This window comes from Cnephaeus nilssonii (genome assembly GCF_951640355.1).
Source record: "Cnephaeus nilssonii genome assembly, chromosome: 1".
NCBI lineage: Eukaryota > Metazoa > Chordata > Mammalia > Chiroptera > Vespertilionidae > Cnephaeus > Cnephaeus nilssonii.
In genome coordinates, this window is record NC_137072.1 from 72,292,163 (window position 1) to 72,414,510 (window position 122,348).

A 122,348-nucleotide genomic window follows, 5' to 3' on the forward strand; every position below is an offset into this window, starting at 1 on the left:
AAATTGAGGTATAGTTGACATATAACATTATATTAATTTCAGGTGTACAACATAATGATTTAATATTTGTATATGTTTCGAAATGATCACCACAATCAGTCTAGTTAACTAGACTTTGGTGGCTTTCTTGAAATTGGAGGTACTGAGGAAAAGCAAAATCCCCAAATCCAATTCAATAGGTAGGGTCTCAGTTATTATTCATTTCCTCTTTTATACTTTATTACAGTAGTTTCAAACTTTGATGACTACCTGATTCTTCTGAGGTGCTTATAAAGAAATACAGGTGCCTACAGCCCACCCCAGACATACTAGATCAGTCTCACAGGTGCTGTGGTCCTATTGGGGTTTAGCAAGTTATATTGGTGCACCCTCAGGTACTTTTTCACCCCTATTTTGGGTGAAAAAGTACTGGTGGGTAAAGGAGGTGGGGAGAGAGAGAGAGAGAGAGAGAGAGAGAGAGAGAGAGAGAGAGAGAGAGGAAGAAAGATGAAAAAATATTGAAATTTCTAATTGAAAAAGAACATAAAAAAACAAAATCACAGGTGGCCCTGGCTGGGTGGCTCATGTCCAGTACACCAAAAGGTCTGAGGGTTCGATTCCCAGTCAGGGCACATACCTAGGTTGGGGTTTGATTTCTGGTAAGAGCGTGTAGGGAGACAACCAATCTATACTTCTGTCTCTCCCTCCCTCTCTTTCTCTCTCTCTCCTCCCTCCTTTTTCCTCTCTCTCTCTCTCTCTCTAAAAATAATAATAATAATAATAATAATAATGACATTAAGTTTTAGTTGGTGTCATCTCTTACATGGACTATTCCTCTATAATCTGGATAGACTAGAAAATAGAGAGTAGAATCAGTCCAACTCAGTGGTTAAAGCGTTAATCAGGATGTCAGTTCACTTCTCCTCAAAATGTGTGACAAGGAGCAAAAGAGGGTGTCTATCAGCTGATCCTCCTAAGAAAGAAAGTAAACACTCCCAACATGCACTGAGGCACAGGGAGTGGCTCAGGTTTCTGACATTTCCCTTCGGTGGTGAAAGGAAGTAATAATTAACTAACAAGATTCTTGGGCTTGATGACCTTGTGTGAGTGTGAGTGTGTGTATGTGTGTGTGTGTGTGTGTGTGTGTGTGTGTGAGAGAGAGAGAGAGAGAGAGAGAGAGAGAGAGAGAGAGACGCCCGGGAGCAGAGCCCCAGCGGTGTGCAGGTGAGCCTTGTGCACCCCTCCTCCCACACTTGGCACGGACCTCCAGGACAGGTGAGTGAGCGCTGACTTTCCGACAATCAGAGTTTGTGACCCAGCAGGGGAATGAACTGTCGCAAGCAAGTTCAGCCCAGCAGTTAAGGTAAAAGGGTTCCTTCTGCTTTCAGTGTGAGTAACAGGTGAAAACGGACATTACTTTTCCTCTTGATTTTTTTTCAGAATGCTCTTTCCCGACCAAGGTATGCCTGTGAGGAGAGGGGAAGGAAGGAAGAAGAGGGGGGAGGTATGGAGGTTAGTGTGGCCACCGAGCCCCTCCTCCCTTTGCTTCAGGGAAATCGCTCAGTGAGCACTGGACCTGGAATTGTGCTAACTCTCCAGGGATACTGGACTCCCGGCATGCCATCGCCCTGTCTCTGAGTGTTCTTGTGGTTACAATGTTGTATTGAATCAGCTAGCGTGGAAGGTATTTTAAAAAGAGGGTTCAAACCTAGCCCATTTGGCTCAGTGGATAGAGCGTCAGCCTGCAGATTCCTGTCCAAGGGCATGTAGGTGAGATCGGGTCAGGATGCATGGAGGAGGCAACCAACTGATGTGTCTCTCACATGATGTTTCTCTTTCTGTGTCTCCCCCTCTCTTCCACTCCCTCTAAAAATCAATGGAAAAGTACCCTCAGGTGAAGATTAACAAAAATTAACTAACTAACTAACTAAATAAATAAATAAAAGGTTCAGTCAGCTAAGCTCTTATTTGTTTCCACAAAGCTACAGAAATGTAACCCCCCTAAAAAAATTGCAAAGGATTTCTGATATAATTTAAGACTGTACCAAAGAAAAAAAAATGAAAGAAGAATCATAAAATTACATGGGAGTCCATGAGTTAAGGATAACATTCTGAGGCAGGAGAGCCATAGGTTCAAGTCCTGGCTTTGCCACTTAGTATTTTATTCCATAGCAAGTGAATTAGCTTATCTAAGCCTCAGTTTGTCATCTCTAACAGTGAGCATCCTAACAGGAGCTGCCAATAGGGCTTTGATGGGAACTAAACACTGAGCAAGCATTCTATAAATGCTGCCTCCTATTAGCATGAAGAAATACCCTGCTCTGCCAAAGGGGCCAGATCAGGAAGCAGGAGCTGAGCAGGGGAGACCAGACATTGTGGATCCAGGACCTGTGAGCAGGTGGCAGGTGGGAAAAGTATTGCCTTTCTTAGTAGCAATGACATTCTCTGGCTTCTTGCCATTTTACAAATAGAATAGATGGTGGCGAATTCAAACTTATTTGCTACTCAATCAATTTTACTTTGGAAAAGTCACATGTATATCCATCTGTTATTTCAAAAACTAAAGTATAATTTTAGAAGGAGAATTTCACACAGTCCCATCTTGTGGAACCCATGATCGTGTCTGAGTTTAGTAAAAGAGATTGCCCCTGGAATAACTTGGAGAAAATTAGACCATAGAGTCTACCACCTTACATTGTAGTACATATTGTATTGTTTGTATTGAAGTGATGTAGACTTTCATTTGTGTTGGTGGCCAAAATATATAAAAGAATGATACCTATTTTTTGTTGGCTGTTGCCTCTTAAACTTAAATTATAGGCAAGGCACATTATTTTATGAAATTTTATTTAAAAGGAACTTTTGTTAATATTGCTGTTAGTGTTTTTTATAGAGATTTTTAATTTTTTTTTTAATTTTTGAGGGGGGGGCAGACATTGATTGGTTGCCTCTGTATGTCCCCTGACTGGGAATCGAACCCGAACCAGCCACCTTTCAGTGTAAGAGACAATGCTCCAACCAACTGAGCTGCATCAGCCAGGGCAACATTGCTGTGAGTTTTATTAATGTTCATAACTTTGAGGAAGACAGACTTAGTAGCTATGACTAGCAAAGTATTTCCATTGATGAAATGTTCTTTTTATTTCACTAATATAAAACATTTAAGTTATTTGTAGTCAATTCTATTCATCTTTTTTTGTGTGTGAATGCTGATACTATCTGAATTTGTAAAATTTATTTTTTTTAATAATAGTTGTTACGCAATCTTATATTGGTCATATTAGTTTCAGGTATACAATAGTGATTTGACATTTTTATACCTTACAATGTGACCACCCCACTATTCTAGTAATCGTCTGAGTCTGTCACTATGTAAATTATCACAATAATATTAACTATATTCCCCTTCACCTTTTTCACCCATTCCCCCAACCACTTCCTTCTGGTAACTATCACTTTGATTTCTGTTTTTATGAGTCTGCTTTTGTTTTGTTTTGTTTACATTCCACATATATGTGAAACTATACAGTATTTATCTTCCTCTGCCTGACATTTCATTTAGCATAATACCCTCTAAATCCATTAATGTGTCATAAATGGCAAGATTCAATTCTTTTGTTTAAAAAATATTTTTTATTGATTTCAGAGAGGAAGGGAGTAGGAGAGATAGAAACATCCATGATCATTGATTGGCTGCCTCCTGCATGCCCCTTACTGGGGATTGAGCCCACAACCCAGGCATGTGCCCTGACCAGGAATCGAATTGTGACCTTCTAGTTCATATGTTGATGCTCAACCACTGAGCAACACCAGCCAGGCCATTCCGTTCTTGTTTATTGCTGCTTAATATTCCATTGTATATACAGGAGTGGGCAAAAGTAGGTTTACTGTTGTTCCCGTGGACAAAGACATAAATGTTATGATTATTACAATAGTGAATAAACTGTTTCCTGTACTCACTACTGCAAATCTATTTTTTATCCATTCATCTATCAATGGACATGATTCTTTTTTCAAATTCTAGAGTTAAAATTCTCCAATATAATTATAATTGAATATGGACTGGAGAATTGTGGATAGAATTATAAAACCAACCAAACTGAACTTGACTACATTATTATCCTCTAGAGTCTGAGTGAACTTAGTGTGGTTTAGTTAAAAACTTATAAGAGTACTAAATCCATTTAGAATAAATTTCACTACTGGTATTTACTAAACATTTTTCAAAGCAGAAATATGCTTTTATGCTGAGTAGATATTGTTAGTGTTAGGGTCGCCGAAGGAGGAACACACGAGGCCAAAGTGGTAAGGGCTTATAAATTTATTAGGTCATCTGGATACAAGGTGGATTGAGCCCCCAAAATGGTGCCAACACCCAAAATGGGGAGTCAGAAGTTTTTAAAGGACTCTAGGCGGGCTTTTTCTGGGTGGAGAATTCCCTGTGCAGGTCTGGATCCTGGAAAGGTCCAGCGGGGAGAGATAATGGTCTTTGCAAGTGGAATGTGGTCTTAGCAAGTGGAATGTGGTCTAAGCAAAAGGGAATGTCCTTTGTGAAGTGGCCTGAAGGTCATTTCCTAGGGGCGGGGTATCGATTCAATTATTTGATCAAACATAACTGTTAGAACTTCTTAAACCAAGTTATTTGATTTTATTTCTTAATAGGCATATGTCTCAACAATGTACAGTACCATCAATTAAAATATATCTACTTAGTTATATTTTAGAATAACTTACTTGAAATTAACTTGTTTAACCACATAACTGTAGGTAAATCTTCCTCGTTCAAGTTTGTTTTAGTATACATGTGTTTTTCTACTATTTCTAATGCATATAACATTTTAAGATAGACTATTAAATCCTTTTGGAATGGGAAGAGAGAGAGAGACAACCAACAGTGATTAAGAAAAAAATAAAATTTCAAATATATTCAAAATAGTATAACATGTATGTAACATGTCTTTTTAACATGTATTTAAAAGATTTACATCTGATATTTGTTTTAACTCTGTAAAATAAGAAGCATATTACACTTTCATTTGAAATAGAAATCTAATGCTAACAGTCAACTTACTTGTATAGAATCATTGGTTACAAGGTGGTAAGGAATTTAGGGTTGTTATAAATACACTAGTGGCCTGGTGCACGAAATTTGTGCATGGGGGGATGTCCCTCAGTCCAGCCTGCACCCTCTCCAATCTGGGACCCCTCGGAGGATGTCTGACTGCCAGTTTAGGCCTGATCCCTGCAGTCAGACATCCCTCCCACAATCCAGGACCACTGGCTCCGAACCACTCGCCTGCCTGCCTGCCTGATCACCCCTAACCACTCTGCCTACTGGCCTGCTATCTCCCAACTGCCCCCCCGCCAGCCTACTCGCCCTCAACTGCTCCCCCTGCCAGCCTGCTCACACCCAACTGCCCACCCCTGCCAGCCTACTCACACCCAACTGGTCCCCCTGCTTGCCTGCTTGCCCCCAACTGGCCGCCCTGCTGGCCTGCTCACCCCAAATGCCCCCCCTGGGCCTGCTCATCCCCAACTGCCCCCACCCTGCTGGCCTGCTCACCCCCAACTGCCCTCCCCCCGCCGGCCTAATTGCCCCAACTGCCCCCCCCCCCGCTGGCCTGATCGCCCCCAACTGCTCCCCTGATCGCTCCCAACTGTCCCCCCTTGCCAGCCTGCTCACCCCCAACTGCCCCCCTGCCAGCCTGCTTGCCCCAACTGCCCCCCCACTGGCCTACTCATCCCCAACTGCCCCAACCTGCCAACCTGCTCGCCCCCAACTGACCCCCCGCTGGCCTGATCACCCCCCCAACTGCCCCCTCTGCCAGCCTGCTTTCCCCCAACTGCCCCCCCTGCCAGCCTGCTCACCCCCAACTGGCCCCCCTGGCAGCCTGCTTGCCCCCAACTGCCCCCTCTCCGCTGACCTGATCACCCCAACTGCCCTCCCCTCCTGGCCTGATCACCCCTAACTGCCTCTGCCTCGGCCCCGCCACCATGGCTTTCAGGAAGGACATCTGGAAGGTCTCCTGGTCTAATTAGCATATTACCCTTTTATTAGTATAGAGACCTGCTTCATGGGTGGGGGCCGGCTGGTCTTCCCTGAAGGGGGTCCCAGATCAGGGTGGGGGTCCCCTTGGGGGATGGGGCCAGCCTGGGCAAGGGGTCTGGGGTGGTTTGCAGGCCAGCCACACCCCCATCAGGGTGGGGGTCTCACTGGGGGCGGTGCTGGCCTAGGTGAGGGGCTGGGGCAGTATGCAGGCTGGCCACACCCCCTTCAGGGTGAGGGTCCCGCTAGGAGGTGTGGCCAGCCTGGGCGAGGGGCTGAGGGCCATTTGGGGGTGGTTTGCAGGCTGGTCAAGCTCCTGGCTTTGTCCAGAAGGACGTCCGGAAGGTCTCCCAGTCTAATTAGCATATTATTCTTTTATTAGTATAGATGGAGAAAAAAAAGAAAAAGAAATACATGGGCTTCATAGAAAAGTTTAAATTTTTAAAATATATTCAAGTATGGGTCAATTGAAAATACAGCCTCTGAGAAAGAACGTCTTCTGAATATTCTCTGCAGCCAAGTCCAGGGTTAGAGAGGATTAGGCCCTGTTACAAAATTAAACTTAGGTCTGTCAGAGCTGTCAAATACTATTTAGTGATTTCATCCCTTCATAACATCATCTCAAGTACAAAACCAATATTTCAGGTGTCTTCTTTTTAAGTGATGAGGGTACTATTTTAGTAGCTGAAATGATTAAAGACAACTTTTCATCAACATCATCCCAGGCCTAGTAAATGGAGCTCAAGAGAAGAGAGTCTCCCAATTCTTTTGCAGCCAACATAGGAACAGGCAAGATGAGTCATGATGCCTGTGAAGCCACCTTAGTATGTCCTCTTGGAAACTTAGATGAAGTAGAAAATCCTTGAGCTGTGCCACAGCAGCAATTCTAGAAGATGTGTTGGCAGACCCAGCAGCTCCCTTCTAGACTGTGGGCTGGCGAGATTCGTTGAATCCTGACATGGCTTAAAGCTAGCCTGCTTCTTCTACTGCTCTTGCTTCCCTCACTTCCCTGAGGACACTCTGGGAAGAACAAGGCACGTGGTCTTAGCACTGTGTAAATATGAAATGGACTATTAAAGGCTTGGCATTTCAAATTGGATTCTACTGGAACTGAGAGCAATGACATGGTCACATCGACGTCTGGTTGTTTGATCCACATCCTGTTTAGTGCTGTCTTAAATTCAAGTACTTTAATACATTTTTGTTTATTTTTATCTTAAAACAAATAACTAACTGCAATGAATATCACTTAATGAAATTATAGTTTAAATAACCCAACTCTGAACTTTTACCATCTCTGCAAATGAAATGCATTCTTTAGAAAAAATATGGAGACAAATGTTTCTCACAAACCATACTTTTCTTGACTCTTTTGGATAATGGATAGAATTATAGGGTGTTTTTTTAGATAATTATATATAGATCTTTTCTTCTCAACTTTATGAATCCAGGTCAGAGCTTATTTTCTTTATAGCTTTATTTTGGAGCTGAATACATATTTTCAACTTTCTATTGCCTCTTCAAGCCAAAACAATATTTTAAAAAGAACTTCATGTGTACCACCTTGAATATAATCTTATTTAATAATTGAAATATATACTTGTTATTTCAATGTGTTATGTTATGTTTTTTATAATTTTTATGGTGTATGTTATATATATTTTTTGTATATGATCTTAAAAGTGGGTATGAAATAAAAAAGAACATAACTACCATTCAACTTCAAAGCTCTCAATTTTAATATTATTTGAATATGATTCCCCATATATTAAATATATTCATTATTTTGCGTATGTTTTACCTATATGCTTGTATATACATATATACTCACTCTGAGTAATACAAAACTAAAATAAGTGATAATTCTGTTCAAAAGGAACAAATAGTCAAATTAAGTAAAATAAAATATATTACTCAGAAAGAGAAAGAAGTCATTAGAAAGCTGCATATATTTTCCTGTGAAATGGCAGGAAAAATTTTCTTTGGCTGGGGATCCTAGGGAAGTTAGACCTGTATTTTTTGTTTTAGTTCATTGTAAAATTATGACCATCTTGACACTGTAGACCCACTGGCCTCAGGCATAAGGGACTACAGCTAGAAATATAGGCTATACTTCCTGTGGTTAGTGTGGATGTGGGTCCAAAGAAGGAGCTCATGAAATATTTGTTGACTATACAAAGGAGTGAACCAAATTTTCCACTTTTAAACACGTAACCATTTAACTAATCCATGCTTGGGCACAGGAAGGTCATTTAAATGAGTGGTCCATTTGAGTTCATTTCAGCTTGGATTCCCCTTCCCCTTCCCTAAATTCTAGTAACTGGTCCATGAGGGCGAGCCCACATCTAGGCAGGATACAGAGCAGAGGGAGACAAACCACTGATGCTCTCTCATGTTCTCCGGTCTCTGCTGCCCACACACTCAGTGCTCCCATGCTGCCTGCTCAAGCTTCTGACCTGTCTGCCTGCTCAGGTCCATTCTACCTGGTTAGTCTCTTTCCTTCCCTACTGAGCCACCTAGGCCTGTGTGACCTTAGACCTGCCTAGTACCTTCAGAACTGTTTATTTCTCAACTTAATTGCTGACCTATCTAATTGCTAATTGTTATCTTTTGAGCTCCACTCTGTCTGGACAAAATAAAAAAATAAATAGCCACACTTATTAAATGAGTAATCTTATTGCATACACAATCTAAGTGAATAAGCTCTGGCCCCAAGACTGAAGAGCCCTCCCAGTAAAGTATATAGATTTATAACAATTGCTTTCCTCCTCAAATTATAGTTTATTATGTTCTATCAAAATAATGGTGAATGTCCAAAGTAAGAACTCTAGGCTTCTATATAATTTTTTTCTGTTTTCATAAATCCTCTCTATCTCTGCTAATCATAGCCTCTGTGATCATCCTCTTAAGCCTTTTGAGGAAACTAGCTTAAAATCTACCAAGTCTTCATCATTTAAAAGATATTCACAAGAGCCCAACCAGGTTTTAATTTGTTATGAATCATGGTTAGTGGAAATGGATAGGGAAAACTATCTGAATTCATAGATCTATTTATCACTTCAGCAATCCTATACAATAAAGAGCTAATATGCTAATTAAACCGAACAGCAGAACGACCATCCGGATGACCTTCTGGACGAAGCTGAGGCTTCGAGGGCCAAGGCAGCCAGGACTGTGAGGGCTGAGCCCCTTGCATGAATTTCATGCATCGACCCTTTAGTGAATAATAAAATGAGACTTCTACCAAATCAAATTTTTACCTTTCTGGTATCTAGACTGTTAGAATATTTTGCTTAGTCAATTTTTAGATTCAGATATGGTCAATACTATTTCTTATTTAATTAGTATATACCGTCTATGAACAAAAATTTATGCTGTTTTTATTTTCTTCCCTAAATTCCATTCAATTGTCTTTCTTCCTAAGGTCAGAGAATAAGGTCAGAGCTTTTGAAATTCTTTAATCCCATCTGAAATCTTTTGCTTTGGTTCAGCATAGATCACCAGTTTACAAGGCTGTTGTTTGCCACCCTTAATGATGCCTTAGCTATTTCATGAATACAAACAGGAATCTTCTGCAATGATTCTTTAGCCCATCACTGTCTGTTTTCACTTTGTGACTCTAAGGGGCTTCCATCTTGGTTCTTCAGTTCAAAATATGTCCAACTTCTAGTCTCAGCTAAAATGTCATTTTAACTGAGGTCTAGAAAATGTTTATAAATAATTCTTAATCCTTTGGGCCATATCTGCAACTTTAGATTCAGTTAGTCACTCAACAAATATTAATTGAATTCCTTCCATTTTCCATGCAAATTCTAATATTTGGATGTACACAGGGAAATTTTCAAAAGCCCCTATTGTAAGAAACTAGTGTTGTACTTAAGGAAGACAGACAATGTAAATAAATAAGATCCTTTCAGATACTGATATGTAACTAGTTGAAAATAATGTAAGAGTGACAGAGACTTGCTTACAGAAAGCCTCTGAGAGAAGAAACAGGGGCTGGGATCTGCATGATGCGGGGGATGCTCCAACTAGGAGAAGCAGCAAGTATAAGTCCCTGAGGCAGGAATGAACTTAGGGGGTAATTGAAAACCAGAAAGAAGGCCAATGTAAATGATATACATTCAATAAGGAAAATAATAAAGGAAGTGAATACTGAAGAGATTGACAGGACCTCATGAGTAATCATAAGAAGGTTATATTTTATTCTAGTTCATTCTTGCAAGTCTTTGCAAGGTTTTAATCATAGGATGACAAAATCTCACTTGATCTTTGAAATTGCCATTATGCTGTGTGAAGAATGGAATGTTGATCACCATGTGGATGCAGGGAGACCAGTCAGGAGACTGATGAGATAATCCAGGAGAAAGATGATGGTGGCCTGGCTCAAAGCGATAGCTTTGGAAATAGGAGCTTTTGAGTTCAGGTTACATATGGAGATACAATCAATAGGACTTACTTCTGGATTGGAATCTGGTTATGATGAAAGAATTAAAAAAATAAGACTAACTCTTAGTTTTTGTGCTTAATTGGGCAGATAGAGAAGAATTGTGGAGGTGGGAATTCTGGAGCCTGGGAGAAAGTCAGTGGTTTTGTTTTGGCCAGGTTGATATTGAGATGGCTGTTAGACATCCAAAGAGAGTAAGTACATAGTTGAGCTCAGCAGAGAGTCTGTGCAGGAGATTAATTCAAGTATCTGGAAGAAAGTGTAGATAGAGAGGATGGCCAAGGACATTAAAAAGCCAGCATTTTGTGATTCTTAGAGAAGTCAGCAGAGGAGGCTAAAATATTGAAGCCAATGACACAGCAAGAAAATAAGGCAGGGTTGTTGTGATTACTTTAAAAAGCCTTAAAGATAAAAGTGTTTCAAAAGGAGAGCACAGTCAACCTTGTCAAATGCTGCTAAGAGGCAGAGAAAAATGAACTATTGGAATGTAGGAGGAGAGGTGCAAGGAGGGTAAATTAAAGGAATAGATGATAACTAGTCTGGATTCAGGAGGGGGAAGGTAGTGTTTCGACCTCAAGGTAACCATTGGAGAAATCTTATAGGGTGCATCAATAACTTTTCTTTGTGGGTGATTAGAATCACAAATCTAGAGGTAAAACTCAGGTTTTAGAAACAAGAGCAAGGACTGTGTAACCAAACAACCCAGGCGAAATTCTATGAATGAGAAAATGAGATTTATAGGGCTCACGGAGTGTGCTGTGTCTCTGTCCCAAGGGAGCCTAAAATACCTCATGTAGTTTTTAAAAAATATATATTTTATTGATTTGTTTACAGAGAGGAAGGGAGAGGGATAGAGAGTTAGAAACATCGATGAAAGAGAAACATCAATCAGCTGCCTCCTGTACGCCCCTACTGGGGATGTGCCCACAACCAAGGTACATGCCCTTGACGGGGATGGAACCCTTCAGTCCGCAGGCTGACGCTCTATCCACTGAGCCAAACCAGTTAGGGCTCTCATGTAGTTTTTGACCTACAGAGTTAATTTGCCCAGTTTGCTGAGCTGCTGACCCTTGGGGCTTGAGTCCTCTCCATGATATGGAGAGTTCCTCTAAATGATGTGCTATCAAAGAGGATGACATTCCCATCTAGAGGAACACATTCTTTGAGCAAGAGGATATGAGTAGCCAAGACATAAATCAATAATAACAATACAAGGTCAAATGCAGAAAATGGCATCACAACAGTGTAAATAGGCTGTGGGATATTTGATAAGGTCAAACCTGATCAGGGACTAGAAGGAAGCAGAAATCTGGACCTGCAGTGACAAGGGCCCTCTTATACAAAGCAACTGGTAGAGCACTCTGTGGCTTGAGATTTCATTAGACTTGAAGACCTGGTGTTAAAGAAAAGCTTCAAGTTTAAGTTTGAAAAGGTAGGTTTGAGTGGAATTGCAGAAAGCCTGAATGTCAGATTAAGGGACATGCGCTATATTTGCTTTGCTAAGAATGAGATCCCAGGAAGGTTTGTGAACAAGAAGATGAAGTGAGATCAGAATGGTAAAAGCATAATGGGAAACTGGTCAACTATTCAGCTTAGAGACTATTACAATATGCCTGATGAAATGTGCTCATAGCTTTCAAAGAGATGACAGAATTTCAAACTAACAATGTGCTATAAGGAAAAATATGCATAAGAAATGTGAGAATAGCTTTTTTGTGGGTTATTTTGGACTGCTAGTCTCCTGGAGAAAGAAAAACATGAAATGTCTTCCACACACCCTATCCCAACCAAAATAATCTGATTCAGAAGAAAAAGAAGGAAATCCCTCCCCCTCTTTTTTAAATAAAAAATTCATCTTTTCTCTCCAGCCTACCTTTTTATTCTGGCTATATTCCTTTTAATTCTGTAGGCTTGAAGCAATGGAATGACTAGAAATTATTATACTTAAAATCTCTGGTTATACGTTAATGCCATTTATATGACAACCTAAAGGAGGATATTATTCATGTCTGACCACAGTTTCCAGAGCCTGAAGGAGACTTCAGTGATGTTACATCACAATCAACCCTGCAAGTCCGAGCTTGACTTTAGCTGCCTGAAAACTTAAAATTGTGTCTGCTGGAATGGGCAGGGTTCAGCCAGCTTGTTTTTAATTTCTGTAATAAGAAGAATATGTTTCCTTGCACAGAATCTTACAGGAGAAAATTCTTTCTAGAAACACTCAAAAAACTTACCAAATTGGTCCATTCTTCCTTGCATTGGGCCACTTATTCTGAAGTTTTCCAGTTTACCTAATACAGTTTTCTCTTTTCTTCATACCTCCAGGATCTCTTCTCTACTGTAGCTATCTTGTATTCCTATGTTGCCACAAAAGTTTAGCAAAATGCCTCATTTGGGACCCTAGAAGCCTTTGGGATTTAACATCTTCTTAAAGAAAATAACACGGGGCTGCTAAGTAAGCAGAAGTTTAAAACTGACTGATATTTTTTCCACAGGTCTCTGAAATTTTATTTTAAAATATAATAACAGAAGACTTCTACATTTTTTCATAAATTTCTGGAGATTTTACTATAAAATATAACCAGAAAGTCTTCAGAAACATTATTCTAGCTGGGCAGAATTTTTCATATGGTGTCTCATTTTTTCTTTTTATATTTATCAATAAAATGTAAGCTCTGTGGCAGCTTCAAACACTCCAAGCACACCTGTGCATTTATAGAGGGATGGAACAAGAGGATAACTTTTAAATCACTAAAATCTGGTAGTATTAGAACTGTGGATAAATTGAAAAATGAAATAAAATCCTTAGAGTGTATTCCAAATCAAATACTAAAAATTCAGAAATAAGATTCTTTATAATAGTAGTAATGCCAGATTTGGATATACTGAGTACATTCCTTACCAGGAGTATAGCTAAGACAGCTATCAACCATAAAGTTATTATTGTCATAACTTTGATCCAAGATTCCACTTATAAATTTGCAAATTATTAGCATTTATCATGGGCCGACGTTGTATTTTGTATTCTAACTTTCCTACAACTATGCTCTGCCCTGATTGCCTTTCTCTCTGTGTGTCTCTCTATCCCACAGTTGCCAGTTTCTCAAATGGATTAACAAGGGGAAGACCATTTGTCAAGTTAATATGTTTGTGGCTTATCTGATATTTCTTCATATGTCCTCTTTATCATCTTTCATTAGAAATTGTCAAAATTAAATTGTTTGTTCCTCTTCCTTTACTACTATGTTTCCTAAATTATATGAAGAAAACAATTTTCAGTTTAAAATGAAAGATCATATCAAAAGAGACAAAATAGATTTTTCTCAAAAGCACAGATTGAGTAATTAGAACAGAGGAAAACATCTAAGAATCTTAAAACTTAAGTAGGTTGGGGCTTACAGGAGTGGGCAAAGAAGACAACACATTATTACTTGTTCCCAAAACAAATTATGAGCAATCGTGAAAAAGAGCTTTGGAGGAGGCCATTTAGAAACTCACTCAAAGGGAGTTGTAGTTGATCTCTGAACTCTAAGCTTATTTTCTTACAATTGAAGATTTTGCAGAACATCTCATGTATCCTCAGTATTAATTCCCTTAGACATAGAAAACATCCTTGAAAAGAATCTTAGCATGGACTAATTTATAGAAAATAAAATAAAAATTAATGTATATAACCTTTTCCAAACTGCAAAAATGTTGGTGAAAAGGAAACAAAATAGAGGCCTTGAAGATATCCAGGCCATGCTTCAAATGATCTGCTCCATTACTTACTGAGAGTTTGAAGTGGAGGCAATAGCCTGCATACCTTGCTGGGATAGATGGTCGCAGGATTAAATGAGAGAAGGTCTATAAACTGGCTCACCTACAGAGTGTAAGACACATGGTAAAAAAATATATATATTCTCTTTCCTTTTCTCCCCAACCCTCATGCCCATACATGAAACACTACTTAAACACTCCTCTTCCCCAAATACTTTTACACACTAGGGACACAACAAGAAAATTCAGTTTAAGTCAGAAACTGATTTCTGAATGCATCACAGGTGCATGCCATTAATATTATTCTAATGTTTTAGGGTATCCATAGATGACCTCAAAAAGGGAGGAAAGATGACTATGATGCCCCACCAGTACTCTTCTTGGATCTTCGTCAATGAGAGGACATTCCTTACTGGGTAACTGTATATCTGTCTTATATGTTATTCTAGTTGCCAGTCCTTTGTAGATTATACCTGGCACTATGTCATTCTAAGCATGATATATCATTCACAAGATCAGTAATATGAATCGCCAGTTGAGACATTAAATAAGTTGAAGGAAGATGTTCCTACAGACTGCTAAACCATAGCCTTTCATGGAACAATCACTCATATTTCATAAATGGTGGTCTAATTTTACTAACAGCTAAATTTTTATTTTAGTCATTGGTACGATTCTCAGGAGCCCAACACAGGGTCTCCTGTCATCTCCTCTCTCTCCCTTGTCCTCAGGACACACTTCATTTTCACTGTTCCCCATTAGGTTATGCAATATATGGCCAACATCCACAGCTATTTTCTTACACATAGCAAATAACATCTTATGTTGCTTTGGGAATAATAAAGTAGAGATTTAAAAATTATTAGAGAAAATATAAGAACTGAACTTCACCGAGCTAGAGCATGTATTACAACAAGGAGAAACAAAGCCAAATAAATGAGGGAGGGAAGTGGATGTAAATGATGCAAGAATTGGAAATAGGAAATCATAGGGAACAAATATGATCAAAAATGGAATTAAAGCCACGTGGAAGACAGCATGAAGTACAAGAAGTAGGAAGAAGACATAAAGTACAAGATAGTGGGTTCATTCCTCAAATACTTACTAACTCCCTGTGGACAGGTACTCTTCTTGATCCTGAGCACTTGGCAATGAACCAAACAAAGCCTTTACCCTGATGGGTTTGCCTTCTAAAGAGGAATACAGTAGTTTCCCATTATGCACAGTTTCATTTTCCGCAGTTTCAGTTACCTGCAATCTGAAAATGTTAAATAGAAACTTCTAGAAATAGCAGTTCATAAGTTTTAAATTGTTCACCAATCTAAGTAGTGGGATGAAATCTCACCATCCCACTCTGTCGCACCTGAGACATGAATTATCCTTTTGCTTAGCATATGTAGGCCATATAGGCTCCCTGCCCAAAGGCCACTTAGTAGCTGCCTCAGTTATCAGATCCACTGTCAGGGTACCACAGTGCTTGTGTTCAAGTAGCCCTTATTTTACGATGGCCCCAAAATACCGGATTAGTGATGCTGGCAATTCAGATATGCCAAAGAGAAGCCTTCAGTAAGCAAAGGTAAACATTCTTAACTTAATAAGGAAAGAAAAAATTTTTATGCTGAGGTTGCTAAGAATTATGGTAAGAACAAATCTTCTATTCATGAAATTGCCTATTTTATAAATTAAACTTTATTATAGGTATGTATGCATAGGAAAAACATAGTATGTACAGGTTTTGGTACTATCCACAGTTTCAGGCATCCACTGGGGGTCTCAGAATGTATCCTCATGGATAAGGATGGACCACTGTATAGTCAGTATGTTAAGATAAATGAGTAATGATATATATTATTAGATGCGGAAAGGTATGAAAAATAAAAATAAAGCAGGAAAGGGAGTACTGAGTGCTGAGAGTGGAGAGCAGGAAGGTGAGATTTCATGTAAGAAGCCAGGGAAGTCCTCAGTGAGGAAGTAACATTAGAATAAAACCTGATGGAGGTGCACAAACAAGCTGTGTAGGTATCTGGCTGGGAGGATCCAGGCAAAGGGGACAGCAAGTTCACAGATCTAAGGTAGGCACGTGCCTGTAGGGGCGGAGAAAGCCAGTGTGGAGAAGTGAAGTAGGAAGGACAGTAGAAGCTGACGTTAGAAACATAATGGGGCTAGACAACGAGGGTCTCATAGGCCATTTTAAGACTTCATCTTTCCCACCTACACGATGAGAAGCTATTGAAGGATATTGAGTACATGGGTGACTGGATCAGTCTGGCTGTTACATTAAGAGAAGAATGAAGAAGAGACAAGAGTAGAAGTGGAGAAACTATCCAGGAGCTGATAATATTCCAGGGTAGAGATGATAGTGCCTTTGACCAAGGTGGCAGCAGTGGAGGTAGGAAAAAAAAAAAGCTCAGATTCTGGTTATATTTTGAAAGAAGAGACAATAGCATTTCCTGAAGGTTTAGATGTGGGGTGTGAGAGAAAGAGAATAAATAAGGATTATTCCAAGGTTTTGGTTGAGAAAAATGAAGTTAAACTTTTCTGGTTTTATAAAGATTATAAATGAACAAGTTTGTGGTAGATCAGGAGTTCAGCCTAGATATGTTACATTTGCAAATGAGTAAGATCAGCAAGGGAATAAGTATAAACAGAGAAGATTCCAGATCCAAGGTTGAAAAGAGTGAAATGAAGTAAGAACAATAGAAAACAAGGAGGCAAGGAAGAAGTATATTGGGTGGAGACTGAACAGAGAGGAAGAGCAGTATATATTTACTATATTACCCATTACATATATGTCCTATGTCATATATGTAATGGGTAATATAGTAAATATATACTGCTCTTCCTCTCTGTTCAGTCTCCACCCTACAGGCACGTGCCTACCTTAGATCTGTGACACCACTTTGAGATGTCAAGATAACTGAAGCATTGATGGACATACAAGGAAAAGAGGGAAATTGAGGAGTTGGGAAATTTAACTGAAACACTGACAATGAAAGTCAGAGAACATAACCTCTACAGAAAGGTCCTAGAGACTGGTCAGAGATGTCCCTGGTAACAAAATGAGCATTGTTGAGAGGACCGAAAAGATGACAGGTTGGGAAGAGAAAAAGGTAAGAAAAGGTTTGAGTGATCTGCAAGATTAGCAGGGGGCAAATTAGTTTCAAGGTAGGTAGATGATGGAGAAGGTGGGAGGTTGTGAATAAAAAGTAAGAGGCTCCCAAGAGAATGACAGGAGGCAAAGAACGGGATGAGAGCCCAGGACAGCCCCAAGAAGGCCCCCCTACTACATTTGCCTCCTCCCAAAGACAGTTACAGAAAGAAGAGTGGTGTCTCCAAAGACAACAGCCCTAGGCCTGCAGCAGTGTTTCTTTTTGCCTGCATGCTTTCTGTGCAGTGTAAGTTTACCCAACCAAGAAAACAAATTTACCACACCGGGAGGAAGGTTCAGAGAAGGAAAAGTACAGACTATAAGAGAAGAATGTACAAACCCATGTACGCATTTTCTGTTATTCAGCTCTGCATGACTCAGTTCAGCTCATGAAATCATGTCTCCCATCTGCCCCACCAGTATTGCTAAACTACCCTGGGGGCCCACCTCTCAGATTACAACCGCTGAGGTTACAACCATTGTCCCTTAGTTGACTTCACCTGTGACACAGCAGCTTTGCCTCCCGAATTACCAAGGAAGCAAGGTTCTTTCTCACTCAAGCCTTTAGACTTGCCCTTGTGATCAGATTAAAGCACATCAGGTATCAGGTAACCAATACACTGTCTCTTGTTTGCACACTCTGGCATCAATCTCCCTTCCCTGACAAAACCTCAAGACAAATGTCATAGAGAAGCTCCTGTGCCCTCCCTGACTCCTGTCTGCTCTTAGAGGTATGCCTATTCTGGCTAATCCCCACCATTTATATGCATGCATTTCTCTTTATCCTCTGGGTTCTTTATTCTCCTGGCCCTTTCTCTAAAGAATAAAGTTTTCTTCCACCTTTCTAGAGCTCCTAGTTCAGCTCTAATGAATTATGTCTATCTCACTGTAGCCATGACCATCCAATGGTAACTTCTATCCTGGATCACCACATCCCCTACTTTTGTTCATCTCTCTACAGAGTAGTCACAGAATGGAAATCACAAATTTTAGCCAACATAGACACCCATTCCATACACTGATAGGTACCAAGTCAACTTCTGCTTCTTTTGTAATATTTTATTGTTTTCCAGTCTCACCTTTTCACTTTCCCCATGAAATCCTCCTTGAACTGCAGTAAGATTTTAATTAGCTTGTGTTAATTTTTATTTTAAAATATGTATTTCCTAATTATGAAGTATGATTGTTTTGATAAATTATTATAATGCATATATTCATATTAATCTATAATAATAAAAGCATAATATACTAACTAGACCAGATGTCCTTCCGGTCAACCTTCCAGACAAAGCCGCAGCGGTGGGGGTGAGGCAGAAGCAGCCACCACAGCGGTGGGGGACGAGGCCCTTGTACGAATTTTGTTCATCAGGCTTCTAGTCCTATATAATAAAAGGCTAATATGCAAATCAACCGAATGGCAGAACAACCAGTCACTATGATGCACACTGACCACCAGGGGGCAGACGCTCAACGCAGTAGCTGCCCCCTGGTGGTCAGTGCACTCCCACAGGGGCATTACCACTCAGCCAGAAGCCAGGCTCATGGCTGGCGAGCGCAGCAGTGGTGGCGGCAGTCGGATATCCCCTAAGGTAGTGATGGCGAACCTATGACACACGTGTCAGCACTGACACGCGTAGCCATTTCTGATGACACGCGGCCACTGAGGCGGCTGCATGCCGAGGGTGAAACATTTGCGAAATAATGTTTTTTCCTCAAAGTGACACACTACCCAAGTTATGCTCAGTTTTTTGGCGAAGTTTGACACACCAAGCTCAAAAGGTTGCCCATCACTGCCCTAAGGGCTCCTGGACTGCAAGAGGGTGCAAGCTGGGCTGAGGGATCCCCCAGAGTGCACGAATTTTGTGCACTGGGCCTCTAGTATAATTATAAAACAGAAAATATAGAAACATATAGATTGAAAAAATAAAGATTATCCATAACCTCAAAACCAAGGGAAAATATATACCAGTACTATTCAATTTGTCAGATTCCATGCTTCTAATGATTCTATTAGCCATAGTTGAAGTCATGCTGTATCTTGTTTTACACACCTGGCATATATTCAAAATATTTTTATTTATTATTTAAAAATATTTCTAAAGATGATTTTAATGACATAACATTCAATGATATAGAAGTATCATAATATAATCATTCCTTTAATTCTGACTTTCAAGATGGCTCCAATTTTTTGAATACACATGAGCTATTTCACAGAAGTGGAATTACTGGATCAAAGAGTACAAATATATCTAATGTTATTGCTACAAAAATTAGCTTTCTAAAAATCTTTGATAATTTTTCTCTCACCAGCAGCTTACATCTCCTGACTTGTCTTTATTGTTCCATAACAGATGATTTCCTGAGGTAGAATGTAAATCCTTTGAGAGTAAGCCCTAAGCATCTTTTGCATCCTGTTTCCCAGGTGGGGTACCTGGATGATTATAAGTGAAACATAGGTAATTGACTTTTATTTGACCATTTATGGGAAATATCAGAAAAATATAATTAGCACATAAAATTTTTGATTTCACAAACATTATTGCTCATGACAAATAAAATCGTACTTAAAAGTGGAGTCAATTAGAAAAACATTGACAACAGACGATACTTGGGGTTAGCCAAAATCATGAAAGCAGTACATGATTAGTTTGATAGCATAGCCACAGCTCTCAGCCAGAATGTATTAATCACTTTCCTACAAAATAACCTTAAAGTCAGCACTCTATAATAATATTTACCTTTGCAAATATTTTTATAAATACTTTCTAATTATCAGGAATATAAGAGGAGAAAGAAAGCTAACAAAATTTGAGAATCTATATGCCTTCCCATTTTATAATTGGCCTGCAGTAAACTATGTCACAATGAAACCATATATTTTGGAGGAGGATATTTCCAAAGAAGGATCTGTGATTCTAGTGACCCTTATTTTATGTCATACTTTTCATTGACTGAATTAAGGATTTATAGTTTATCTTCTATAACCCAGAGCCCCTTTCAGACCCTGCAATCCATGTATTAATTGGAATTCCAGATGATAAAGTAAATACAAACACTTGACATAAAGGTACCATCTCTCAAAATGTGGTGCATGAGCCACCTGCCTCCCAATCAGATGCTTGTTAAAAATGCAGATCCTGGGTTCCACCCCAGAACTATTTAGGTGATTCTGTTGCGTAGTGAAGTCTAAGAACCACTGCTCACAGTAGGAAAGGATTAAAGTCTGAGGACTGAGGACCACCTGAAATAAACAGAATTCCTGGAGCCTGGGGAAATCTTTTCAAAATAGTGGCCAGAAATGATAATGATATCCCTGACCACCTATGATATCCAACACATCACAAACTTGGCAAACACCTCCATTCATGTATTCACTTAACCAATAGTGATTCAGCTCCCACTCTGTACCAGTCATTGTTCTAGCAATCAAGACAGAATTACCAACTTAGTAAGGGATTTTTCTTTTTTGTCACAAAAATACATAAAAATAATGGAAATTAATAGGAAAACAGAATCTGCTTGATGGAAATTTGGTTAATTTAGCAAATTTCATAAGAACGACATGTCATCAATAAAATAAGAGATTTTAATATTAATAGCACAGTAAATCAATATAAAATGTATGCCTTACTCCTGGATGAGAATTCTCTGAGCTTAGAAACTTCCCTGGGTGAAGGGTGTTGGCATAAGTTAGCTTCATGCTCACATGACTCAAGTTCCAGGTGCTGTTTCATTGCCTGGGGTCATCACTCTGTTGCTTCACATGGTAAATATTCTAAGTGAGCTAGGTTTTAAAAAAGAATGGTTCCATGTGGTTGCTTTTGAAGTACTTTTATTATAGGTTCTAGGCTGAATTCAAGGCACTTTAGAGGTGAGTAAATGCCAACCCCCGTGCCTGAATAAAATGCAAATTCAGTTGTAGAATGCAGGTCAGATTTCACTCTGGGAACCTGTTAGACTTTTTCTCCTGTTTAGGAACCTAATACAAACCCTTGCAGGCTACAACTCTTCCAACTGCAGCCCACAAGGCATGTGTGCGTGCCTGTCCTGAGTAAATAACTTTAATTCGCATGATGTAGTAAATTTTAGCAGAAAGTGCATTATTCCAAACAGTTTCTTTTTCCAAGCATGTTGGCCAGTGCCCTTTGCTGAAACAAAGGAACCAGCCACCTGCACCTCTGAGCACACATCCAGCACAAAGAACCAGTGTTCAGAGGCTGCTCCTACCTGGCTGGTAAAGCCAGAGGGCAATATTTGCCCAAGTTCACGGCCAGGGCCTTCTCTTGAGCAAAGGAACTCAAGTGAACACTGCGTGCCCCAGCATGCCCTGCAGGTAGGTTTATGAAGAGAGAGCACCACTTCCCTGAAGCCCGAGGGACTCTTGTCTCTAGTAAAGGATGGGGGAGCCCGCCCTCTCAGACACATTTTTGTCCGAGTCAGGATTCTGAAATAAGCCAGGGGCAAAACGTTTGAGGCGTGTTTAGGACCATCATGTTAAGAATGATAAAAATTTTTTATGTGGACACTGTTTTTAAAATTTTATTTTAAAATTCTTATTATTTATGTTTGATGATCTAGCAAAAACAACACACACAAAATTTTTAGGAGAAATTGGATACCACATCTGTTACTATGTCATGAAAAGACCAATAAAGTCCCCCCAGACATGTGAAAAATGTCATATTTAAGCTTTCTTTATCAGATATTTTTCAATTAATATATATTGTCCACAGTCATTAAGCATAGCGATATGATGGTTATTCCCAATAAAATTGATTTACTCTATGTTTACCTATTTTATTACTTCAATCCATTAATAAACAATTAGATCGTCTATTTGTCCAAGATACACTGAAAATATTTCAATACAAATGTCTAATAAAATAAAAATATATTAATTTATGGAGTTTACTTTAATTTCTGGATATGTTAGCTACACTGGTGAAAGATGTTTTTCCTCTTTAAAAATAGGTCAGGGTTTAATTTTCTTTATTTTATTCCCTAAACCAGGGGTGCTCAAACTTTTTAAACAGGGGGCCAGTTCACTGACCCTCAGACCATTGGAGGACCGGACTATAGTTTAAAAAAAACTATGAACAAATTCCTATGCACACTGCACATATCTTATTTTGAAGTAAAAAAACAAAACGGCAAAAACACCCGCATGTGGCCCGCGGGCCGTAGTTTGAGGACGCCTGCTAAATAAATAATTACTGAGACCTACAGTAAGCCAGATGTACTAGAAGCTGGGGTATGGAATTTTGAGTAAAAACAGACAAGGGCAATCTCAGGCTAAAGATCTCCAACTTGAGCCTTCGTCAGAATCACTCGGAGAGCTTATTAAACTAAAGATTGCTGGACCCAATTCCTAGAGTTTCTGATTCAGTAGGTCTAGGTTGGAGTAATCATTTGCATGTCTGACAAGTTCTCAGGTGGTAGGGATGCTACTGGCCTGGGAATCATACTTTGAGAACCACAGGTCTTAAGGGCTGATAACAAACTGAGGGTAAGTGTTCTAAAGGAAAGGAGCCCAGATTTAGGAGAGAATAAGGACCTAGGCTACGTAGGGGCAGGTTCCAGAGATCTGAAGGAGGAAGGAACTAGCAAGTTTAAGGGACTGAGGGGGAAGCATTCCTGACACTGGGAGTCAGCCCAAAATCTTTATGGCCAGAGGGAGCACCATTCCAGCAAGGGAAAGGTACCCAGCGTGGCTGAGGTCCATCCAGGTCACAGGGAAAACATTTTCTGAAAGGAGGCTAAAAGAGGAGGAGAAACCAAGCAGGACTTTACCTATTTTGATAAGTATTAAGGAGTTTTATCCCAAGAGCAATGGGAAACAGTTAAGGATGTTAAACAAAATATATGATGAGATATGTTCTATATACTCTGTATAGAGTGTGGAGAATAGTTGGAGGGTGCCCACAAGAGAAACAAGGAGGTTGCTTAATCTATATTTTTCAAATGTAAGGAAATCCGTGGTCAAAGTCAAGACCCCACTACAGAAGGGGGAGGTAAGAAAGCTCCTGTTGTTAGCTCACACTCACAAGGATGGCCCTGAGGATCACTGACCACCTGTTGTGTTTCAGACACTCTTGTAACAATCCCCTAGTCCCAGAGGCTGAAAGGCATAGCAGTAAAATAACTAAAAGACTTCATTAACAGAATAATAGATATCGTTTTCCCCATCAAGGGGCAGCAGACTGTGAAGTCCAGGCAGTCATCCTGAACAAGCACAAAACCCCCAGCTGTTCATTCCCAAAGGGTGTTATTTTACAGTCAGCCTCCATCTGTTGCAATAATGACTGGTGTTGCGTGGCGCAACTGTGTTTACTTTTCAACTAGTTTTTTTTGTTTGTTTGTTTTTTTAATCTATAAGGCATGTATTAGAAACACCTGAAATGGAAGTTTAGCTCGTGGATAAAATGAGAAGCAAGATCCCAACAAAAGTTAGATCCCAATCTCATTGCTCCATTCTCTCATCTCTGTACCCAGCCCCACAGAAAATCCAATCAGCTCCACCTCCAAAATCCAACTGCTTCTCACCATCTAGTCCAAGCCACCATTATCTCTTTCCTGAACAACTGCAACAGCTTCGGAATTGGGCTCCCTGCTTCCACCTCCTGTCCCCACAGTCCATCCTCCTCCAGCAGCCAGAAGTTTCTTTATAATGTATGTCACAGCATCTCTCTTGAAGCCTTAAAGTTCTATTGCTGAATCCTTACCGTAAGGAGTCTCTAAGGCGCAACAGGAGCTGGCCTGGAGGACCTTTAGGACCTCACCTTGAACCACTCTTCCCCTTTTGTCGCCATCGACCATGCCACGCTCAGTCCCACATATGGGATGTGGCACTGTGCCTCTTGCCTGGAACACTCTCCTTGACACTTCACAGCTGGCTCCTTTCCTTCACTGAGGTTTCAGTTTACTGGTAATATTTTGGGCCTCCTGATGGCCCTTTCTAAAATGTCCTCTCAGTGCACTGCATCACATGATCTTGTGTCATTATTCTCATAGGATGTATCCCTTTTTGAAATTGGCATATCTCTTTATTTGCTCTCCTTTTTTCTTCTGTATTCCTTCTATATGGCAGGGGCCTCATTGATTGCAGTGCCCCCAGCATCTATTACATTGTCTGTTACATAGTAATTCTTCAGTAAGTTTTGGATGGTTATGAATAAGTGTGTGTGTGTGTGTGTGTGGCGGGGGGGGGGGGGGGGGATGGTTAACCTACCTCAAAAAATGAATTGGGAACTTAGTATTGAGACTTCACATGTGTTACCCTTAAATACCGATTCATCTACATCAGGGCTTCTCTCTACTTTCATGCACATACAAATTTCCTGGGGATCTTCCTTAAAATACAGATTCTGATTTCTAACAAGATGTCTCCTAGGTGTTCTGACACTATTTGGATAGGAGTTACTCTTAAATCCCATGATAAGCAGAATAATGGCCTCTCAAAGATGTTTACATTCTGCTCCTCTGAAGCTATGACTATTTTACATTACAAGGCAAAAGGGAGTCAAGACTGCAGATGGAATTAAGGTTGCTAATCAGCTGAGAGGAAAAGAGAGAAATTATCCAGGTGGAACCTTTGTAATCATAACGGTCCTTTAACATGGGAGGGGAGCTCTTTGAGAGAAGTCAGTGCCAGAGTTTTCCTGGTGAGAATAAGTCAATGGCCATTGCTGGCTTTGAACATGGAAAGGGGAGCCAGCAGCCAAGGAAGGTGGGCAGGCCCGGGAAACTGGAGACAGCCAGGAAACCAAGAAAAGTATTCTCCCCCAGAATCTTCAGGAGAAACACAACCCTGCTGACTGCTTGATTATAGCCTGTGAGACCTGCATTTTGACCTAAAGAACTGTAAACTAATATGCATATTTGTGTTGTTCAAAGCCACTGAGGTTGTGACAATTTGTAGCAGCAGCAATAGAAAACTAGAACAAACCTTTTCCCAGGAATGTGTGAAGGAAAGTGTTCTCTTACCCCTGACTTCAGCAATAGAGGGGGGAGGAGCAGAAGTATTAGTGGGCCAGTTATATATGGCTATTTTAGTGTTAATTGGAATGGCCACCTATTTCAACCTGCAATCTGCCAGCAGAAAGATTTCCTTTCCCCTAAAAGAATAATATCACATTGATTCTTAGCACCCTAAGAATAGATTTCAAAGTATGATCCCTAGCCTAGCAGCATCAGAACCACCCAGGAACATGTTAGAAATACAAATTCTCAGGACCCATCCCAGACTTATTCAGACACTTGGGGGATGCCACTCACAATCTGTTTCCACAAGCCCTTCAGGTGATGCTGATGCTAGCTCCAGTTTGAGAACCACTGATTAACAAAAGCATATGTACCACTGTGCTTCATGCTGGGCATACACACAGAGATACACAGCTTTTTTGTAACTCTCACAATATATTTTCGTGGGCACTAATTGTATGTGATAACAGAAACCAAAGTCTGATATGGAAGCAGCTCATTGCAGCCACCAACTAGAATAATAACTCATAATTTTTTTAAAAATCTTTAGAAGTTAGACCATAAAGGGAAAGGGAATAGATAAGTGTCTTCCCTCATCTGAGGTTGTTAGAAAACATTATAGAGTGTTAAAATATCAAATATTCATATTTACCCTTATAAACAGATTCTCTTAAAAAATCAGATATCAGACCTAAAGCACATTCCTATTTTCTTCAGGAAACCAGCACTTTGGTAAATGATACAATCCCCCTTTGTCTCTTGCTTTTTATGCCCTCTTCCATGTCTTATCTAGTGTGATTGCTCTGAGTAGTTAAAGCTGTTCTCTTAAACAGTGGAGTTTGCACACATTTTAGGTGTTTTGTTCTGTATCTGCTGACTATATATATATATATATATATATATATATATATATAATTGATTTCAGAGAGGAAGGGAGAGGGAGAGAGAGATAGAAACATCATTGATGAGAATCACTGATTGGCTGCCTCCTGCATGCCCCCTACAGGGGATCCAGCCCACAACCTGGCATGTGCCCTGACTGGGAATCAACTGTGACCTGATTCATAGGCTGATGCTCAACCACTGAGCCTCACTGGCCTGGCTCAAGTTTCTTCTTAATACTGTGAAATTACTCCCTAATCTTTTTGCTCTTATCAGAGTTCCAGAAGTTGAGGAGCTGAAAAAAGCTGACATTTCTATCCACTGATGGCTGCAGGGCCATATTGAAAAGATGAATAGCCCAGAAAATATGAATGTCACAAAATGGCTGAAAGCAGCTAGAGGGTGGTTATGTGGTGAAAGCGAGATAGGTCTGGTCATATTACCTTATTGATTAGATTTGGATTTCATGAAATCCCCAGATTCTTCTCTCTGCCCCTCTCCCAATGTTAAAATTATCAGCTATCAGCACTGAAGAGGGAGTTGGGGCCTCAAGATAGCACTGCTTGGAAGAACAAACAAATCACAGGTGCCCTGGCCCCAAACAGCAGCAATAATTAAGGCTACCTTGGCAAAGTTGCTAGAAATGTTAGAATCCCTTCCTTTTCCAAAGGACAGCCCTTTCAAAGGAAGGCAGGATGAGTTGGGCAAATTTGGAGCTCCCTGTTAATTTAGGCTTTGCATTTTTACTTCAATCAAGATAGTCCTCCTCTTTCTAACTTCTCAGTTTTCACTCTGTAGAACCCGATCCTCATTTGCAATGGAAATGTGAATAACCTACTTTGCTAACTGGGGAAGGTCTTCATGCAAAGGTTGAAAGGTTTTCTTCCCTCATCATTTGAACCAAAAGATGAGGCCAAAGGCAAATAAGACCTGGGGCTGGGGCCGCTTCTGGAAGAGGGGCTGCAGGAGTTTGCAGTGTTAATTCCAGGATTCGAGTTGACAGTAATGAGGGATAAAGTGGGTTAAGAGAATTCTGCTCCTGCTTGCAGATGTCAGCAATATGGAATGATGATTTGTCTTGGCAAGCAGCTTAATGATAAGCCTGTACTTATTCTCTGTTCTCCTATTTTCTAGTGCCACCTTTCCCCAAACATGGAGGCATTTACTTATGTTTTTATGGAAGTAAATTTATGAAAATATTATTAATTAGTTATGCACGTATTATATAGAGTTTGGAAGGTGTACAGAACTACAGCAACTAAAATTAAAAATCCGACCTTAATTCCAACAAATTCAATTTGTTACTTTTTCATGTTTAACTCCTAGTTATTTTATAAAAACACTAGAGGCCCGATGCATGAAAATTCATGCAAGAGTAGGCCTTCCTTCCGCCTGCCAGCACCAGCTTCCCTCTGGCACCTGGGACCCAGGCTTCCCTCCTCCAGCCGCTGGCAGGCACCCAGGACTCGGGAGCCGGGCTGCTTCCCTCCAGCCCTGGCTTCATCTGGAAGGATGTCTTGAAGGACATCTGGTCTAATTAGCATATTACCCTTTTATTATTATAGATACAGTAAGTTTAAATTGTTTTTTTGAACCTGACATGAAATTATTCATGTCATTGCTAAAATTTAACATTATGAACAAAATCAATAAGGGGGGGTGGGACTTTTTAGGAGGAAATAACCTGTGTAAGAGAGCAGTTTAGTGTTTTTATTCTGCCTCAGTTTTTCATATCTTTGCAGAGACTCTTACATGTTTGAGGTTCCTGCTGTTAAGGCAACACACACAGCGGAACTTTTCCTAGCGCTGCTGCCTCCATGCAGTTCAGTGGCTGCCTGATTTGAAGCCTGAATATTTTTAGCAAGACTCCGAGAGGCAGAAGTCACACAAACTCAGGAAGCACAGCCATGGCCAAATGTATCTTTGGTGGCTGCGTGGGCTGTATTTTTCTCTGAAGTTTATTTTGTGTTGTGTGGCAGTCTCTGAAGTGTGTGTTGAAATACAACATACAACACTATTTCTGGCTTGCCTTCAGTGAGTCCAGACTGTAAAGTTACTTAGTAAAGAATGGGACAGGGTTTTTTGGTTTCCAGGAAAGGGATCTGATATCCACTTAATTATGCCATGAATCATTAGTAAAACAAGAGAAAGCACTCTTATTACAACTAGTATTTGACATCCATTCTACCTATTCATAACTCACTTCTGTACATCACACCATCCAATGTCCATGCATATTACAGTTTTATAAAATTGTTTCTTCCGGGCAGCTAAATAGCGTGATAAGATTGAGGAACTCATTTCTTGCTCAGTCTGTTATTCATGGCAAACGTCAGATTGTGGGTAATTCCCATCTGCTGAGCAGCTGCAATTCAGGCCACAAAGTGCAAAGTACACCTAAGCATTTTACAGTTGATCCATTATGACTCATTAAAATTGAGCTGGGAGCCTTAAAGGAACAGGGACCCGGGGCTCTCCCCTGCATCCTTCCTCTACACCTGTCACTCCATGATAAGTCTCTCCCTGGCTAGCACTCTTCCAGGAGCTGTAATGAATAATTCTGGGTGTCCATCAGCGTCTATCAGGATCCCCTCTCTGCACTTCCAGTGCACGGTGCCTGCTTCTGTCCTGGGGAAGCTTATGATTCTGTGTTCATTTAGTTGGATGTCCAGCTTACATGGAAGTTTGCCATCCCTTAGTTTTGTAAAAATACAATCCAGATGATATACTGTGTGATGTTTTCTAAAAGAACATCCAGGTCTTAGAAAATCAATTTCTTATCTGTCACTCATAAAGTAGACAGGCTGTTTGAACCTTACATCTACTTCCTGAGTATCCTTATGGCTTCTATACACCAGAGATTTATAAACTGAGAAGATGGGATATGGAATCCATTGCTTATCACCCATTTTACAGCTTTGTTAGGGCCTGAACAGAGGCTAAGCATTCTGGTTTGGGCTGGATGAATTCTTTGGGGGCTGAGAGGGAAGGGTGCTCTTTTGAGAGATTCATATATAACATTTAAGTGTACTCTAAAATCTATTACAATTACCATTGATAAGTTACAGTGTATCTTAAATCAGTGTCTCTTTTCCTGACTAGGGACTGCCTAGGTAACACTTGGTGATTACCTTTGGATTTCCTAAACCGCATAATCCCTATACTTATTCTAGGTCCCTTTAATGCTTTAGATCCTCCCATATATGTGGGGCCTCTGATCACCTTTCCATGGAACATAGCCTTGCTCCTGTACCTCTGCCCCAGTACTGTTACAATGGTCCTACTCCTCTTGCTGCATCTTGTCCTGTCTTGAAATCTGTTTCCCATGAGTTCCCTAGTGGCCCTTAGCATCATCATGTCTCTTTCTTGCCAAGAACCTTCAGTAGCTGCCCATTGCCTGCAGGGTGAATTCTAAGCCTCTTAAAATGGTTCACGAGGTTCCTGTCCGTTTCTTCAGCTCATGGCTCACCACTCCCCATTTTCCGTGTTATGCTCTTGGAATCCCAACTCTTTGAGCTTTCTGCACAATAGCTATAGAAAGCTATATGGCCTTGCTAATGTTTACTTTGCCTGGTAAGCTCATCACACTTTCCTGGTTCAATATTCACCCTCCCATGTTTGCTGTAGATCTTCTATTCCTCTAAGCTCTCACCCACCCTCAGAATATGACTGCGGCCTCATGATTGTGCTCACACAGTGAATGAATGAATGACCATTACTACAGGTCTTGTGTTAGGGCACATAATTTGAATCAGTCAGCAGAGGATCAATAAAAATTCAGCTCTTTGTGCTCCATTGTTTCATCAGCTGTATAAACAAATCATCTCCAAAAGTTCCTCTGGTCAGGTACATAGAGTTAAAATCTGATGATTTTTTAAATACTGTATTTGGAATGCACTCACCATAGTTATAGTTGTTCACCTAACTTCTGAATTTTCTTTGGTAATTCCTTGCTTTTTTGCACCATTAACTTACCTAATTTTATCTTAACATTATTTTACTGAGCTCAACTCTTCTCCCACACTCCAATATCCTTCAAAGTACCATTAATAGTCAGCAAGATCCTGCCTGTGGTGAAAAGAAGTATGGAAGACTCCTGAGGTACTCAGTTACCCTGTGTTATACATGGATGATAGGTTGGCTGGCTTTCTTTCGATAGAGCCAGATAAAACATATTTCAGGCTTTGTGGGCCATCTGGTTTCTGCCACAAGGACTCAACTTGCAGTTGTTGCAGGAAAGCAGCCACAGACAACAAGCCAACAAATGAGTGTTTCTGTGTTCCAATAAATCTTTATTTAAAAAAAAAACAAATGGCCCAGGACTACTGTTTGCCAATTCCCTGGGTCATTTGTTTGCCAATCCCCCGAGTTAATTCTGTGGCAGAAGGTTTAGTCAGATTTTGTTTGGGTACAGAAACATTTTCCAAATAGCGTGTTCCCAGAGAATAACCTTTCTAATTATACATAATCCTGAGGTAAATATTTTGGCAGATACTTGCAGTTTTATCAGAAAGAAGCTGAGGGAATAAGGTTACGTAAAAATTCATTGCTTTCATAACAACTCTCACAGATCAGCATATTAGAACATGAACCAGAAATGTCTATATGCTGTCCTGACACTCAATAATGAGAGCTGGAAAAGTGTTTGTGATCAACACCAGGACCGCAATTTTTAGGAAATATCCCACAGCAATGTCTCCAAGGGAACAAAATCAGTGTGCTCAGTGATACTTTGAATAGAAATATTTATGAACACTAAAAGTATAAAGTAACCCAGTTGGGAAATTGAATGATATAGCATACAGGAATTCTGTAGAAATTTTTCTTTTTTCTTTTTTCTTTTTTCAATATTGAAATGGAAATTTTCTTTTTTAATATATTTTCTTTTTTAATATATTTTTTATTGGTGATAGTATTACAGATATCTCCCATTTTTACTCTCCCCTTTAACCCCTCCTCCCAGCCCCTACCCATACCCCAGGTCTTTACTACCCTATTGCCCATGTCCTTGGGCTATGCATATAAGTATATAAGTTCTTTGGTTTATCTCTTCTCGTTCCCCCTCTTTTTTACAGCTGCATAGTATTCCATAGTGTAAACATCCCACAACTTTTTTATCCATTCATCTACTGATGGGTGGGCTGTTTCCAAATCGTAGCTATTGTAAATAACTCTGCTATGAACATAGGGGTGCATATTCTATAGAAATTTTTTTATGTGGTGATTGTGCAGAGTGTATTGATTCTTGGAAATGGGGACATGAAATATGACAGAGAAAACTCAAATGGAAAAAGAATGTTTACACAATCTCAAACATGTAAAAATTAATATACATGAATTCTGTTGTTCAATATTCAGTATTTATTAAATAAGAACCTGCTATGAGCAAGTCTCTGCTGTAAACACTGAGAAGACAGCAATAAATAAGACCAAAATTTCTACCCTCATGGAGCCAAAATTCTTATAGGAGAGAGATATGTTGAGGATCAAAGGGATATTAATTATTGATATATTTGGGAATGTAATATCATGAGATTTCTCCCCTATAAAACTGCTTATATTTTAAAAACCCTTTTCTCCTTTCTTTGGTATGCCTTGTTTTCTTAGGAATAAAAATTTCTCCGGTCACTTCATTCAACCAGCATTTGCTGAGTTCTTACTATGTGCCAGGCCCTCTTCCGGGCACATGAAATACAATGTAAACAAAACACACAGGCTTGCCCATTCTCAGGGATCTATATAGTCTAGTGGGGGAGACAGAATATAAGATAATACTATAAAAACATATATTCTTATAATATATGGGTATTTATTAATATATAAAAATATATAATTACATATTACTAGAGGCCTAATGCACAAAATTCGTGCAAGAGTAGGCCTTCCTTCCCTCGGCTGCTGGCACCAGCTTCCCTCTGGCACCTGGGACCCGCGTTTCCCTCCTGCAGACACCGGGGACCTGGGCTTCCCTCACAGCCCTGGCTTTGTCCAGAAGGATGTCCGGTCTAATTAGGATATTATGCTTTTATTATTATAGATAAGAACATAAGTAAAATGTATACAAGTTTTGATGGTGACTAAGGGACAAAAGCAAGGAGGAAAGCAGGACATGAATGTTTGAGACAGCAAATTTCTAGATTGGCTGGTCAAGAAGGACTTCTTGAGATGACTTTTGAGTAAATTTTTTTAAATGAGCATGGTGTCAGGGGAAAGAGCGTTCTGGCCGAGGGATCAGCAAATACAACGGCCCTGAGATGAGACTGTGCTGGAGTGTTCAAGGCACATCAAGGTGGTCAGTGACTGAGGTGTAGTGAGCTAAGGAGAGAGAGGCAGGAAATGACACTGAAGGTGTAACAGCAGACCAGATCACATCTGGCCTTTGAAGTCATTGGAAGGATATTGGCATTTTTTCCTAATAATGAGAAGTTTTTGAACAAAAGAGAGATATGATCAAGAATGGATTAAAATAACTCCTATTGTTGAGAATAGACAACGGACACAGGGAGGCTTTTAAGAGACTGTTGCAATAATCCAGATGAAAGACAATAGCTTGGACCAAGGGAGTAGGTAAGATAAGCATCTTGAGCGGCGGGCAGCACAGAGTAAAGGATGGAGGGTGGCAGGATACAGTGTTCCCTCTGGCAGAGTCCCTGCCACAAAGAGGCAGAAACTCAGGGGCAGAGACCCTTTCTGAACCATTGCTCTATCCCCAGTGGGAAGCACAGTGTCGGGCACATTCTAGGTGGCTAGATGTTGCAAAACAACAAAGGAATGTAGAATCAAATGTCTATCTCATGGCTGCCTTCTGCTGTAGAGCACTCTCCTCACCACTTTTGGCCAGAGTCATTTTCCTTTCTTTGGCTATTTATTTACAAATTAGCACCTTTAATGTTTATTTGTGTCCTAAGAAGCCTTTTGTTTTCAATGACCTACATTAATTTAAAATGACAGATGAGTCAAGATCCCCTTGAACCATTTCTTTCCATCTCATACCTCTATGACCTGGAAGCACCATTATTGTTTTTCACCGTGAAAAAGCCAAGACTGATTGTAACTGAACGTATTTTTTTTTTTTTTTAGGGAACAACTTAATTCTTTATTGAAGACCTATAACATTTTTTATGCGAACCAGGAAAATCTGCATATTTCATATGGACAGGTAAGTCCATCAAATAAATTAAATACAGTTGATTCACAGGAAAAAAAAAATTCCATAAAGGTCCAGAGAAGTTGGGATGAGTTGGAGTTCATAAGCCAGTAGCACAAATGGTCTGAGAAACAGGTTCATCTTTAAGTTGATCATAATTTTCTTAAGTATATCACAAAAATCCCAGTTCTTGGACATCAATAACTTACTCAGAATTTTGGGGGAAATGAAAGCATTTAAAATAACGTTAATGACATATGTGCTTTCAGCAATTCCAGAAATCTATCCTAATACTTTCTTACGAATGCACCAGGATGTATACAGAAAGCTGTTCACAGTGATATCGTTTGTAATGGGAAAAAATTTGAAGGTATCTTAAGTCTCTTATCAATGGAGAATTACTCAATAAATCATAACTATATGGCATATATGTAACATAGTCTGATTTGGTTGTTAAAATGCATGATCATTAAAGTGCATGTATACCATGTCATAATAATACACTTCCAAATGTTAAAGAAACAATTCCGGAAAGTCCTGAAGCTAGAAAACATTTTCAGGCTACTGTACACACTGACCTTAAACCAACCAACCTCCCTTCCTCCCTTCCTTCCTTCCTCCCTTCCTTCCTTCCTTCCTTCTTCCCTCCCTCCCTCCCTCCCTCCCTCCCTCCCTCCCTCCCTCCTTTCTTTCTTTCTTTCTTTCTTTCTTTCTTTCTTTCTTTCTTTCTTTCTTTCTTTCTTTCTTTCTTTCTTTCTTTCTTTTTCTTCCTTTCTTCCTTTCTTCCTTTCTTCCTTTCTTCCTCTTTTATTTCTTCCTTCTCCTTCCTTCCTTTCAGTTGAATGCCTCATTCTCCACAGCTCTCTCTCTCTCCACAGTCTTGTATTCTAATGCTGCTTGCTTCCCATTTTTATATCTTCCTGGTCCCAGGGAATATTATAATTTTCTAATATTCTGGTTGAAATCTTCAATTATGGTGGTAGAACACTGACTTTAGGTCACCATGATTTGGCTTAAATCTGCATTTGGGACAGAGGATATTTACAAAGCACTCTAATATTTACTAGTCAGCTTAAATAATTTATTTCAATTGGATATTTCAAATACCTTCTCAAATGTAATTATATACAGAAGAACAACTGATCCCTTTAAAAAGAAATGGATCAAATTTTAAATAATTTCAATATCTGAGAGATCTCTAATACCTATAATTATAAAAATATAAAATTTAGGAAAAGGTAAAAACTTTAAGAAAATGATGATTTACATTTTAATTCAATAGTTCCCACAGAATTCCTGATGTTTAGAAGTTTGCTTTGTGCTTCCTTCATGCTGCTTAAATTCTAGTAGGCAGACAAGAAACAGGAGTAAAATGTATGGTATGTCAGATGGTGACAATGGCTGTGGAGAACATTAAAGTGGGGAAGCAGGCTCCAGAATCTAGGTAGGGTGGGGAGGAGAAGAAAAGATATTTACTTACTTAGTGGGGAGGAGAAGAATTTAACCATAGGCTCTGAACAACGTGAGGGAGCGAACTTTGCAGAATCATAAAATTCAGGAAGCGCTTTACCATACTGTGTCCTCTGATGGGCGTGTCATCATCATTGTGACTTACTTCACTGGTTATAGCTGTTATCAAAATTAAAATATTTTTTTCTTCTTTTGTTAAATATTTCCAACTTAAAAAAAATTCTTCCAATGCTAAAGTAGAATTATTTTGAAGATAAATTGAAAAGCCAAACAATCCCACTTAAACATTTATTTATTAAGATGTTTTACATTCTTAATTTCTACATCTTCAGTTGAAACATTTATCTTCTATAAATAATACAAAAAACAATGTTTGAGATGATTGGTTTCTTCCCTAGACTGAAGATGGTAAACTAATTGTTGAAGGAATGTTGGACATTTTCTGGGGAGTAAAACGGCCTATACAGCTGAAAATACAAGATGAAAAACAAATCCCTTCTTTTACTGTGAAGTCACCAGATGTCTTTTCCAAAATGTAAGCTATCATTCATGTTTCTAATTTTTTAAATAACCTTCATGTTTACCTTTATTGTATGCACTCTTACAGATGGGAGCTCTTTTAAATGCTTACACACAGTCTCACTGAATCCCTTAGCAACTCTATGAAGTAGGTGTTCAGAAACCAGAGCTCTGAATTCAGTAATTATGCAAGATCTCTAATCACTATGTAGCAGGACTGGACTGAACCTCAGGTCTATGGGCTGGAGAGCCTGTGATTTTGATCTCTCTGTTGTATTGCTTCTCTCCTTGAAGGCTGCATGGATTCATTGGAAAAAATTAAATGTATAGGCAAGATTTCATTATCCCTGGCCTGCTCACACACACACATACACACACACACACACACACACACAAAGAGGATACAAATTTAAATTTTAAATTTATCTTGAAACAAAGGGCTCTTTCTGCTTTCTGGAAAGGAGATTTTATTATGCTCCACCTGATTGTCCTGACCCTGTTCAACAAGGCACAGCAAGTGTATTTGAAGTTCAGTAAATGCACAAAACAGTCCTCTGTGTGGGTTTATGCAACCATGCCTTTAATAAATAAGATGGGCTGGTTTTTTCATTACCTTTCATTATTTTTAGAAAAGCAAATAAATATTCTAAAAAGGAATCAAATGTATATATATTTTCTGTATTCTTTCTCCCACTCGCCCTTCCTCCTTTTTTATTTTAATTTTTATTAAAGCATAATTGGTATACAATATTATATTAGTTTTAAATGTACAACATAGTGATTCAACATTTATGCATCTTACTGTGTAAACACCACACTAAATCCAGTAACCATCTGTCATTGTGCAAACTTATAACACAATTATTAAACTATATTTTCCTTTATCTTTTTCACCCATTCCTCTACCTTCCTCTCCTCTGACAATCATTAATTTGTTCTTTGTTTCTGAGTCTGCTTTTCTTTTGTTGGTTCATTTGTTTTGCTTTTTGAAATTCCACGTATAAGTAAAATCATGCAACATTTGCCTTTACCTGTCTGATTTATTTCACCTAGCATAATACCCTCTAGGTTCATTCATGTTGTCTCAAAATACAGGATTACTGAGTAATGTTGCAGTGAGTGTGTGTGTGTGTGTGTGTGTGTGTGTGTGTGTGTGTCCTTTATTCAATTATCTATTGATGGGTACCTAGTTGCTTCCATGTGTTGGCTGCTGTAAATAATGCTGCAGCAAACATAAGGGTGCAAATATCTTTCCAAATTAGTGTCTTTGTTTTCTTTAAATAAATACCCAGAAGTGGAATTGCTGGGTTGTATGGTAACCATAAAACTCTTAGAAGAAAACATAGGTGGTACACTATTTGATATAATTCTGAGTAATATCATTTTGGATATAACCCCTAGAACAAGGGAAACAAAAGCAAAAATAAACAAATGGGACTTTATCAAACTGAAATGCTTCTGCATGGTGAAGAAAACCATCAAAAATGAAAAGACAACTAAAAGAATGGGAGAATATATTTGTAAATAATATATCTGGTCAGGAATTACTATCCAAAATATATAAGAAACTCATCCAACTCAATAACAAAAGAAAGAACAATTCAATCAAAACATGGGCAGAGGACATAAAGAGACATTTCTCCAAAGAAAACATACAAATGGCCAAGAGACATATGAAAGGATATTCAACATCATTAATCATCAGTGAGGAACTACTGCACACTATTATCAAAAAGTCAACAAATGACTTTTAACCAGAAATTGTGAGGATGTGGAGAAAAGGGAACCCTTGTGCAGCCATTATGGAAATCTTATGGAGATTCCTAAAAAAAAAAAAAAATAGATCTTCTATCATCCAACCTCCCTTCTTCTTTAATCCTTGAAGTTGCAACTCATCTCCCTTTTGTGTGTGCGTGAAGGTACTAAACCTTCACCTCACTCATCCTCCCTTCTATAGGTAGATGGCCAAGAGTTCTAGCAGAGCAGAGGAGAGGATGGAGGGAGAGCCGCCAGGATCATTTCCCCAATCTGGTCTTTGACCATAATAAAAAAAACAAAAAACAGATTACACATGAGGGAAGCTCCGCTTTTCCTTTGAAGAAAACACTGAAGCCCCACTATGATTTGCACCTTGCCGATCTTTCTCAAACATGATGCTCCAGCAAGTCTGAACATTTTTTATTCCCTTAATATAGCATACAGTTTCTTACTTCACTAACTCTCTGCCTGGAAGTCTACCTGTTTTTCCATACTTATTTTCAGACTCTTCTACTGATGCTTGTAGATTCAGGTCAGATAACACATTCCCCAGAAGGCCTTTTCTGACACCTCAGTCTGTACTAGATGCACTGACAACTTTTCTATACCATTTCAGAGCATGCCACTAGCTATATTGTTATGCACCTATCTCCCCATCTTGCCTTCAGGTTCCTCAATCATAAGGAGCATATCTTATTCATCTTTGCTATCCCATTACTCAGCAGTGTGCTTGACACAAAGAAGGGACTCAAATATAGTATTAAATGAAGCCCTCGGAAGCCTGGTGGTTAAATTACCTCTGTTGTGAGAACTCTCTGTACATATACTATTTCTGACTAGTCTTCCACCCAAGCTAAGATTGCCAATGGGCAAAGGGTCCAGTACTTATGGGAGAGTGGAAGGGAGACCACAAACCTAGGCAGCCTGATGAAGCCCTGCATCCCTCACCTTCATATACTATGTGATTGATGGAGCTGATGATTCTAAATGAGTAGGAGCATCATTGAAAAAGTGAAATTACCCTTGGGCCCTGCTTTTAGAAAACTGTACAAGATATGAATTTGGCAAAATTAGCTATCATTCTCCATATTACCTTAGAACTCATTGCCAAGTTCTCTTGGCAGCCAGCTCCTTTTGATGATTTTATTCGTGAAAACTTGATAAGTATGGACCATTATGGGAAGATGTCAAGGGGATGGCAGTAAGGCATTGTATTATCACATTAAGCCATTGTTATTTTGAATATCCCAAGATATTTTTTAATGTCTCAATTTAAAATATAAGGAACTTGTTCCTATAAATCCTGAATTTTGGGGTACGTTTTAAGAGTCCAGGTAGAGAAGGCAATAATAATGCCTCTCCACATACTGTGGCAGGTTATGAATGACTATCCTCAGGATGTACTTTCATGGACTCCATTTCCACTTTCCAGTGTTTATCAGAGCATTACTGTGGCTGAAACAGGAATTATCTCTTTAATTGAAGATTAAGAAAGAATTCCCCAGAAAACTGCTTGATTTTTACTGCAGTAATGAGAGCTATGGGAGAATGTCTGAGTGCACACTTGCAGTGTATCAGATACTTCTGGTGGGTGAGGATTGTCAGAAAAAGATCCCACTCCTCTCTTTCGCCCACACAGAGCAAGAATAGATTCAGCTGCAATTAATTAGCGAAGAATCCCTCTTGGGAGCCAGCTGAACACTCAGCAGGAAGGTGCAGCATAATTCGGAAGGTCTGCCCCCTGGCCTGGGGTGTCCTAGTGGGCTGCAGAGCCACCTAAGGTTCTCCTCTTTGTTGCACTCCAATGCTAGACGCCCTCATTCATTTAAATACTGAGCTCAAATGAAATTGTGAAATGAAACGGACTGTTCCCTCACTCTGTGGAACTGCTCTCATGTTCCCTTCCCCACGCAGGGTTTCTATGGGCAGAACTTACACCTCTGCAGTCACAGGATCACAGGTTTGGTAGCTCCCGTGGATGGATGTGGAGTGAAAAAAGGGGGAAGTTGTGTTCTCAGCTGCAGGAAGCACTGCCATCTTGCCTTTCAGTTCACCCTTTGAGAGATTCATCCATTTGTTGTGCTGGTTTGTTTTAATTACATTAGAAATGAGTCACACTGAGTCAGCTTACTGGGAGTGGTAGAAGCTTAAAATAAATCAGTTTGTTTGAGCTGTGACCACTTGTAATCCTTTATGGAATGAATTCTATAGAGAGTACTTTGATCTCTTATATCTGGTCCAAGTATTTTCTTTTGGAAATTAAAAAAAAAAAAAGACAGCCTTATTACGCTTGTTTGTATCAGTTTTTCCTTCTGCTTTTCCTATCTTTGCGTTGGCACATTTTGGTCAAGTAATAGTGGAATGAAATAAAGAGCAGAAACTGGACAGGTGTACATTTCAATAATATCAATAGTGGGGGGTTTTCTTACATTATGGGTACAGAAGTGACATCTGCTATTTGCCTATCAAATTTCTACCTCCTTTTTCTTTTGCAACTCATTAGAAAACCTACCCACAGTTTAAAGTTGCTAATGGTATACATCCTGAAGCTTGGTCAGAGCAATGCAAACAGTCTCCTGCTGGAGCAAGTTAAACTGCTTGATATTACATAAAGTTGTAGTCAGTTTTCTTTGGAAAACTCTGGGTAACTGCCCTCAAACTTGGTCATGTGCACAGCTGTATATGTTGGTACTTCAAATTATGCAAACCAGAGCTAAAATGGGTGTAGTCTCCTAAGATGGTAGGAAGAAAAGGTGGTTAAACACTGCTTATATTGAGCCGTGTTTGCCTCCCAGTAGTAGTGTGGCACCACTAAGCTATAAGAAAGTGAGAACAGGTGTCAAGTCAGCCAGGGTTCCCCAGAATGTATAGTACATTACTGGTCTTGCATATTCTTGCGCATTTCATCTCCCCCATATGAAATAACATCAGGTTGCTTCTCCTTTTTAGTTTCTGTTTTTCTTCGGTAGTCTGTTTTTTCAATTGCTACCCCCTTTTTTATAATTGTATCTTCCTCCTTTGTCTATTAATCTTCTATACATTGTGGAAAATGAATAATTTCATCTATCATAAGAATAGATTCTGAGTCAGGACCTGAATACTTCTTCTTTGAGTTAAAGTTATTATTTATAGTTTTTGGACATTACAATATTTGTTTTGACTGACTATATGTTAGATAGTAGAGTTCACTGGAAAACTAATCAACAAATATATTAGGATCCCCTTATTTCCTTCCTAAGGCTATTGTGAGGCTCAAATGATATAAAAATTGTAAAAAGACTTCAAAATAATTCAAAGATCAAGGAAAAAAGAATCACATTTATTCATATTCACCAGCACTAGTATTCTTTTTAAAACTTTTATTGAATTTATTGGAGTGATATTAGTTAATAAAATTATACAGGTTTCAGGTATACACTACTATAATACATCATCTGCATATTGTATTGTGTGTTAACTGCCTAAAGTCCAATCTCCTCTGTCACCATTTATCCTCCTTTACCCTCTACTACCTCCCCTTATTCCCCTGTCCCTCTGCTAATCACCATACTGTTTTCTGTATCTACGAGTCTGTTTCTATTTGTTTGTTTCTTTATTTTGTTCATTAGATCCATATATAAGTAAAATCATATGGCATTTGTCTTTCTCCAACTGGCTTATTTCACTAAGCATAACACTCTCCATGTTCATCCATGTTGTCGCAAAAGGTAAAATTTTCTTCTTTTTTACAGCCAAGTAGTATTCCAGTGTGTAAATGTACCACAGCTTTTTTACCCACTCATTTACTGATGGGCACTTGGGCCATTTCCAAATCCTGGCTATTGTAAATAACATTGCAATCAACATAAGGGTACATATATTCTTTCAAATCAGTGTTTGGGGTTTCTTTGGATATATTGCCAGAGGTGGAACCATTGGGTCACAAAGCAGTTCCATTTTTATTTTTTTTTTAGGAAACTCCATACTGTTTTCCATAGTGGCTGCACCAAACTGTATTTTCACCAACAATGCATGAGGGTTCCCTTTTCTCTGCATCCTCCCTAGTACTTGCTGTTTGTTGATTTATTGATGATAGTCATTCTAGCAGGTGAGAGATGATATCTTATTGTGGTTTTGATTTGCATTTCCCTGATGATTAGTGACATTGAGAATCTTGTCATATGTCTATTGGCCATCTGTATATACTCTTTGGAGAAGAATCTATTCAGGTCCTTTGCCCATTTTTTAATTGGATTGCTTGTTTTTTGGTGTTGAGTTTTATAAGTTTCTTATAAATTTTGGATATTAACCCCTTTTCAGATGTATCATTGGGAATATGTTCTCCCATTCAATGGGCTGTCTTCATTTTGTTGAGGGTTTCCTTTCTCTACAAAAACTTTTTAGTTTGATGCAGTCCCATTTGTTTATTTATTTTTTCTTTTGTTTCCCTTGCCTGAGGAGACATATCAGAAAAAAATATTGCTAAGAGAGATGTCAGAGATTTTACTGCCTATGTTTGCTTCTAGTACTTTTATGGTTACAAATGTGACATTTAAGTCTTTATCCATTTTGAGTTAATCTTATATATGCTGTAAGAATGTGATCTAGTTTTATATTTCTGAGTGTATATGTTCAATTTTTCTAACACCATTTATTGAATAGTCTATCTTTATCCCATTGTATGTTTTTGCCTTCTTTGCCAAATAATAATTGATCATAAAGGTGTGGATTTATTTCTGGACTGTCTATTCTGTCCCATGGGTCTATATGTCTGTTTTTCTGCCAATACCATGCTTTTTTTTATTGCTGTGGCTTTGTTGTATAGTTTCATATGAGGCAGTGTGATTCTCCCAACCTTGTTCTTTTTCTCAAGATTGCTATTTGGGGTCTTTTGGGGTTCCATGCAAATTTTTGGAATATTTCTTCTAGTTCTGTGAAATACACCATTGTTACCTTGATAGGAATTGCGTTGACTCTGTAGATTGCTTTAGGTAGTATGGACATTTTAATGATGTTGATTTTTCCTATCCATGAACACAGTATATGCATCCACTTATTTGTATCTTCTTCAATTTCTTTCTTCTGTGTCCTATAATTTTCCAAGTACAGGTCTTTCACATCCTGGGTTAAATTTATCCCAAGGTATTATTTTATACAATTGCAAATAGGATTGTTTTCTTAGTTTCCCTTTCTGATAGTTCATTATTGGTATACTAGAGGCCCAGTGCACAAAATTTTTGCACAGGGAGTGGGGGGTGTCCCTCAGCCCAGCCTGCACCTTCTTCAATCTGGGACCCTTTAGGGATGTCCAACGGCCCGTTTAGGCCCAATCCCAGATCCCATTGGGATCGGGTCTAAACGGGCCATTAGACATCCCTCTCACAATTCAGAACTGTTGGCTCCCAACTGCCCTCCCCTACAGGCCTGGTCCCCCCCAACTGCCCTCCGCTGCTGGCCTGGTCCACTCAACTGCCCTCCCCTGCAGGCCTGGTCCCCTCCAACTGCCCTCCCCTGCAGGCCTGGTCACCCCCAACTGCCCTCCACTGCAGGCCTGGTCCCCTCCAACTGCCCTCACCTGCTGGCCTGGTCCCCCAACTGTCCTCCCCTGTAGGCCTTGTCCCCCCACAACTGTCCTCCCCTGCAGGCCTGGTCCCCCCGACTGCCCTCCCCTGCTGACCTGGTCTCCCCCAACTGCCCTCCTGTGCCAGCCCTGTCACCCCTAACTGCCCTCCTTGCTTGCCTGATCACCCACAACTGCCCTCCCCTGCAGACCTGGTACCCCCCAACTGCTCTCCCCTGCAGGCCTAGCCCCCTTCCCCAACTGCCCTCCCCTGCAGGCCTGGTCCCCACTAGCTGCCCTCCCCTGCACACCTGGTCCCCCCCCCAACTGCCCTGCCCTGCAGGCTTATTCCCCCCCAACTTCCCTCCCCTGCTGACTTGGTCCCCCCAACTGCCCTCCCCTGCAGGCCTGGGTCCCCCCAAATACCCTTCCTTGCTGACCTGGTCTCCCCCAACTGCCCTCCTCTGCCAGCCTGATCACCTCCAACTGCCCTCCTCTGCAGGCCATCTTGTGGCGGCCATCTTATGGTGGCCTTCTTGTGGCGGCCTTTTTGTGTCCACATGAGGGCAGCCATCTTTGACCACATGGGGGGTGGCCATCTTGTGTCTTGGTGTGATGGTCAATTTGCATATTACTCTTTTATTATATAGGATAAAATTCAACTGATTTTTAGATATTTGTTTTGTATCCTGCTACTTCGTTGGATTCATTTATCATTTCTAGTAGTTTTTTGATGTTTCTAGTAGTTTAGGGTTCTCTCTATATAATATCATGTCATCTTCAAATAATGACAATTTTACTTCTTCCTTTCCAATTTGGATGCCTTTTCTTTCCTACTTCTTGTCCTATTGCCATGGCTAGGACTTCCAATACTATGCTAAATAAAAGCAGTGAAAGTAGATACCCCTGTCTTATTCCTGATGTTAAGGAAAATACTTGTAGTGTTGCTCATTGAGTATGATGTTGGCTGGCATATATGGCCTTTATTATGTTGGGGTCTGATCCCTCTATTCTCACTTTGCTCAGTGTTTTTTATCACAAATGGGCTCTGGGTTTTATCAAATGCTTTTTCTGCATCTATTGAATATGTGATTTTTATCCTTCATTTTATGTGGAGTATCACATTTATCAATTTGTGGATACTGACCACTAATATTAATAAGCATTTTTGGTTGCAGCCAGAATTAATCCCATAAATACCCTATCAGTGAATATATTTTGGTCATAAGGAAAACAAACATTATGAATGAGATTTTAGTAGGAAGAAGGTAGTCATATCACTAATAGTATCCATTAACCTAGAGAGATCTGGGGATAGCCTAGATCTCTAATGGTTCCTGGACCATCATGAAGTAGATACAGATAATGGTGATTATGATGAGGATGACGGTGAAGATGAGGACAATTATGATCATTTAACACATACTGAGTGCTTACTAAGTGTTGGACACTGTTTTAAGAATTTTATGCAAATTAACTCAATCTGCTCAACCATCTTATCCAGCTCATACTGATATCATCTCCATTTTATAGAAAAGACACAGAGAAGATAAGTAACTTGTCGGAGGCGAGATAAACAAAATAAAGATGATTGTTGACCCACCTGGAAAAAATAAGCAGTTGCCTAGTTTTATTTATTCTGGGCATTAGGATGCTTTGGCAATTGTTAGCATCCCATATAAATCATAATTTTCTAGAAAAGAAGTTTTCATATACTTTCCTCCTTTATAAATTGCATTCTTCATAGTAGTCAAGACCTTGATGATAGGCACCATACCTTATTATTTTGGAGCCACTTTACCTAACAATGCTTTGGAAAAAAACAAAACAGGAACTCAATGCAGGTTGACAGAATGAACACTTTTTGTATCTAAACTATCTTGAGAGCATTATAAGATCTCTGTATAACAACAGGTTGTGTTGGTTTCTACCAGTTCCATTTGCACATCCATTTTACAGAATCTATGTAACCTGTGTTTCTATGTATTGAATTATTGTGTCAAGATATGTTCAAAATAAGTAAATGAAGTATTTAAAACACATGTTGTCCACTCTGGTATAAATATTATTTTAATAATGTAAAATTGTTAGAAATCAGGGTGAAATATCTACCAATAGAGGCCCACAGTACTAATAAAAATGCTGTAAGTCTGAAAACCATCATGGACCTCAATATGAATGGAATTGATGTCACTTATTATCTTTCAGGGGAATGACACGCTGGGGAGAATTTGATGATCTTTATCATATTAGTGAACTGGACAGGACTGAGATTCCAGTGTCTGAAGCAATGAATTCCCAGGAAGGTCAGTGTCAAACTGTTATTAATGAGGAGACTTTAAAGCATGCATCATAAATGTTTCTCTGAAGTCTAACATTTTACACAGTACTACATAATAAACTCTTATTTTATGTTTTCAAAAAAAAGGCTTAAATCACTACAGTTCTGATGTGATGTTTAAGAACATTACTTAGCTCTAGAAAAATATGATGGTTTTTAAAAATTACATCAAGGCACTTAGATTTATTAGATTAAGGAGAGCTAAAGGCTTGAATTAAGTTTGTTCTCATAAAATTGTTCAATGTTTTTCCCAAGGATTAGGATTATTTATTATATTCAGTAGCTTTTTATGTTAGGCCATGAATCTCAGACTGAACTTCACATCTTTTTAGAAGTTGACCATTTTAGTTGGTAGATATTTACATAACATTGCTTCTCAGAAAGAGGCAGATATACTGAGGTCACTATTTATATTTGATAGAGTTGTTTCAAGCATTTGTTTTAAAAAGAGAAAAATCTACTTGAACATCAAATGAGTTTATATCAATTTGCCAAACCAATGGAAAATGCCAGCACCTATAAAAAATGGCATCAGTAGTAATGACAATAATAATTTATGTGATAGTAATTATATTAACGCCTATCACTTACTGAGACTACTGAGTGTCAGGTATAATATTGTATATTTTAAAGAGATTTTGTTTTTTGTATAATATATAGAGATCCAAGAAGGAGGGTGACTGAGGCTGGGGACGGGTTCATGTTTCTGGTGGTGATATTACCAAGCTGGCTTCAGACTGAACAAGGGTTCCTACTGACATTACCTTCCTGAATCTACCTACAACTTCCAATGTTTATTTATTTTTTCAAACCATTCTTAATTCAGCTTCCTCTGCTTTCATGTAACAAATCATATTCTATAACAAACATGATGTCCTTCCAGGATTCCCTGATCCTTGTCTCACGGCCTCTTGACATCTTTTAGATAAGGATCTTTCCAATTAGCCCCTTGGAAAAAAATACTCATCTAAACCCAGGGGACTCTCAATATCTTGACGCCAAAAATATAATAAAAATCTATTTGTATTTGAGGACCAGTGCTAGAGAAAGATGAAATATCTCATGCCTATTTCATGCTCTAATTACAATAGAAAATTATTTAAAATCTCAAGGTAAAATAGAACACAAATGCTGCCAGCAGACCCTATTCTTACATAAGAGCATTGCTATTCCCTCGCTGTTTAAAAGCATTAGAGTCCATTGCTTAGTTACATATTACTAAATACATACACAAATCCACCCAAGATGCAAAGAGGTGGGCGGTTAAATGATATGTGCCTATTATCTTTATTCTTCCCAGATTATTTATCTTATCACAGCAGCACTCTGAAGCCTCATGCAGATGAAGAGCCAGAATCTCCATTGCTCTATAGAACTATGAGTGAAGCAACCCTGGTGAGAAAAAGGATGAAGACTCCAATGATGGACAGAAAAGACAGACAGAAACATAGAGCTTCTATTAACGGACACTTTTATAACCATGAAGTGAGTTACAATTCTATTGGTGTCATTTAAAATAGTGTTGTCTATTATGCTAACAATAACATTCAATTCATCTTGCAATTTAAATAGTAATAGCAATAGTAGTAGTATATCTAACTAGAGGCCCAATGCAATGCATGAAATTAGTGCAAGAGTAGGCCCTCTCAGCCCCGGCTGCCTCAGCCCTTGCAGCCCCCGCTTCATCCGAAAGGTCATCTAGAAAGTTGTCTGGACGGTTGGTCTGCTGTTCGGCTGATTTGCATATTATGCTTTTATTATTATAGATATTTATTGGGTGCTCTGTGTGTAATGTACTAGGTTAACAATTTAAATTGATTTATGATTATCTCATTAATAAACTGCAACAATGCTATGAAATAGGTACCATTATTTTCCCTACTTTACATACAAGTTAATTGAGGTTCACAGAGGTTAAGCAACTTGTCTTAGGTCACACTGCTTTTAATAGTTACTTTGAACTTGGACCCAGCTTTGTCAGACTCCAGAACCCAAATTCTTAGTCACCCTGATGGATGAACCTTATCTAAGTAGCTGGTATGTGGCAAGCACTGGCAATATAAAAAGGAATTAGTCTATGCCTCTGCCAGAAAGGAGCTCAAAACATGGGCAAAGAAACCAATACAATGACAAATGTTATTAGAATAATATAAGTGCTACAGTAGAGTTTTATTTAAAGTACATGAAACAGCCCTGGCCAGGTGACTCGGTTGGAGTGTTGTCCCATGTGCCAAAAGCACCTGGGTTCAATTCAGGACATATACCTAGGTTGCAGGTTTGATCCCCAGTCAGGGCATCAGGGCATGTACTGGAGGCAACCAATCGATGTATCTCTCTCTCTCTCTCATCTGTGAACATATCCTCAGGTGAAGATTAAAATAATAATAAAGTACATTAAGCATTAACATTTAAATTTTGTAAAAGTCCTATTTACGCCAATAAATCAGATTTCTCATTTTTCATGTTCCCTTCCAAGTCTTATACAAATACACGTCATTTTCTATATAAGTCTAGCTGTAGTTTTGATATAATTTGTATTCTGATTTTTCATTTGATATGTGTTAAATTTGCATGTGCTTCTCCGTGCTATTTGTAATACATTTTACTTAACTCAGGGTAGAAAATGTATTATTTTTCTAAAACAAATATTTTTCATGTCATGTATTTTAGCAATCATTCATCCATTCATTGTCAGGCACCACTTAATCTGTGTCAGGCACCACTCTAAGCTCTTTAATATAAAATATTAACTCATTTACCTTAAACTTTTTCCTATAGGGCTTTCTACCTTAGTGCTTCTTCTTCCATCCTTATGAGGGTATCAGTAGTGTGCCTTTGGAGACTGGGGGGAACAAACCTCTCTTCTGAATGCTTTGTTCAAATTAGACTTTTTCTTTTTTTGGTTCAAGAATTATCCTCCTGGCCATAAAGTAACATTGACAGTCCCCAACATATGTGCAACTACAGATCTCCTGTTCTTCTCCTCAGAATTATGTTGTGTGTGGTCATCTTGTGTTAAAGAAGGCAGTGAAAGCCACATTGTACCAAATAATTGGCTTCCAGATGGGATCCTTATAGTAAGAATGAAATGGGCACTAAGTTGGCTGCGTAGCATAGGGTTACATGATTCATTGCTTGGGTGCTACAACTTAATGACCTGATTTAAAATTCTTGCTGAGCAAAATAAAAATGTACTGAATCTCTTAGCCTTAGTTCCTTCATCCTTCCTACTTTACCAAGTTGCTGATGTGATTAAATGGAATAAGGTGAGTTAAGCACAGTGCCGAACACAAAGGAAGGACTCCATTTACGTTCGCTTTATTGTTGTTGATTGAAAGAGATCAAGCTGGGACTACAGGTATTTCACATAAATGTCATTCACTGCAATGTAATTTAATAACTAGGAAAAAAAGGGCGGGAAAGAAAGTTAGAAAGAAAGAAAACCCCCAAACCCAAAGCATTCTGTCTATCAATAGGTATACAATTCTGAGCATCTATAAACTTAAATTGATATAGCCTTTTTTTTTTGAAAGACACATACTTTTTTTAAAATATATTTTTATTGATTTCAGAGAGGAAGGGAGAGGGAGAGAGATAGAAACATCATTGATGAGAGAAAATCATGGATCAGCCGCCTCCTGCACGCCCCCTAGTGGGTATTGAGCCTGCGACCCAGGAATGTGCCCTTGACCGGAATCGGAATCAAACCTGGGACCCTTCAGTCCGCAGGCCAACGCTCTATTCACTGAGCAAAACCAGCCAGGGCTGATACAGTCTTTAAATGTATTTTTATACCATGAAACCTCTTAGTAATGCCAGTATTGTTAGGCTGTGGATAACATCCACATTAGATGCTTACATTGTGATATTTGTGGCCCATTCATGCCTTACAATGTCCACAAACATTTAATTTTCTCCATAATTAACAAAAATTTATCCCAAACGTCCTCCATATATATACTTTGATGTTTATTTACTGAATCTCTCAATATAGGACTCATCTATCTAACATTCCATTAAACCACCCCAAAATCCATTCATGTCCATGTCTGCTGAACACACCTCATTTCTACTGTCTTAGAACACTTTGAGATTGTACACATAAATGAGATATATGGAAATAAACCTTTACTTAATGTTCCTTTTTATTTTAAAATATATATGTAATTGCATTTTTCTTACATTCTGCTACTTAATGAGTGAGAACCTTTTTTGTTTTTTATGCTGTGGAATACACGGAGTCATATTTCCTTTGAGGTCATAAGTTATACATATACTACCTACCAACTACCTACCTTGTGAGTCTCTACTCACTATTGTTTTATGGTTGTTTTTGTTACTATTGTTGTTTTATTTTATTTTTTTCTTTTTGCAATTCAGTTTGGGAAGTTTCTTTTGACCTAGCTTTAAGCTCATTGATTCTTTCCTCAGCTGTATTGAGAGTAATGAATTCATCAAAAGACAGTCTGCATTTATAATACAGTGTTTTTTATCTCTAGCATTTTGTTTAGATTCTTTCTTAGAGTTTTCACTTTTTTACACCATTACCCACTTGATCTTGCATGTTGCCTGCTTTGGTCATCAGAACTCTTAACATATTAATTGTAGTTATTTAAAATTCACTGTCTGATAATTCCAATATCTGTATTATAGCTGAGCTTGATTATGATCTTCCTTTGTCTCTAAAGACTGTGGTTTTTGTCTTGACTTTTAACATTTTTTAAAAGCCAAACATGTATCAGGTAAAAGAAACTCAGGTAAGTGGGCTTTTCATGTGAAGATGTATGATAATTGAAGTTAGGTTCTGTTTAAGTTTTCTGTAGGTATAGTTTCTGGAGACTTCACATTTTTCTGGGTTTTTTGTTTTGTTTTGTTTTGTTTTGTTTTGTTTTGATCTCCCGTAGTGACTTTTGGTTTCTCTACATACTTCTCCTCAGAGGGAAATCTTTGTCTTGCTCCTCTTTCTACTATAATCCATTGATATTATTCTTATTCTGAAGTTTTGTTTAAGTGGTTTTCTCCACTCACTATTCTTTTTTAAATTTTGAACACATATTTATATCATAATAAAGTTAATTTTGTCTATCTATAGTTGTTATAAGGATTAAATTTGTATTTATAAAGGGCTTAGAATATATGTTAGCACATAGTTACAACTATGCTAAATTAATAATTGTTTGTTTGGCAAAAATAAAATAAAGAAAAACATTTACTTGAGAATTCTGTCATTCTTGGGAATAATACCATTACTTTCATGAATTATATATTTTGCCTAATAAACACTAATTTGCTTACATATTGACTTACCTAAATAGGTAAATCAGCCCTTGCTTAAGTACCAACACATCTTAATCTCTGTGTACATACATAACCATGAAATATGTATAAGTTAAGGAAATCCTAGCTAAACAAATATTGGTCAGCATTTTCCAAAGTATGTGTCATTGGTTATTAATAGGTATACTTAAAAAGGATATTACTGTAAGAAAAATGATCAAACTGAGAGTGAAAAAGTCATGGTTATATGCTTACTAGAGGCCCAGCACATGAAATTCGTGCATGGGTACAGTCCCTACTCCTGGCCTGCGATCAGGGCCATCTTCCCTGGCTGTGGGCAGCTGGCCCCGCCCCCCGCCCCCCGTTGCCACCCATGCCCTGGTTGCCTGTTCGCCATTGGGCGATTGGAGCTGCGGGGAGGAACCAAGAGGTTGGCCATTCCCACCCGCTCACTGGCTCTGTCCCCCGATGCTGGTCACCCTCTGTGTGTGGGGTGACCAATGGGGCGGGGACCTTGGCCTGGCACTGCCCACATCTGCCGCCACCTACACCTGGCTCCCCGTTTCCCATCCGGTGATCAGAGCCTCCTGGCCGAGGAAGGGACCGAAAGGTTGGCCAGCAGGCCCAGGACCTGTGGGCTGGGGGCAGCTCCTGCATTCAGCATATGCCCCCTGGTGGTCAGTGTGTGTCATAGCAACTGGCTGTTCCGCCTTTCAGTCAACTTACATATTACCCTTTTATTATATAGGATTATAACATTTTTTATGGTGCATTACTAACCCCCAAGAGGGATGTCTCAGACTTATCTGACCACAGAAACCTTTTACCAAGTATCATCTAGAAGGCAGACTCTTGAATAGAGCAATTTATGGGAAATATTGTTCTAGATTTTCAATCGGTAGCACTTTTACTCCAAAACTTAGTTGAGATATAGGCTGAACCATATGTAATTGCCAACATTGGGTCATTTCTGACCAACCAAAAAGAAATGATTTTATAAGGTTTGAACTGAAAACAATTTAAAACAATTATTTCTAATGAGAAGGAAGGTGTGGCATGTGTTTAAAAAAGTCTATTCATGTAAATTTTTATTTGTTTTTAGTTATAATAGTTAACTTATTTTGAAATCTTAAATTATACTAAAGAATGGTGTAATCATCTAGTGAAAATATTTTGAACATGCTCGAATAATGTTTTACCTAAGTTACTCTAGAAACAATATAAGGCTGCTTAAAAGGAGACATAATATTCAACAACAACAAAGAAAGCAAAAACAAGAAAACAAGCTTTTTATAATGGTGACCTTGGATTTTAATTTTCTTGCCCAAAGAAGGACAGTTTCAAAATATTGACTGCTATTACTTTGATGTAATTTTAAAGACTTACATGACAATATTTTTTTTTAGACATCAATTTTCACCCCAGCCTTTGAATCAGAAACTAAGGTCAGAATAAACAGTAACATGAACACTGAAGAAGTAATAAAGCAACTTCTTAAAAAATTTAAGGTAATTTTTATCACTTAACTGTAGTATAAATATCTTGTATATAATTTAACTATAGACACATTAATGCTTTTGTCTGAAAAGGACCTATGAACATGTAAATCTAAAATCAATATTCTGTTCTGAAGAATTCTTTCCTATGTGTGACACCTTTTATTAATTGTGCCCTGAGAAATTACATTATTCCCAGGGAAGAGAGATTTTATGCTTAAAAGTGAAAAATGAAAGTGAGGAAATGGGTATATAATTTGGGTCTGGTTGGCTTAGAAAACATCATATGGCAACAAATAATTCATGTCTATTTTTTTTCCCACTGACAGATTGAAAACAGTGCCCAGGATTTTGCACTTTACATTATTTTTGCAACAGGAGGTAAGAAAGCTTGATCACCCTTTTTACATGTCCCCTGTGTGATACAGTATTCTGCCCATAGGAAAGGCAGGGGAGCAGTTTACTCCATTTGTGGAAGAATGGGAGAAAAGAAAGAAAGGAGGGGAGGGTGTTTTAGAGGAACCAAAGATAAGGTATCCTGGAGGAGTTTATAATACAAAAAAAAGTTTGCTTGTTGGCCAAACATTCAATTATCTGAATGGTGATCAGAGCCCTTGAGAATCCATGAAGCTTCCCAGGAACTGTTAAGCATGTGAGTCATTGCTTCTCTCTGTACTTCTTTCTTTTTGGCTTTTCCTTCTCATTGTAGCTCTTACTGGAGTCATCATTATAGATGATTTTTCTATGATCTTACTTTTATCTCTTTCTTAGCAGAATGCCTGACACATTGTAGGAGTGTTACTCTTCCTCAGTAGAGAAACACATTTGGAACTTGGTGGTAGGGGGTAAAATGTTAGAACCAAGATATTGAAAAGGTGCTATGCATCGAATGCTAGGAGCAGCGAGTGAGAAATTAGAGAAAACCCAAGGTGATACTCAATTTTTGGAAAACCTCAAAATTGAAAAAATTGAAATGTTATATCCCAGGTTATAATTTAGGTGTCAGAAATAAATAAAATAACACATTTTGATGTCAGAATAACTATAAGAAAATTAAAGCTGGCTCTCAAACATATCTACACTAATAAAAGAGAAACATGCAAATTGACCGTACCTCCGCTACACTCACAAGCCACGCCCACCAGCCAATCAGGAGCGAGTATGCAAATTAACACAATCAAGATGGCTGTGGCCACGGAGCCAGCAGGAGGCTTGCGTTTCCCCGGCAATGGAGGAAGCCAAGCTTCCCGCCTGCCCTGGCCTCTGCTCAAGGCTACAAAGTTTCAATTATAGAAGATAAATAAATCCCAGATACCAGGGCCTCCTCTTGGGTCGCCGGGGGGCATGGCTGGCCTGAAAACCACCACAGGTCCCTCACTCAGGCCACCCCATGCCCAAGGGACACCCTGATCTGGGACACCCTTCAGGGCAAACCAGCCAGCCCCCACCCATGCACCAGGCCTCTATCCTATCTAATAAAAGAGTAATATGCAAATTGACTGTCACTACAACACACAAGATGGCTGCCCCCATGTGGTCAAAGATGGCTGCCCCCATGTGGACACAAGATGGCCACCACAAGATGGCCAGCAGGGTAGGGCAGTTGGGAGGAACCAGGCCGGCAGAGGAGGGAAGTTGGGGGTGACTGGGCCTGCAGGGAAGGGCAGTTGGGGGGGACCCAGGCCTGCAGGGGAGGGCAGTTAGGGGTGACCAGGCCTGCAGGGGAGGGCAGTTAGGGGCAATAAGGCTGGCAGGGGAGTAGTTAGGCATCAATCAGGCTGGCAGGGGAGTGGTTAGGGGGTGATCAGGCTGGCAGGCAGAAGCAGTTAGACGAACAGACACTTAGCATATTAGGCTTTTATTATATAGGATAGTCACCATGGTGCACCTTAGAGCCTCAGAACTTTTCTGATAACTGAAAAATTGTATGCCATTTGCCTTCCTCAATAGTACTTTTTTTTTATTGTAAAAATGTAGGTCTTTAAAATTTTATCTATGAATATTATGTTCCTTTTTATATATTGTGTCAAAATTTCTTACACATAAAATAAAGATCTGAATATAATCATAACAGGGAACTTTTAGGGACCAGGAACAGAGTAAAGAATGCAGCATATGGCACCTGTCTGGGGAGTAATATGAAAAATAAAGATGGTGTTTCTCAAATTGCTGCACTTCAGAAGTTCCTGGAGAGTTCATTTAAAATACAGATTCCCAAGCCCCTCCAGATCCGGGGACAGTCTGATAATATGTATTTCTAATAATTATCTCAGGAGACCAAGAAGCAAAATTATGAAGCAAGAAACCTTACTCTATAATATAAAGAATGGAACAAATTGAAGGTGCAAAACAAAGTTCACATAAGATATAGAGGTCAAAAGAGGACTTAGTGTGTTATTGAGAAGAGCTAAATTACCCAGGTTCCCTATTGCTTCAGAAATGGTAAGAAAGCAATGGACTCTGACTCTGTGGAAACAGGAATAGATAATATCACTTCAATTGTGAGCTTCTGTGTTCTAGACCCTCTCTTGACTTTTTTCCTAAGGTAAGTCCAGCCAAAGGGATGAGAACAGTTCTGACTCTTGAAATTTTTCAGAGCCCAAGGGAATTTATTTTATAGATAAATTATAATGTAAAAAGGTCTACCCTTCCTCTTCAGTCTATTTCAACGTAACAGACAGATTGTTTATCAACAATGTAAATCAGACCATGAGATGTGAACCTATTCTCAGATCCTCCAATGATCTGTCTTCTCACAGGAAACCAGAGTTTATACAGTGGCCCCTTTACATATCTTCATCTTTCACTAACTCTCCCTGCATCTTCTCCATTCCAGCTACCCTGCTTCCTTGCTGTTCTTTGAAGGCATTAGGCATGCCCTGGCCTCAGGAGTGCTTTACTTGTTTATTTACTCTGTTTAGAACACACTTCCCCCAAATAGCTTCATGATTCCACCCTCATCTCTTTTAGGTCTTTATTCAAGTGTTACTTGTCATTGAAGGCTTCCCCAATCACCCTATCAATAATTGCAAACACACACACACACACACGCACACACACACGCACACACACACACACACACACTTTCTATCCTCTCCCTTCCTTGATTTAGTTTTCTTCTGAATACTTATCACTAACATATAAATTGATTTATTTTCCTTACTATGTGTCTTGTCCACTAGAATGTGAGGTTGGTGAGACTAAGTGGTTTTACTCTGTTTTGTTCTGTAGTGTACCTTGCACTATAGAGCAATGCCTGACTCATAGTAGGAACTCAAAAATGGTGAAGGAAAGAGGAAAGAAGATGAATATAAGGGCACTATGATATGTTTATGCTTCATTCTTATAAAAATGAGATCACAGATGTGAAAGCTACTTTGATAGGAGCTAGAAGTGCTTTTGTGCTGGAAGTTAGAAATTAGAATATACCAAATGGCTGTTATTTTCTTTCTTATCTCATTATCATGGCTGAATGGATGAAGCCCACAGATGAAGGAAATAATAAAAATACCCCAATAGCAAAATATTCTGAATATATTTTTAAGGAACAGCCAAGGATTGGATGTGGGGTAAGAGAGAAAGGAAGAATTGAAGATAATTACAAAGTACTGGATCTGAATAACTAGGAAGATGGGTTTTTGTTCAACAAAATAGGGAAGAATCAATAAACATTTGTTGAATAAATGAATGAGTGAATGAATGAATGAAAAATTATAAAGAATTTTTGCAGTGTGTTGCTTGATAAAAGTCATAAATGGATCTGGAGATTTTTCTGAACATCCTAACCAAAGGCAAGATTGAATTCTCTCAGTCAAACTTTGAGGAGTAACAAGAGAAAGGAGTTCATTTTTAGTTTATTTCAAGGTTTTAATTTCAATTTAACTCTTTTGAGTGAGTGCCTCCTATTGTACATGGATTTTTTTAGTTCTTCTTTCAAAGCGAGCTAAAGAAAGAAAATGAATAGCCAAACTACCTTTCTTCTTTTTCCCTAGTACGGACTCTTGACTACAGTTGGTTCTTGTTTTCTTTTGCAGAAAGGAGACGGCTGAAGAAGACAGACATTCCACTACTGCACAGGCTCCTGCAGGGACCCTCCAAAAAGAATGCTCGCATTTTCCTCATGGATAAAGATACGGAAGAAATTAGCAGTGATGTATGAATACCATCACCCTGCGTCTGTCTTTGCCTGCTCCTGACTGAGCACCTCTCACATAAATATTCTGCTTTCCTTTTTGTGCGTTTTATTTTTAGGTGGCTCAATACATTAACTTCCATTTTTCTCTCCTGGAATCCATCCTTCAGAGATTAAATGAAGAAGAAAAAAGAGAGATTCAAAGAATAAAAACAAAGTAAGTCAAGAGCCTGCATGCTGGGGTGCTTGTTCCTTTAAATAAGTTCAATGCACTAAATGTGTCCAAATTTTAATATTCTTTTTCTCCTTTTCATTTTCAGATTCAGTACAGAAAAGGCTATGATACTGAAATGTCTTCGAAGTAAACAGGTAGTAAAAACAGAGACGACAGTTTAGTGGCTGCTATTGCTAAAACACTTCAACAAAATCAGAGAGATGTTACTATTTCACGAGTGTATCCACCCTATACTTGCATTCATGCAAATATATATGAACTCGACTCTATAGAAAATTGAATGTTGAAAAAGCTTGTCTCTCTCAGAGGTGATGAGGTTCACAGTGGGACTGAAATGAGCTTGAATTTAGTTTCAGTAACTGAAATAAGCTTGGATACTGTGTATTCCAAATAGCGTTCATAGAGAAAAAATAAACTGGAATTTAATGGCACCTTCAACTTCACGCAGTTTAAATGTCGTTTAGCTTGAACTGTAAAGAGAACTGGAATATCAACAACCAACTCTCAGAAATGATTCAGAAGTCAAAGCTGCCAGCTAGTGAAATAAAACAGAAGCATATACTTCCCCCCACCAAGAAATCTGCTGGTGACCGTCTTATAGCTCCTTGAAAACTCTAATATTTTCATAAAATCTAGAGCTGTCTTTATGTGGGTAGGTGACTTTTGGCAATCTGTAGCATCAGAGCTATAAATCCTTTGGGAAGGAAAGGATTGTGGACTCTTAAGAGTAATTTTCTCAACCTGAGCCCCCTTTTTTGCTGTTTTACTGATGGCTTCCTTAAAGATGTTTTTAGGTCAACTGAACTAGTTTTCTTTATTTTTCCAAACATATACTACAGAGACTTCACATATTTAATCAGCTTGGCCAAGACTTGGCCCACAGTAACCATTGTTACTGAATGAATACAAAGGGATATGCAAAGCTCTAATAGCTGAATCTAGGAAAGGAATCTGGAGTTCTGCTCTTTTTCTCTAAGGCATCTCATTCTATAAAATAGTGCTCAAGGTATTTACAAGTTGCTAAACCAATTTGGAAAAAAACACAAAACACTGAGAATGGCACAGTCTCATCTATGTTTTTATTTATGAACTCTATATTAAAATGGAGTTCTATGCAGCTTTCTTCCATTCTGGAAACTACTTCCATTTGCATTTCTCAGATCCATTGTATTAAACTGTTTGGGTTGCGGGCTCGATCCCCAATAGGGGGTGTGCAGGAGGCAGCTGATCAATGATTCTCTCATCATTGATGTTTCTATCTCTCTCTCCCTCTCCCTTCCTCTCTGAAATCAATGAAAATATTTTAAATAAATAAACTTAAAGTACCATCAAGTATCTGTCCTAAATATGACAAAAGATTTACCTTTAATATATTGAAAGTCTACAGAACACATAAGAAAATTACCCAAAGTGACAGATTAAAAAAAAAAAAGGCAGATGAGATGTAAAGTAAAATCACAGAAGAGGAAATGCAAATGGCTACTAAGTATATGAAAAAGTTGTATCTTAACATAATCAATTAGTCTGTGTCCAATAAGGAGACAGAAACCACACAGTCATTTAAACAGGGGTGTTAGGTATAAAGGATTATTAAGCTGTGATAGGAGAATAACTAAAAGATGGAAAGAGAATGCTAAAGGGTTGCCTATGGCTGAGAAAGAGTGCTCCAAAAAGGAAAAACTTGGAAAAAGGGATTCAGAATTCACTGGAAAAGGTGTGGTTGCAACCCACTGGATGGAGGAGAAGTTGGCTGGGTGCCCACACCAAGCAGGGCCACAGCCACAGGGCAAGCAGGAAAACAACCTCTGGGAGGTGGACCAGCTGGGGCAGGTGGGCAGGTGGGCAGGTGTGCAGAGAGACCTGGGACTTCGCTGCAGGTGCAAGGCTCAGATCACATAGGGTCTGTGTCTGGAGGTCCCCAGGAAACTGTTTAGAGGAACAGGTAGGCCGAGCAGCAGGGTCGGCACAGAGAGTCAGGGATGCTGCTAGGACTGGGAGCTGGAAGGGCCTCCTTTGAAGAAACCTAGGACAACTCTGTGTATGATTTGGTTCTGTGGCATCTTTAAAGCTGCATGGGATAAAGGCCTGGCAAGTGGCTCACTAGATGGCCAGCCCACAGGGCCCTCTCGAGGAACATGCACCAAGTTGAGGACAAGGTGCAGAGAGCAATGATTTGAGTAGGGCACAGGCCTGCACTGGAGCTCCAGGCTATGCCACCACAAACCCAATCAAAAACTGGGAAAGCTGTGGGGGAAATAAATGCTAGAGAAAGCTGCAAGCCACCGGCAACGAGCACTGGGCAGAGCAGTGGAGAAAAAAGTCGGCCAACCAGCCAGCCACTAGGAATCAGGAAAGACAGACTTCCTCCTACGGTGCTTCTCCAGTGCCCTCTGCTGACAAAGCATGGCACCCAAGCTGCACAGAAAATATATTTAAAGGGTCCATATCCCTTTCACAAAGCTGACAGCAATGAATGAATTTGGAACAGAACAGCAAAAATAACTGGCATGTCAACAAAACAAAAAGTAACGAAAAGTAAAATATACTTTTTGGCCTATTAAATCAGTAAAGATTAAAAAGTGACAATATTAAATACTCAACAAATTACAATGAGATGGGCTCTCAAACTACTGTAGAAATACAAATGTATATAACTTGAAAGCAATTAAGCTATAATTTCATATTATAATTCTATTTTTAGAATCATATTGAAATAATCAGTCATACAAAGACATTATGCAAATATACTTACTATATTCCTATTTATTGTTGTCAAAAGAAACAAATAGCCTAAATGTCAAAAATAGAAAAAAGATGAAAGAAGGAAAGAAATACTTATCCATAGAATGTTATGCAGCTATTAGAATTGTTCCCAAATAAATTTTAATGATAGGGTTAAATTCTCCTTATATAAATAAGACTATACACACAAATATTCTAAAATATTTCCTATGCATAAAATATGTGTTTATATGTGTGTGAACACTGGTATTTGTACATACAACTCACAAACTAAAGACATGTTCAATGTGGTTATGTCTGGATTATAGAATTATCAATGATTCACTTTTTACATTTTTTCTTTGCTTATTAAATACTAGAGGCCCAGTGCATAAAATTTGTGCACTGGGGGGGGGGGGTGTTTGTCCCTCAGCCCAGTCTGCACCCTCTCCAATCTGGGACCTCTCGGGGGATGCCCAGGGATCCGGCCTAAACCGGCAGTTGGACATCCCTCTCACAATCAGGGACTGCTGACTCCCAACCACTCACCTGCCTGCCTGCCTGATTGCCCCTAACCACTCCCCTGCCAGCCTGATCGACGCCTAACTGCTCCCCTGCTGGCCCAATCTCCCCCAAATGCCCTCCCCTGCCAGCCTGGTCACCCCTAACTGCCCTCCCTTACAGGCCTGGTCCCCCCCAACTGCCCTCCCCTGCCAGCCATCTTGTGGTGGCCATCTTGTGACCATATGGGAATGACCATCTTGTGTGAGGGTGTGACAGTCAATTTTCATATTACCTCTTTATTATATAGGATTTTATAATGAACATGTATTACTTTTTAAATCAGGAAATGAAAAAGCTATGATTAAAAAGTTAACAAAAAATAGCAAGTACATGCAAACAGAGTTCTACTACATGCAAAAAAGTTCAACTAAATTATTTAAGTGAGACATTAACATCACTTCTGTGGTAGTTTGAAAATATATCCATAGCATCTTTATACTCCTCTTTCAGGAGGTATAGCCTAATCTTTCTCACCTTACAAATGGATTGGACTTAGTGACTCAATTCCAATGAATAGAGGAAAGCAGAAGTGACAGCATGTAACTTCGGAGACTAGGTCATCAAGTCACTGTGGCATCTTTCTTGCTCACCCTCATGGACCACTGGCTCTGGGGGAAGCCAACTGCCACGTTCAGAGCAGCCCCGGGGAAAGGCTTACATGAGGAGAATAGAGACCTTTTGCCAAAAGCCAACAATGAATTGAGGCCTTCCATCCATAGCCATATGCATGGGCCATGAGATAGCCTTAGTCAGGCCTTCAGATGATCACACCCCTGTCTAATAGCTATAACCTCCTGAGAGACCCTGGCCCAGAAAACTCAGCTAAACCTTCCCTGGATTCCTGATTCTCAGAAACTGTGTGAAATAAGAAATATGTGTTGTAGTATGCTGCTAAATTTTATAATAATTTGTTATATCACAATAGATAATTCATACAATTTCTAAGGCAAAAAAAATCTGTTCACTTCAGAGTCATCTTTGCAAAATAAAAGAATATAAATTTTTGTCACAAAACCATTTATACTTGTCTTAATGGTTCAAATATTTCAGCATCAGTTATACAATAGTTCAGATTCAATTCCAGATATTATACTTATTGATAGAGGATACTTTGGATACTTTGCTGTACTTAATGATATGTTTTGCGTATAGATTGTGCTCAATAAAAGTCAACTGAATAAAGGCCTGAGTGAATTAGTGTAGTGAAGAAGTAAATAAATTAACTGAAATATTTTTATAAAATCGCCTGTATGTAGTCATCCTTTTTCACAAATATGGTCCAGCTGCTGAAGAAGTACAAACAGAGCCTTTTCTATGTGATTTCCCCTGATATGATGGTATAGTTTATTATCTCTTGGCTGTGTGAAATATTCAGATATTTCAATGTTACTATTCGATGTTACTGTGGCATCTTGTTTAGGGCTATTCAGATTGGTTTCAGAAAATGAAGGTGGCAAAGTCCATTTTCAAGGCAGTAGATGAGGTGAAAAAGCTGGCAGGTGTACTATTATGTTGGTATATCTACACATGAAAGAAAAAAAAGGAATAGGATGCAATTAGAGAGGACAAAAGCCTTTAATGGCATGCATTTGTCTTCTAAATTAATAATAATAGCTAGCACCTATTAGCTAGCTATTGAGCCATTTTGTCAATATTTGACCTACAAAAGCAGCAATTCATTTTGTTCAAACTAATAGCACTTACCATTTGTGAAGCACTATATTTAAATATACTAGAAGCCCGATGCACGAAGATTCATGCAACAATGGGCCTTCCTTTCCCTGGCTGCCAGCACCACCTTTCTGCTCCGACCCCACCTTCCCACATTGTCCAGAGGCCCTGAGCGGCCAGGGGTGGGTGGAACATCCTGCCCCGCCCCTGGCCACTCTGCACCTGTGTATGCAAATTAACCCACCATCTTTGTTGAGTTGATTTGCATACTCACTCCTGATTGGCTGGTGGGTGTCATGAAGGTATGGTCAATTTGCATCTTTCTCTTTTATTTGTGTGTGTGTGTGTGTGTGTGTGTGTGTGTGTGTGTGTGTATATATATATATATATATATATATATATATATATATATATTCTCATTTAATGTTCATTAAATCCCATGAGGAAATTACTCCTTCAACCCAATTTTATAGATGAGGAAAAGAAGCCACAAAGAGGTTAGGAAGCTAGATAGAAATCAAATCTATGGCTTCAGAATCCACACTTTTAAACCACCTCAGGCTGTGGCTTCACCTTAAATCACACTCCCTCAATCTGGCATCCTTTATGTGTCCTCATTTGTAAAATGGGAATAATAGTATCTACTTCATGAGATGGTTGTAGGAGTTATAGGAATAATACATGTAGTAATATGATCAAAATACATGGTTGGTTGACACACAGAAGTATGTGATAAATATCAGCTGTTATAATTAAACTATGATATGTCCCACCCATCATTGTAGCTCTATCTTCCACTAAATCTTATGCTCACTACTTCATTCTTATCTTAAAACTAGTCAAATCAACTAACTCATCATTGCTTGAAATACCTCACACTCTACCACATCTCTCTCTCTGCTGAAACTATGTCCATTTTCTAGTCCTTGACCATGACCTTTCCTGGTCTCCGTGACAATGTGTGTATCAATATTCCTGTGCATCATATCATCTATTAGCTGTGCTCTGATTTCTGACACCAGAAATTTGAAACGTGCCCTTTATTATAATTCCTTATGTGTTTATAACTTGTATGAATTCATTAGTGATCTGGTCTTATCATATTCATGTTATTGTCTGCAGCACCTAACACAGCATATTGAACATCATAGTTACTTAACAAATGTTTATTGGGTTTAACTTGCCAGTGTATATAAGTATGTTGAAATCACTAGAGTGAGAAAAACTATTTAGAATCAAGTAAAGAGCACTATAATGAAAATTACATTTTTTCTCTAATAGAAATAATACAATTATTTAGTAAGCACTAAAATATTTCAACTTTTTTTTTCTTTCTTACAAAAAGAGATCTGGGAAAGTAAAAAGTCCATGATAAGTTCTTTATGTTATTTATGCCAGGATTTCTGGGGAAAAGACTATTATAAATTGTCACTGAAAGCTCAATTTAATTTAAATATAGTAGGATCCGTTGGTTCCAATGTCTGCATCATGTATATAGCATAAAGATGGAAGACAAAATAATTATGAAAGTAACTTTATTACAAAGCACACTTCATTCAGTTCTTTGATGATCACTTTTAGAAGTGGTATAGACAGAAACTCCAGTTGCATTTGGGATAACTTTTACTCTAAAAACCCAGTAGCCAGTTTCCAGGGGATGTGGCAGCCCATTACATCTACCTGAGGCTCTTCAAAGGTGCCTTGATGTCCTATTTCTGTTGCTGATTCTAAGAAGCAGAAAGATTATGGGTGGAATGGAGAATAAAAATGGGTTGTACAATAAGTGGATTTCTCTGCTGAGTAGGAAAGGAGAATTCAGTGTAAACTGGCTAGTGTTCTTGAGCAATGTTGTGAGTAGCTGAAAAATAATTGTTGATTTGAATATTAGACATGGGTTTCATTATTCATGAAGAATAAAATGCAGATATCAGCAATCATCCTACATTGACATTTCTGGAATCATTTAGCCTCCCAAGAGAGACTGGCACTTTTCTATCAGGTTGGATGCCTAAGGAAAAAAAGAAATAAGCACATGGGTGAGTGAGGGAAAAACAAACAAACAAAAACATTTAAAAAGCTCTGACCCCCATATAGAAAATCTTTAAGACTTCCCTATTTCATTCCTGAGTTGGACTCTGAGAGCCTGCTTCTCACAGTCTTAGAATTTCTCACAGGCCCAGTCCCTTAGCTTAAGGATTTAATTAATTGCACATTTAATTAATGTGTCTCCCACTTTCAGGACCCCAGACCTGTAATAAATAAAAATTTGCTGCCTCCTCACAAAAAAATATGAGATGCTTTTGCTGCAAGGCAAAAATGGACAATCAAAATCAGCTTCTCACTGAATTTTAAAACTGCTCTAGGCTACTTTTGTGCTAAATCATCACATAGCCAAGTACAGGAACTCAAGAGGAACAAACCCCTAAAATAGATCAGAATATCTCTACCCCCTTCATATACACTGCTATAGACCTCTACATAAATTTCAGCAGTTTTCCCCAATTTTTACCTTCTAGGTGTTATTCCAACAGAAATTATTTGTGATAAATAAAAGTGAGATTTTTAGCAAAGTAGGATGGGACACCCAGAACTCTACTGCTAAGATACACACACACACACACACACACACACACACACACACACACACACACATACGGGAAATAAATGACTTACACTCCTAAGAGCCCCTAGGATCCTATGGAAAATGTTAGAAGTCGATTAATTTAGTCCTCCTTCCTGCCCTCAAACAGCACCACATCTGAGTTATCTAGAGAGATTGGAATCTATTTAGGCTCATTTTAAAATATACCTCTGGAGTTGAAGTATGATCATTTCTTTGGTAAGCCATGACTTTTATATCAATCTTCGTAAGAACTTTGACATAAGCAACCTCAAGATTCTCATATTTAATCTTGTTCATTTTCTTGGAATCTAACGATATTGGGGGAACTCATAATTCTACATATAAGTCTTTCCTGACTTTATTTATTCCATAGTTTCTTGGTAAATTTCTAATTTGTTATGATAACAAGTGCTGGGAAAGGAGGGAAGAATTTTAGGGAAAGATAAGGAAGAAGGGAGGCACTGGAAAAGATTACTATAATAATGAAGAATGCCCTGAGCGAGATAAGAAGTGATAACTCCACATTTTGAGATAAGGCCCAAGCAAGATTTTGAAATACAAAATATGGACTTATCTGATGGAATGTAGATAACAGAGAAGAGAAAGAGGAAACATCTTTCTTAGCCATTCTCTGATTTGCCATAATGCTGGACATGTTGGGAGACTGCTAGCATGTCACCCTTCCTAAGACTTTGGGATAAATATTACCAGTTTATTTCTCCATATCCTTTGGGACATACTTTTAAATCCTTTTCCCAATCTGGAAACTCTTTGGACATAATTTGCCAATATACTTTTAAAATGTGCTGTCTCTCATCTTTTCCAAAATTACAATTCAATAACAGTAAAAATGTACAAAAATTTTTTAAAGAATAAAGTCCTATCAATCCCACATCAATGTAAGAGACATTAATGAACTTCTGGGAAACCAAAGGAAAGCCTTTGGTATGATATTAACTGATATACCAAAGTGCAGAAATAAGAGCTCAGAAGAGTAACGTGAAGAGGTGTACCAGCACTAAAAGACCAGAGAGTCATTGATTCTGAGCTGTTTTGGCTCTTGTCTGCTGCCTCGCCTATTTTTTAAACTTCCTAAAGATTCCTGAAGCCACCACTATCCTTTCAATAAATTAATTTTTACTTAGGTTAGCTACAATTTGATCCTATTATTTACAACTAAAGAATCCCAACTGACATAGCATCAACAATACTGAGCAAATATATGGATAAATAATATTTTAAAATATGAGGACCCAGAAAGCTGATCTCCCTTGTGACCATTTGAAAAAATACATAGAGCCCAGCCGGTGTGGCTCAATGGTTGAGCATTGACCTATGAACTCGGAGGTCACAGTTTGATTCCTGGTTAGGGCACATGCCAGGGTTGTGGGCTTGGTCCCCAGTGGAGGGCATGCAGGATGCAGCCCATCATTATTCTCTTTCATCATTGATGTTTCTATCTCTCTCCCTCTCCCTAGTCCTCAGAAATCAATAAAAATATTAAAAAAAAAACGAAAGAAAGAAAAAATACGAACAAAAGTAAACTTGACCAAACTTTAGAGATGATGCATAGTTACCTATAATAAACATTTTAGAAGTAATTCTAACAAATTTTAATTAACATAATATATTTTTTAGATAACTTCTATTATCTCCATTAGTTTGGGAAGAAACTGTAAAAGAAAATAGAAGAGGAAGGGGAGGGAAAGGAAAACTATTTGGGCTCTTCAACTATATGGTTGAAGATTACTATTAGGCAAAAAGTGTGGGGAAAAGCACACAAAAATCTTGCTGTCGTGCTAATGATGAACTAGATGGAGCAAGCACAATTCATTCTCAAGAGCAAGAAAACTTTCTTGGGAATGCCCAGGCACATGCTCTTCTGCAAAAGTGCTTATTTGTGTGGCTGTGGGGTTGTTACTCAGGTAGAGACATGTTTTCTGAATACTTCACAAAAAAGTAAAGAGGCTTTAAAATAACGAAATAAATTCTAGTATAGGTGATTATTTTCACTTTGTGTATCAGCTAGTCTGGGAGTCAGCAAAATTTTTTTCTGTAAACAGCCAGATATTAAATATGGAAGGTTTTGCAGTTACCACAGTCTCTGACACAATTTAATTCTGCAACTACTCAATTCTATTATTGTAGACAGAAAGCAGTGGTAGACATTATGTAAATCAATGGGCATGCCAGGTCCCAATATAACTGTGTTTACATAAACAGGAAGTGGAACCAATTTAGCCTAAGAGCTGTAATTTGCCTACTCTTTACTTGACCATAGATATATGACTTTTAATATAACACACGTAATATAGCTGAATAGGTAGAAAAGAACTACTGAAGGTAATTAGGCATTCATGAAAATTGTTACCTGTAAAAACATTTTCTTGGGCCATTGCTAAACTTAGCTCCAGTCCTAACCAGTTCCAGCTGGAAATAAATGACTTACAATAGTAAATAGTCTTTACAATAAAGACTGTAAAGGCTGCTTTATTATTATTTTTTAACTTTATCCTTGCATTTTTCTGTTTAGATACTATTAGCTACTGTATCCGAGTTTCCGCTCCTCAAGTTATGTCCCTGGGAGAGCAGTCTGTCCTACCTTCTCTCTATTAATTTACATGAATATTCTGTGCCACCATGAAATTTAAGTCACACAACTTCATCATCTTACGAAAAGTCATTTACTTGTTAACTATATGCAATTACATTAATTACTGAAAACAGTCTCCTGGTAGGCAGTTCAGTGTGTTGCACAGAGAGATACTCTGTTCTGGCATTTGTTCTTTCCTCTCTCTTTTCTCTAATCTCTAATCTAGTGATCTGGCTACTGAGAAAATAAAATCTTTATGTTTCCTAGTTAAACCCCAATTACATTTGGTGAATCTTCCTGATTGTGCCCTTGAAAATTTCTAGAACAAAACTGCAGTTTTCTCAGACAGATCTTGAAACTGTTATTACTTTAAAGTTTCTCTATATTTCCAAGGACACCATTTCTCTACAATTACCAAAGTCTTCAATTCACCTTCTTACTCTCACTCCCAATCCAAAACATCGCCAGTACATCTGGTGGCATGACCCTTGTATTCATTCTCTAATCATGTTTAACACTCCTAGTTTCCTCAAATAAATATAAATACTAACATATCCTAACACATCCTAAACCCAATTACACCAATCGATTGAGACCAGCCATTTTCAACCTGTGTGCGGCAGAATTTTTAAAACATGTAATACCTGACTAAGTTAGTCAGGGGCATTGACCTCTTTCCCTTAGATTGTAGAATTAAAAATGATAACAGCCAACACAACAATGGCTGCCAGTGTGAATACCCTGTCTTTTATTAAAATATATTTTTATTGATTTCAGAGAGGAAGGGAGAGGGAGAGAGATGGAAACATAAATGATGAGAGAGAATCATTGCATGCCCCCTACTGGGGACTGAGCCCACAACCCAGGCATTAAACCATGACCTCCTGGCTCATAGGTCAATGCTCAATCACTGAGCCACTCTGATCAGGCATGAATGCCCTGTCTCGAACAATAAATATACAGGCAGTCCTCGGATTATGTCAGAGATCCATTCCTACAGCGCGATGTAACTTGATTTTCACAGTGAGTCGGAACCCACCTACACGAGCACCTATGTCACTCACATGGAGCACGTACACAGCAGTAATGAAGTGAAACAGTAAAAAAAAATTAAAAGAAAGATAACAATTCCTGACCTTTACTTGTGGTGAATAAATAATAAAAAACACAAAGCACATATGTAGATACATCAAAATGACGGAACTTATTTTTTTTATAAATAAATGGGAGATGGTGACGTAACCACAAAACAACGTACATCGAGTCTGGTGTAACCCGAGGACTGCCTGTATAGATCATATAATAGAGTTATCTTATTGGTCATGTTTCATAATAAGGTTCTGTCTGATTGGTTAATTCTTTGGACCAGAAATCCTCATATACAAGTATAGGCAACTGCTTTTTTAAAAAAGTCACATTAGAGCAAAAAGGATAAGTAATTACTATTATTTTCTTGTAAATCAATCAAAATTATACCTGTTATTGGTCACACAGGCGAAAAGCATATTTTTTATATGCTACAGAATTTTAGTAATACTTTATGTGTTCCATGAGATGAAAAATTTTGCTCCAGACTGATCTATCTTTTTCTACTTATCAAGAATAACTATGATAGCTAATTTGGATTGCTGCAAAATCAGACGTGAACAGGTTCCAAAATAAATATATGCATAGAACATTCAAGCTGTTATTAGTTGTCTACAATGCGAAAGAATAAGTACTACAGCAATGATCAGGAAACAATCAGCAGGGATCACACTCTCGTGGGGAGAGAGACAAATACACTTGGTGGAGTGAGAGGAGTACAGAGTGCTGTAGGTGCACATGGAATGTAAGTGCACAGGGAAATTGGACAGGCCTCCTGGAGGAAATGGCATGTGAGCTGAGATCTGACAATAACTAAAAATGAGCTGGGTCGAGGGGAATTAAAGTGGAAGGAGAGCCTTTTGGAAGTCATTGAATATGATTTTTTCCCCTTGATTGGGGGGTAGCTGTAGAAAGGAGAGGAAAGATAGCTTAGTAACAGAATTAAATTTACATTGTTTTTAACATAATCATGGTTGCTGTATATAGAATGGATTGGAGGTGGGGACAAGGCAATGTGAGTGAAGAAAAAATCTGAAGGCCATTCCAGTCCTTTAGGTGAGAGATGGTGGTAGTCTAAACTAGGATAATGGTGGTGGGAATTGAGGGATATAAAGAGAGATTTTAAAGAGAAAGACTCTACAAACTTGGATTTGAGAAGCATAAAAAAAATCAGAGTCAATTCTTGCATTTATATTATAATGGAGTTGGGGAATGGATTTAGCTATAACATCCAATAAAACAGTCAACCTAATCCAGTGGTTCTCAAATTGTGAGTCCTGGACAAGCTGTATCAGCACTTCTGGGAACTTGGTAGAAGCCCAAACTTCCAGGTTCCATCCCAGACTTAGGAATCAGAAACTCTTGGGGTAGGGCTGTATTTTAACAAGTCTTCTAGGTAATTCTAAAGTTTGAGAACCAGAGATCTAATCCTTAAAGTAGACATTAGCAGTTGAACACAACATAAAAGAAAAGTAATAAGCCACATATTCTCTCTGAAACAAGAACAATTTTTCTGGATCCATTATTCTGGACATTTAATTTAAGATCAATAATACTACGGGACACTATGTCAAACTGAACTTTGCCTCAATAATCTTTTTCTAAATAGACTATTGCAGTGTGATCCTAAAGACTCCTAAAAATTGGCTTTTGCTTTTTGATATATTAACCTTTGAAATACAGTGGGATTTACCAGTCTCTCTGCACATAAGAAGTTGTGTGTGTTCCCTCTGGCAATTAACTAAGGTATCCATTCATCTGTACTCTCAGTGGTGACAATACTAAATTTGCTATATGGACCTGATTTGAAATGGACACAGGGACCCTACATTAGATCTCTGTTGTAGCTTTGGCTCAAAATTGCAGGCAAAGCCCTAAGCTAAATGTCCAGGTGTGTGGGAGGGAGCCCCTCTGTGGGATTGCAGAAAGGCAGCCAGGGCCTGCTTGGCTCCTTAACCTCTGGGCATTGACTGAGATCTGGAATCTGGCCTGGAAAACAGAGGAAAAGTTATGTGGTCATCTATCTTATCGAGACGAAGATAGCTACGTTAATTCTGAACTGATTTTTTTTTTCCTTAGCCTCTGAGGTTTTAAGGTTGGATATAGACTCTTTGAAACTCTCAGCATAAGGAGTTAGCAAAAGCTCACTAAACAAGTATAAATCTGGACAATATCTTACAAGCATACCTGTCGTGGAAGTTACTGTCTCCTAATTTCTCACGCAAATCACAATGATTTTTAACATGCTCGTGGCTTTCATGAACCACTCTTTGGAACATCTCTTTCTGAAAAATAAAGATAATCAGTGTTTATCTATCACTGTAAAAATATATCTCAGGTAATATTGCAAAACCATCTTCTATAAGAATTTAATGTAGCTGTTTTCCTAAACCCAGGGCTTTATTTACTTACTGAGTTAACAAATCTTGAAAAACACATTTTGCTAAAACAGGAATGACCATGTACTTTGTGGGGAAAAAAAGTGGGACAATGAAATTAATATTCAGTTTTCCATGATAAAAACTCATTGTGATGAAATAGCATATTTTACATGCATAAGCCAAATCATTCATCAAGTCAAAAGAGCATTAACAGTAGTTTATAGATCTAAGTTTAATTTGTCAGTGTTTTGTGTGTGTGTGTGTGTGTGTGTGTGTGTGTGTGTGTGTGTGTGTTTACTGGTTATTTTTAATAATACTGTCTTTTTACATAAACAGCAAATATAGAGAAAAAGATATAGGTAAAGAAATATGGACATGTATTAAGAAGTGATGGTGTAATAAAAACATGCAGCCTTGAATATAGTAAAACACTGCACAAATCCACATTAAATCCACATTAAATCAATCAAAGGGAATTCTCAGTGATAACTGTAAATTCAGAGTTTTTGAACACACAAATTAATTCTGTTAGGAAGATACACGTGACCTTGCAGGCTGAATACTTTGGTAGGAGCACCAAACCAAGTCCCCCTGATCCTGATAGGCCGTGTTTGTTGTAGGGAAAATTTTGCCAGACATGCAAACTGTTTGCCTGGATTTAAGCCTCAGCCCTGTCCTTATTGCCTGTATGGCATTGGTCAGGTCATTTGAACCTTCTGAGATTCAATGCTCTCATCATAAAATGTTGTTAGTAATTCTGGCATTACTTGATACCAAGCCTATATGAGGACCAAATAGAACACTGGGTATAAATTTGCTGTGTTAACTCTAATCATCCATGTTTCCTTGGGTGTTATTACCATGATGATTATTGTGGAGGTCTCCTGGTGATGCCACCAGAGGGTGCTAACCTATAGGAGACTACATCACCTTCATTTATCCTTCTCTCTGTGAACAGGAGGATGCTAAGTGTACCTGCTCATGCCCAGACAGGTCAAGAGATTCCCTTCACCCTCCACTCTCACTCCTCCCCACACTATATAAATATGTAAGCTATTGGTTAGAATAACAAAAGCCTGTTTCCTGATACCCCCGCCCCCCCCCCCAAAAAAAAAAAACAACAACAATCAAATAATCAGATTTGTAAGGCCACCTGCATTTTTCATGTTAAATGCATAACAGGAGCTGCTGCCTATGAACAATATGATTTCTGGCCAGAAATAGGGACAATTTCCAGGCCTGCTTGGCAGAAATAGTAGACCTTCCCAACAGGCTGGGCTGTCATGCTACCTGCTACCGTGACAAGCAGACATTCACTTTAAAGAGGAGATTGCGCAGTGAAGCTTCCAGGACATACAGAATCTCTAAGACAGTGACTTGCACAGAGTCACTGTGGCATGATGATGTGGCCTTTGGTTTAGATGACAGTGATAGTCCATGTGTAGTGAAATTAGCCAGAACATGTATAATCATCTTACGAAAGTATGGCCCTACTAACAGAACTGTATTTTTTCCTGTGCCTGTAATCACTTATGAGTAACAGGTTAAACAATAAAAAGGCATTTACCCCATGGCTATAGCATTCCAGAGGATTTTCTAATTTACAGCATTTTTCCAATAACTTTTGATATACTGAATCCACTCTTAAAAATCACTGGAACTGCCAACTCTGGATGTCTTCTTGAATATTCATAAAGAAACCTGTATCCATATGAACATATTTGAAAGTAAACAGTAAAATTCAAAGGCGATGAGTTTTCTTTCAAAAGCCAATTATAATTCTGTAATGTATTCAATATTTAACTGTCCTTAAACATTTAGAAACCTTAGGAGGCTGGGAGGTAATTTTATTGACTACATTTTGAGGTAAGGAAACCAAATCAATAAAATATATGATGTTTTTTAAGTCACACAGTAGGCAAGTCGGGATGGCTCAGTAGTTGACTGTCGACCCATGGTCAGGGTACATGCCCGGGTTGCAGGCTCGATTTCCAGTAAAGGGTGTGCAGGAGACAGCCAATCGATGTGTCTCTCTCATCAATGTTTCCATATCTCTATCTGTCTCCCTTCGTCTCGCTCTAAAATCAATTTAAAAAAATAATAATAAATAATTTTTTAAATAAAGTCACACAGTAATGAGTGACAGATCCAGAACTTGAACCTAAAATATTCTAATTAGCTGATAGTTCTTGGCTTAGGATCTCTAGTTACTTTCATTAGAAATTAATTTCAAGTACTTGGGTGAGAACACATTTTTCTCAATGATTGTTGAGGCTAGATTTTATAAGTATTACAATTCTTTTGAAAGAAGTGCTGACTGGCTAGATATTAAATCACCATCTTTCCTTCTTTTCCATATAAACCTTCAAGCATGAGTAGTTCATGCATAATCTACCCATTCTTCTGGGTTACAAGAAAGGAAATTTGGAGTCTAGTATATTTTCAAAGGAATCAGAATTGCAGGAGGTATCTTAGAAGCCATCTTATCCAACCTCCTCAGTTTACTGTCGGAACACAAGAGCCTGGAGAAATTTCGTGGCTTGACCTACATGCCAAATGGCAAAGCTGGATTGGAAATCCAGTCTCCCAACTCATAGTCTAATGTGAAAACCACTAAAAAGCTAGGCCTATCAACTTTTTCAGTACCAGATGCAAGTTTAGATAGAATAAGTAGGTTCAGGAAGAGACACTTACTTTTTAAGCCAATATCAAATACAAATTCCGAAATATAGCTATGGACTTTCTACAAATCCAAATAATATTTCACAAAGTGATCTTGGAAATATTTTAACCAGACAATAATATTGAAATCAGTTTGTCTTATGCACAAATTAATATGCACTTGGGGATGGATACCAGAGATATTGATACTCCATCCATATCTCTAATCTTTAAATGCCACACTATGGCTTTGGGAGTAAGTATTAATTAAAATAGAAGAATTGCCCTAGTTGGTTTGTCTCAGTGGATAGAGCATTGGCCCGAGGGCTGAAGGGTCCCTGGTTCAAATCCAATCAAGGGCACATGCTCTTGAGGGCTCGATCCCCAGTAGGAGGCAGTCAATCCATGATTCTCTCTCATCATTGATGTTTCTATCTCTCTCTCCCTCTCCCTTCCTCTCTGAAATCAATAAGAAATATGTTTTTTGAAACTAATAATTAAAATAAAATAGAAGAGCTGACCAGATATATCATTCTGAAGCTCTTACTTAGAGGACTCTAAGTCCATTAGAGAAAAGGTTGCAAACATTTGACCCCCACTGCATTTTTTAAAAAGTTCCTGTGTTAGTTGTCAACATTTAAAAATTAAAAGACTCCCAGAATCTCTCAAAATGAAGTAGACCTAACCACCCAAAGCCTGCATTCCAATATGGTAACATGTGGCTGGAGTTATGTAGTGCTGCCAACTTTGGACTCCACAAAACATCTCCTGCTGGTCACAGTTCCCATTTAGTTGCTCATTCACATCATTGTGTAACCGCTGTCATCATTTAAGTTTACAACTCTATATACCATTTTAAATAATCCGGAAATATAATATTCCATCATTAAGATTTTACAAAAATCTGTATTACTCTTGTAGGAAATCATCTTGCTTGTCAGTGAATTGTTTGCATACAAATCGATCTTCTGTAAACCTGCTGAGTTGCAGGGATGAAAGATGAGGCTTATTGTCATTTTCAGAGTTGATAATGCATTCCCCTCTGAATGGCACTGGCAGTGCACAGCATGGAGTGATCTTGCTGGAGAGGAGAGCCTGTTTAGAGCAGGTGTAGTTCATAAGCTGGCTCTAAAACAGAAAAGGGAGCAGTTGTTTTTGATGATTTCATTCTAACGTATTTATTTATTTATTTATTTATTTATTTATTGTTATTAATAGAACACAAGAGAAAAAACTTCTCATCTTATATTGCTTTATCTTTGGCAAACTGAGAGACCAAAAAAATCATTTGTAGTGACTCATTCTAATTAGAAAAGCTTTTCTTTTTTACCTTACTCAAGTGTCACAATCTCTTTTAAATAGACCATATTGTTGTTTCCATGTTTAGGTCAACAAAATACAAATGAAGAGTTTTATTGTCTTGCTATTGTTACTATTGTTGTAAGATATCAATTTAGGAAACATTTGTCTCTGTCATTTACTATATATCCTATATAATAAAAGGCTAATAAGCAAATCGGCCAAACAGCAGAATGACTGGTCGCTATGATGCACACTGACCACCAGGGGGCAGACACTCAATGCAGGAGCTGCCACCTAGTGATCAGTGTGCTCCCACAGTTGGGTTCATGGCTGGTGAGTGCAGCAGCAGCGGTGGCAGGAGCCTCTCCTGCCTCCTTGGTAGTGCTAAGGATGTCCGACTGACGGCCTAAGCCTAAGCCATCAGTCGGACATCCCCCAAGGGCTCCTGGACTGTGAGAGGCTGCAGGCTGGTCTGAGGGACACCCCCTGCCCCCCGCCGAGTGCACAAATTTTGTGCACCGGGCCTCTAGTATTACAATAATATTACTATTATACTTATATACATTTACCTATCCATACATATGCACACACAAATAACTGTGTGTGTGCATGAATAAGCTAGTCTCTATACTTATACAACTCACAATCTATTTGGAGAGTCAAACAATTAAACAATAATAATGCATTATAACAGAATTTGTAAGAAAGGTATACTAGTATATATGATACTTTGGAAGAAAAAAGCAATTTGTAGTGCAAAGATCTTGAATAATTTGAATCTTAAAGGACATATAGAAGTTAGTTGGAAACAAAAGAAGAGGAAAAACATTCTAGAATCGTTCCTCTTTATATGTAAAGAATCTTAGAAGTAAGAGAAAGCTGTCACACCAGTTTCTGTCTTCACCCCTGCTCATTTCACAGACAAGTTCTTTCAAACCTTCACAAAAAGGTAAGTCTCAATACTATTTAATTTATGTCAGAAAATTCAAAAGGAAAATAATTCTAATTCATTATTTAGAACTTAGCATAACTAAATACCAAAATCTGATAAATTATAATTACTTTTTCAGATTCATTATATACCACTATCACCTTTATTTAAACAATACAAGGTTTTTAAATTAACTAATTGGCGTGATATTGGTTAATAACATTATACAAATTTCAAGTGCACAATTCTGTGATACATCATTGCATTGTATGCTCAACACCCAAAGTCTACCACCATATAGTTGACCCCTTTAACCTCTTCATCCTCCCCCCATTCTTCTTCCCTTATGGTAAGAATTATAAGTATTTTAAAGGTCAAAGTGAGTTTTGAGAAGACAGAGGATCTTACCCTGCCAAACACACATGCTACTGCATTTCCTTCACAACAGGTCTGATGAAGATTTTTAATACCAGCAGCCAGTTTGGCAATTTCAGAAAAGTTAACGTTAGGTTGTTTTTTAGTCAACAGAACCAATTCCCTGAAGAAAAAAAAATGTACATTTTAAACAATATTGTGAACTTGATAATTTCTAAAGTTAGTTCTAGTTCATTGAGTAACCAAAAGGTTAGAAACACATTGTAAATGTAGGGTGAAGAGAGTATTCTAAATGCTTTCTATTTCTTCAATGATGGCACCCAGAGTCATACAATATCTAAGTCACAAAAAAAACATGATTCAACGCATAATCATGGATAATATAGTCATTTTAATCATTTAAACTATTGCTTAAAGAGTTGAGCTGCTTAGAGAAGTGATTTGGGTATTTATCTGACCTGATTTTCCAAGTAAAATTCTTCATCACAAAGACAATAATTACAGGAGGTTTGGGTCTCCCTTGCCTCTCTCTGTTGACAACTGAGCAACATCCCTGAAATTTCTTGGTAAATAAAGAAAATGGGCCTGCCTTGTAAGGAGATCTGAGCTTCTAGGCAGCCCAATGTTGTCCTAAATTGGAGAAGAAGGTAATATAAGGCAAATGCATGTTTTTAGGGGCAACTTGGGCAGAAACACAATCTAGGCCAGAAAAGAGGCATATTGGATAACATCAAATTCTTCTCCCACCTCATCCTCCTCCATTCCCACCCCAAGAAACACCACTGACCTCCTCTGTTCTGTATAACATTGAAGCCAATGTTTTCCTATCTTCCCAGAAAAAATAATAGCTTTTGTCCTCCAGCCTTTACCATGCAGAATAATTAAGTACCTGCTTCTGTATATGGAATCCGTTGTGCACTGAGGAAGAGACTAAGGGTGAGCAGATAGAAAAAACAGAGGCAGGAGATAATGGGCGGAGATGACAATTGTGCAATTTCATGCCCAGCCCTGTGTGCCCTATTGCACAGGCAGGGTAAGGAGCATATGTGTAGAGAAAAGAACCAGGTCTATACTGAGAGGTATTATTAAATGAAAAATAAATGATTTTTCAAATGAGTTTAATCAACAGGGGTGATCCAGCAACAACAAAGTCCACAAATCTGAATAGGTAACTTACACTGCTTTTGCTACTTTGTGGTTGAATTTAGTCCCAATTTCACATAAATGGTGATGCCTCAAAGATATTTCTCTAATGTATTTTCTGATGGGTGGTAGCTGTAATTAGAAAAACAAATCTCAAAGAAATATGGTAGTTATTTTCATTAGTAAAGAAAAGAGAAAAGTAAAATTGTGTTTTGAAAAATTTTTCAAAATTAGAAAAATTTTAGTGTCATATTTGAAAGAGGCCAAACACAACAGCGTAATTTTGGGGGCTTTATTGTTGTGGTGATATATATATATATATATATATATATATATATATATATATATATATATAAAATAGCATCTCTCTTTCTCAGAAATCACTTGTTCCAGTGATAAAACATTTGGAATAGAAATGAGAACAAGAAACTGAGCAAAGGAAAGTCCAAAGAGCCACTAGAATACATTCTATATGTCTTACAGTTGTATTTTGGTTTTATTCAAGTAACATGTCTCCAAGTGTTATCTATAATATATGTTTTAGTTCTACAATATGTATTAATGAAGTCCCCCCAAATATGTTCATTCTTTAACTCAGGATTTTTATTTTTGAAACTATTGTAAATTAACTTTTCTAAATAAATAAAAATAAAATTACCCAAAAAATGTATTTTATGATAGCAAAAATTTGGAGACAAATAAAATGTTTCAACAGCAGAGAGGGGGTTAACTTAATAATAGCACATTATTTTTTAAAAGATGTATATTTCTAATATAAATAAGATGTTTAAATCTCTATCAAAACTCTATATTTACAGTGATTACACAATGTACAAAATAAAATCTGTAAAGAAAAATAATACCAAAATTGATATCTCTGAGTGCTGGGAATGTAATAGTTTAAAATTTCAGAAGAGGTCTATAGTTCCACTGAAAACATTATATTGACCACATAATACTTTTACTTTGGGTAACTGCACCTTACAGTACTATTTTTAAAAATAAATTAGAAAATATATACAAAGGAAATATTCAAACCACAAAACTGACACAATAATTATATTTTAATAAATAATTATAAATATCATTTTTATCTTTAAGACTACACATTTGAAATTAAGTACAAACAAGCTTATTTATCTATATGTATAAAAGCTTAAGTGACCATTATGACCAGTCAACCAGTTGCTATGATGCACACTGACCACCAGGGGGGCAGACGCTCAACGCAAGAGCTGACCCCTGGTGATCAGTGCGCTCCCACAGCCAACCTTCCACGGTCCCTTCCCCTGTCTGACCAGCCCTAATCAGCCCCAATAGGGACTGGGAGAGAAGGCCACAGTCAGCCCCAATCACCAGCCAGGCTGAGGGACCCCACCCGTGCACAATTTCATGCACCAGGCTTCTAATTTATTTATAAGAGAGTTTCTGAATACTTAGTTCATAAGGTTGTGTCTGATCACAGATACAATTTTTGCACAATAGGTTATGTAATTTTTTCTGAGGTTGGGAGCCAGAACTGCTAGGAACAGACCTCTTGGAAGCAGTGACTCTAAATATCACAAAGCAAGGTAGAGAAGAACTCTTAGCTAACTTAAAAACATTTGCTTATACTTAACATTATAGAGGCATATTATACATGAAGGAAAAATTTTCATTGCAAGGGTTAAGGTTAAGAAAACTTTGTAACTTAAAATAGTAAGCATCAAGTTACCTTGAAAATGCATCTTCATGAAAATGCTCATTCTTCAGAAATACCAGGTAATGAAATATAAGTTTGCATGATCATTTACTTTTTGTTTTTTACTAATATGAAACCAAAAGCAATAAAAAAGACTGTCCTACTAGGAATACAGAATTGGCTTCTGAAAGAATTGGTGTTCAAGAGAAAGAATGAAGAGGTAGGTAAAATATATATGTTTTTTATATATCCTCTTATATAATAAAAGGTTAATATGCAAATCGACCGAAGGGTGGAATGACCGGTCACTATGACGCGCACTAACCACCAGGGGGCAGACACTCAAGCCAGGAGCTGGGCTCACAGCTGATGAGCGTAGCGGCGGTGGCAGGAGCCTCTCCCGCCTCCACGTCAGCACTAAGGATGTCCAACTGCTGGCTTAGGCCAGGTCCCCACAGCAGGCCTAAGCCATCAGTTGGACATCCCCTGAGGGCTCCTGGACTGCAAGAGGGTACAGGCCAGGCTGAGGGACCTTCCCCCAAGTGCACAAATTTTTTTAATGATAATAGCTATAATTGTATAATTAGCATATCCAGAAACTCTTTAGATATATAATTTAATTTCTTACACAAGGTAGACAATAAGGAGCTCAACAGGAGAAACAGGTGTAAAGGAATAGAGAAATAGCAGTTTAGAGGAATATGAGATAAAAACCTCACTGAAAAGATTAAAAAAAAAAAAACAGCAAGGAAGAAGCGGCACTGCATTTAGCCTTCAGGAATTCATCAACATGATTATCAAACTACTACTCATTTCATCACAAACTTTGGAAAATCCACCTGGTGCCTCCTCTAGAAAAAAATGGTTATTGTATGTTGATATTTAGAACCTTTAATTTGCACACACAAAACATACTTTTATCATGAAATTAATCACATTTACAACTATTTATACATAATTTAGTAAAGGACAAAATGCCACATGGTTAAAGTTAAGTGTGGCTGATTGTATATTCCAAAGATGACTACAGCAATATTTTCTATCCTATGCTCTTCTTACAGTGAGACATTGACAGTTCTCCCATCAAGAGGTACAAGATTATTATATACTGTCCCCTTCAAACTGATGAGTTTTCGTGGTGTTTCAACCATAGAGTATGGCAGAAGTAACATCTGAGTCTGGGTCATGAAAGGCCATACCGTTTCTGCTTTACCCACTAGAATACTCATACTTAAAGGCTTTGGCCATGGGAAAGCAGTGGAATTGCCAAGGCTGTCATGCTGTAAGGAAGCTCAAAATAGTTAAGGCATTGTGGACAATGAAGAGGCGCTATAATAAATCTCACCAAAAATAACCTCACAGGATGATCTGATCACAGCTTCCTAACTGGGCCCATATGGTGGGCTGTCATTTTAGCAAAATGTTTATCTTTGCCTTAAGCAAGTCCTGTCCATTGTTTCTATACATCTATGTTAACATCTTTGAAATGCTTCATAATCTTGTTAACTATCCTGAAAGCCAAGCCCTTCCTTGCTTTCTCCCATCTTTATGTAATCTTCTTTAGATTCATTCCCTTCTTAATTTCCAATGTATAAAACTACCACACTGCCATTTTCCCAAGCATTTGAGATTTTGGTTCCTGACCGTGTCACCAGTTTGGCTCAAATAAATTCTTTTAAAAATTCTCTATAGGTTTTTGCATTCTTTTTTCAACAGCGGAGAGACTGCTTGGAGAGGCCCTGAGATTATATGAGAAGAAAGAGATGTTGAAGCACCCCCCTGGTGTTTCAGCCCTTCATAGTTCCAGACCCAAGTATTGTCTGATGATAACCACATGAAAGACCATGAGACAGAAGCGCTCAGATGAGTCCTTCCTGAATCCCTGACCATCAGAAATTGTGAGACAGAATAAAATGATTGTTTTGAGTCACTAAAATTTGGGGTGTTCAGTTATGTAGCAACAGTAAATGAGATATTAAATATTTATTATGGAGTAATATCTATGCTAGATCATGCTCCTCAAATTTATATGACTATACACATCGCCTAAGTATCTTGTTAAAATGAAGTCACGTCTAGTAGGTCTGGAGAAGAGCTTCAGATTCTGCATTTCTAACAAGCTGCCCGGTGATGCATATGCCGTTGGTCCACAGCCCACACTTTGCATTATACACCCTGAATAACAGTTGACATACGAGTATCTTACCTTTATCTGGAAGCATTCAGTCTTATTTTCTTCTTGGCAACATGACTGAACAGCTGTTTCATAGCAAGCAGACATGGCCAGAATAGTGGGTCCATACAAGAATGGATGCTTTCTAGAAGTTTCATAAATGTACCTGTAATTTGACAAACCCGAAGTTGTGTACTTTGGAGTTCAAGAACATGTGCTGATGCTGTTTCTTAAAAATTTAGGGTTGCCATAGCTAGTTTGGCTCAGTCAATAGAGTGTCGGCCTGTGGACTGAAAGGTCCTGGGTTTGATTCTGATCAAGGACACATGCCTGGGTTGAGGGCTCGATCCCCAGTGGGGGTGTGCAAGAGGCAACTGATCAATGATTCTCTCTCATCATTGATGATTCCATCTCCCTCTCTTCCTCTCCCTTCCTCTCTAAAATCAATAAAAATATATTTAAAAAACAATTTAGGGTTCACTTAGTTTTGTTGACGTGTAACACCTAGAATATCATGGTGAAAGATATGAACTAGCACTATACTTAAATGCATCAAATGTTTACAATAGATAGATTACTGTGAGGTTAGTCAGATATTCCGAGTCCCATGAGGTGACCAACTGTATATCTGGGGCGGTGGGGAAAGAGAATCAGTAATCAAAACTTTTCACTCTTACATAAGCATAGAAATGAGAAGACTCAATAGTCTAAACTGAATTGGAAGTGCAGGATTATACACAAGTACAGAAGAGTTAAATTTAGAAGTTCTTTCTAGACTAGGAAAGTTGTTGTGCTATCTTTTCAGTCCAAAGTAGCTGACTTTTTCTACAGCTTTGATATAAATTACTGTTTCCTTGGTTGAGAATTAATTCAAGTTCTTGGCTTATAATTATGAGGCAAGTAATTAGAAAATTATTTGTCCCTTAAATACTTATAGTTGTATGCACATAAGTTAAAATCAGCATATAAATTAGTCCCTTAATTACTGACTTTATTGTAAATATTTAAGAAGAGGTTAAATTTGCTGCTTGAGTATTGGTTAGAATTTTTAATCTCTGAAAGTTCAACCCAAATCTGATTCTATAATTCTCACCTACAGTAAATGGGTAGCCATTTTTCCATTCCTGTTTGGTTGCCCTTAATGTCAGACAAGTTGGGACCCTATCCAATTTCTGTTCCATCATCCTTTCTCCCTATGTGGCTGAGGCCACTTAATTTTTTTCTTGAAGGCTCAGTAATTGCTGCGGCAATTCCGCCCTTTTTATGGGTGAATTAAAAGAATTAGAATTATTCAGCATTGTCACCCTGTCTGCCCATTCATCTCTGGCCTAGAGTTTCATGACTAAAACCTGAAACCAAACTTATATGATCTTGCACTCTAGATCCAGCAATCAGATCTTTGCCTTATTCTTGGTGCCTGAGCTTGTGTTGATAAGATGGCCAGAACTGGATTCCTTGAGAACTGAAGTCTTGTATTTCTCTTGTCATTTCTACCTCTCTGCATATTGATTTCCTGCCTCTAAACCCCAGCCACTTGCTAGCACACTGCTCTCAACATATAGACTCCTTCTGTGTTAACTAGAAAATCAAAATATGAGCTTGCCTACCCATTTGCCATATGCTGTCCACTCCAGGTGGGAATTATAGAACCAGAGTTCTTGAGTAGAAAACTCATCTCTGACATATACAATTGTTACTTATTCCTAGTGTCCCAATAACAGTCTCTGTGTCCATGCCTATCAGATACCACCCCTGATGAACATCCCAAATGCCAGCCCCTTGCCTGAGGTATTACCTGCTCTCTGTTTATTACGCTTTACCTGCTTTACCTGCTTGACTGTACATTTCAACATCATTTGCTTCTGGTTTGACTAACCTAACCTTTAAGGAGATGGGTCCATTATAGGTTCTATAGGTTCTAGTCACTTTTAATGTTTCATGGCTCAGACATTTCCATACCCTATTGAGTTCTCTGAGACCATAATTGTCAGTCAGAGGGGGAATATATATATATTCCAGGGCCTAAAGAAATCAATATATTTTAAGTGAGAATTATCTACCAATAATATATATATATGCTCAAATTTTCACTTTAATTCCATGTAATAAAGCATTGTGTTCTCAGAGGTTGTTATGTAAAAAAAGACCTGTCTTCAAAATTGGAAAATACTCTTCTTCAAAGACAATGGCAAGGAGAAATGACTTACCTCTTCTTCACTAACACTTGATTCTCTTTGTTCACCTCACAAATCTGCTCAAGATTAGGAATTTGCAATATTTCCCTGTAATCTGCTTCATTTTTTTTATTTAATAGGAAGCACTTATGTCTTGCTGTGTTATTTATATTGCAACAGTCAGAATATTCATGTTTGTCAGCCATTCCTTGGTTATTACATATATGCTCTAAGAAGGTGGCCATCTGTAGGAGGAAATAATAACTTAAAAAGGAAGCATGTGTGTTCTACATTCCTAACCACAGGAAGAGTAAGGAATTATTATTTCTTAAAATATATTTTTATTGATTTCAGAGAGGAAGGGAGAGAGAGAGAGATAGAAACCTCAATGATAAGAAAGAATCATGGATCGGCTGCCTCCCGCACACCCCACTACTGGGGACCGAGCCCACAAACAAGGCATGTGACCTTGGCCAAAATCAAACCTGGGACCCTTCAGTCCCCAGGCCAATGCTCTATCTACTGAGCCAAACCAGCCAGGGCAGAAATCTTTTTTTTTTTTTTTAATAGGCAACTGAGTGCAGAATGTTACACTTTATATCCAATAGTCCCTGGATATAGTTCTTCTGAACAAAAGTCTTTTAGGTTTCTAAGTCTAAATTCCCACATGTTGGACATTGACCAAATAGAATTTATTATTCCTATGTAATTACTTCATTTTCATACAGTTCATAGTTATTAAAATAAACGTAAGCCAGAATGTCCAGGGCCTAAAGAAATCAATATATTTTAAGTGAGAATTATCTACCAATAAATAGATAGTAGTTTGCTTTCCTGGATTCCTAGTTTTATTTCCATGGAAACTTATATTAAGAATTGAACTCTGAAGCAATGTGTATTTAATGTCAAATATTCAAGTGGAAATGTAGTTACTCAGTTAGTTTTCAAATGTCTTTTGGTGGCAGTAAATGTGTGGAATAGTATAAACTTCAAATGAAATGTTTTAAGATTTGGGGGATAACGGAGTAAAATCTTCAGCTTTTGAAATGTAAATAAGAAGAAATCACTATAAAATAAATGAATCTAGCCACTGACATAAGTACTTAATTTAAAATCTGTTTCTAATAAGACTAATGATTTTTCTCTATCTACATACAGTCTAATAAAAGGTAGGCTTTAGAAAAGGGGATAAAATATTACAAATAAAGAAGAAAACTACTCACTTGTATTTTAAATTTTTTGCCATGAGAATAATTGATCAAGTAGATAGGTGGGTAGGTAGATGATAGATAGATAGATAGATAGATAGATAGATAGATAGATAGATAGAAGAATATGTTAGTGTTTATCAAGAATTTGCTAATCATAAGATAGACATACTTTATAAGAAACAATAATAATTCCTAAGATTCCAAGATTATCTACTAACTTGGAAAAGAGCCCATAATAATATTCACTTCTTTTTTCTCTTACATATTCTCTAAGAAACATTTTAAAATTAGTACTTCATTTTCCCAGGAACTTTTATACAAAGATGTCAGACTATAGTAGTTTAGTGATAGAGGCAAAGAAACCAACTTAACAAATTGACATTTTAGGCTATAATTCATTCCCTTGAATGTTTTATTCAAAGAGTCCTAGAGATGAACTGATAAACTATAAGTTTATAAAACTATAAAGATTATATCTTAAGTATGAATATGTGCATATTGCTGCCTTACAATCCTCAACCAATTTATTCAGTGAGCCCTCCTTATAACAACATGTTTTGGTTGCAATTTAGTTAGTTAGAGAGAGAGAGAGAGAGAGAGAGAGAGAGAGCGAGAGAGAGAGAGAGAGAGAGAGAGAGAGAAGGCACAAGATGATTCACATACCAACTGGTAAGAGCATTCTGAAGGTGACTCATTTAGCTTGAGGCTCTTGCACTTCTCTGCAAAATCTAGTAACTCTTTAACTATGGTTTGTACTTCTTCATAAGTGGATTTCTGAAGAAACTGAGCAACCATAATGCTAATGCTGAAACAGGACACTGTGAGTGTTAAAGGTAGAATTGAATCCCTTTCCACCATCATTCTTGTTATCTCTTTGTCCCACTCCACTCCCCCTAAATAATTAATGTGATTTTAAGTTTCAGATAAAAGTATATTGATAATAAAACTCACATGTCTCTTAAGTTCTCCTCCAGATAATTCTGGCTATTAGAGTGCTGCATGGCTGGGGGGTGGGGGGGTGCAGAGAAAGAGGCTTTATATGCGTAACAGGAAATTTTCCAAATTGAAATCCCCCTTTACAGTTCTGAACCCTATATTTGTTCACTCATAAATTTCTAGAGGTATTTTTGATTATCATAATAAATTAGAAAAATTACTAGAATTTATCTTTGCTTGGTATTTAAACTGTATTCTGCGAATGACATTTCTATTCAATATATTGTGCAGTTGAAATCTATCATTGGGCTACAAATGAGTTACATATACTTATGTTGAAATTTCTAAAATAATTGAACTTGATGATTTGGTTATTTAACTCTACATTAGAAGAGTTCAATACCACACTGAAGAAATATTAAGAAAATTAGAGTTTGCTTCATTTGGCAAAGTAGTATCTCACATGTTTGGATTTGCTCATCATCTTCATCTTATTCATTACCTCCACTCACCACATTGTTTTCTATTGAAAATAATGTATTCCTTCTTATACTAATAGCTTCTATAATGCTTAGCAGCTATTTAGTAAGTAAAGAAACCACTATTATTTGCTATACTAACATAGGGAAAGGCTTTAGAGATATCTATTCTGAGTTCAACTTTGAGCTCTGATGCTTAATGTGGCTTTGGGAAAATAAGCTCTCAGAATTTGTGTTTCTCTATAAAATGCAAACAAGTTCTATTACACTAGATAGTTGTTCACATTAAATGAAATCATATGTGTTAAGCACCAAGCATAGTGCCTGGCTCACAATATTTACTAAATAATGTAGCTCTAATATTATTCCTGCTATTATGAATACTTTTGATTTATCTAAAGCCATTTACCAAATTTTAGATGCCAAGTTAATCTCTACCTATGAGTGCATGAGCAAATAATATGACCCTGTCTTAATTCCTCAACAACGTGAAAATAAGACTAAAATGAGGTCTTCCTGTGGATTGGTTCAATATATTCAATATATTAGCTCTCTTCATTCATTCATTCATTCATTCTATAAGTTAATTTCCAGCAATTTTCAACAACCCAATGACAGCGATGAACACTGAGAAAGAGAAGTGTTTCCATATTCATTTTAGTAAGTCATTACCTCTTACTCTGGGCACATGGAATGTACAGATTAGAAATAGGATTCCCTACCTGCATCTAGTAAACTTCTCTGAAGAGTTTGACATTTAATGTGGCTGAAGAAAGCAAGAAAATATATAAATCTAACAGTCTTCATTTTTTCAGACAAACTTTTATGAAAGGTGCTCTATCATTTGAGGGAATTGAAGAGTCCTCTTATATAATTAAACTTTTTCTGGTGAATATTTAGCCAGGCCACTATGACCTTGATCAAGTCAAAGAATTCATAGCAATGAAGAAATGTTGTTGATGGATAACCATTCATTAACAAATACTGGATTTTAAAATGTGTTATGTCAATGTACTTGTTTTTTCAAGATTACACCATGTAGACCTTGCAATGAAGTGATCAATAACACTTTGGGTAAATATCTCTTTTCCTGGAAGTGTCTGCTGACACGGTCAAAGTTCTAAACTGAGGGAAGTAGATAAACATGAACCACCCCCAATTCAAATAAATGGTTAAGGCCCCAGTTCCAGTGCTAGACACCTTTTTAGGCCCCTGAGAAAAGTAGGGAGCACAAGACTTTGGAGAAAGCACAAGGGAATGGGACCGAACTGACTGGTGCTTATTGTGAGCCTGGCACTTTATATTACCATACTAGAGGCCTGGTGCACAAAATCCGTGCATGGGTGTGTGTGTGTGTGTGTCCCTCAGCCCAGCCTGCACCCTCTCCAATCTGGGACCCCTTTAGGGATGTCCGACTGCCCGGGATCGGGCCTAAATGGGCAGTCAGACATCCCTCTCACAAACCAGGACTGCTGGCTCCCAACTGCTCGCCTGCCTGCCTTCCTGATTGCCTCTAACCGCTTCTGCCTGCCAGCCTGATCACCCCCTAACCACTTTCCTGCAAGCCTGATTGATGCCTAACTGCTCCCCTGCCAGCCTGATTGCCCCTAACTGCCCTCCCCTGCAGGCCTGGTCACCCCTAACTGCCCTACCCTGCAGGCCTGGTACCCCCTAACTGCTCTCCCCTGCAGGCCTGGGTTCCCCCCAACTGCCCTTCCCTGCATGCCCGGTCACCCCCAACTTACCTCCTCTGCTGGCCTGGTCACCCCTAACTGCCCTCCTCTTGCAGGCCTGGTCCCTCTCAACTGCCCTCCCCTGCTGACTATCTTGTGGCAGCCATCTTGTGTCCACATGGGGCAGCCATCTTGTGTGTTGGAGTGATGGTCAATTTGCATATTACATTTTTATTAGATAGGATAATAGCAATACCCTTTCTTGAATAAGGAATTAAGACAGGGTCATATTATTTGCTCATGCACTCATAGGTAGACATTAAGGCTTGTCTGACTTCAGAGCCTATACCAGCCAATAGCTAGTATCAAAAGCTGAGGTCCCAACATTCCTCAGCTACTGTCTGCTTGCCTGTCATTGAATTCTTGGGTTTAGGGCAGGAAACAGGTAACTACTGATTAAATAAAAATTCTAAAATAAATGTAAAGTCCACAATTTTTGGAAATGGGATATCACTGGTTACCACTTTAATCATTTCTGTCCTCAGTTTCCTCATTTACAGATGAAGGGTTTGGAACAGGCCATCTCTAAGGCAGGCAGTCCATTGCTTGATTCTACTACCCACGTATTCTCATTTCTGGTCTTCTAGGCAAAGTATATCACAACTAAGAGAGATATTTGTTTGAAAAGCAAAACAAAACTGTTATTATTTAAAATTGGGACACATTGGCTAATGTAAAGAATACTGATGGCCATGTGTGATAGAAAGCCAGGGTCAGCAAATGGAAGAGTGTCTTTGCCAGGTTTCCATAATCATTTTCAGGGTTCTCTAAATAGTCCCAATGTTCAACATTTCTTTTGTCATGCATTCTTAGAGCCCTTCCCTTGAGATCTTACTCTAAACCTCTGGGAACTATCAGAAATGGATCTATTACTCTAGGGATGACATTACTAATTGATGATTGCATTATTTCTCTCTGAACCTAGACTCAGTCTTAAAATCATTCACAGCACAATGCCATAGGACAACCACTATTAACTGATTGGAGTTGGAACTTGTTGTATGTGGGCAAAATTCATTAATCTTTCTAAAAAATTGAATGAAATTAACTTCCCAGGAGAACCATCCTCTCAGAGTAAGACTTTTGAAAACATAAAAAGATGTTAATCCTGATGGTGGAATTTCAGACCAGAGGAAAGACAAGTAGTTTAGAAAGGGCAAGGAATGAGTTTTGTGACAGGACTCAAAAGACAGCAAATAATTTGTTCCCTAAGAGAATTAGATCTTCAAACTGACCTTTAATATAAGAAATGGAAGGTGTACAAGTACAGAACACACTGATAATTTTTAACAAATGTTATTTGCACAGCAAACTTAATCCTTGCCCAACTAATAGAAACAGAGTTCAAAGGAACTTCAGAAAAATCACGACTGGATCCCTAGACCCCACCAAAATTCTGGTGGTGGTTGCTTGTGCACTCATTAATCTTGACACTCATTAGTGCATCAGGAGGCTTATCACACTTACAATCATCTCTAGTACCAGAGCATTCTTCCTGCAGAAAGTCTAGGTATATTTTACTCCTTGATATGGGTTTTGTCTGAGCAATACAGAATAAGTGGTTCTCAGTCCTCACTTCTCCATGCAAAATGTGTGTTTTGAATAAACTATTCCTCCCCTTCCTCACATCACATTGGTTAATATTAGTTTGTTCTCTGGCACATCAGCAGAGAGTTGTATGGCAGTTTCCTCTGTGATAAAGAGCCTTGTGATGGTAATAGGTTTCTGGTGCTCAGGTGTCATAGCTGCTGCTCTTAGCATAATATTGGACACAGAAGAGGATCCACTATTAGATACAAAATAGAATTAGCTAATCGTGCTCAGTTTCACTTCTGTTGGCTGAATTTGTAATCTATTATTTACGTAAAACTTTCTCCCTTGTCATCCTCATTAGTAAATGAGTGTTTAGAAAAATGGCAAAAGGAAAAAATAGCTCCATGAACTGAATACCTATCGTCTGCTGGCCATTGTATTGGGGATGTTGTAGTACAGTAGTTTAATATGTTTCTCGGAAGCCTTTGTGACATGGAGGTTATTCTCCCATCCTACACAAATCAATGGAGGTCTAGGTTGCAGAGAACTTGGCTGAAGCCACTAGTATGCAGCAGGTTAATGGCAGTAGGAATCTGAAACTCCGCACCCCTTCTCACCCTGTATCTTCAGCTTAGACCAAGTGCCTGTGCAGCGTGCACCACAGCAGGGCCCTTTTCCCAGCCCTGCACCGATGACATGTGTGATCGCTTGATTATGGTCCTTCTCCCCTGCCCAGCAAGACACAAGAACCATGTGTAGTTGGCTCACATTTGTATCCACACTATCTGACACACAATAAGAGTCTGATAAATATTTGTTGCATAAATAAATAAGAATCCCAAACATTATGCCTTCCATGCCATACCAAAAAATTTGTGAATATTTTCAAGTATTATTGATTAAGTGATCATCATCTTCACTTTCAGACATTGAAACACTAAAAGCTTTAAAAGTTAAGAGACTGGTAAGGATGGTCAGACCCTGCACCAATGATCAGCCTTCATTTCCTGGCTTCCCAGTTCCTGCCACTCCCTCGGCTTAGACATCACTGCCACACACTTACAGCTCCAACATCACAGCAATTTTGGCTTGGAATGGAGGGAGAGAAGAGTCACTGTCAGTCTTCCTTCTCTCTAAATAACAGATTTTATAAGGCATACAGCATGGCCAGACCTGAGAGGTGGTGTGTACGTGGCTAAGAATATCCTTCTGGATTGAGAGGACTCGAACTTTGGTTCTGCCTATTACGAGTCATATGACACTGAACAAATTAGTTATCTCCCCAAGCCTCAGATTCCCTACTTGTAAAATAAGAATAGAAATGATGTATACTGCATAGAGTTGTTAGGATTAAATGCGATAATGCATGAAAAGTACCTAAGGACAGTGTTTGGTACATGGAAAACATTAAGCGCCAGCTGGTGATAGTAGTAGTAGCAGCAGCAGCAATGCTGGGAGCCCTCAACTCCCCTTTTCCTTGCCAACAGCAGCAAGAAGGGGGTCTGTGAGGATTATGCCCACACCTTTGCTATTTGAATCCTGCTGTCTATGGAATAGATTTAGCCAGTGAGCCAGAGATACTGATGGAATAAACGAATCTTGATTGTTTAATTTTATCAGTTTGACACATAACATCAGTCTTTGAGAAATAGCTCTATATTTTGTGTTACAATAACATTTTAGGTAAATGTTCTTTTTACTGTATTCTTCTCAGAAAATGAAATTCCAGGACAGCTGGAAGTGGGTAAATTGGTCTTCCTCTCTTTTCTCCACAACCTGGGAAGAAAAAAAATAGTATCTTATGCAACAAAAGAATGTGAAATATTATAGCTTGGGTGATGGAAAATCATTTGTATAAAAAATAGCAAATGGTAACTATGTTCTGCCTTTTGTAGATACAAACCTACTCCCTATGGTGGCCAGGTCTCTCTTCCTGGGCATTGAACATCATTTCCATATCTATGCAACATTTTGCTCCTGAATTTTGTATATGAATATTACCTGAAGTGCAGAAGAAAGCGCATCTATATCTATTTTTTTGAAATCACAAGCATTGCTTTTTGTTTATGTAAATGCTGCAGTAAGACTCTTGGAACAGGTTGTCTGGGGCATGTCTGCCATCCCAACCCCTCCTCTCTCTGTCAACACCCAGACATTAGATTGCCTCCCCTTTCTGGTCCAGAGAGCTGAGTGCAACAGCAGAGGCAGAGGAGTGGGTGCATTTGGTTATTTAGAAAACTGCTTGGACACTAAGAAGTGCCGGCTCCAAGGCGGCAATGCCAGCCCACTAGGAGTGGTAGGCGCCCAGAGAAACGTCACAGGTCCAATATCAGGGTCTGTTAGTGCAAGGCATGTGGGATAAACCAGAAATAGACCTGGCAGCACGAGACGGGGGAAGCCAGGACAACCAGAGAAGCTACAAATACATTTGGCATTTGATTGAAATGTTACCTTGGTTGTTTTTTTGTTTCTCAAGAAGCCTGGTTTTTGGCTGCCAATTTTGGACCCTAAGAGGGGGAAACAGAAATAAGTAAGTAAGTAAGTAAGTAAGTAAATAAATAAATGAATTAAAATTTAAGACATTATTTAAATTTAGAGAAGCATGTTGCCTTGAATTTTGGAAATAAAAATTAAACTATTCACATATTGTACAGGGAGACAGTGAACACTCTTCACATGAATTTGAGTCCAGACACCCCAAACCTATGAACTGCCAGTGAATTTATCCCTCCTTTTACGTGGCCTCCGGTACACAGTCACTCGGTTAGATGCTAGATGTTGACTCATGCCTCTAATTATGTTAAGCATCTTTTTAAAAAATCTAATGACTTGTTCCAAAATAAATTTCTCATAGACTAAGCACTCAATGCAAGCACAGAGGGCTCTCAACCGGAATGAAAGCCGCGGGTGAGTGTGTGTGCCGGTGAGTGTGCACGAGTACCGATTGTGCACAAAGTCAGTGTGTGTGTGAATTGTGCGGAAGGCTGGAGTAGAGTTGGTGTCGCTAGGTAAGAAACGGTGAGAAACAATGTTGGAAAACGGTGAAGAAGTACCTCCAAGGAGCCATCACTGGGGCTGCATTCACAAGTACTGAGGATGCCTGGACACCACAGTGAGTCCGTCAGACTGGTCACTGGAGTGAGAAGAAGCAGGACACATGTCCTCTCTTCCCTCATTCCCTGCTACCCTTACCTCCCACTTCCTCACTTCAAACACATCTATTCTCAACCTAGGGATGTTGGGACAAGGTCAGGAGGGTGAGACAGGCATGCCCTGAAAGACTTCACATACTAATGCCCTTCTCATTTGCCTGTGAAGTTGATTAATTTCCTTCCCAAGTCAGTTTGACTATTTTTTTTTTATTAAAATAAGGGGTGATTCAAAACAGAAAATGGCCAATGGTATAATCCAGGGACAATGATTGCCAACCATCCTTATTTACAGGTGATAAACGGCAGTTCGGTTTAAGACTGGTGGCATCTGAACCCAGGTTTTCCTAACATCTTTTCTTACACCATGTTGTCACCAAGGAGACAGTGCCAAAACCCTATCAGTGACAGGCTGCATAGTAGCTGTGTAGCAACTATGCCCTCAAATATCAGCCTCTGAGACACTGTGGGATGAGTCAGAATCCTATGGGGAGTTCCGTTGCATTTTATTTGACTAGGAACCCCGGTAGAATTTCAGTGGAAAATAGATGTAACTACCTCTTCATTGAAGCAGGCTTCGGGCTCCTCTACTTTGCAGCACTTGTCCACTAGGTTAGTGAACTCTGTAAGCGATGAACGCAGCTCCTCATCTGTAAGTTCAGGCTTTAGCTTCACTAAATTCACAAGAAACCTGTGACCCAAAGATGTCAAATAGAATTCATTGAAAATTTCTTTCTTAAGTTCCTCTTCTCCAAAATGCTTGTTATTGTATCATATATCTTGGGAAGGGAGGCGTCTAAATTTGAATGAGTATAAAAAGTTAAAATATTCCCACTTTTGAAAGGTCCTCCTGAAATTTTTCTGTTAAACTTATGGGACAGATTTCCATGTTAACATTCTTTATAGGGTTATGTTATAGCAAGTTAGTATAAAAAATGTGAACATATATTATGTCTTCATTATCACAGTATTATAGAATATGTGACTACATTTGATTTTCCTAGAAAATTTATTTTCACTCCACTTGATACAGACATTGCCTAAATCTAAAAACTAGGTCTTATTTCTTGACATTGATAGTATTGCCTAAGAAAATAAAAGTAAGATTCCTGTCACTTTTAGGCCTCTCCTTTTTTCAAACACTAAGTGAGATTCTCAGGGCATTCTCTCAAGAAAATTTGATTCATTATAATCCTACTAGAAGCCCGGTGCATGGCATTTGTGCACTGGGGAGGGGGGGGGCGTCTACACCCTCTCGCAGTCCAGAACTCCTCAGGGGATGTCCGACTGCCGCCTAAGCCAGCAGTTGGACATCCCCCAAGGGGTCCTTAGCAATGCTGTGGAGGCCGGAGAGGCTCCCACCACCTCCTCTGTGACAGGCTGCATAGTAGCTGTGTAGCAACTATGCCCTCAAATATCAGCCTCTGAGACACTGTGGGATGAGTCAGAATCCTATGGGGAGTTCCGTTGCATTTTATTTGACTAGGAACCCCGGTAGAATTTCAGTGGAAAATAGATGTAACTACCTCTTCATTGAAGCAGGCTTGCCAGCCATGAGCTTGGCTTCTGGCTGAGCAATGCTCCCCTGTGGGAGCACACTGACTACCAGGGGGCAGTTCCTGCATTGAGCATCATCCCCCTGGTGGTCAGTGTGCATCATAGGAACCGGTCGTTCTGCAGTTCCATCGATTTGCATATTAGCCTTTTATGATATAGGATAAGCCTTTCTGCTGGGTATCCTAATTCACTTTCCCAACTCACAGTCTACTGGACACTCCATGTCCACAGCAAAGGAAAAGGCTAGCTAGGTTTCCACGTTAAACAATGCAATCAATATGCTCTGGTGTTTTTCTGAGTTAGAGAGACAGGACAGTTTGATGGGAGAAAATGGACTGTAATACTGAAATCACATATCCATTACAATAAACCTTCCCATTAACACACGATGTGTCTTCCCGCTGCAGAAAAAGATGAGTGGAAGAGAATGGTAGTACCTGTTTTTCTTTCTCTGGAGCTCCTCCTTATGTGCCTGACACAAGTCTGTGTGAAACGTGAATAAACCTTGAGAGGCAGATGGAGGCACATATGTTTTATCGGCTTCCAGGGCCTCAAAGCAGTGCCTTCTGAAGGCAAAGTTGGTTTTACAACAGTGGTCCACGGTAGGGTTGATGGTTCGATTCTTTACTCCACATATCTCTCCAATAACTAAATCCACCTGTACCAATGAAAGTTGGAACTCAGATAGGACTTTAAAACTTGAGTGGTGCTCTGAAATATGGTTAAGTGAATCATTAGATTATTGTATGTTCACTGTTAACTTTACTCAGAAAAACCCATGCACTCATAACATGACACTATGTACACAGAAAAGTAGGAGCTGGGGCCCTAAGTGGCATTACATATAACAACATTTCAAGCCATAGCAATTTAAATGCCTAGAGATAGATTTCTTGTTATCACATATACAAATTTGTGACTGTTAGCTGCAAACAGCTAAATGAAAGTGGCAGCCAAACACTGTGGCCCTTAGATTTATATCTCTCCTGGGATATGTCCCAGGGTACTGTTCAACCCAACCCTAAAATACACCCAACTTGCAGTGGGGGGTTGGTAGGGGCAGGGAAACAGAAATTCCCTGACTGACCTGGTGGGCAAGAGGGAGAATTTGTAACATTGCTTAAAATGATAAGGTTTCCTATATCATTCTGAAACATTATTTTTATTCCTAAAACATTTGTCCCAACAAATTACTTCTATATAAATAAGAGGTAAGGAAGATGATTTGGAGAACTCCAAGAAAATATTTAAGACATTCTCTTTTTCCTCTTATGATTTTGATTCAGTGAGTCAAAGAAAAAACTTGACATTCCTTGCTTAACAATGTTGAAAACAATGAAGAGAGGAAAACACATAATTGCTATAAAGCAATGAGGACATATACAGGGTGTCCCCAAAACATGTATACACACTTTAATAGCTGATGGCTCAATACCTGTTTCTTTCTTTTCAGCCAGACTAAGCTTTGAACAAAGGAAATTAATCCTAAAATGCTACTGGAAGTTTGAAAATGCAGTTGAAGTACAAATACTGCCTTTATAATTATTCAGTGTGTATAAAAATGTAGATGCACTATGACAACGGATAACTCACTTAATTTTCACTCCTTTTCTGGTTTAACTGATTTGAAATAATGGGTGAAGCCAGACTAAGCTTTGAAAAAAGACATTTTCATGGGGACACATAAAAGGTAAAGTTTATGGTACAAAACTGACAACTGTTGGCAAATTGAGGGTGTACAAATACCAAACACAATGATTCATGATGTTTGTGATTTCATTGTTGCGCGTTTTCAGCAGTGCCTGGGCCAAAATGGTCATCAATTTGAAAACAATTGACATTGACTAAACAAAATAATTCATTTCTGTAGATACCTTTAAATTTTGAAAATGAGCTATCCTACCTAATAATAGACAAATATGCAAATCGACCATACCTCCGACATGCCCACAAGCCACGCCCACCATCCAATCAGAGCGAGCATGCAAATTAACCCAAACTAAGATGGCTACAGCCACAGAGAGCAAGGTTTCCTAGGTAACAGAGGAAGCCAAGCTTTCCGCCTGCCCTTGCCAGGCTTAAGCCTCCACTCAAGCTACAAAGTTTCAATTATAGAAGGTAAACAAATTCAAACAAATGGTGGCAGAATGGAGCTTGAGAGAGCAGGCCAGGGTTGCCGCCGGCAACAGGGGAAGCAAAGCTTTCCTCACACCCTGGCTGGGCCCACCCGCTTAAGGCTACAAAGTTTCAATTATAACCCCAACAGAAATGGCTGCCGGCCTCGGAGGGAGCCCCAGGCTTGGCTCCGCTCCAGGCTACAAAGTTTCAATTGTAAAAGGAAAATAAATTCCAGATACCAGGGCCTCCCCTTGGGTTGCCAGGGGGCGTAGCTGGCCTGCAAACCACCACAGGCCCCTCGCTCAGGCCGCCCCACACCCCAAGGGAACCCCACCCTGATCCAGGACGCCCTTCAGGGCAAACCAGCTGGCTCCCACCCATGCACCAGGCCTCTATCCTATCTAATAAAAGAGTAATATGCAGATTGATCATCACTGCAACACACAATATAGCTGCCCCCATGTGGTCAAAGATCCTGCCCCCATGTGGACACAAGATGGTCACCACAAGATGGCCAGCAGGAGAGGGCAGTTGGGAGGCACCGGGCCTGCAAGGGAGGGCAGTTGAGAGGGACCAAGCCTGCAAGGGAGGTCAGTTAAAGGTGATCAACCCTGCAGGAGAGGGCAGTTAAGGGTGACCAGGCCGGCAGAGGAGGGAAGTTGGGGGCAAACAGGCTGGCAGCAGAGTGGTTAGGGGGTGATCAGGCTGGCAGGCAGAAGCGGTTAAGGGCAATCAGGAAGGCAGGCAGGCAAGCAGTTGGGAGCCAGCAGTCCTGGATTGTGAGAGGGATGTCCGACTGCCCGTTTAGGCCCGATCCCACCGGGGTCCCATATTGGAGAGGGTACAGGCTGGGCTGAGGGACAACCCCCCTCCGTGCACGAATTTCGTGCACCGGGCCTCTAGTATGTTAATAAACACTGACTTTATCATCACTCAAAGTGTGTATATATTTTTGGGACATTATGACTATAGGTGTTGGTTTTGTTTGGTAGAAATAGTCAGGTACATGGGCCATGCTCACCAAATTATCAGCGCAGGCAAACTCTTCACTCAGAGTGCAGCAGGTGAGTAAAGCTGTCACCATTTCCTCGCCAAGAAAGGTCAGTTCGTCAGTGGAGAGCTGAGGGGCTATCTTTGTGAATTTGATAAAGTAGCTGAAAGAACATTTGTCTGTTTGGTTCTGAACAAAGCAGATACCCTTTTCCCTTGACTCACTACTTGAAACCCCAACACTTTAGGCTACAAACAATCAATGTGCTAGTTAGGACAATGTGAACCTCAGCTGTCTCATAAAAAGGTAGAGAACTGTCTCTTCACCCTGTTTTCCTGCACCCTACCTTCTAGATCTCTGCATTTTGGCTTCCTTCTAATTTCAGTGATCTCAGAAACAGGAAGGTTCGCCCTTCCTGTTTTACCTGTAAGATGAGGAGCTCCTTGGCAGCAAATACCTTGGCTAGAATGTAAAATTCTGCTTGAAATCCCTTGCATGGTAATAAATATTGTAAAAGGGAGACTTTAATAAATACAAGTGGAAAAGGATAAACTGGAATGAAAGAAACTTAGATCTTTAATGGGCTGAGTGACTTCCCAGCAAACAGCCAGATTGCAGAAATAGTTAAAACATATTTTGGTTGGACAGTCTGCTCAGTGTAACCTTGTCTCTGAATCCATTTTTGTTCATCAGTTTATGGTGATCATTATACCCCACATATGAGTGAGATCATGTGATATTTATCTTTCTCTGACTGGCTTATTTCACTTAGCATAATGCTCTCCAGTTCCATCCAGACTATTGCAAATGGTAAAAGTTCCTTCTTTTTTGCAGCCTGGTAGTATTCCATTGTGTAGATGTACCACAGTTTTTTAATCCACTCATCTGCTAATGGGCACTTAGGCTGTTTCCAAAGTACGCATACATATTAGCATGACCAATGGACAGTGACACTGGGGCAGTGGGAGCTTGCCCTCAGGGTTGAGTGGCGGGGGGTGTTAATCAGGAAAAAAAAGGAAACATGTAATACTTTAAACAATCAAAAAAACATATTTTTAACTGTTTTGTTTTGATTTGAAGATGTTTGGTTTCAACACACACTAGATTACTACGGTAATTAATTAAGAAAATCCAGAATAAACTGCATATTATCTATGAATGTTCACCAGAGCACTAGAAAATAAATATTAAAACTTTAAGCAAATCCATAGTTATTTCTACAAACAGTAAGATGGGCTTAAATCCTGGCATGCCATCCTTTCCTTGGGAAATTGTAATCACTTAAAGTTTACTTCACCTCACCCTCACCTCCAAATGTGGAAGAATCCAGAAAATCTGGGTTGAGAGTAGGAAAGACAAGTCCAAACAAAAACTAAAGCATTATAGAATCAGTTTCTCCAGAATCCTGTATTTCTTTAATTTCTAGCCTCCTTCCTGATAAGAGCTTACTATGCTAGCTCAATGTACATTCCTGGCTTTGTGGTTTTATTCTTTCCCAGAGTTTATGAATTCACCATAACTGAACGACTGAACTAAAATATTGACCCTTGGTGGCTCTCCTTATTTTATCCTGGTCACAAGTGTTAACCGACTTGTGCAAAAAACTTACTGGTATTTCAAGTCATCTTTCCCCAAATTCTGGAAATGTTCACATTCTCGTTGTACTATTTTGAGGCTTTTCTCAGTTGTTTCATTGAATTTGTTTTCCTGAAAATAGGAACGATTATGTTTATGAATATTTTATCTAAAATTTAATCATAAACTTCACATCAAGTTGTCAAATAGCTTTTTAAATTTATATACTATTTTCAAACCATTATTAGCTTATATTACTCACTAAATCAAGGGTAGTTTTCTTTATATGTGTGTGTAAAAATTTGTATCTCAATCAATTATAGTTATACTTTTATATATAATTATATACTTTTTTTGCTTAAATATGAAAGTCCAAATTTTTTATCATAATTTTGTACATTTCTTAGCTTACCAGTTTACAAAGTATAATTCAAATCTCATGGTGACAAGGATTATATTCTATTCTCACTTTGAAGTAGACAGATCAGTTGTTAATCTGTTTTTACGTAATGGAAACTGACCTTGTGAAATAGTGACTTGCCCAGAATGACCCAGCTAATAAGTACTGCTAAAGAATATTTTAAGTCCCATTTACTTTTATTTTATACCTTCTTTTTCATCAGCTCATGTTGGAAATTAGAACCTCCAATAGTTGTCTTCAAATACTTTATAAACTCTCTCTCTCTCATGAGACATAAAATTAGACACTTACTGAGTCAACACCAGAGAGAAAACTATACACCAGTGGGTAGATGCTGTGGGACAAATTGTGTCTCCATGTAAAGTAAAAAAATTATAGCAGTATGATTCATTTAAGGATCAGAAAAAGACCTCCTCATTAGGGACAGTGGTAGAGCTGTACTGAAACTCAAGTCTTCTTACTTCATTGCTCAAATATAAATGAATATAAACTGGCTTTTTGGCAAGTGGAATAAATTTTTTAAATAAACCAAAAACAGCATATATCAAATGAATAAGAAATAAATCATAAATTTTAAATAATTTTTATAATACAAAAAGTGTATATATATGAGTTGATATTAAAAACATGAATTTCAATAGGAAAATGGGTAACTAACATGAACAAATTGTTTATAGAAAACTTATAATTACTATAGCTAAAATTATATGGGAAAAGCTTAATTTTATTTAAAAAACCAAAGGTTTGCTTAAAATATATTCACTATTTTTTATATATAAATCTAGTAAAGTTCATTTTCATGTGCAACATTGGTGAAGGTGAGAGTAAAATGAGCATTTTTAAGTATTCTTGTAGGACTATATGTTGGTAAAAACTTTCTAGAAATTAACTAAGTCATTTGTATTAAATTTTTATGTCTACATATTTAACCTAATAATTTCCCTTCTAAGGGAAATAATCTATTTTAAGAAAATAATTAATAATAAATATTAATAAAAATGAGTACAGAGATATTTCAGGTTTGCTTATGAGATTAAAAACAACCTAATAACTAAACATCCAAAATGCCCAACATAGTAGAAAAGCAGTTAAGTAAATTAGTATGATGGTATACCTCTGTTTAAAGAAAAGTAGATTTTAAATTTCATTTAATGACATAAAATTTTCTATAACACTAAATAAAAACCACATCCAAAAATTCTATCAGAAATATTATTCTAATCTTATTTTGAAAAACACTTATATACAGGGTGGGCAAAAGTAGGTTTGAGTGCACAAAACACAGGTTATTTTTGTCTTATTATTTATTAATTATTGTATTGTTTTCCATATGAACAACTATAAACTATACTTTTGCCTCACCCTGTGTAAGAATATTTTAATTCAAAAGATGAAAGAAAATGTTAATTATAGCTATTTCTTGGTGACAGAATCAGAAACTTTTTATATTTTTCTTTGTAACTTATGGTACTTTTTGAATTCTCTTTAATAATCATTTATTACATTTGCAATCATAAAAATATTCAATATGATTCAATAAGATACAGAGTACATAAATAAAAATACAAATGTAAAATGTTTAATGGGAAGTTTGTTTATCAACACACAGGATTAATAGTTCAAAATATTATACATAACCCAATGATTTTGGTCTTCCTAGTGGTCACCTTGCACTGAATTCAAAGTAGACTCAGATTGGTCAATCACATTTTCTAGCCCCTAGACTAAATTAAAACTTTGATATCAATTTTTATGTTTGTTGTTTTGATTTGTGGGTTTTGTTTATTCCCACGGAATGGAACCTACCACATTACTGTAACAGTCTGGAGGGTTTTCTGCATTGCAACACTCTTTCAGGAGGTCATCATACACTCTAGCAATTCTTAAAAGCTCTGGTGTAGACAGTTCTTGATGTCTCCTTGAGTATTCATAAAGAAACCTGTGATGTATAAAGTATCTTGTATATTAGAACTCAGAGAATGAGCAAAACACCAAATCCTGCTATCGTTTAGTCTAGTCAGATCTAATATAAGTCTGCTCTCAATGCTATGCCTCCTCTGGTTTGGTCAGGGAGTGATTTAAGAGGGCAATATAACTACAGGCGATCATTGTACCTAAATTCTCTATATATAATGATTTAAACTAGCAATGCTTTTACTTGAGGATAGAATTGTTAGAGCTATTTAGAATTAATTATTAAGATTATTTAATTAATAAAGCGTCAGAAATAGTATATCATACCACCAATATTTGAGAAAATACAGATCAGGTATAATTCTGCTGGAAAATGCATTCAGATTTTCAACTAAATACAGTTATAGATATACTTAGTCCTCAAGATAAGTACTATTTTATAGCTGAGGAAACTAAGTCTCTGACCAGTTAAGCACCTTGCTATTAATGGAAGGATAGAATTTGAACCTAGTTTCCATGTGATGCCCACTTAATTCTTCTTTAAACTATAAAACTCTCTTCTTAAACTCTTCTCAAGAGAACTCTTCTCTAAGTACTCATCTGTGTTATTTACAATCTTCACCTTAAGGAAACATTACCCATTCAAAATAAATTAAAATGGTCTTTCCACCCTAGCCTGTTTGGCTCAGTGGATAGAGAATCAGCCTGTGGACTGAAGAGTCCTAGGTTCAATTCTGGTCAAGGACAGGTACCTAGGTTGCCAGCTCCTCCTTGGGCCAGGCCCTGGCCAGGGTGTGTGCAGGAGGCAACCAATTGATGTGTTTCTCTCACATCAATATTGCTCTCTGTCTTTCCCTCTCTCTTTCACTCTCTCTAAAAATCAATAGAAAAATCTCCTCAGGTAACAATTTAAATAATCCTATCTAATAAAACAGTAATATGCAAATTGACCGCACCTTCGCTACACCTATAAACCACGCCCACCAGCCACGCCCACCAGCCAACCAGGAGCAAATATACAAGTTAAACCAGCAAAGATGGCCGGGGAAAGGGCAGCACCCATGCCAGTGAGATCCAAGCCATGATGGTGGACTGGGGCAGGCGGTTAGCTCCGGCTGCCCAGGTCCGCCATCACCTATCGGGGACCCGGGCAGGCAGCTGCAGGGGTTAAGGCCCGCAGCCGGCTGCCCGGGTCGCCATCACCGATCCGGGAGGAGGACCCGGGCAGGCGGCTGCAGGGCCTTAACCCCTGCAGCCGCCTGCCTGGGTCCGCCATCACCAATCGGGGACGCGGACCCGGGTTAAGGCCCTGCAGGGGTTAAGGCCCTGCAGCTGCCTGCCCGGGTCCGCCATCACCGGGGACGCGGACCCGGGCAGGCGGCTGCAGGGCCTTAACCCCTGCAGCCTCCTGCCCGGTCCGCCATCACCGATCACAGACGCGGACCCGGGTTAAGGCCCTGCAGGGGGTTAACCCCTGCAGCCGCCTGCCCGGGTCCGCCATCACCAATCGCGGAAGCGGACCCGGGTTAAGGCCCTGCAGGGGTTAAGGCCCTGCAGCCGCCTGCCCGGGTCCGCCATCACCGATCGCGGACGCGGACCCGGGTTAAGGCCCTGCAGGGGTTAAGGCCCTGCAGCCGCCTGCCCGGGTCCGCCATCACTGATGGGGGACGCGGACCCGGGCAGGCGGCTGCAGGGCCTTAACCCCTGCAGCCGCCTGCCCGGGTCCGCCATCACCAATCGCGGACGTGGACCCGGGTTAAGGCCCTGCAGGGGTTAAGGCCCTGCAGCCGCCTGCCCGGGTCCGCCATCACCGATCGCGGACGCGGACCCGGGTTAAGGCCCTGCAGGGGTTAAGGCCCTGCAGCCGCCTGCCCGGGTCCGCCATCACTGATGGGGGACGCGGACCCGGGCAGGCGGCTGCAGGGCCTTAACCCCTGCAGCCGCCTCCCCGGGTCCGCCATCACCGATCACGAACCTGGGCAGGCGGCGTGGGTTAAGGCCCGCTGCTGGCTGCCCAGGTCCACGATCATAGATCACGGAGCTGGGCAGGCGGCGTGGGTTAACGCCCGCAGCCGGCTGCCCAGGTCCACGATCTCAGATCACGGACCAAGACAGCTGCCTGCCCAGGTCCATCACTGATCTCAGAGCTGGGCAGGCGGCGTGGGTTAAGGCCTGCAGCCGCCTGCCCAGGTCCACGATCAGGGATCACGGACCAGGGCAGGCGGCGTGGGTTAACGCCCGCAGCCGGCTGCCCAGGTCCACGATCTCAGATCACGGACCAGGACAGCTGCCTGCCCAGGTCCATCACTGATCTCAGAGCTGGGCAGGCTGCGTGGGTTAAGGCCCGCTGCCGGCTGCCCAGGTCCACGATCACCGATCATGGACCAGGGCAGGCGGTGTGGGTTAAGGCCTGCAGCCGCCTGCCCAGGTCCGCCATCACCGATCATGGACCAGGGCTGGCGGTGTGGGTTAAGGCCTGCAGCCACCTGCCCAGGTCCACGATCAGGGATCACGGACCAGGGCAGGCAGCGTGGGTTAACGCCCGCAGCCGGCTGCCCAGATCCGCCATCACCGATCACGGACCAGGACAGCTGCCTGCCCAGGTCCATCACTGATCTCAGAGCTGGGCGGGCAGTGTGGGTTAACGCCCGCAGCCGGCTGCCCAGGTCCACCATCACCGATCATGGACCAGGGCAGGCGGCGTGGGTTAAGGCCTGCAGCCGGCTGCCCAGGTCCGCCATCACCAATTATGGACCAGGGCAGGCAGTGTGGGTTAAGGCCTGCAGCCGCCTGCCCAGGTCCACGATCAGGGATCACGGACCAGGGAAGGCGGCGTGGGTTAGCGCCCGTAGCTGCCTGCCCAGGTCCACCATCACCGATCTCGGACGAGGGCAGGCAGCGTGGGTTAGCGCCCACAGCCGCCTGACCAGGTCCTGGATAAGGGCTTCGAGTCAGCCATCGCCAGTGGCAGCTGACTCAAAGCCCCTATCAGGGATCATGGTCCAGGTCAGGCAGCGTGGGTTAAAGCCCACAGCCGGCTGCCCAGGTCCGTGATCATCGATCTCAGAGCAGGGCAGGCGGCGTGGGTTAATGCCTGCAGCAGGCTGCCCAGGTCCACGATCATGGATCACGGACCATGGCAGGCGGCATGGGTTAGCACCCGCAGACGCCTGCCCAGGTCCCGGATCACGGATCCAGGTGGCGTGGGTTAGCACCCACAGCCGCCTGACCAAGTCCCCGATAGGGACTTGGAGTCTAGCATAAGGAAAAGAATAGTCAGCAAAAGCAGGAGACAAGGTTTCATAAGTTCTCCCCCAGGTCACCACTGTTCTCTTATACATTTTAATTATCCCAGACTTTGCCTGATGGGATTTGATTTGAATTATGCCTGATAGAGATTACATGACATGAATTGTAGGCTCATTCTTTCTTTTTGTGGTTGCCTGACTGAGAAAGGCCTTGGAATGAGAGAAGGCACTTTTATTTTCCTTTTTCATTCTTTAGAGGCTGAGGAATTACAGTTATATGAAGAACTTAGTGAGAGAATGAAAGTCTCATGCTGTATTATTCTGTAAGTTTTATCATGTGGACTATCAAAAACTTGGTGGGATCCTTTTCAAGAGGTGTTACAAAAATTATGTTGAAATTAACATTCAAGAGTAAAAGGAGAGAAGTGAGTGGTGGGTAAAGGAAAGAACTTTGTCCTAGAAACCAAATAGAAGCCACATAAACCTTCAGATTCTTACTCATTGTGCTTTGGAGGTATCCTATCTAATAAAAGAGTAATATACAGATTGATCATCACTGCAACACACAATATAGCTGTCCCCATGTGGTCAAAGATCCTGCCCCCATGTGGACACAGATGGCCACCATAAGATGGCCAGCAGGAGAGGGCAGTTGGGAGGCACCCAGCCTGCAAGGGAGGGCAGTTGAGAAGGACTAGGCCTGCAAGGGAGGGCAGTTGGAAATGATCAACCCTGCAGGAGAGGGCAGTTAGGAGTGACCAGGCCGGCAGAGGAGGGAAGTTGGGGGCAAACAGGCTGGCAGCAGAGTGGTTAGGGGCAATCAGGAAGGCAGGCAGGCAAGCAGTTGGGAGCCAGCAGTCCTGGATTGTGAGAGGGATGTTCGACTGCCCGTTTAGGCCCGATCCCATCGGGCCTAAACGGGCAGTCGGACATCCCTTGAGGGGTCCCATATTGGAGAGGGTACAGGCTGGGCTGAGGGACAACCCCCCTCCGTGCACGAATTTCGTGCACCGGGCCTCTAGTCTTATCTAATAAAAGAATAACATACAAATTGACTATCACTCCAACACACAAGATGGCTGCCCCTATGTGATCAAAGATAGCTGCTCCCATGTGGACACAAGATGGCCGTCACAAGATGGCCAGTAGGGGAGGGCAGTTGGGAGGGACCAGGCCTGCAAGGGAGGGCAGTTAGGGATGATGAAGCCTGCAGGGGAAGACAGTTAGGGGTGACCAGACTGGCAGAGGAGAGAAGGTGGGGCGACTGGGCCTGCAGAGAAGGACAGTTGGGGGTACCCAGGCCTGCAGGGGAAAGCAGTTGGGGGGACCAGGCCTGCAGGGGAAAGCAGTTGGGGGGGACCAGGCCTGCAGGGGAGGGCAGTTAGGGGTGACCAGGCTGGCAGGGAAGCAGTTAGGCATCAATCAGGCTGGCAGGGGAGTGGTTAGGGGGTGATCAGGCTGGCAGAGGAGTGGTTGGAGCAATCAGGAAGGCAGGCAGGCAAGCAGTTGGGAGCCAGCAGTCCTGGATTGTGAGAGGGATGTCTGACTGCCCAATCCCTACTGGGATCAGGCCTAAACGGGCAGTCAGACATCCCTCGAGGTGTCCCAGATTGGAGAGGGTGCAGGCTGGGCTGAGGGACACACACCCCCATGCACGAATTTTGTGCACCGGGCCTCTAGTAATAATAATAATAATGGTCTTCCATGTTTTTTGAGAGCAGTACCTCACAAGAATTTTTGAAGTCCAAGGAACAATTTTTAACCCTTTTGTTTTGCAGCCTTTGCTTGTCTTGATTCATCTTGGTTTATCTGACATCTTCTCTCCTTTTCCATCTGCCTTCTCAGTCCCGTTTGTAGGATATATTCCCATCCCCTAAAGCAGAGGTGATTATCCCTCAGAGAACTAAGGGCTCCCTTTAATATCTGACATAAGTCATGGACCTTTCCACAAGAATAAAATTACATCTAAAACAGCACCAAAATGTTGCAAACAAAAACCCTTGAAATCCTACCCTAGCTTGGCAGATCCATTGAAGTCTTGCGTCAAACATTCACACCCAGAAAGACTACACTTTAAATCTCTATTTCTGACTTAACATGCTCATTGTTGCTCTATCATTTCTCCCTACACTTCAAACACTATCTGTGTTGTAATAGTGATGATGATGATGATGATGATGAAGAAGAAGAAGATCATGATGATGATAAAAATTGCTTGCCTTTAGTAAGTGTTTGTGCCAGTCTCAAGTGAAATGCATTACATCTATCATTTGGTTGACTTTTATTTGACTTAGCACCATGACTTGTGAGAAGCAATAGATCACAGTGGTTATAACAACAGGAGTCTGGAGTCAGACTGCTTGCATTTGAATCCTGGCTCTACTGCATATTAGCTATGTGACTTTAAAGCAAGTTACTTCACCTCTGTGCTTCAGTTTCCTTGCCTGTAAAATGAGAATAATAAAATATTTCAACCTCAGAGGGTTGTTTTGAAATATATATGATAATAGGTGAGAAGCACTTCAAATTTGCTAAATATTCAATAGCCTGTATCTTCAGTCCAGGCCTCCTTCCAGAGCTCCAGGTTGTCATGCAAAATTTTCTCTTGACAGTTCCAATTAATTATTCTACAGGCACCTCACAGTCAATGTGCTTAGATCCAAATATACTATTATACCCCCAAAACCTGCTTCTTCACCATACTTTCCATCTCGTTGAATCTGAAAACTACTTACCCCACCACCTAAGCCCCAAACTGGGATTCATTCCAGATGAAGTTTCTAAAAAAACAAGTGATTTTGTCCTTCCTTATTCTTTAATAAAAATCCTTCAATGGCATCTCGTTACTTAGCATGCCTGCATGATCTGACCCCTTTCACTTCTTACTACCCTGTCTCTCTCTGCAGATACCCTATTCATAGCCACATATACACCAAGCGGTTTTCTAATTCAACACATGCTCTACCACCTGGATTACCAAAATTTCCTCAAGAACTTCCTTCTGATCAAGCTTTTCCAGCAGCCCCAAGTTCAATTGACCACTTCCTTCTTCTCTGCCCTCACATTACTTAGCATATAGTGCAAGAAATAAAGAACATTTCTTGCACTCATTTATATGTCTCTCTCTTCTCACATTATACTGCCTATTGATGAAAGCTTACTGGAGATATAGAAACCCTATAGTAAACCTAGTAAAGCTCCTGAATTATATTTCATTATCAATAAACTTTGAATGAATGAATGAATATTCCATAAATTTTATAGATGGTGAATTAAAGCACAGAAAGGTTAACTTATCCCAGTGACTCAATCAGGATTCATATCTTGTCCCTTTGGTTCCAAGTCCACTACTTTTGCCTTGAACAGATGGGGTGGCATCCATGACAGTTAAGCCCACAACCTTCTGGAGTCAAATCCTTACTCTGTCATTTTTTTTAGCTGTGAATTTGGGGCAAGTTACTGAGCTTCTCTGTACCTCATCTGAAAACATGGGGGGGGGGGGATCATTTATTTTGCATGACCTTATAAGAATTGAAATAGATAATCTAAGTAAAGTATTTAGCCCATTGTCTGGCACATATTAAGTACTCAATAAATGTTAGCCATCACTATAAAAACACAGAGGCATTTTCTTAAAATTGTGAAAATACCACAATCTGTAACCATGATTTTTAAAATTATATCATACCCAATGATTTAAATGGTGCCCATTCTTTCCACCCAAATTAGCCAAAATGGGTCAAATCATAAGTTTCTGTTTGCCTTATAAATTTCAATATGGAGTTACATTACTTATCCATGAAGGTATCTTGGTCAGCATTTCGTTCTTCACACACATTTTTATTTTCAGTAAATGTTTCTTCTTTTAGAGATAAATCCTTTGGCTTGTCATCATTATTCATGTTAATTATGCACTCGCCACGCTCTGATATTTTCTTTCCACAGCACTCTTTAATTTTGCTAGAGATAGAATCTTGTTTTGAACAAATATGGCTCATAACCTTGCTCTGTAAGAATGAGAAATGAATTTATTTTCCCAACTTTGTTGGGGCTGTATTTTTCTTCATAATGAAAGGCAAAGCCAACCATGAGCATAGCATCTGAAATTGCTTCATTTTGATGGGTATAATTTATTTAAATTTTGTATTAATTTAATACACATGAAGTATCATATTAAAACAAGCTTTTTAACTCAAGATTTTAGATGATATGACTATGAAAAGTAAACTCTATTATATAGGTTCACATTTATTGATAAATAGTAATAATTTAAATACTTTACTCCTACTTCTCTGGTATATTGGCATTTTAAATTCTACATGTTGCTTCTTTCCCATAAGAGTTTACCTGTGCTTCAATGAGGGCCACCCAAGATATGTTACTTTAATATTTATAATTCTAGATTTCTTCCTTGTGGCCTAAAACTACATTGCCAAGCACATACTAGAAACTCAATAAACATTTGGTAAGTGAAAGAAAGAATGGTAAACAAATGAACCACTATAGTAACTACCAGATGAAGACTTCTGAAACATAAGAAACCATTCTACTCATTGTTGTTCTTTTCTGATGGATACTATTAATTTGAAGCTGTTCAAATTATCAAATAATGTACAAAATAGAAAAACCTACTCTAGTCTCTGTCCCTCATCCCAATTCTGATCTCCACATAAACCTGTGGAAATAAGACAGAGGACGAGGTTATCTTATTTATACATTAGTTGGATAATTTTTTACAAGCTGATCTGGCCTCTAGTTCCTTCTCCAGATGCTCCAGAATGAGGCTGCACATTGTTTCTACTCTCTATTGCAGTTCACATGAACTTCATTGAGTTCCATGAAAACACCAGGCCATTCCAGAGCTCTCTGACTTTGCTGAAGCTCTTTCTCCTGCCTAGAATCTTTTTCTGATGCTTACTGAGGGTGAAGAATAGGATGCAGCTCTGGGTTGAGGTGAGAAGTGGAATGGGGGTTCGAATCATGTTTTCCATAAACTACATAGAACCAGAGAGCCAGACTTTGCAAATATGCACACATCTCACCTAAGGCCATTATCATTCGAGGCAACACATATCTTATTGTCTGGAATTCATTTCTATTTTGAATGAACTATAATTCAGTTTCTCTTATTTCTCTATAAAGGCATCAATGAAGATATTAAGGATATAATATGATCCCTTTGTCTCAGCTCCAAACTTCATAGAAAAATCTTCAATTATATCTTAATTCAGTACATTATACTTACTATTATAAAATCCACATGCCCATAAACAAACAATATAAAAATAAGTAGCTAATGAGAGAGAGAAAAACATTGCTGTGAGAGAGAAACGTTGATCAGATCAAACCCGCAACCTAGGTATGTGCCCTGACCAGGAATTGGTGCTCCAACCAACTGCATCACCTAGTCAGGGTAGAATTCGCAATATTAAAGAATACTTTAATCTGGTGTTAATGAATGTTCACAAGTATATTTATAAGGTTTTATGTCAAATACATTTAGCCATATAAAATAAAATCTGCTGAATAATCTAAAAACAATCCCATGTATTAAAAAAAGGTTTTTTTGGGGGGCATATATTTTTACATTTTACTTTTTTATTATACTTATTTTATGTTTTTATTCAACAATATATTAACATTCTCATTTCATTATGATAAAGTAGCCACACATTAGTGCAACTTTAGGTTAAAAAATGACTGTAAAAATCACTATCTTTACTTGGTTTTAGAGAATATTTACCCTGCCACGGATGCACTGCACAGCATCCCCTTCACAGCATCCATCATACTTAGAAGAAACATCTTCTAGAATGGAGGTAAGTTCTTCAAATTCAATCTTGGGGAATTTTTGACTAAGGATAGCAATGTATCTGGAAAGAGAATTGATAAATCACTAAAACATCTTGAATAGCAAGACAAGAGGGAGTTATTTGATTATACAGTATAAGTAGCTGCAGAAAAAGTATTGGTACCCTTGTTTTTTCACAGAAGTCTTTACCAAATAGTTGTTTATACATTGCATGACCTGCATGATAACTTTGAAAATCCTAGGCTTATAGTTGAGTCCTATATCAGGACTGAGGATAAAACAAAATTACCTGAGAGATGTGCTCTCTCCCATCATTTTTACAGCAAAAAATCATCTTGTTAGGACCACCGCTTCCAGTTGTGAGCCCATGGTTAGCATAGGTAACCCATCACAGACCACTCTCCTGCTAATCTACTTGAAATCTCAGAAGTTTTCTCAAAACATTGAACTAGCACCATTACTAATTGGTTAGGACAAGCAATTGAGATAAAAATGTATCCATATAAAGTAATCTTCTAGTTATTAAGGTCAAAGATAGGTAGATATGTCATATTAAAGCACTTGGAGGTTTTAGTTTCTAATTGGTAGCTCTCAGACCAATTCAGATTCTCAACTAACCATAAAATATCTCAGAACTAACCCTCTCTCATTTCTGGGCTCTCCCCACCTCCCAAGTCTTTATCATCCCAACATAATGTCCTGGTTCTGAGTTATCCACATAGACTGAGGAACTAAGGAGAGTATAAATAAAAAGTCATCAACAATTTAACAAAAATGGGGCACAGACAAAAAAATACAAGTAGAGATAAGATACGTAAGACACTCACATAGATTTTAAGACTTTCGGTCCAAATTTCAAAAATGCCCCACACACAGTTTTTTGAAAAGAAGAGAATGCTTTTAAGTATTGTATGGCAGGTACTGCCTGAAGAAGAAAAAGAAAGTTCCTTTGAAGCAAGAGCAAAATTATCTCTTAACTACATGTCAACCAAATTATACCAAAACTTGCTCAGAAATTTTAAAAATATCTATGAGATTTTTATTGTAATAAATTTGCATATCAGAAGAAATACTCATTTGTGACACTTTAGAAAGGTGAGGCCAGTCTTTCTGATAACTACATTGCACTTGGTGAGAAGGTGAGTCATGCTGTGCGCTATGATCTTCTTCATCTTTACTGGGATGAACCCATGTTTGGGTTAGCTAAGAGAAATCTTGCTAAGGATAGAGATAAAATGTCAAACTTTACCCTGAATAGTTATTCACTAGAGCTTTCTTGCAATTTACAAGTAAGACAAAGCCAGAAGAGAGACCCTGGAAGTGGGTAATTGTCTGTCAAGGGTCTCAGGAAATAAGGACTTTTAGATCAGAGCAAGTGGTCAATGGGTTGAAAACCGGTGAAAGTAGGAAGAGAACGGTTATAAATGGTAAACAACTCTTTTGCTATAATTTAATTTTCAATAAAGATCTACTGCATTGGGTGACTCCTTATCCTTATCTATGAAATAAATGGAATTCCTACCTTTGTTCTAAAGCAGTTAGCTTTGTCTTGTTCTTCACAACATGTTTTAGTCATCTCCTCAAAATGAGATATGGCTGTTAGAAGTGTGGGGGTGAAAACAAAGGGATTCCTTCTGGAAACTTCATAGATATAGCTATAAAAGAAAAAAATAGAAAAGGAAAGAAATGAAAGAATGGTAAAATAGAGAGGGAACAAGAGAAGGGAAAGGAATGATGGAAAAAGACAAGGAGATCAAAGTGTGAAAAGGAAAGTACAAGAAAGGATTTCCCATTAGAGAAATCTTCAATATAAGGCAGTGTTATCCAGTCTCCAATAAAAGATTTTACAGTCTTATCATTGAATTTCCAGCTCTAAAATGAGATTGATGATTACAGTTATAATCCTGAACACTGAGATATAGCTATTGCCCTTCCTTCCTATGCTGCCAAATGGTCGGCATCTCTCCCTTCCATGTTTAAAGAATAGCTACCTAGACACACTCCATCTGAGATTCAAGGATCAGATTCACTTATGTTCAAACAGACTTGTGATTTAGGTTTCAGTGAGTATACAGAAAAAGTCTCTGTTCCTGTAATTACTGTACTACTGAAAACAGATTTTTGCTGAACAGTTACTGATTTCATCTTTATTCTCAGTAAAAGCTGTACCTTCCCTTGGATGGCAATATTATTTCCTCCACTAGCAATTTTTCACCATGTACATACTTCCGTTCTAGGACTTATCACATTAGAAAATACACATCATTCATGAAAGGATCTTGAAAGCAGGTTTCATATCTTATGTTTATATTCTCAACACTGAACACAGAATCTGACACACAATAAACACTGAATGAATTAATCACTCAATGAGCACCACTATATTCCTTTGAAATAGATATTAGGTATTCTTTAGCCTAAGGATATTCCTTCAATTAGATCATTTTTCTATTAAACTTACTTGCTTAGAAAAGATTCACTGTTATTTTTATAAGCCTGGCATTTCACTTCAGGATCCAGAGTAGGGAGAGGAGGTAGAAATTCTACATCAGCTTTCTTATTATGGAAGAAACAGAGTCTTCTTTCAAAGTCAACCTTATTACAGCAGTGGGAAAAGTTGTGCTTTTGTGGTACCCCCTCCATAGCACATATTGCTTCTAGTAAAGCATCATTCTGGACAACAGAGAAGAAAAAGACATTTTTCATTCAGTGTATAGTTTCTCAACATTTTGAAATGATGCAATGATTAGTGAGCATCACCCTTTAAGGAAAATATTGCAATTTTCCCAACATCAGCAGCTGAGGATCTTGACCCACACCTTTGACAACCATCCCTTAGGCAAACTTTCAGGAAACTTTTTCTATCCTATCCTGAGGCTCTCTAACCTCGTACTTTTCCTTTGCTGCTTATATATCCCTTGCATAACAGTGTTTTTCCTCCTCTCCCAAGGTGATGAGGTCAGAGTGTGAGTGTATTGATAAAGTATTTAATAGAGGTGTTTAGTAATACTTTTTTTAGCGATGCAAATGGTGATTTTGTGCGGGAAAGGTAGAGTACACATTGAGAGAGGCAGAAAAGGAGGGTGCCTCCATACGTCTGTGAGCTTTGCCGGGCTCTGGTTGCCCTGTAACTGTATGTATACAGCATGGACTGCGAGCTCATGATCAAGTCCTCCTGTGCATCATAATACAGAATTGCATCTCTCCTAGGAAACTGCCTTATCCTAAATACCAGTCAAAATAGAATGAGGGCACATAGTATCTTTCTTTTAAAATTTTCAAGCCAAAAATTCTGTGTTGACAAATAATCTTGTTTATTTATGAAATGGAAATAAGTTACTTACAGGTAATTTTGAACACTGAGGGAGTTTCAAGTTGGCCAAGCATTGATCTCTGTATTCTGTCATGGCTTTTGCCAACATTTCTACTTCCTCAAAGGATGCCTCCTGAACATATTGAGCAAATGAAATGATGGTGCTGCAACAGTCCACACAGAGTGCACAGTGATTACCTGCAGAATTTCCATGTATGTCCAACAAACTCATAGGAACATCCACTTGTTGACTAACCTCAGGAAATTATCAAAGTGTGAGGCTACAAATTGTACAACTTCTTGACAATTCAATTACCTCATCTGAATTTTATGATTAATGCTATATTTACATTTTTATATGGTTTCTATTTAATTAAATTACTTTTAAGAAGCATTAACAGTTCTGGAATATATCAGATTAGATTATGATAAACACCATCATCATCAAAAAGACTTTAGAGAAACTCACATATAGCCAACATTGTCCTCTATAAATTTCTGGGTAATATTAAAATCATCTGAAAAGCAAAGATATTAAAATTATGAAATATCCTGATATGTTTAACAGTTTCCCAATAACTATATAGGTTATTTAAATTCACTAAGTATAAAAGAGAGAACTAATGGTAGAAAATATTTTGGTATATTTAACAAGAATAAAAAAGTCATAAGAACCAAATATGGGATCTTAATCACAGCTGATTGTGTGTTTAAGATACATTCATTAAATTGAATTGACTTTGAATTAATCTCAAACTGACCAGACTAGATTTGCCATTGATGGCTCCCCAGACACAAATGTCAAATACAAGCACCACTTCTATGTTGAGTATTTATCAATAAAAGTATTGTGAAGGTAAACTGATAGGTGATGCAATATTACAATAGAGCCAGACAAGTGCTGCCATGGCATGCTGATGGTCAGTAGGGTTTACAGTGCTAGCCAGACATGCTTATTTAGGTGACCTCTGGACTAGCCTTAGATCATTGATTCCCTCCCAATGAGCATAATCCAAGCACATTTATATTTGTCCACAACGACTACTTTTACAGAGTCCTTACTTTTACAAAATATTGAGCTATACATTATGAGGCAACCAATGATGACCTACCCTTGGACATCAGGTTCCTAAGTACTCTCACAGTACAAGTGACTCATGAACATGACTATGTATAATGCAATTTAAAATGTATATGGCAGCATACTGGTTAGACAAACATATACTTTACAAAGCATTCCCCCCAATATTTCCAGTACCCACCTGACACCATACAGTTACTACAATATTATTGAATATTTTCCCTATGCTGCAGTTTACATCCCCATGACTATTTTGTAACTACCAATTTGTACTTCTTAATCCCATTATTCTGTACACCTGAAACTAATACAAAATGATATTGTATATAGTGTAAACTATAATTGAAAAATAAAAATAATAAAATAAAAATAAAATGTATATGACATTCTAAAATAAGGTGGGTAAGTATCTAACAGGCATGCTTTTTGATCCCTGGGTGAGGAATTAGAAATGGATTATGGGAGGAGTGACATATAAGTCGAATCTGAAAAAAATGTATAATATTTCAGCTAACAGAAAAATAAGGAGACTCATCTTTCTGTGTGAGTAAAAGCACAAATGTGAGACATTTTGGTATGTCTTTAGGGAGTCAATTAATCCACTTTGATGAGAATATGGGCGATAAAGAAGAAGAAGAATGGAACCTAAAATAGAAAGGACCTGGGTCCAGACTATGGGGGTCTTGCATAGAAAGCTGGGATTTTGGGCTTAAATTGGAAGCCATAAAGAGCCATTGAAATGTTTATCTGAAATTATTATTTCTCTATTCTATACGCTAAGAAATATCAGCTGGGATCTCCCACAGTGCCTGATAAATAGAAAGTGACAAGAACTATGTCAAATAGATGGACAGAAGAGTGAATGAGTGGATACAAAAATGCAAAAACAAACAAAAAAAACACCAAAAATAGCAAAACCACCAGGAGATTTTTATTGAGAAATCAACAGGACATTGATTTTAGTAGGATAATGGAAATACAAAGGAAAACATAGGTGCAAAAGATATCAGAGACAAAAATCAATAGCATTTTGAACAAGTTGTTACAAGAGGCAAATGACAATGAAAACTCAAGAATGATCACTCTTGTTCAAGCCTTGTGACTGGGTCTCACTGCCAGGCACTGTGGGCTATTAAATTGAGTAAGACACAATCCTCACCTTCAGGACATTATGTACATTATGTGGCAATCAAAACACTTACTGCATCTTTGTGCAAATAACAAAAAGGTACTCCTTTCAGGCCAGAGAAATTACAACCAGACACCTCCTCTGATCAGATGAAGTTCAAAATTTTCCCCTTTGGGTAGAAGAAATATAAAAGTCACCCTTTCCTCCAAAAGGGCACTCCTTGGCCATGTTTGTGAGAAGGGGGATGTTCAGGTTTGGGGAGATTTAGAAACTATATAGTTGGAAGAAACAGGGTCCAACATACTTTAAAGAAATTTTTTACCCTGTTGGAGATATATTGAACAACTAAAGGTTCCAGAAAAATCCCAACTCAAATCTAGTGTTCACTGTTACTATAGACTATCCACATTTGTGAGAAATATGAATATTTTCAAATCCAAATTATATCTCCCAGCAATACTTTCTATACTAACATAAGACTAGGTTTCTGTCTGTAGAATGGGTACTATGATCACCAAAATACAAAATCTGTGAATAGTTCAGGATATCCAATCAGCATATACAAACTAACAGAGGCAGGGGAGAGAAAAAAAGAACACAAATAAAAATTAAGTTGAAAGAATACAGGTTAAAAAAATAGAAATTACCCCAACTTAGTCATTCCTTAGCTGATATACAAGTAAATTTCTTACCAACATCTTGAGGCTTTGTGGGCAAGTTTAGGCATTTAGTCAAAAAGAACAAGAAAATAACAAAACCGGTAACTTTTAACTGTTTCATTTCTTTAGAAATCACGATATTCGCAAAGGAAAGTAATGTGATTGAGGAAAATCAAGTTTTTATATTATCCTTTGACACTACTAGTAAAAAAGTAACCTGTTTAACCTATTTCTCACATACCTCATATTTGATTGTTACTTGATCACACTGCAGAATGTTTGCTAATTATTAACTAGGAAAAAATTATCTGTGTTTTACTGGGAAAAGAATCTATTGAGTTAGAAAAAAGTCCATAGGGTAAGTATGCACAATACCTAATCAAATAGATAACCGAAAAAAAATTGAAATATTGCAAATGCTAAGAAAAAAAGGACTAAAATAAATAATTCACCAAACACAACTAGGGAAATGTTAAATTTTGCTGGTAATCAAAGGAAGTCAAATTTAACAATAATAATTTTTATACCTGATAGAATTAAGAAAAATAAAACAATTAAAATATTCTGGTAAACATATAGCAAAACAGGTACCCATACATTCAAAGCTTTTGAAAAACAAGTTTATAAGGATCAATAGTCTTAAAAATATTTGTTATTTGAACCAATCACTCAAGTTTTTTAATCTATATTTATTAAGAACATAAAAAAAAAAAAAAGCTAACAAATCAGGTGTTAATGAGAAGAGTAACAGTGTAAGCAACTGGGTGCAATCTTACTGGGAATTGTCTAAGAAGTGGAAGATTTACTAGAATCATCCTACCAGAGGAATGGGAAGCTGGGGCATTTATCTACTGGCTCAGCTATACATGAGCAACAAAGAATAATCATGAAAACCTTAAGAAAAAAAAAGTTACTGGGATGAGGTGTTATGCAAAGCAACACTACTAGATAGTACAACAAATTTTAAAATCTTACCTAATAATAGAGAAACATGTAAATTGACCATACCTCCGCTACACCCACAGCCAATCAGAGTGAGTATGCAAATTAACCCAACAAAGATGGCGGTTAATTTGTATACATACCTGGGTCCCAGGAACCTCCTTGGCACCCAGGTCACTCCCAGCCAGCCACAGGGCAGAGGCTTTTAGGCTTGGGAAGGGGCCGAGCCTGCGATTAGAGGGGCCCCCTGCCTAAGCCTAAAGCATGGGCAGCCTGAGCTTTCGATCGGAGGGGTGGGGTTGGGGGAGGGTCCCTGCCCAAGTCTAAAGCCTGGGGCGGAGGCTTTAGGCTTGGGCAGGGGTTGAGACTGGGATCGGAGGGAAGGGGAAAACATCAATGGAAACATATCCTCAAGTTAAATGAAGAAAGAAATGTCATATTCTATGAAAGACACATCTTGAAAATGCCTAAAGAAACTTGTCATTTTTTCATGGTGAAGGGACCGGAGTCCGTGTTGATGAAAATGCCTTGGTGGCTGCGGTGACTGGCAGTAGTTGCAGCAGCGGGGTGAAGGGGCTGGCGCCTTCCCATGATCAGCCCGGTCACCTCCCGCAAAGGGAGGCCAGACGGTGGCTTAGGTCCGCTCCCAATGGAAACATATCCTCGGGTGAGGATAAAAAGGACCTAAGCCACAGTCTGGCCTCCCTTTGCTTGAGGCGAACAGGCTGATCAGGGGAAGGCGCCAGCCCCATCACCCCGCTGCTGCAGCCACTGCCAGTCACTGCAGCCGCCAAGGTATTTTCATCAACACAGACTCCGGTCCCTTCACCAAGAAAAAATGACAAGTTTCTTTAGGCATTTTCAAGATGTGTCTTTCATAGAATATGACATTTCTTTCTTCATTTTTCTTTTTATCCTAACTTGAGGATATGTTTCCATTGATTTTTTTCCCCTTCCCTCTGATTCCAGTCTCGGCCCCTGCCCAAGCCTAAAGCCTCTGCCCCAGGCTTTAGGTTTGGGAAGGGACCCTCCCCCACCCCTCTGATCACAGGCTTGGGAAGGGCTCCCTCCCCCGCACCCCTCTGATTGCAGGCTCAGCCCCTTCCCAAGCCTAAAGCCTCGGACCCAGGTATGTATGCAAATTAACCGCCATTTTTGTTGGGTTAATTTGTATACTCATTCTGATTGGCTATGGGTGTAGTGGAGGCACGGTCAATTTACATTTTTCTCTATTATTAGGTAAGATGACTAAAGTACTAGGTTATACATTGTGGCATTGTTTGCAGTAGTAGAAGAATGGAAATAATCCAAATGTCCATCAATAGAAGGGTGGTTAAGAAAATATAGATATACACACAAAGAAATTCTATGAAGCTGTTTTTAAAATTTTAGGGAAAAAACTATGCATAATATTGAGTGATTGTCAGGATTACATTTTTAAGTGCAAAAAGCAAGGTCTAGAACAACATTTGTAATATGTAACCACTCTGTAATAAAGATAGAATGGTGTAATAGGAACATATTTATATACATATTTGCTTAGATATGAAAAATAAAGAACAGGTAGATTAAATAAAACTAAGAAGAGCTATTATCTATAGGAGAAAGGAAGAACAGGAGAGAAGGGATAGATTCTTAATCAGTTCAGACTTCTCTAACAAAATGCCATAAACTTGGTGGCTTTTAAACCACAGAAATATATTTCTTACAGTTCTAGAAGCTGGAAATCTGAGATCACCCTTCCAACATGTTCAAATTCTATGAGAGCTCTCTTCTAGGTTGTAGGTAGGTGGCTGCCTTCTGGTTATATCCTCAGGGGGCGGGGAAAAAGGATATCAGGACTCATGAGTTGGAAAATATTTCTTTCTCTTCAATTTTTTGGAAGAGTTTTTGTATAATTAGAATTATTCCTTTTTTAAATGTTTAGGAGAATTTACCAGTTAAGCCTGCAGGTTTCTTTATTTAAATGACCTTAATGAAATTTTTCATTTCTTTAACAGATACAGAATTAATCAGATTATATATTTTTTCTGGAGTGACCTTTGGTAATTTGTGTCTTTTGAGGCATTTGTCCATTTCATTTAAGATATAAAATTTATTGGCAAAATATTTTTCAAAATATTCTCTTATTATTATTACTAGGGGCCCAGTGCACGAATTCATGCACCTTTAAAGGAACTGTGGGCCTCAAAGCTGCGGTGGACAAAGGGGCAGGTCTTGGCCCAACCTCCATGCCCCCACCCAGCCTCTCCTACCGTGGCCCCCAGTCCCCCATCTGCCAGAAGCCCCACTCCTGCTGCCACTGCTGCTCCCACATGCTGATGGTGCCGGCCCCACTCACACCCCGCAGTGGGAGGAAAGAATTTTCAGCTTTTTGCTTTTTTGATTCATGAGTTCTTTAGAAATTATAGATTTAGTTCATGAACATTTTGGGGTTTCCAGAGACCCCACTATTATTTATTACCAATTTAATTCCATGCTCTCAAGCAATTCTCTAGAATCTCACTTAACTCTCTTCAAGGAAGACAAATTCCTTACATGGTAATCCATGATTCCTTATATGACCGGGCCAGAGGGAGCAGGGAAAAGTTTGGGAGAACTCATTCTTTTTCTTTTCTCTTTCAATTTTATTTTGTACTAGTGGCCCGGTGCACAAAATTCCTGCACATTAAAAGGGAATTAAGTAGAGGAAATATTTTAATATTGCTATTTGCCCTTTCTCTATAATAAAAGTGTCAGAGATGAAAGAAAATTAGTAAAATATATATGAAAATCTTCCTTTTGTCAGAGTCTGGGGCACGCTGTGGGACCCAGAGTCAAGTGCCTGCCCTTCCGTGCGTGCCTCAAAATCATGCAAGACCCAGACCTGGCCAGTCCCACCCCCATTGGGCGAGATCTAGACCCGGCTGGCCCCACCCCCATCAAGCCCCACCGGGCAGGGGGCACAGCCTCAGGTCCACCGGCCCAGCGCCAGGCAGGGGGCGCAGCCTCAGGTCCCCCAGCCCAGGGTAAAAAGTGCAGCCTGAGGTCCCCCAGGCCAGTGCTGGGGTTGGGAGAATGGTCTGAGGTCCCCTGGCTGGGTGCTGGGTGGCGGGGGGGGGGGTGCAGCCTGAGGTCCCTAGTCAAGCCCTGCTGGGCAGGGGGCACAGCCTCAAGTCCCCTGGCCCAGCCCGGCACCAGGCAGCCTCAGGTCCCTAATCATCCCTCATTACGGGAACCCTGCCTCCGCTGTGGGTGCAGCCATCTTGTGTTACAGGAACCCTGCCTCTGCTGTGGGCACAGCCATCTTATAACGGAGTGATGGTTAATTTGCATATTACCTCTTTATTATATAGGACTGGTTTCAGGTGTACAGTTTAGCAGTTAGACAATCATATGCTTTTTATAGTGTTCCTCCTGCTATTTCCAATACCCACCTGGCACCATAAACAGTTATTACAATATTATTGACCATATTTCTTATGCTGTAGTTTATATCCTCATGACTATTTTATAGCTACCAATTTGTACTTTTTTAAAGTATTTTTATATTTATATTTATTGTTGAAAGTATTACACATGTCCCATTTGTCTGTTTGTTTGTTTGCTTGTTTGTTTGTTTGTTTTTCCCATTGATCCCCTCCATCCCACACCCGCCCCTCCCAGGCCTTCCCCACTCTATTGTCTGTGCCATGGATGATGTGGGGAGCTAATTCTTAAGAGAGGCTGTTCTGTGCTCACCTGTTTTCAACAGTTTGTCACTCCCACAGGAGTTTTTAGTTTATTAATATCAGGAATGAGAAACGTGGCATCACCATAGATGTTAAAATGATAACGAGAATATTTTGAAAAATATTTTGCCAATAAATTTGACAGTTTAGATAAAATGGGCAAATGCCTTGAAAGACACAAACTACCAAACCTCACTTCAGAAAAAAGAATCTAATCCTGTTGACACCAGGCAATATGGTCACTGCTTCTGTTTATGTTTCACAGTAGCAATACATCAAGTGATGGTCTTCTTTGTAATTTAGTGTACAGACAAGAGCAAAAGTTACATTCTAACCGCGCCCCCCCAACAAATACCTATTCATTCTCTTTAAAGCCTGTTATCCTAGTCTCTTACCACTCTCCAACCCCCATCTCTCTCTCTCTCTCTCTCTCTCTCTCTCTCTCTCTCTCTCTCACACACACACACACACACACACACACACACACACACACACCAGATCTTTTCCTTGTGAAGGAGAAATGTGTTTTCTCATGTTTTTTTTATGTTAATTTTTAGACCCATGCTTCTTCCTCTCTCCAGTGTGCCTTTTAGATGATGAAGCTAGAAACCTCTCTAGTTCACCACCTTATAAGAATATACAGCCATCCATCCACATATTCAATAAATATTTATAGAATATCTATTATGTTCCAGGCACTGCTCTCTATGCTGAAGATAACAGAAGTGAACAAAACAGACTGGAATCTCTGACCTCATGGGGCTTCCACTAGTGGAGGTAGACAGAAAACAAAACAAGTGATGTGGGGCATAGTGATAATGGTATAATTTAAAATAGGACACTAAAGGAAGACATTAACATCCAGTAGATGATAATGAGTAGAAAGTGTGAGGAGATGATGGAGTGAGCCCCACAAATATCTGAGGGAAGTTTTCTAATCAAGAAGAATCACAAAGGCAAAATTCTGAACAGGAAATTGATTGGTGGCTTGAAAAACAGCAAGGAGGTCACTGGCCTGAGCAAAGGAACCCAATGGGAAAGGCGAAAAAGAAGAGGGCAGAAAGTAATCACCATGAAGGGACAGTGTACAGACTTTACATTTTACTCTGAGTGAGATGGGAAGACACTAGTGACTTTTAGTTAAAAAAAACTGGCATGATGTGTGTGTTACAAGCTATTGAATCAGGTCCAAGTCCTGGCGACCCTATGAATGGGTTGATTCCACAATGTTCTGTCCTCAACAGCCCTGCTCGGCTCCTGCAGATTCATGCTTATGGCTTCTTTTACAGAATCATCCATCTCATATTAGGTCTTTCTTTTTTCCTGATGCCTTCTATTTTTCCAACAATACTTTCTTTCCCAAGAACCCTGCTTTCTCATGATGTGCTCAGAGTGAGACAGCTTCAGTTTTGTCATTTTTTGCCTCCAGGGATGTTTCTAGTTTAATTCTCTCTAAGACCCACTTGTCTATCTTCCTGGTGGACCAGGGTATCCATAAAACTCTCCTCCAACACCACCTTTTAAGTGAATCAAATTTTTTCTATCTCCCTTTATACTAGGCCAACTTTCGCATCCACTGATAGTAATAGGGAAGTTGAGGTTGTGGATGATCTTATCCTTGGTCTCTAATGAAACATATTTACTCTTGAAGATCTTTCCTAATTGTTCCATTGTTGTTCCTCTGAGTCTCAATCTTCTCATGAATTTTTGTTTCCAGGCATAATGATGTAAAGAATCATTTCACTTCGTATATTGAAACCAGAGCTGCAGGGGGTGGGGGCAAGGATACTTGAGAGGAGACCAATTAAGAAACTATTGCAATAATCCATGTGTGGTGTGCTTGTGGCTTGTATTATAGGTATTGAGAAAGAGTCAAATTCTAGATGTATTTTGAAGGTAGAGCCAACAGACTTTGCTCACGGATTAAATGTAGGGGCGATATGGAAGAGAAGAACCAGAGATGACTCTAAGGCTTGTGGCTTGGGAAACTAGAAAAACTGACAAGATAGAGGGAAACACAAGTTTGGGATAGAGAAGACTTCAGTTTGGAATATGCTAAGTTTGTGTTCTTTCTGCATTATCAACATGGAGATGTGAGAAGGAAACTGGCACATGAACCTGGAAATTAAGAAAAATACCTGGGCTATAAATGTGTATTGTAAACAAATATTAATGTGTTGGTATTACTGCACTGTTTAGATGAGATCATCCAGAGAGTGAGTTTAGATTTAGGAAAAGCTGCTCTGAGACACTCCAATACTTAGAGGTCAGAGTTGCAGAAACTGCTTTGAAGAAGACTCAGGAGGTGCAGCCATAAGATTGGAGGGAAATGCAAAGCAAAGTAGAAAAATGTTTCAAGGGAAAGGGAATGATCAATTCTGTCAGGTTGTACTGAGAGAACTCAAGTAAGCTAGAGACTGAGAAGTGACTACGTACTGGATTTTGCAGCATGTAGGTCATTGTAACCTTGATTAGATGTTACCTTGAATCTTTATTTGTTTGCCTGACTTGTTTTTTCAAAGAAGTAAAAACCATTTAAAATCTCCAATTTACTATTGCATTGATGTCAATTTGTCCTTGTGTTTTCATTTTTTTTTAAT

At 39.0% G+C, this 122,348-nt stretch overlaps 3 protein-coding genes across 6 annotated transcripts; 1 reads left to right on the top strand and 2 right to left on the bottom strand.

The window, feature by feature from the left end:
* The first annotated feature begins 1,050 nt into the window (after window positions 1-1,050).
* RASSF6 (Ras association domain family member 6) lies at window positions 1,051-60,623 on the top strand. Of its 3 annotated transcripts, none has more exons than XM_079767940.1 (11): window positions 1,051-1,254; window positions 14,549-14,647; window positions 33,325-33,403; window positions 35,260-35,396; window positions 44,886-44,983; window positions 46,319-46,503; window positions 51,702-51,803; window positions 52,121-52,172; window positions 55,826-55,944; window positions 56,043-56,140; window positions 56,244-60,623. In XM_079767940.1, the coding sequence occupies exons 2-11, from the start codon at window positions 14,583-14,585 to the stop codon at window positions 56,317-56,319; spliced, it is 1,011 nt and encodes a 336-aa protein (XP_079624066.1). In that variant the 5' UTR covers window positions 1,051-1,254; window positions 14,549-14,582; the 3' UTR covers window positions 56,320-60,623. The 3 variants fall into 3 exon arrangements, with proteins under 3 accessions (XP_079624066.1, XP_079624068.1, XP_079624067.1); XM_079767941.1 differs by lacking the exon at window positions 1,051-1,254 and adding an exon at window positions 1,292-1,342; XM_079767942.1 differs by lacking the exon at window positions 14,549-14,647.
* Window positions 60,624-62,780: 2,157 nt separating this feature from the next.
* Window positions 62,781-85,670, bottom strand: LOC307102970 (alpha-fetoprotein-like; the record flags this gene model as incomplete). The annotated part of the gene is given in 12 exon segments (XM_079776782.1): window positions 62,781-63,122; window positions 69,604-69,701; window positions 71,365-71,445; window positions 71,447-71,498; window positions 73,372-73,586; window positions 75,100-75,229; window positions 76,244-76,341; window positions 80,097-80,229; window positions 82,271-82,482; window positions 84,112-84,253; window positions 84,400-84,451; window positions 85,586-85,670. Coding segments are annotated over 12 exon segments (1,311 nt in total). The 3' UTR covers window positions 62,781-63,109.
* A 4,109-nt stretch (window positions 85,671-89,779) lies between these two features.
* AFM (afamin) lies at window positions 89,780-115,232 on the bottom strand. 2 transcript variants are annotated; one of them, XM_079773351.1, is made up of 15 exons: window positions 115,130-115,232; window positions 112,697-112,745; window positions 112,259-112,391; window positions 111,376-111,587; window positions 110,437-110,569; window positions 109,742-109,839; window positions 108,846-108,975; window positions 106,895-107,109; window positions 99,747-99,879; window positions 97,554-97,651; window positions 95,975-96,107; window positions 93,273-93,493; window positions 91,837-91,969; window positions 90,581-90,636; window positions 89,780-89,905 (listed from the first exon to the last, which is right to left on the bottom strand). In XM_079773351.1, the coding sequence occupies exons 1-14, from the start codon at window positions 115,215-115,217 to the stop codon at window positions 90,601-90,603; spliced, it is 1,812 nt and encodes a 603-aa protein (XP_079629477.1). In that variant the 5' UTR covers window positions 115,218-115,232; the 3' UTR covers window positions 89,780-89,905; window positions 90,581-90,600. The 2 variants fall into 2 exon arrangements, with proteins under 2 accessions (XP_079629477.1, XP_079629478.1); XM_079773352.1 differs by lacking the exon at window positions 112,259-112,391 and having other exon boundaries at window positions 115,130-115,162.
* Between the last annotated feature and the right edge of the window lie 7,116 nt (window positions 115,233-122,348).

Coding starts and splice junctions, on each gene's coding strand:
- RASSF6 (XM_079767940.1), top strand. CDS start 14,583: ATGACTATGATGCCCCACCAGTACTCTTCTTGGATCTTCGTCAATGAG. Junction 33,404..35,259: donor TGCATATTTCATATGGACAG/GTAAGTCCATCA, acceptor TTTCTTCCCTAG/ACTGAAGATGGTAAACTAAT. Junction 55,945..56,042: donor CGGAAGAAATTAGCAGTGAT/GTATGAATACCA, acceptor TTTTATTTTTAG/GTGGCTCAATACATTAACTT.
- AFM (XM_079773351.1), bottom strand. CDS start 115,217: ATGAAACAGTTAAAAGTTACCGGTTTTGTTATTTTCTTGTTCTTTTTG. Junction 107,110..108,845: donor TGCAGTGCATCCGTGGCAGG/GTAAATATTCTC, acceptor TCATTCTTACAG/AGCAAGGTTATGAGCCATAT. Junction 90,637..91,836: donor AAGCCTGCTTCAATGAAGAG/GTAGTTACATCT, acceptor TCCCCCTCTTAG/GGTCCAAAATTGGCAGCCAA.